At 43.5% G+C, this 123,016-nt stretch overlaps 4 protein-coding genes across 26 annotated transcripts; 2 read left to right on the top strand and 2 right to left on the bottom strand.

Annotated features, from left to right (window-relative positions):
• Positions 1 to 22,099: 22,099 nt before the first annotated feature.
• Positions 22,100 to 29,423, bottom strand: LOC110984382 (uncharacterized). Of its 3 annotated transcripts, none has more exons than XM_087144492.1 (6): positions 29,375 to 29,423; positions 27,429 to 28,045; positions 26,830 to 26,898; positions 26,157 to 26,235; positions 25,470 to 25,563; positions 22,100 to 24,083 (listed from the first exon to the last, which is right to left on the bottom strand). In XM_087144492.1, the coding sequence occupies exons 2-6, from the start codon at positions 28,007 to 28,009 to the stop codon at positions 23,899 to 23,901; spliced, it is 1,008 nt and encodes a 335-aa protein (XP_087000618.1). In that variant the 5' UTR covers positions 28,010 to 28,045; positions 29,375 to 29,423; the 3' UTR covers positions 22,100 to 23,898. The 3 variants fall into 3 exon arrangements, with proteins under 3 accessions (XP_087000618.1, XP_022100233.2, XP_022100234.2); XM_022244541.2 differs by having other exon boundaries at positions 29,240 to 29,380; XM_022244542.2 differs by having other exon boundaries at positions 27,429 to 27,994; positions 29,240 to 29,378.
• Positions 29,424 to 31,128: 1,705 nt separating this feature from the next.
• On the top strand, positions 31,129 to 32,209 carry LOC110984379 (carbohydrate sulfotransferase 3-like). The gene has a single exon (XM_022244523.2). The coding sequence runs from the start codon at positions 31,129 to 31,131 to the stop codon at positions 32,089 to 32,091; it is 963 nt and encodes a 320-aa protein (XP_022100215.2). The 3' UTR covers positions 32,092 to 32,209.
• Positions 32,210 to 33,560: 1,351 nt separating this feature from the next.
• Positions 33,561 to 70,260, top strand: LOC110984363 (uncharacterized). Of its 9 annotated transcripts, none has more exons than XM_087143760.1 (8): positions 33,561 to 33,895; positions 40,578 to 41,236; positions 41,775 to 42,307; positions 58,457 to 62,272; positions 62,595 to 63,078; positions 63,738 to 63,992; positions 65,588 to 65,808; positions 66,215 to 70,260. In XM_087143760.1, the coding sequence occupies exons 2-8, from the start codon at positions 40,645 to 40,647 to the stop codon at positions 66,287 to 66,289; spliced, it is 5,976 nt and encodes a 1,991-aa protein (XP_086999886.1). In that variant the 5' UTR covers positions 33,561 to 33,895; positions 40,578 to 40,644; the 3' UTR covers positions 66,290 to 70,260. The 9 variants fall into 9 exon arrangements, with proteins under 9 accessions (XP_086999886.1, XP_022100190.2, XP_022100189.2 ...); XM_022244498.2 differs by lacking the exon at positions 33,561 to 33,895 and adding an exon at positions 35,814 to 36,050; XM_022244497.2 differs by lacking the exon at positions 33,561 to 33,895 and adding an exon at positions 35,814 to 36,187.
• A 910-nt stretch (positions 70,261 to 71,170) lies between these two features.
• On the bottom strand, positions 71,171 to 122,281 carry LOC110984372 (KICSTOR complex protein SZT2-like). Of its 13 annotated transcripts, none has more exons than XM_087143746.1 (67): positions 122,087 to 122,281; positions 120,363 to 120,488; positions 119,333 to 119,509; positions 118,800 to 118,877; positions 118,353 to 118,445; positions 117,788 to 117,887; positions 117,179 to 117,403; positions 116,434 to 116,654; positions 115,892 to 115,988; positions 115,334 to 115,382; positions 114,778 to 114,941; positions 114,363 to 114,459; positions 113,970 to 114,104; positions 113,356 to 113,511; positions 112,629 to 112,694; positions 112,371 to 112,421; positions 111,612 to 111,764; positions 111,047 to 111,161; positions 110,039 to 110,250; positions 109,110 to 109,328; positions 108,401 to 108,479; positions 107,929 to 108,158; positions 107,191 to 107,365; positions 106,652 to 106,883; positions 105,168 to 106,420; positions 104,701 to 104,813; positions 103,979 to 104,216; positions 102,675 to 102,798; positions 101,771 to 102,034; positions 101,118 to 101,394; positions 100,311 to 100,380; positions 99,793 to 99,981; positions 98,323 to 99,451; positions 97,774 to 97,918; positions 97,067 to 97,157; positions 96,517 to 96,646; positions 95,834 to 95,986; positions 95,351 to 95,450; positions 95,028 to 95,125; positions 94,714 to 94,787; positions 93,687 to 93,953; positions 92,924 to 93,194; positions 92,194 to 92,373; positions 91,568 to 91,774; positions 90,645 to 90,763; positions 89,546 to 89,620; positions 87,666 to 87,737; positions 86,090 to 86,158; positions 84,371 to 84,526; positions 83,205 to 83,385; positions 82,591 to 82,760; positions 81,816 to 82,005; positions 81,458 to 81,627; positions 80,598 to 80,762; positions 79,726 to 79,993; positions 79,403 to 79,482; positions 78,623 to 78,894; positions 78,388 to 78,526; positions 77,924 to 77,998; positions 77,069 to 77,282; positions 76,402 to 76,608; positions 75,581 to 75,871; positions 74,667 to 74,872; positions 74,136 to 74,204; positions 73,332 to 73,501; positions 72,605 to 72,710; positions 71,171 to 72,494 (listed from the first exon to the last, which is right to left on the bottom strand). In XM_087143746.1, exons 1-67 carry the CDS (start codon positions 122,117 to 122,119, stop codon positions 72,351 to 72,353), a joined length of 12,264 nt encoding a protein of 4,087 aa, XP_086999872.1. In that variant the 5' UTR covers positions 122,120 to 122,281; the 3' UTR covers positions 71,171 to 72,350. The 13 variants fall into 13 exon arrangements, with proteins under 13 accessions (XP_086999872.1, XP_086999873.1, XP_086999874.1 ...); XM_087143747.1 differs by having other exon boundaries at positions 90,645 to 90,760; XM_087143748.1 differs by lacking the exon at positions 74,136 to 74,204.
• Positions 122,282 to 123,016: the final 735 nt, after the last annotated feature.

Below are 123,016 nucleotides of genomic sequence, written 5' to 3'. Positions count from 1 at the left end.
ATTGATAGGGTTGGGTTAGGGTTAGCGGTGAGTTGTGATAATAGGATTGGGGTTAGGAGTACGCTTAGGGTTACATATAAGGCTAGGGTTAGGGTTAGGGAGAGGTTTAGGGTTCTGATAAGGGGGTTGGGGTTAGGGATAGGGTTAGGGTTACAGACAGGATTAGGGGTAGGGATAGGGTAAGGGTTAGGATTGGGGTTGTGGTTAGGTTACGTGATACATAGGTTTGTGGTTGGGGCTAGGGCAGTGTTAGATTAAGTGTTAGGGTTAGGGGTAGGGTTAGTGGTTAGGGTTAAGGATAGGGTTGGGGTTAGGGTTAGGGGTAGGGTTATGATAATAGGGTTGGGGTAGGGATAAGGTTAGGGTAACAGATAGGGTTAGGGGTAGGGTTACGGTTAGGGGTTAGGGGTAGGGATATGGTTGGGGTTAGGGTTATGAGAATAAAGTTGGGGTTATTGATAGGGTTAGGGTTAGGGGTAGGGTTATGATAATAGGGTTGGGGTTAGGGATACGCTTAGGGTTCAAGATACGGTTAGGGGTAGGCTTATGGATAGAGTTAGGGTTAGGGTTATGATAAGAGGGTTGGGGTTATTGATAGGGTTAGGGTTAGTGTTATGATAATAGGGATGACGTTAGGGTTATGAGAATAGGTTTGGGGTTCCTGATAGGGTTAGGGGTAGGGTTAGTGGTTAGGGTTAAGGATAGGGTTGGGGTTACAGATAGAGATAGGGTTATGATAATAGGGTTGGGGTTAGGGATAAGGTTAGCGTTACAGATAGGGTTAGGGGTAGGGTTACGGTTAGGGTGAGGGTTAAAGGTAGGGTTATGATAATAGGGTTGGGGTTAGGGTTAGGGTTACCGATAGGGTTAGGTGTAGGCTTACGGTTAGGGGTTAGGGTTGAGGTTTGGGATAGGGTTGGGGTAGGGTTAGGGTTAGGGTAAGGGGTGAGGTGTGATAATCGGGTTGGGGTTAGGGATACGCTTAGGGTATACCGATACGGTTAGGGGGAGGGTTAGGGATAGAGTTAGGGTTAGGGTTATGATAGAGGGTTGGGGTTATGGATAGGGTTAGGGTTACAGATAGGGTTAGGGGTAGGGTAAGGGTTAGAATTGGGGTTGTGGTTAGAGTTAGGCGTGAGGTCAAAATACAAACGCTTTTGAAAGTGTCGAACGCTTTGTAAACGGTAAGCCTCACGGACGGTCAACATTGAACAGACGAACGCTTGAGCGAGGCTGGCCAAACCGTTGCGGTCGAGTACACCTTGCACTTTGCAGCTTCCAGTAAACAATGGACAGCTCATCGCATTACGGCATCATAGACTTCTGCGGTCTGGTGGATGAGTCATAACAATAGCTCTTTACTTTGCAGCTCCACAGGAGGATTTAGATCGGCAGACTGTTTTAAACATCCTGATAAAACACGTGTATTGAGTAGTTGTATTGCGCTGTCAGTTTCCAGACCCAGTCTTTTCAGGTCTCAATACCCTGTAATCTTGATATTTTGTCTCGGTATCGTGAGTTAAATACACACCTAACTGTATACCTGCAGAATCGAATATACTAACTCGAAATAGTATTTACCTGAATCATTCACGACGTAGTGTTCTGTTCGCCAACATGTAGTTACAGATAAAACCTTTTTTGGCCCGTGTGCACAAGCTGGGACTCAGCATTGCGCAGTCACAGGTTTTCATGTGTAGGATCGAGGAAGACACGTACGCGAACTACGCGCTTTCTACTTCGAAGCTGCACCTGCACGATTTAAGGATGCAAGTACATGTTTTTTCTTGAAGTCAATAGTACATGCGTGCACGTTGCAATATGTTTTGTACGTACCATTCTTTTGTACTCTTTGTAAATTTTGTGGCTGCACAAAATTCTTGTTGGAAAAAAAAATATGTCGGGTTTTATACTTATCTCTGGTGTTTGACTTTACCTATTAAACTTTAATGCACAGTAAATTAAAACAATAAACACAATTTAATCTAGTGCTGCAGGCGAACCGCCGAACCGAGGCAAAAAACATCAAACAAGGCACTTTTGAACCGAACTAAACTGTTTGGTTCGGATGTACGGCTTTGATAAGGCATTTTATTGATGGCACGCGGGAAAACATACAAAAATACAAGAAAACTTAATAAAAAACAACGAAAAATGGATAACGAGTTATACGGCGTGCTCCACACGTGCGTGAACATACTAAAACTTACAATGGCCCGCATCATGAGATGGTTGTAAAAGGCATGTGGTGAGAATCACTCAGAAATCAACCACGAACACGCAACGTACGGCATTGTCGCTGCATAACTTTTCTAATTTCTCCCTACATCCAATCGTGCTCATGTATATTCAGATGTATTATTTTATTTGCCAATCTACGATAGCCACGCCCTTACGTTCCATATAAGGCAATGACGTTCCATATTAGGCCAATGGTCTCATAAATGGAGTGCAAAACGAATTTTGGTTGGATGCCGATCACAGTCGGACTCGCGTTCGATCCAAGGCATCCCGGATGAAAATTTTGCCAAGCGGTTCGGTGCATGCTGTGCTTCAGCGCAGCGCGAGGAGATTTTTGTTCGCGCGGTGGCCTTGCCTTTCAGTTGACCATGAAGGGTTTGATCGTAGTGCACATGCGTTGTAATGGGATTGCCAGATCTCAAATAACAAAATGCTGTTATTCCTTCAAAAGAGGCTGATGAAAAATCGCCCCTTTGGTCACGTGCACGCCGTCCTTGGAAAGGTTCCCCCTCAGATATGCAACGAAAGCCATTTTCGTAGTTTTCAAAAGCCATCTATTTCGCAAAAATAACCAAAACACAATTTGCTCGAAATTTGATTTTAATCTTGTATTCTGTACTGGAGGGAAGTCCTAATTGAGCATGCTGTTTTTTCTATTTGCACAAATCTTACGGTCGTTTTGTTGAGTCAAGCGTGGTCCGAACACAACCGCTTCTGGTCGGCAAAACACGGTCGGGAACTGTCAAACCCTCAAAATAACTTTATACGGAATGTACTCGAAAACAAACTCTGGGAAAAAGTTTATAAAAAAAGTATTCAAATCAAAGTTGCTCGCGGATCGAGAGAGATGGCAGATTCATAATTTTACACGTAGAAATACTTTATAGGCCTTTGCAGCACGATCATAGTGAGCCTTTCATGTCTCAATGTGCATTGTACTTGTTACATGTGTGTACATGTCCGAACCCAACCGATCCGAAGTTCGGCAAAAAATGTCCAAGCCCCGTCTGAACCGAACACATACTTCCAGCACTATTTGATGCGGAGTTTGACATATTTTTATTACCTTCAAAGAATATGGTACACGGGACAGAAGTCCCAAATAAATTCACATTGCGTCTACGTGAATATTTCCTTTCATAGACGATAGATTAGGCGGTAAAATGAGGCAACCGTGTTTGGCATTCCCCGTCACTCCCATATAAACGCATTTATTTTCCAGTCTAAAAAACGCTTAAACACGAACAATTATCTTGGGGCAATGCTTTTTTGTCATGAAATACCCACTCAAAACGTATCTGAAGCTAGATAAATGTCTGTAGCCTGGAATGCAGTTGATTTTGTGTCTTCCTATCACAAGGTGTTAACCACTAATCCTCACGGCCAGCCCAGGAAGGCTGACCAGAGCCAATGAAGTTCTCCCTGAATAGGATCTTTTGTTCACAACCATGGCTGTGTAAGCCACAAACTCCATTGTTTTCAGGGTTGCTCATGAAGCTATACAGTCCAGGGCAGACGGTTCTTTTCAAACCGTTGAACTGTCCAACACCAAAACACGAACGGAATGAAGGGGGATTAACACCAACCGTTCAACTGTTTCTAAACCGTCTGTATTTTGACCTCACGCCTTAGTGGTACATAGGTTTGTGGTTGGGGCTAGGGCAGTGTAAGATTAAGTGTTAGGGTTATGGGTAGGGTTAGTGGTTAGGGTTAAGGATAGGGTTGGGGTTAGGGTTAGGGTTAGGCTTATGATAAGAGAGTTGGGGTTATGGACAGGGTTAGGGTTACAGATAGGGTTAGGGATAGGGTTACGGTTAGGGGTTAGGGGTAGGGTTAGGGTTGGGGTTAGGGTTAGGGTTATGAGAATAAAGTTGGGGTTATTGATAGGGTTAGGGTTAGGGGTAGCGTTATGATAATAGGGTTGGGGTTACGGATACGCTTAGGGTTCCAGATACGGTTAGGGATAGAGTTAGGGTTAGGGTTATCATAAGAGGGTTGGGGTTATGGATAGGGTTAGGGTTACAGATAGGGTTAGCGGTAGGGTAAGGGTTAAGATTGGGGTTGTGGTTAGGGTTAGTGATACATAGGATTGTGGTTGGGGCTAGGGTAGTGTTAGAGTAAGTGTTAGGGTTAAGGATAGGGTTAGTGGTTAGGGTTAGGGTAGGGTTTTGATAATAGGGTTGGGGTTAGGGATTTTGTTAGCGTTACAGATAGGGTTAGGGGTAGGGTTACGGTTAGGGTGAGGGTTAAAGGTAGGGTTATGATAATAGGGTTGGGGTTAGGGTTAGGGTTACAGATACGGTTAGGTGTAGGGTTACGGTTAGAGGTTTGAGTTGAGGTTTGGGATAGGGTTGCGGTTAGGGTTAGGGTTAGGGGTTGGGTTATGAGAATAGGGTTGGGGTTATTGATAGGGTTAGGGTAAGGGGTGAGTTGTGATAATAGGGTTGGGGTTAGGGATACGCTTAGGGTTACATATACGGTTAGGGAGAGAGTTAGGGTTAGGGTTATGATAGAGGGTTGGGGTTATGGATAGGGTTAGGGTTACAGATAGGGTTAGGGTAGGGTAAGGGTTAGAATTGGGGTTGTGGTTAGGGTAAGTGATACATAGGTTTGTGGTTGGGGCTAGGGTAGTGTTTGAGTAAGTGTTAGGGCTAGGGGTAGGGTTAGGGGTTAGGGATAGGGATCGGGTTGGGGTTAGGGTAAACGGTAGGGTTAGGGTTACAGATAGGGATCGGGTTAGGGATAGGGTTAGGGTTCACAATTATTGTTATGATAATCGGGTTGGGGTTAGGGATACGCTTAGGGTTACAGATACGGTTAGGGGTAGGGTTAACCGGATCGGGTTAGGGATATGCACAATCGGGTTTGGGTTCGGGATAGGGTTCGGTTTACCAGCTAGGGTTAGGGGTACGGGTTGCAGATACGGTAAGGGTTAGGCATTGGGGTTGTGGTTAGGGTTAGTTATACATAGGTTTGTGGTTGGGGCTAGGGCAGTGTTAGCGTAAGTGTTAGGGCTAGGGGTAGGGCTAGTGGTTAGGGTTAAGGATAGGGTTGGGGTTAGGGGTAGGGTTATGATAATAGGGTTCGGGTTAGGGATAAGGTTAGGGTTACAGATAGGGCTCGGGGTAGGGTTCCGGTTAGGGGTTACGGGTTAGGGCTATGGTTGGGGTTAGTGTTAGGCTTAGGGTTATGAGAATAAAGTTGGGGTTATTGATAGGGTTAGGGTTAGGGGTAGGGTTTTTATAATAGGGTTGGGGTTAGGGATATGCTTAGGGTTACAGATACGGTTAAGGGTAGGGTTAGGGATACAATTAGGGTTAGGGTTATGATAAGAGGGTTGGGGTTATTGATAGGGTTAGGGTTACATATAGGGTTAGGGGTAGGGTAAGCGTTAGGGATGGGGTTGTGGTTAGGGTTAGTGATACATAGGTTTGTGGTTGGGGCTAGGGTTAGTGTTAGAGAAAGTGTTAGAAATTAGGGTGAGGGGTTATGGGTTAGGGTTAAGGATAGGGTTGGGGTTAGGGGTAGGGTTATGATAATAGGGTTGCAGTTAGGGATAAGGTTAGGGTAACATATAGGGTTAGGGGTAGGGTTACGGTTAGGGGTTAGGGTTAGGGTTAGGGTTATGAGAATAGGGTTGGGGTTATTGACTAGGGTTAGGGTTAGGGGTAGGGTTATGATACATAGGGTTGGGGTTAGGGATACGCTTAGGGTTCCAGATACGGTTAGGGGTAGGGTTACTGTTAGGGTGAGGGTTAAAGGTAGGGTTATGATAATAGGGTTGGGGTTAGGGTTAGGGTTACAGATAGGGTTAGGTGTAGGGTTACGGTTAGGGGTTAGGGTTGAGGTTTGGGATAGGGTTGGGGTTCGGGTTAGGGGTTGGGTTATGAGAATAGGGTTGGGGTTATTGATAGGGTTAGGGTAAGGGGTGAGATTGTTATCATAGGGTTGGGGTTAGGGATACGCTTAGGGTTACAGATACGGTTAGGGGTAGGGTTAGGGATAGAGTTAGGGTTAGGGTTATGATACGAGGGTTGGGGTTATGGATAGGGTTAGGGTTACAGATAGGGTTAGGGGTGGGGTAAGGGTTCAGAATTGGGGTTGTGGTTAGGGTAAGTTGATACATAGGTTTGTGGTTGGGGCTAGGGTAGTGTTTTACGTAAGTGTTAGGGCTAGGGGTAGGGTGAGGGGTTAGGGTTACAGATAGGGTTGGGGTTAGGGTTACAAGGTAGGGTTAGGGTTACAGATAGGGTTAGGGGTCGGGTTAGGATTGTGGTTGTGGTTAGGGTTCGTTATACCTAGGTTTGTGGTTGGGGCTAGGGTAGTGTTAGAGTAAGTGTTAGGGTTAAGGGTTCGGGTTAGTGGTTCGGGTTCAGGATACGGGTTGGGGTTAGGGTTAGGGACGGGTTATGATCATCGGGTTGGGGTAGGGATCAGGTTAGGGTAACAGATCGGGTTCAGGGGGTAGGGTTACGGTTAGGGGTTAGGGGTAGGGATATGGTTGGGGGTTCGGGTTCTGAGCCATCAAGTTGGGGTTATTGCTAGGGTTAGGGTTAGGGTAGGGTTATGCTAACTAGGGGTTGGGGTTAGGGATACGCTTAGGGTTCAAGATACGGTTCGGGGTAGGCTTATGGATAGAGTTAGGGTTAGGGTTCTGCTAAGAGGGTTGGGGTTATTGATAGGGTTAGGGTTAGGGGTAGTGTTATGATAATAGGGATGGGGTTAGGGTTATGAGAATAGGGTTGGGGTTCCTGATAGGGTTAGGGGTAGGGTTAGTGGTTAGGGTTAAGGATCGGTTGGGGTTACAGATAGGGGTACGGGTTATGATAATCGGGTTGGGGGTTAGGGGATAAGGTTAGCGTTACAGATCGGGTTAGGGGTAGGGTTACGGTTACGGGTGAGGGTTAAAGGTAGGGTTATGCTAACTAGGTTGGGGTTAGGGTTAGGGTTACAGATAGGGTTAGGTGTAGGCTTACGGTTAGGGGTTAGGGTTGAGGTTTGGGATAGGGTTTGGGGTTAGGGTTAGGGTTAGGGTAAGGGGTGAGGTGTGATAATAGGGTTGGGGTTAGGGATACGCTTAGGGTTACAGAATACGGTTAGGGGTAGGGTTCGGGATAGAGTTAGGGTTAGGGTTATGCTAGCGGGGTTGGGGTTATGGATAGGGTTAGGGTTACAGATAGGGTTAGGGGTAAGGGTAAGGGTTAGAATTGGGGTTGTGGTTAGGGTTAGTGGTACCATAGGTTTGTGGTTGGGGCTAGGGCAGTGTTAGATTAAGTGTTAGGGTTATGGGTAGGGTTAGTGGTTAGGGTTAAGGATAGGGTTGGGGTTAGGGTTCGGGGTAGGGTTCTGATACTAGGGTTGGGGTCGGGATAAGGTTAGGGTACCCAGATAGGGTTAAGGGTACGGTACGGTTAGGGGTTAGGGGGTAGGGTTAGGGTTGGGGTTAGGGTTAGGGTTATGAGCATAAAGTTGGGGTTATTGATAGGGTTAGGGTTAGGGGTAGCGTTATGATAATAGGGTTGGGGTTACGGATACGCTTAGGGTTCCAGATACGGTTAGGGGTAGGCTTATGGATAGAGTTAGGGTTAGGGTTATCATACAGAGGGTTGGGGTTATGGATAGGGTTAGGGTTACACGATCGGGTTAGCGGTAGGGTAAGGGTTCAAGCTTGGGGTTGTGGTTAGGGTTAGTGATACATAGGTTTGTGGTTGGGGCTCAGGGTAGTGTTAGAGTACGTGTTAGGGTTCAGGATAGGGTTCGTGGTTCAGGGTTAAGGATAGGGTTGGGGTTAGGGTTAGGGTAGGGTTATGAACTAGGGTTAGGGTAGGGATCAGGCTAGGGTTACCTATAGGGTTCGGGGTAGGCTACTTTAAGGGGTTAGGGTTCGGGGTAGGGCTATGGTTTGGGTTAGGGTTAGGGTTATGAGCATCGGGTTGGGGTTCTTGATAGGGTTAGGGTTAGGGGTAATGTTATGACTACTAGGGATGGGGTTAGGGTTATGAGAATACGGGTTGGGGTTACAGATCGGGTTAGGGGTAGGGTTAGTGGTTAGGGTTCAGGATAGGGTTGGGGTTCCAGATCGGGGTTAGGGTTCGGATCCATAGGGTTGGGGTTAGGGATAGGGTTCGCGTTACCACGATAGGGTTAGGGGTAGGGTTACGGTTAGGGTGCGGGTTAAAGGTAGGGTTATGATAATAGGTTGGGTTTAGGGTTAGGGTTAGGGGTTGGGTTATGCGACATAGGGTTGGGGTTATTGATAGGGTTAGGGTAAGGGGTGCGTTGTGATAATAGGGTTGGGGTTCGGGATACGCTTCGGGTTCCAGATACGGTTTAGGGGTAGGGTTAGGGCTAGAGTTAGGTTCGGGTTCTGCTAGCGGTTTGGGGTTATGGATAGGGTTAGGGTTACAGATAGGGTTAGGGGTAGGGTACGGGTTCGAATTGGCGTTGTGGTTAGGGAAAGTGATACATAGGTTTGTGGTTGGGGCTAGGGTAGTGTTTGAGTCAAGTGTTAGGGCTAGGGGTAGGGTGAGGGGTTACGGGTTAGGGTTAAGGCATAGGGTTGGGGTTACGGGTTACGGGTAGGGTTATGCATCACTAGGGTTGGGGTTAGGGATCAGGTTCGGGGCACATATCGGGTTAGGCGGTAGGGTTACGGTTAGGGGTTAGGGGTAGGGATATGGTTTGGGTTAGGGTTACGGGTTCTGCGCATCGGGTTGGGTTACTTGACTAGGGTTCGGGTTTGGGTAGTGTTACTGCTAATCGGGTTGGGGTTAGGGCTACGAGATCGGGTTACAGATCCGGCTAGGGGTAGGGTTAGGGATGGGGTTCGGGTTATGCGACTAGGGTTGGCGTTACCGACTAGGGTTAAGGGGTAGGGTTACGTGGTTACGGGTTACGGATACGGGTTGGGGTTCGGGATAGGGGTAGGGTTCTGCTAATAGGGTTGGAGTTCGGGACTAGGGTTACGGTTACCGATAGGCTTAGGGGAAGGGTTACGGTTAGGGGTTAGGGTTAGAGCTAGGGTTGGGGTTAGGATTCGGGTTACAGCATAGGGTTAGGGGTCGGGTTATGGTTAGGGGTTAGGGTTGAAGTTTACGGTTAGGGTTACGGGTATGACGAATAGGGTTGGGGTTATTCTAGGGTTAGGGTTACGGGGTTGGGTTATGAGCCAATCGGGTTGGGGCTATTGCTACCGGCTGGGTTCGGGTTAGCGGTGAGTTGTGAAAATAGGGTTGGGGTAAGGAGTACGCTTAGGGTTACAGATAAGGCTAGGGGTAGGGTTAGGGAGAGGTTTACGGGTTCTGATACAGGGGTTTGGGGTTAGGGATAGGGTTAGGGTTACAGACCGGATTAGGGGTAGGGCTAGGGTAAGGGTTAGGATTGGGGTTGTGGTTAGGGTTACGTGATGCATAGGTTTGTGGTTGGGGGTAGGGTAGTGTAAGAGTAAGTGTTAGGGTTAAGGGTAGGGTTAGTGGTTAGGGTTAAGGATAGGGTTGGGGTTAGGATTAGGGTTACAGATAGGGTTACGGGTAGGGTTATGGTTAGGGGTTAGGGTTGACGTTTGGGGTTAGGGTTAGGGTTACTCCGAACTAGGGTTGGGGTTCATTTCATAGGGTTAGGGTTAGGGGTTGGGTTATGAGACATAGGGTTGGGGCTATTGATAGGGCTGGGTTAGGGTTAGCTGTGAGTTGTGATAACAGGGTTGGGGTTAGGAGTACGCTTAGGGTTACAGATATGGCTAGGGGTAGGGTTAGGGAGAGGTTTAGGGTTCTGATAAGAGGGTTGGGGTTAGGGATAGGGTTAGGGTTACAGACAGGATTAGGGGTAGGGTAAGGGATCGGGTAAGGCGATAGGATTGGGGTTGTGGTTAGGGTTAGTGATACATAGGTTTTGTGGTTGGGGCTAGGGTAGTGTTAGCGTAAGTGTTAGGGTTAGGGGTAGGGTTAGTGGTTAGGGTTAAGGATAGGGTTGGGGTAGGGTTACGGTTAGGGGTTAGGCTTAGGGATATGGTTGGGGTTAGGGTTAGGGTTATGAGAATAAAATTGGGGTTATTGATAGGGTTAGGGGTAGGGGGAGGGTTATGATAACAGGGTTGGGGTTAGGGATACGCTTAGGGTTCCAGATACGGTTAAGGGTAGGCTTAGGGATAGAGTTAGGGTTAGGGTTATGATAAGCGGGTTGGGGTTATGGATAGGGTTAGGGTTACAGATAGGGTTAGGGGTAGGGTTAGGCATTGGGGTTGTGTTGGGTGGTTAGTGATACCATAGGTTTGTGGTTGGGGCTAGGGTAGTGTTCGAGTACAGTGTTAGGATTAAGGGTAGGATTAGTGGTTAGGGTTACAGGATAGGGTTGGGGTTAGAGTTAGGGTAGGGTTCATGCTACATAGGGTTGGGGTTAGGGATCAGGCTAGGGTTACCTATAGGGTTAGGGTTAGGGCTACTTTACGGGGTTAGGGTTAGGGGTAGGGATATGGTTTGGGTTAGGGTTATGCGAATAGGGTTGGGGTTATTGCTAGGGTTCGGGTTAGGGGTAGTGTTATGATAATAGGGTTGGGTTTAGACTATAGGGATAGGGTTACAGATACGGTTAGGGGTCGGGATATGGTTGGGGTTAGGGTTACTGAGAATTCGAGTGGTTGTTATTGATAGGGTTAGGGTTACGGGTAGTGTTATGATAATCGGGTTGGGGTTAGGGATACGCTTCGGGTTACAGATACGGTTAGGGGTAGGGTTAGGGATGGTGTTATGGTTAGGGTTATGATAAAAGGGTTGGGTTAGGGATAGGGTTATTGTTACTGCGACTATGGTTGGGGTTACCCAATAGGGTAGTGGTAGGGTTAGGGATAGGGGTTAGGGATATGATACAAGGGTTGGGGTTAGGGCTAGCGTTAGGGTTAGGGTTTAAGGTAGGGTATATGATACTACGGTTGGGGTTAGGGTTAGGGTTATGGTTACAGATCGGGTTACGGGTAGGGTTAGCGTTCGGGGATAGGGTTGCGGTTTGGGAGAGGGTTGGGGTTAGGGTTATGAGGACTAGGGTTGGCGTTACAGATAGGGTTAGGGGTAGGGTTAGTGGTTAGGGTTAAGGATAGGGTTGGGGTTAGGGATAGGGGGTAGGGTTCGTGAGATCATCGGTTTGTTGTTGGGGCTAGGGTACGAGTTTGAGTACAGTGTTAGGGGTAGGGGTAGGGTGAGGGGTTCAGGGTTCGGGCTAGGTTGGGGTTCGGGTTCACGGTAGGGTTCGGGTTACCAACTCGGGTTAGGGATAATAGTGTTGGGGTTAGTTGTAATAGTTATGATAAACGGGTTGGGGTTAGGGCTAGGGTTATTGTTCTGAGAATAAGGGTTGGAGTTCCAGCATCGGGTTAGTGGTAGGGTTAGGGATAGGGTTGGGGTTATGCTCAAAGGGTTGGGGTTCGGGCTAGCGTTAGGGTTAGGGTTTCAGGTCGGGTTCTGCTCCTACGGTTGGGGTTACGGGTATCGGGTTACTGGTTACAGATAGGGTTACGGGTAGGGTTAGCGTTCGGGGATAGGGTTGAGGTTTGGGAGAGGGTATTTGGTTAGCGTTAGGGTTACAGATCGGGTTAGGGTAAAGGGTCGATGTTTGGGATAGGGTTTGGGTTAGGGTTAGGGGTTACGTTATGAGAATAGGGTTGGGGTTAGCGTTAGGGTTACAGATAGGGTTAGGGTTAGGGTTAGGGTCGATGTTTGGGATAGGGTTGGGGTTAGGGTTAGGGGTTACGTTATGAGAATCGGGTTGGGGTTCTTGATAGGGTTAGGGTTAGGGGTGCAGTTGTGATAAGACGGGTTAGGGGTACAGCTTAGGGTTACAGCATACGGGTAGGGTAGGGATAGGGTTCTTGTTATGCTACGAGGGTTGGGGTTCGGGACTGGGTTCGGGTTCCAGATAGGGTTAGGGGTAGGGTTAGGGTTAGCGATAGGGTTCGGGTTGTGGTCAGGGTTAGTAGATACATAGGTTTGTTGTTGGGGCTAGGGTCAGAGTTTGCGTAAGTGTTAGGGGTAGGGGTAGGGTGAGGGGGTTAGGGTTAGGGATAGGGTTGGGGTTCGCGTTAGGGTTCAAGGTAGGGGTTAGGGTTCGGGTTACCAAATAGGGCTAGGGATAATAGTGTTGGGGTTAGTGGAATTGTTATGATAATAGGGTTGGGGTTCGGGATACGCTTAGGGTTACAGATACGGTTAGGGGTAGGGTTAGGGATAGGGTTAGGGTTAGGGGTTATGATCAAAGGGTTGGGGTTAGGGATACGCTTAGGGTTACAGATACGGTTAGGGGTACGGTTAGGGCTAGGGTTAGGGTTAGGGGTTCTGATAAAAGGGTTGAGGTTAGGGATAGGGTTAGGTTTACAGATAGGGTTAGGGGTAGGGTTACGATCGGGTAAGGGTTCGGATTGGGGTTGTGGTTAGGGTTAGTGATACCTACGTTTGTTGTTCGGACTAGGGCAGTGTTAGAATAAGTGTTAGGGTTAGGGGTAGGGTCAGGGTTATGATAATAGGGTTGGGGGTTATGGATAGGGTTAGGGTTAAAGGTAGGGTTAGGATAATAGGGTTGGGGTTAGGGATAGGGTTAGGGTTACAGATAGGGTTAGCTTTAGGGTTATGGTTAGGGGTTAGGGATAGGGTTGGGGTTAGGGTTAGGGTTACAGGTAGGGTTATGATAATAGGGTTGGGGAAAGGGTTAGGATTGGGGTTGTGGTTAGGGTTAGTGATACATACGTTTGTGGTTTGGACTAGGGCACTGTTAGAATAAGTGTTAGGGTTAGGGGTAGGGTCAGGGTTATGATAATAGGGTTGGGGTTATGGATAGGGTTAGGGTTAAAGGTAGGGTTAGGATAATAGGGTTGGGGTTAGGGATAGGGTTAGGGTTACAGATAGGGTTAGCTTTAGGGTTATGGTTAGGGGTTAGGGATAGGGTTGGGGTTAGGGTTAGGGTTAAAGGTAGGGTTATGATAATAGGGTTGGGGAAAGGGTTAGTGCTGGGTTACAGGTAGGGTTCGGGGTAGGGTTACGGTTAGGGTTGAGGTTTGGGGTAGGGTTGGGGTTAGGGTTAGGGGTTGGGTTATAAGAATAGGGTTGGGCTTATTGATAGGGTTAGGGTTCTGATATAATAGGTTTGTGGTTGGGGGCTAGGGCAGTGTTAGAATAAGTGTTAGGGTTAGGGGTACGGTTATTCGTTAGGGTTAAGGATAGGGTTGGGGTTAGGGTTAGGGTTATGAGAATAGGGTTGGGGTTATTGATAGGGTTAAGGTTAGGGGTTGGGTTATGAGAATAGTGTAGGGGTTATTCATAGGGCTGGGTTTGGGTTAGCAGTGAGTTGTGAGAATAGGGTTGGGGTTAGGAGTACGCTTAGGGTACAGATCCGGTTAGGGGTAGGGTTAGGGATAGGTTTAGGGTGAGGGTTGTGATAAAAGGGTTGGGGTTAGGGATAAGGTAAGTGTTACAGATAGGGTCAGGGGTAGGGTAATTGTTAGGATTGGGGTTGTGGTTAAGGTTAGTGATACATAGGTTTGTGGTTGGGGCTAGGGAAGTGTTTGAGTAAGTGTTAGGGCTAGGGGGTAGGGTGAGGGTTAGGGGTTAGGGTTATGGATAGGGTTGGGGTTAGGGTTAGGGATAGGGTTGGGATTAGGGTTAGGGTTAAAGGTAGTGATATGATCATAGGATTGGGGTTAGGGATAGGTTTATGGTTACAGATGGGGTTAGGGGTAGTGTTACGGTTCGGGGGTAGTTTTTAGGATTTTTTTGGGGTTCTTGATATGGTTAGGGTTACCAGTTAGGGGTAGGGTTATGATAACAGGGTTGGGGTAGGATACGCTTACGGTTACAGATACGGTTATGGGTAGGATTAGGAATAGGGTGAGGGTTAGGGTTATGATAAGAGGGTAGGGATTAGGGATCATGGTTAGGGTTACAGATAGGGTTAGGGGTAGGGTTACGGTTAGGGGTTAGTGTTAGGGATATGGTTGGGCTTAGGGTTAGCGGTAGGGTTATGAGAATAGGGTTGGGGTTATTGATTTGGTTAGGTTGGGGCTATGATAATAGGGTTGGGGTTAGGATACGCTTAGGGTTACAGACACGGTTAGGGGTAGGGTTAGGAATTAGCGTTAGGGTTATGATAAGAGGGTTGGGGTTAGGGATAGGGTTAGGGTTACAGATAGGGTTAGGGGTTGGGTTACGGTTAGGGGATCAGGGTTAGGGATACGGGTTGGGGTTAGGGGTAGGGTTATGATAATAGGGTTGGGTTTTAGCGATAGGGTTAAGGTTACAGAAAGAGTTATGGGTCGGGTTAGGGATCGGTTCAGGGTTAGGATAGGGGTTGTGGTTAGGGTTAGTGATACATAGGTTTGAGGTTCGGGCTAGTGTAGTGTTTGAGTAAGTGTTAGGGCTATGGGTGAGGGTTAGGGGTAGGGTTATGATAATAGGGTTGGCGTTAGGTATAAGGTTAGGGTTACAGATAGGGTTAGGGGTAGTTATACGGTTAGGGGTTAGGGTTATTTATATAGTTGGGGTTAGGGTTAGGGTTATGAGCATAGGGTTGGGGTTAGGGATACGCCCTAGGGTTAAAGATACGGTTTGGGGTAGGGTTAGGGATAGGGTTAGGGTTAGGGTTATGATAACAGGGTTGGGGTTAGGGATAGGATTAGGGTTTCAGATGGGGTTAGGGGTAGGGTTATGGCTAGGGTTAGGGGTAGGGTTATGATAGGCAGGTTGGGATTAGGGTCGGGGTTAGGGATCGGGTAGGGGTTAGGGAAAAGGTTAGGGTTTCAGATAGGGTTAGGGTTACGGTTAGGATTAGGGTTAGGGATATGGTTGGGGCTAAGGTTAGGATTAGGGTTATGGTTATGAGAATAAGATTGGGGTTATTGATAGGGTTAGGGTTAGTGGTACGGTTATGATAATAGGGTTGGGTTAGGAATACGCTTAGGGTTACAGATAGGGTTACAGATAGGGTTAGGGATAGGGTTGGGGTTAGGGGTAGGGTTATGATAAAAGGGTTTGGGTTAGGGATAGGGTTAGGGTTATGATAATAGGGTTTGGGGTAGGGATACGCTTGAGGTTACAGATACGGTTAGGGGTATGGTTAGGGATAGGGTTAGGCTTAGGGTTAGGGTTACGATAAGAGGGTTGGGGTTTGGGATAGGGTCAGGGTTACAGATAGGGTTACTATTAGGGGTTAGGGTTAGGGATTGGGTTGGGATTAAGGTTATTGTTATGATAATAGGGATGGAGTTAGGGATACGCTTAAGTTACAGATACGGTTAGGGGTAGGGTTACTGATAGGGTTAGGGGGTAGGGTTAGGGCTCGGAACAGGGTTAGGATTGGGGTTGTGGTTAGATTTAGTGATACATAAGTTTGTGGTTGGGGCTAGGGTAGTGTTAGAGTAAGTGTTCGGGTTAGGGGTAGGGTTAGGGATAGGGTTGGGGTTAGTGTTAGGGGTAGGGTTATGATAATAGGGTTGGGATTAAGGATAGGGTTAGGGTTACCGATAGGGTTAATGGTAGGGTTACGGTTAGGGGTTCGGGTTAGGGCTAGGGTTGGGGTTAGGGTTAGGGGTTATGGATATTGTTGGGGTTAGGGGTAGGGATATGATACTAGGGTTGTGTTAGCGATAGGGTTAAGGTTCCAGCATAGGGTTAGGGGTAGGGTGAGGGATATCAAACGGGTTAGGATTGGGGTTGTGGTTAGGGTTAGTGATACCTAAGTTTGTGGTTGGGGCTAGGGTAGTGTTATGAGTAAGTGTTAGGGTTAGTGGTTAGGGATGGGGTTGGGGTTAGGGTTAGGGGTAGGGTTATTATAATAGGGTTGGGATTAGGGATAGGGTTAGGGTTACAGATAGGGTTAGGGGTAGGGTTACGGTTAGGGGTTAGGGTTAGGCATAGGGTTGGGGTTAGGGTTAGTGGTTATGGATATTGTTGGGGTTAGGGGTAGGGATATGATAATAGGGTTGTGGTTAGCGATAGGGTTAAGGTTACAGATAGGGTTAGGGGTAGGGTGGGGGATAGGTTAAGGTTTAGGATTGGGGTTGTGGTTGGGGTTAGTGATACATAGGTTTGTGGTTTTGGCTAGGGTAGTGTTAGAGTAAGTGTTAGGGTTAGGGGTAGGGGTAAGGACAGTGGTTAGGGATAGGGTTGGGGTTAGGGGTAGGGTTATGATCACAGGGTTTTGGTTAGGGCTAAGGTTAGGGTTACAGATAGGGTTAGGGGTAGGGTTCACGATTAGGGGTTAGGGCTAGGGTTGGGGTTAGGGTTAGTGGTTAGGGTTAGGGCTATTGTTGGGGTTAGGGGTAGGGTTATGATAATAGGGTTGTGGTTAGCGATAGGGTTAAGGTTACAGCTAGGGTTAGGGGTAGGGTTAGGGATAGGTTAAGGGTTAGGATTCGGGTTATGATATGGTTAGTGATACATAGGTTTGTGGTTGGGGCTAGGGTAGTGTTAGAGTAAGTGTTAGGGTTAGGTGTATGGGTAAGGTCAGTGGTTATGGATAGGGTTGGGGTTAGGGTTAGGGTTATGATATGAGGGTTGGGGTTAAGGATATGGTTAGGGTTACCCGATAGGGTTAGGGTTACGGTTAGGTTTAGGGTTAGGGCTATGATTGGGGCTAGGGTTAGGGGTAGGGTTAGGGTTAGTGTTAGGGTTGCGGTTAGGGGTACGGGTTCTGATAATAGGGTTGGGGTTACAGATCGGGTTAGGGGTAGGGTGAGGGATAGGTTAAGGGTTAGGATTGGGGTTGTGGTTAGGGTTATTTATGCATAGGTTTGTGGTCGGGGCTAGGGTAGTGTTTGAGTACGTGTTAGTGGTTAGGGTTCAGGATCGGGTTGGGGTTAGGGTTAGGGGTAGGGTTATGATAATAGGGTTGGGGTTACGGATAAGGTTAGGGTTAGAGTTAGGGGTTAGGGTTAGGGATATGGTTGGGGTTAGGGTTATGATAATAGGGTTGTTGTTAGGGATAAGGTTACGGGTTACAGATTGTGTTAGGGTTACGGTTAGGTTTAGGGTTAGGGATATGATTGGGGCTCAGGGTTAAGGGGTAGGGTTAGGCGTTAGCGTAGGGTCGGGGTTAGGGTTGGGGTTAGGGGTATGGTTATGGTAACTGGGGTTGGGGTAAGGGATACGCTTAGGGTTACAGATACGCTTAGGGGTAGCGTTAGGGTTAGGGTTAGGGTTAGGGTTAGTGGTTAGGGTTAGGAATATTGTTGGGGTTAGGGGTAGGGTTATGATAAGAGGGTTGGGGTTAGGGATAGGGTTAGGGTTACAGATAGGGTTAGGGGTAGAGTAAGGGTTAGGATTGGGTTGTGGTTAGGGTTAGTGATACATAGATTTTTGGTTGGGGCTAGGTTAGTGTTTGAGTACGTGTTAGGGCTAGGGGTAGGGTTATGATAATAGGGTTGGGGTTACCGATAGGGTTAAGTTTACCGAAAGGGTTAGGGGTAGGGTTAGGGATAGGTTCAGGGTTAGGATTGGAGTTGTGGTTAGGGTTAGTGATACATAGGTTTGTGGTTGGGGCTAGGGTAGTGTTAGAGTAAGTGTTAGGGTTAGTGGTTAGGGATAGGGTTGGGCTTAGGGTTAGGGCTATGGTTATGAGAATAGTGTTGGGGTTAGGGATAAGGGTTACAGATAGGGGTAGGGTTATGGTTAGGGGTTAGGGTTATGGTTAGGGATATGGTTGGGGTTAGGGTTAGGGTTAGGGGTAGGGTGAGGGTTAGGGGTAGGGTGCGGGTTCGGGGTTAGGTTTAGTGATCGGGTTGGGGTTAGGGTTACGGGTTATGGTTCAAGGTGGGGTTATCATCAGCGGGTTAGGGTTACGGGTTCTGGTTACGCGATCGGGTTCGGGGTACGGGTTATGGATCGGGTAAGGCTTGGGGTTGTGGTTAGGGTTAGTGATATAGAGTTTTGTGGTTGGGGCTAGGGTAGTCTTCGACTATGGGTTAGGGGTAGGGTCAGGGTTAGGATTGGTTTTGTTTTTAGGGTTAGTGCTACTTAGGTTGTGGTTGGGGCTCGGTTCAGTGTTTGCGTAAGTGTTAGGGCTAGGGGTAGGGTTAGGGTTAGGGGTTGGGTTATGATAAGAGGGTTGGGGTTAGAGCTAGGGTTAGGGGTAGGGTTAGGGGTAGGATTAGGGAAGGGTAAGGGTTAGGATTAGGGTTGTGGTTAGGGTTTGTGCTACCATAGGTTTGTGGTTGGGGCTAGGGTAGTGTCACAGTACGTGTTAGGGCTAGGGGTAGGGTTATGAGAATAGGGTTGGGGTTATGGATAGGGTTAGCGTTAGGGTTATGATAATAGGGTTGGGGTTAGGGATACGCTTAGGGTTACCAATACGTTTAGGGGTAGGTTACGGTTAGGGGTTGGGGGTAGGGGTAGGGTTAGGGTTAGGGTTAGGATTGGGGCTGTGGATAGGGTTAGTGATATATAGGTTTGTGGTTAGGGTTAGGGACAGTGGGGTGAGGGATATTCTTGGTGTTAGCGTTAGGATAGTGTGAGTGTTGGTGATTGGGTTAGAGAAAGGGACAGTTTTCGATATATATATCCATATCAACATTTGACACAACTGAAAATACGACAACTCAAGTCAACATATTAAAAACATGTTATAAAAATGACAGAAACAGTGCTCACTTTCCAAGTAAAGAGGCTTGCTTCACAGGGCAAAGTATCTGAATAACTAAACCATGTATCAGATCCACCACACAACTGAACATCTTAGTCCTATTTATCCGAACTGTTGGTGTTCCCCATTCACTCCAAACCCCTGGAAAAGGGGCCTACACCATACCATTAAGGTTGCATTCCGCAAAATAATTGTATTTCTGCTTGCGAACTCATTGATGTTTTGTGATCCCACAGGATTTTTACAATAAAACATGCCATAATCAGGAGGGATCACAGAAACATTTTTATAAATCCCAAATTTTGGACTGGTAGTTTCCAGTTCGGGTTATTTCTTTCACAAAAAGCCCGAAAAATCGGGTCTATTTGGAAAAACAAAGAGAGCTGGGCGAACAGTTTTACTATTTTGGATATATCTTTGGGAAATGGCAAATAAAAACGAATCGTGGGTAAAACCCATAAAATTGAAACGAAAAGTGATCTACTGGCCATACTCTTGAATTTCCGGTGACAAAACCGGAGACAAACCTCCTCCGAGAGTCACAACAGGCGGCGCTATTTCGCTCTGATTTTTCATTGCTTTCTATGCGTGCACTGAACTAAAGGAAGCCCATTTGAAGACAAGGTAAAATCGACCACGTTTGCAGCCCCGGTGCAGGCAACCAAAGTCCTTCGGGCCTCTTAACCCTCCTCCCCCCTCCCCGCGACAACTTGAAAACAAAAACAAAAAATGCAGAGTGTTCTTGGGTCATTTAGCTTTCTATTGATTTTCAATTTTAAGTAGGTTACTTAACCAATGAAATTTCTAATTATCCACCAAAAACAAACTCACCCCCCCCCAAAGGTGAAAGCTCCCAAGTCTGTCATCAGCGGCCATTTTTTAAATGACATCCCTCCAGCTTTTCAGTCTATTGGAACAATCTACGTAAATATAAACGACCCGAAGCAATTCTCTGAAATTGCCAAATGGTTAAGCTCGTGGCCATCACACCGTCAGACGGTGGGTTCGAATCCCCCCGGTGACTTTTATTTTCCCAAAGCTTGCTGTCAGTCGGTAGCTATAAGAGACTCGAATTCACCCCCGCCAAATACCAACAGTACCTTAGCCCACGGGATAAGCTCTTCTGCTGGGACTGTCCGCGAAGTCCAGGTGAGCGCCTTAGTACAGGTTCGAGACGTATGGCCGACTCGGCGGCCAGGGCTTAAGGGCTTAGCTCGTTTCCTCCCTTGCATGGTCGCTCAAACTCTTTTTTGAGTTAAATGGATGGGCAGGGAGGAAGTGTGGTGGGCCGGGAACCCCGAGATCCCAGAAGAGTCCTATATGGAAGCCGGTAACTGCGATTCCTTGCGAATTTCAGGAGTCCGTGCGCCTGAATGCTTGGTCAACACCACATAACTTTTACATTTTTCCCTCACCTATTCATTTTTTTATTTTTTTTTATTTCGTGAGCGCAAAACTCTCAAGGCATTTTTCTGGGTTGAATACACGGATCACTTTTTTATTCATAATCTTAATTTCTTAAATGTTCGACGATAAAACCGATTTCAAGCGTGTTTGGGTCCATTTCTGCCTAGTGATCTCAATCGAAATAACGGCAACGTATCTGTACAGTGAATTTTTATTATTGACGGTGCAAGAGAAACATATCAAGGGGCGGCACAGTCTGGCAACACTCGCCTCCTTATTTCATTGATGGAAAAACATTTAGTACAATTTCGCTTGCTTTCAACCGCAGAATCACGGGATATTTTCAAACAGAAATCCTCACAAAAGACATGCATGTCCAATTTGTATTGGATTAATCTTCTTGCGTCACGCCGACAGATCTGCTCCCCCCATACAAGCACAAAACTGGTCAAACAAAAGCAAAACAAACAAACAATCCCTATAGTTGTTTGAATTTTTTAACAACAGGAAATGATAGAGAATCCACTGGATGTCGAATCAGTAAAGATTTTGGTTTTACCCTAATCACGTCCCAAAAACTGTATACAGCCTCTGTATCACGGCGCACTCCATTCAGTTTTGTTTTTATCTCCACGTAACCCACGTTACATTTCATTTTGGCAAGACCGAAACATCATGTTGTCATTTATATCTAGAGCCTCACTGGCCTTAAATCTTATATCAGCATTCCAGTTACAAAAAGGGACAAGGGAAAAAAGTCACCCAAGTTACTTGGTCAAGAATATGTCTCTTTTCGAACTCAAATAGAACACCACCAAATTTACCTGCCATTTCTCAAAACTTAAGAAAATATCAAATGCAAGTATTGACCATTCCGTATTGCACTGGGTGCTGTGCATGAAAACGGCGTGATGAAACACCGTCTTTGGAGTTACGATGAACTCCTGCAAAAACAGTTGTGATTGTACACACACAACACAAAGTTGGCGTATATCTTCTTTTTTTCTTTAACTCGTCTACAATTTGTCTAAAATGTACCTTTTTATTCAACCGCCGGCCTTGAGAATCAAAACCTTGACATAACACTAGCTTGTACACAGACTGACGTATGTGAAATGGCATAAACGATGACGTGATCTTGTGATTTAGAAATAAAATGTAACTTGGATAAAGCTGCAAGATGACTTGTCAAAGAAGATATTAGATTTGGACCATCTGAATTTCCAACTTTTTATTTCAATGACAGCTACAATTAAATTGTTTTCAAGTAAACCCTCAAAATGCACCTTTCTGTCTCAGTTAACCTTGCTTTCAACTTTTGTTTCACTATTTTCAAAGGGTGCTTTAATTAATGCCAGTTTTGTTTTCACGGTAACGAAGATTCCCATATTCAAGCGCAACAGCCATGCTTTCCCAGTTAGGGTTGGGGCTAGGGTTAGGATAATAGGGTTGGGGTTAGGGACAGGGTTGGGGTTACAGGTAGGGATAGGGCAAGGGTTAGGGTTGGGATTGTGGTTAGGGTAAGGTTTAGTGATATATAGGTTTCTTATATCAGCATTCCAGTTACAAAAAGGGACAAGGGAAAAAAGTCACCCAAGTTACTTGGTCAAGAATATGTCTCTTTTCGAACTCAAATAGAACACCACCAAATTTACCTGCCATTTCTCAAAACTTAAGAAAATATCAAATGCAAGTACTGACCATTCCGTATTGCACTGGGTGCTGTGCATGAAAACGGCGTGATGAAACACCGTCTTTGGAGTATAACTTGGTTATTAATGGTTGAAACACGGTTTCCACGCCAAACTTTAATAATATAGCTCCTTGTGTGCTCCAGTTCATTTTCAAGATTTGTTTATTTTTGAACAAATCATCCAGTATACATAAATCCAATATCAGGAGTGAATATACAATTAATTCCAGAAGGGAACTTTATTGTGGGCAAATAATACTCTCTTCAGATGTTTGTCGACGAAGTAACTTTTCAGCAAACTACAGTGACTGCAGAGAGTTTTTGATTTGTGGAGTATGTAAAATAAACAGACAGGTCAATGTGATTAACCCTACTTATCCCAGATTGCTCCGAATATGCCATCTTTAGGAAGGAGTAGGGCAATTCAGCAAAACAGGTAGAAGCCACAACTAGTACCAAATACAAAGAATCTCCCATCGCCTTCTGCAGCAAAGGATTTTGTGGGATTCTTATTATAAAAAGGGGGGGTAAAAGAAAGTAGCTAGTCTGCTGTTTGCTTTAATATAGATAAATTATTCGAGATTGAAAAACTAATTAGATAATTCTCTTTTTTCGGTCAGGACAAGGTATTGGGATTTTTTTACCAAGTTTGAGATCACTGACATGTCCGGCATCCTGAATTACATCACATTATGACCTTAAAATCCGTACTTGCATATTTGGACGTCGCACCTCATGTCACAGCTTAAAGAACTACAAAAAAAGATTTACATGCTTTCACGAGATAATGTAGCGGACCAGCCCCACGACAGTTGGAACAGAGAGGAAGGAGGAACAGTCGCCTAATTCTAAGGGAACAAGTGAACATTAAACGATGTCTAACTCCAGAACTACAGTTGATTAAATATGAAAAAGTAGGTACAGTGTAATGGCTAAACAGCGCCGTGAATAATAATACAACTGATGTGATGGTCAAAGGTTACCACATGGCTAACACAGCTGGCTGAACAATACAGTACGGCACATTATACAGTTGCAACACAGAACAGAGTCACCACCTTGACACGCCTGGAATCTTACAAATTTCTCCAACCGAAAATCGTGTGAAATATTCATATGCGATAATAATTACTTACTAGGGTTTTCTAGCATTGACACTCTCCCACATGGCCGAAGCCATGCTCCCTGCAAATTAATAGAAGCAAAATGCAGAGAGTACGGTTCTACATTTGAGACCCTACAACCAAGAGACCACCTTGACACCGCGTGCACGGGAAGGGCCGAAAAAGGAAAAAAACATTATGTTAATTACCTCTGTGACATGCATACGCAAAAGAAATTTTGTGAAGGATGAGGGTGCCCTTACTCAGGCGCGGTTCCCTACAAGAAAAAAAAAATTATAGCGTAATTCGACCAGCAGAATTAGAAGCCATTACTGCGGTGGCACAACGCTCGTGGACAGGTGGTATATGCGCGTTACATGCCTCTTCGACCAACAGGGTGTCGTGATTTGCCAAATGCACGCGCGCGTCAAGCTGAAGAATGTGCGTGTGAGTGTGGTGCCACCGCAGTTATGGCGTCTAATCGGATTAGTCTATATGTACAGAAATATTACAGACTTTGTCATTGGCATTTGATTAACAATTGTTCTCCAAAACGATTCTACAGGCATGAGATTATCCATGTTATGAGGCATACATGTAAAACCCTGACATTTCATGTAGAAAATAGACAGTTCTTTTACCGCCAGTTTCTCATAAAAAGTGAACAACAAGACCACTGATGCACTTACTGTGGCCAAGCAAACACCGTTGGCAACTCACATTTTATATCTCGAGGTGTTCACAGCCATTGTGTATGCTACAGTTTATTGGCTTTCAGTGTCCCCCCCCCTCCCCCAAGAAATGTCAGCCTCGTTGGGCCACTGACATGCAGGGGCCGATTCAAGGGGAATCGACAGTGGCCGCAGCTTTAAACAAAACTTTCACGAGGGCGGCGTGATCTGTGGGTGGGTGTGCTGGACTGGTTGGAGGGGCGCTGTCACCGTTGTTGCTGTTACTGTCACCTGAGGTCTCTTGGCTTGCTCTCGTCAGATCTCGGCTCTCCAACTTCTGCTGTATCTTTGACACTGGAATATCAGGAGCGTCAAAACTCAAACATTAGTTAAAAAAAAAAAAATCGCACAAAACAGAAATTAACGCTGCATCAAAAACCCAGAAATGGATGTTTTAAGTTAGGAGAAATATTTCAGCTTTTAGTAATCTAATATTGGCTTACAGGGAGGTCTTGTTAGCGAGCACACTGGAAACAAACTCTCTTCAGAACAGGTGTCAGTTGTGAGATGAGCCGGTCATGGGAAAGGTTTCAACACACCGAACTGCATGTTTTAGTCATGCTCAGTAAAACTTCACAGAGCACATTGTTTGAAACGTCAAAACCTTTCTCCCGCCTGACTCTTCTGAGAGCCAACCCATTTTCCTCAAGGAAATTATTTCCATAGTGTACATACAAACTACATCTCCCTGTATACATATACCAGTCATCAAAGCTTCAAAAAACACAGTTACTTCTGCCGAGGAATATGCCGAGAAAGGGTAGAAAGAAGGCTCACTGTTGGAAGAGGGTTGAGGCAGCTTATTCAGAAATGTTTATTTTTCTAGGCCAGCCACGATAAACCAGAACAAATTTTGTTTAGTCCAAAGTCATATTTTTCACTAGTCAATATTGTGGAGCCCCCAACACAGTGCGCTTTCGCATTCACTTGATTTTCCTCACACAGGTGTTGCCAAACCTGTCATTGAACAAACCTCAAATTCCTTGGGTTAAATACTGGTACTACAGAGTACCGAAGTGAATATGTCACGCGCACAATTAGTGTGTAAAAGGCAATAGCGTGAGAACCAGCGCGTGAACCAACACGCGCGCGTACTCCATTTCTTTGCACTGCACTTTCTGGTTCACAGTGACGTCACACTTCGGTACTCTAGAACCTTCAGGAGACATGGTATTGAACCTTTGTGAGCAACGTTCAACACGATGAAATTTCGTTTGAAATTCAAAAACAGCAGCATCAAGAAACTGGGCAAAAATGCAGCCGACTGTTCCCTCACAAGGTGCACTTGAGACAGATCTCAGCGAATCCAAAATAAAGGTTTGCGCAGTTCTCTAAAGTTATTCAATTCTAATAAATTGTTTAATGTTACTTCCACCTCTATAAACTTACCACGAGTTTGTTAGAAAATTGTTTCCACTTTTCGGGTGGAATTTAAAAGAGCTCATTTGCAATTCGGGACAAATGGGAAAATCAAGCCAAAATACCGTCAAATGTAATCGGACCTTTGAAACAGGTGAGTAATATTGAGATTTTTGAATCAGAATATTGGGAGTTTGATGGAATTTAATTTAGAATAAAATTTAAGGCAAAAATATTGTTCTGGCAAGGCACTAGAGGCCAAAAATCAAAGTGCGCCACTTTAGGGACCGCACCATGGTAGGGTACATCAATACTACTAACCTAGGTCTCCTGTTCTTTTCACCTCTTCCTGTAAGTCCTCTGATGAGCATTTCTCCAGATTTGTGTTGATTCCCTGCAAAGCATCAGCAAGGGCCTGAAGCGAAATTCAAAAATGCACAGAGACAGTGTTGAAATGCTTCAGTAGAACTCCTTTGAAGATTCATTTGATGAATACGATTTAAGGTTAGCAATGCTGTAACCAAAGGAGGTAAATGCAGAGTGATTTCGAGAGAGTGAGCAAACTCATGCCCGAGTCATGAAATGAGACACTTCTTGATATTCTTTCTGGCTAGACTCCCATTAGACTGGAACCCTGCCTTTGTACGCATTCACTGTGCACAGACAATACCCGCAATGCTTATGGGAGCGTACCAGGGGTGGCACTGGAGGGAAATGAAATACCCACAAGCTAATCTGCAGAGGTTTTGCAGACCACACAGCAGCATAGGGTCCGCTGAGCACTGTATACATTCGTGTTTGCTTGAAGGCACCCCTTAAATACCCATTTCTTGTGTCACGTATCAACTTTTCTTCCAAAACAATCCAGACTTGGATTACTCTGAAGAAAAAATCCGGACAAATCTTAACCTTGGAGTACTGGCAGCTGAGCTCATCTATGAACAATTTCTAGGGATGCTTATGCCTGTGACAATAAGCGGTTGTCTTTGTAAATATTTCCCGGCCTACCTTGTACTGTTCACACTGCTGCTTGGCAACCGACAGTGATCCACTCAGGGTAAACAGTCTCGCTCGGAGAGCTGCATATCTGTCAAAGATGACAAAATAACAACTATATAATTCCAGTAGACCCGACAGAGGGGAGGGGGGAGAGATTAGGGTGGGCAGCATTTGAAGGGTTAAAGATTGACAAGAGATGACACTATTTCATACGCCTTTCCCAATTAAATTCCTTCACTGTATACGTATTTCCTAGAATGTGTATCGTCTTTTATTTTAGTGCTTGAAGAACCTTTTCTAGTCAGATTTTTGAGGAGGGGAGAGAGGGTGAGATTGTGGGGTGGAGAAAAATTCACAAAACGTCCAGCAGAGAGGTTGAGGTAGTAACAATGAAATGTAAAATATTGTGACATTTGAGGGCTTTAATAGCTAACAAGGGGTAGGTCCTCTCACAGAGGGATGCTGTGGGAGTGTTTCACTTGTTTTGGTTTTTGTGCAGAGTGCAAGCAAGTAAAAGAAATGGAAGTTTAAACCTCTGATCTTCCATGACATCAGGGTCGATAATCTTCACATCTAGAAACTCTAACCCAAACTGTATCTCTGAAGGAATGATTTATTGACACAATATTGAGTGCTCGTTTTGAAATCTTCATTCAAGGTAGGTATTTGCCTCTCGTATTACCTTTCAGCCATTTCCTCACTTCCTTCATCTGCTGGGCCTGGCCACTCACTTGGGTATGAGGAGAGAATCCTGGAAATTAATGAAAGAAAAAGAAAAGCTGGAGACGAAACTTGGGGAGAACTTAAATGTACACGCACCTCTTTGCTTGATTTTGAGAAAACATTCTGGAACTCAAAACTCACTCCATCAAGACCCAGCTTTTTAGCTTTGATGACCTGGGGTTCCATATTACAGAAGTTCTACCCGTGAAGATGTGCTTTTTCTTACGAAAAGTTCCCTGCAGATGTTTGTAAGAATAAATACATACATACATGCTCTCTACTATTACACAGCACTACAGTATTGGGGCTAGGTTTCTTTTAGCGAGTTTGGCTCATCTGTTGGACAATTATCTTGTCGAGAATTGCCTGTCCCAACAAACATGCACATTGCAATTCTGGGATGGAGTCTTCGTTGAGGAGACTGATCCAACCTTTACCCTCCAATAGGGGCAATTCACGAGTGTGTTGCCGGGAGTTCATCCCACGTATCTTGCTAATAACTATAATCATGAAGCGCATCTGAAGGAAGGATATCAAGACTGCCATGCCTACATGTACCTTTGATCTGGATCATCTGCTGATTTCTCACTGGAAGACTGCGAGTTCCTTTCCTCTCCTTGGTCATTTCCCCGGTCCTTTTTTGCTTTACCTCTCGTTTTGCTGGCAGAACCCCTTGTCCCTGTCTGTGTAGCATCGTCAGACTCACTGCTAGCTGACGTGAGCATGGTGGACGAGGCCGGCAAGCCTGACTCTCTCCTCGGAAACCTGGTCGGACTTTGGAATACCCTGCCGGAGCTCGCCTCGGGTGAGAACACCTTGTCAATTTGGACCACTTTCCGACCCAGCGAATTCCTCTTGGAAGTACCTTTCTGTTGTCCTTCCTCCCCTGTCGTCAGATATTGACTTGAGGCCGTTGATGACGTTTCAAGCTCAGTATTGGTGCTGCTGGCATCAGCAGCGTTGGTATCTGATGCTGTGGGGTTTCGGGTACTGAAACGCTTTTTCATTCGATCAACGAGGCTGACATCTATCTCAGGGGTTGCCACTGTGGTGTGTTGCAGTTGTGTGGTTTCTTGAGTAGACCCATCATCCTCTTCGGATGGAAGTTGTGATAATTTCTGCTTCTTTGAATGCGCCATTCGAAGAGAAAACAAACATGACAACCACCCGGGTTACTGGTGAAAGAAAAAGATGGCATTTAAACTTGACAGTGTATATTTCCCCGTGCCTGGCAGATTTAACTACTGCTTCACCACCAAATCTTTTATTTAAAAAATTGTCATTCTCAATTTTTCTGTGCAGTGTTTTTTGCTTTTTTGCTGAATGGAGCATGTTACGTCAAAGCACAACTGTGCGGTGCAATGGGCTATTCTGGACACGGTATCCATAGCGACCGCGTCTACCTTTGACCCACAAAAATGTGGTTCAACCATAGCTTGCCGCATCAATTATGAAGCCGCACTGTCAGTCATAAATCACGTGTGCATGTACTATCATGACATTGTTACATATTACTATGCATGCAAGAACAAGAAGTCTGCAGCATACTGATTGCAGTATTTTTCTAATTTCTTGCAGGCCTATTTTAAAAAGGGAAAGAGTTCCACATACAGACAACACTAATTTTCCTTTAACCCTAACCTTCCCCAACCACACAGAATTAAACAGTAGTAAAGTGTGTAATTCTGTCCCATGTGTGAATGATGAATGTGTGTGAATGGGGAAGGTTAGGGCCAGCAACCCTTGGGGGTTAGCAGTGGTTAGGGTTAGGCCTAAAAAGTTAAAACCATTCCATCAGAAAGGGATAACAATATAAACCGTGAAATTTAGCTGAGAAAAGTCTGAAGCATTTAGGCCTAAGCCCTACTTCGAAAACACTTAGTAGTCGGGGCTAACGTGTGTACACGGACGACCATCATACCATCGACCAGATGACAGCGGGGGTTGTGACTCGCGATAAAATCATTCAGGAAGCTTTTGGGCCGCAAAAAGGACATGCCCGATGAAAAAGTAATCCTTCGTATACCAAGAGGATGAGTGAGTAGTACTAGTAGATATTATATGCTACAGTAACCTCCAGCTACCTCCTCCGACAACCGCCCAAGTGTTGTCTGTCATGTCCGTTGCACATAGGCCGTTTAGGCGGCATGTGGAAAACTGGAACTAGGCCTAGGTCCTTGTAGCCCCACTAGTACTAGTGTGGCACGGACTGTCACTACCGATCGGGATTGAGAGTCCGTGCCACACTAGTGTGGCTAAGGTCCTAGGCCGTATTTGAGTATTTCCTCAAAATGTTTTAGCAGTCAATGACAGTTTGACATCAGATACTGTACACCATAAAGAAAAACCTCCACCCTAAAAGTACTTACTGAAACTTTTACGTTACCAGACGGGAAGGAAAGATTCTTCTAAAAATATGACCTGCAAATTCGAAAGAGTTACTAAACGATGTCAACCAATGAACCATGATCCAACTAATATTGTTAATGTTTGGTCCAACTTACTTCATCAATTTTCCCGCGTGACTGAGCTCCAGAGGGCGCTACTTCAAGGGGTCATTGAAGGTTCTAAAACAAAGTTGGAGAAGTTTGATTAGTAATATCATACGGAAGCATAGGAAGGACCGAAAAAAGCTTTGCTCTCGCCCCCCGCCGGCAGGTTTCTCCTCGCCGTGGGAAGATCAGCGAAACAGCACATTATGCTTCTCCAGGTTTCCATAACTACATTGACTGAAGACATTTTCTGATGAACTTGGCCACTGTATTGACACACTCTCTGGTTTGACCATGGACATGGGATCCGTGCACTGAGCTGTGATGTCTCTATCACTATTAGGTATACTAGTACATTCATAGGCCTGTTACTTTTTTGGGTCTATGTGTGACGGCGGGCAAAGCGGCCATGCCCTTCCCGATCCAAAAAAGGAACCAAAGATGAAGTGTTAGATATAAAACAAACGCAGAGCAAGGCATTTCTTGCTCTATTTGAGTTCCCTCTCTCACCAGCGCGAGTCACAAAATGCGCACAAGTGTGGACTTAAGCTGCAAAGTTTACATTTAAAAAAAAAATCATTTTTGGGGGTCCCCATATACTGGGTTTCCCGGAAATTTGGTTCTTGATCCGCCTTTGTCTCTGTGCCACAATTATATATTTTTTTATTTGTTTATTTTTTTATTTTTTTAACTATAAAGAGCTGCTGGGCCTCAGAAAAGGGTAGCCGGGCATACCATCAAAATCTAATATGATACCCGGCTCCTGGCAGAATCGTACATGTGCCGTTGCCGGCCGTGGTAAGTTACAGTCGTTGGGTGTAAAAAAATATAGCATCACCCAAAATTGTCAAGAGATGAGCCAAATTTGCAAAATACATGTAGTGATTCTAAAATTCATGTCTTTGTCACGCCCTTGACGCCGTGCAGGAAGCTTAGGTCTAAGCAAACAGCTTGGCAAAAAATGTTGAAGAGAAAAAATAAATTCTAAAACTGAAGCTTGTGACCCAGTACATGAAGTCATATTTTTTGTGCGTCACGAATACCAGGTCTACACTCAAAAGGTGTTGCGTGTGTACATGTGTGAAGACACAATTTGTTTTTCAAATTCCAAAACGATTGACGCCACGTAGGTCTACCGTTTTATTGGGCACGTGAACAGTCATCTTGAATCTCAAAAAGAAGCAAACGAAATGCTGGTTTTAAATCTGCTGCCAGAGGTGAATGAGCAAACAGTAGCTCAGAAATGAACTTTAATTAACTTTAATTAAGTAGGGAAACAGGAGGAACATCAGGCGCCTGTGAAACAGCTGCAGGCCGTGCTGGAAAGTTAACTATAGATGCTAATGCGCATGCACCCTGAAGAAACATACAACATAAGTCCGATGTGGGAAAATTGCGCATTAGAAAATAAACCGTAATAACTCCTTAGTTTCACAATGCCACAACTGGTCACTGTGAATGCGTAATGGGCACTGGTTCAGCGCACTTGAGCGACTCTAGCAATGGCATACGATCAACGTTTTGTTCTCCTGTGGATCGTTTTAATTGTAACAAGTGCATGGATTTTGAGTATAGCGGATTGGCATATGGTAGTTTTTCCAAAATCGGTAGATTCTTGGAAGAAAAACGCATCACATGGAGAAACAGGGAAGCCTAGCACTCGAGAGTGCCCATGCGACTCTATGGGGAAAGCTCTCGCTGCAATAGCATCAAACACTGCACCAACGACCCCCGATAGCAAAGTGCGCGTACTCATATTAGCCAGTATGCGAACCGGCTCCTCTTTCGTGGGCGAGCTGTTAGGTAACTCCCAAGACATCTTCTATCTCTTCGAACCAGGGCTGAGTCTTTTGAACACGCTCGAGGGACTGGAAGGTCAAAGGGAGGTTTTAAGGAGCTCGTACCTCGGGATGCTTCGGCGGTTGTACCGTTGTGATTTCAAACACCTAGATTTCTACCTAGAGTGGTTGTCTCGACGACAGACCTTGCTGCCAAAGTTTGCACCGAGACTGCATGATCTGTGCTCCAACTCCCTCATCAGAGGAAAGTGCATGCTAACCCGAGGCATGGCAACTGGAAGTTGCCTACAGAGCGGGTACATCGTGGTGAAGTCGATTCGTGTGCGAGACATCATGGTCTTGTTGCCGATGATGGAGGATTCGGCCACGAACTTGAAAGTAATACACTTATTACGAGACCCACGACCAACGATTGCATCGCGAGTCCTTGCTCAGACAAAAAAGAAAGTTACTCAGCTCTCCGAAAGTGTCCGAGAATACCTTTACCTCCACTGTAAGTTTAACTTGGAGAACTTTGAGCTTGGAACGCGAAATCCGTATATAAAGAATCGCTACATGTTTTTGAGATACGAGGATGCGGCAATGGATCCCTTAGCGGCTGCCAAACGGATGCACCGATTTCTGGGTCACAAGGAGGTACCAGAGTCTGTGTTGAAGTGGATCGCGGCTAACACTGAGTCCAAGAAGCCGGCACTAACTTATTCCACTGCCAGGAACTCCAGCGAAGCCTATCGAGCCTGGCGCAGCAACCTCCCGTTCGACACGGCCAAAGAGATAGAGGAGACGGGAGAGTGTCCGCAGATGATGGCGCGTCTTGGGTACCATTCGCTAGAAGATGAGACGCACCTCAGGAACATGTCGCGGTCACTCGTTGGCAGTATTCCCATCGGTCACGACGACAGAAAGTATGATTGGGTTTGGGAGCTTTAAGGATCCGGCTTGGGTAGCCAGTCAAGTGGTGTAGGAAGGGGGGAGGAGTTCCCCCCTTATGCTGGAAATTGCTTGATTTTTTAAGTGAGGGAGCTTTCGGCACGCCATCTGTAGTGTATTGATGCATGTTACTTTACTTGTAGAATATAGACCTATTTTAGGTCCTGAATCAAATTGGAACCCCTCTTAAAAACAGCCATGCTCCCATTTGTCCCCCTCCAAGAAGAGCCTGGTAACGCAACTGTGCCAGTCTGCCCCCCTCTGGACATTTAGGTGCTTCATGCTTATTTCCTTTATTATGAGGGGAAGTTCATACGATCGGAGAACTGGTTAGCATCTGGCTTTCTGTCCGTAATTATAGGACTTAATTTTAACAGTGAAAACAATACAATGTCCATATTTCAACTTTTATTTAATGTATGAAACAGTATTTAAAATCTTTCTGGAGTTAAGTGAACTGTAAGCGCAATTTTTAATCCTTCAAAATTGAATTATAGTATTTTTTGTTTCAGTTTTGTTTGAGATTACATATTTTTATTTAAATAAAGCTAAATGCTGCTTTTTTCAATTTTATGTTCTCTTTTATATACTAATTTTGCTCGTTCCATTTTACTTTATTTTGCTAGTTTCTTTTCTGTTTTGACGTAGTTATGTATTTGTTGTAATTAATTATCGTTTTTTGCCTTTTTGTGTTATTTTATTCTTCCTCTTTTAAACTTGCTTCAGCTTTTACATTTAAGTTTAATCTTACTTTATATTTATTTCCAGTTTTAATTCATCGTCTGTTATTTCAGTTCTGGCATGGCAACAATTTTTAAACAATTGTAACGATGGCAATTCGTGTATAACTTTACAGAATGGATTAAATCGCTTTAAACTTACCCATCCATACTTCTAAGATAATATTTCAAATTTTTGTATTTTTTCTAAACGAAATAATTTCCAACAGTTTACTGAGTTAGTTGGATGTATACTCATGAAATTCCAAGGTTGTTACAAGAGTAACGTGGTCTTCATTTGGAGAGACGATGGACTATGGTTCCGCAAACCAGCTGCTTGCCAAACTTGCTTATTTTTGGTGGTGTAAATAACAAAAATTGCACATTCATATTGATAACACTTGATAGATTGAATCCAGAATATATTTCCGCAGCGGTAATACCAACTTACATACATGTATATAAATCCATTTACATTTGTGAGGTAATGAAGAGAGCGTGTGCACACTGCGATCTGGTGACTGTACGTCTCTGTGTGTGACTAATGGGGATGTATTGTGCATTGTGTACGATGAAAATAAATAAAGGTTGCTCATCCATGCCAGGCCAAGAGCTGCGTCAGGTGTGGCGGTCTCAGCTGCATGTCCCCCGGTCCCTGCGCCCCCCCCCCTGAATAGCCGGACATTAAACGGACCACTTTCCCGTTGTTGTGCGCAGAGATGGCATGACGTATTTTACCATATTTGGTAAGTGGGACTGCTGAGACCGGGAGACAGCTGAGACCGCCACACAGGGCCTGTGCCTGGAGTAAAGCCTTTATGTACATGTAGATGTACATGACTATAGTCAACACTGAATAATAATGGTCAAATTCATCTCATGGCTAGAAGCATCAGTAATTTTGTTCCTCTTGTACGCTGGACAATACCAATAGTGGAGGGAGGGATGTGGTTTAAATCGGAGAGACAATTCTTTGAGGATTTGAATCATCTTGTCTCCTTAACCAGACCTCAGCATGTGATGTCACACTATTGTTTCGCAGGAGCAATAGTTAGGTGATGGTCCAATATTCTTTCGGAAGCAAGGTATCTGCAATGATCTACAATGGTTTTGATAAAGCTAAGTAAATACTTTACCCGGCAAGATATTGGACGAAGGGGGTACCCCCCCCCACATGTCCAAACCCTATGGACACTCTAGACTATTGCTACCTAACACATTCCCCCAGATGTCTGAAAACATTCCTGAGATGCTGGTCAAACAAGACCAACACAGGGGGGGGGGGTTCTCTCCCTCCCATATGTTGCTTCAAATGTATATAAGCTAGTGGACGCATCTTTGCTCCTTGCAGGCAGTAATGGTGAAGATATCAGTCTTTTTTTATAGTGATATGGGTCTCAATGCTGCAGTTAAAAAAGGCAGGGTACCCCAGTCCCTTCATTCTTATCAGAAAACTCAGCATCTTGAGACTGGTCTGCGGGCCATGATGGTGATTTCCGAGACACGTCCAGAGAAATAAAAACGACCATGGAATGTCGCTCCTGGAAACTTGTTGCATTTTTCTTCTCGATTTCACATATAAATCTTTTTGATTTCTTGCTGGTTCTTTTCAGAACCGTTACTCTAATAGAAAAGATTCCACATGGTGTACCCGCCAACCTTCTCTCAGTCAAATCAGTTACAGTTCAAATGAATTCGAAACTACATCAGCAAGCCCATCTTCTCCACGCGGAGTGTACTCATGTTAGACTGATTTCTCCATGACGCCATGATCGTATTCGACACCAACTGCAAAATTCATTCTAAGCTGTTGCTGATAGCTTCCAAGCGGCTAGCTGTAAATTCGGGAACATTGGATGAATTTCCTGTTTACTGTGCAGAAGGCGAAGAACATCCTGTCTCTTGGAAAGGAGGACGGGCTCAGCGATGGCAAAATCAAAAAGTTTCGTATACCATGCCTGAATTAACGGCCAAAATGGACAGATCAAGACCACTTTAGCGTTCTTTTCCCGAATCTTCTGAAGACTCTTGGAAATTAGAGCAAACGGATGAAAGACGTAGCCCTTTAGACCCCATCCAGTTGAGAAGAATAGCATCTACCTTCCAAGCCATTTTTTTCCTTTTTTTTTCTAGACGCCGTGCACTACACAAACCTCTCCAACTTTGTATTCAGACGAGATGCAGGACCTTTTTATGTACAAACCAGTGTATTCCTGAGATGACATTACAGTTTTGCTCATGAATATGGAAGTCATTAGCATAAAACAAAAAGTTGGAAAAATACCTTGAGAAATAGTGAAACAAAAGTTGAAAATAAGTTGAAGGTTTTCAAAAAATTGATTGCAGAAGATTAGGCCACCAGTACCATGCTGCATACGGTTCGCTTGTCACAAACCCATAAAGAAAATTGTCATTTGCAGTAACATTGGCTATAATGGCATGTGAGCCAAAGAACACTTCATAGTTGGCATGGTAAGATGGCCGCCGATGGCTTCAGACCTTTTAATTGCTTTTGTGATCTGTATGGGAGCAGTGAACTAATTCAAATGAAAATTTCTGCAGAGCTCATAAGCGTGAAAAGTGCCCCCCACAGTTTCTTTTGAAAAAGAAGACCGTTTGGCAGAAACAAAATCGAGGGATTGTGCAAATATGGGCCAGGATCAACTCCCTGGGTTTTTGGGCTTCCATCCGATGTCAGAGCTGATAAAATGACGGATAGTAAACAATCCTCAGTGCCCCAGAAAGTAGAGCGAGGGCTTGGGAATTATCACTTTTCAAGGGGTATGTTTGTTTTGCGCAACTAAGTAAAAATGAAATCGGAAAAGGAAAAGCTAGGGTCAACACATTAATTTAATTTTTGTTTGAGAAAGTCCAGTAATGTCGGCTTGCAGTTTATTAAGCCCTGAACTTTGTTGATTTCCACGTTTTTCAATTGGGTCGCGTATGTACAGTGCATAGCGCCCTCTAACGTTAACCTCAATATTTCCACAGTCCGCGCACCGAAGAACGCCGCTTAAGTTATGATCAACTGGACTGCACTGCGCGGTTGGCCTGGTTTCAGGCCAGCAGCTGCTGAAGTGTGATACGTTTTCTTAAATCGTGCGGTTTTGTTTATTACACATTCCCATGACATTCCATGGAGTCACCATGACAGTAAACATATTGTGTGCTGAGATATTGCAAGTGGTTCGAATGAGTAGCACAATAGCAGTGAGTCCGACTGGACTGGAGTGGCACCGAGTGAGTGGTCCGCTTAGAACTTGAGATCTTGAATGTGCACAAACTGCATGCATGAATTGAACCCATTTCGTAAAAAGTTAGTACTACTAGGCCTACTCACGGACAACTTGCCTCGCTTATGGGTAAGCATGGTCATGGTAAGCATGGCAGGAATTCCACACTGACATTTAGTGTTTCCATGTGCTAGTATAGTAGCAGCAGGCATGGCAGGGGAATCGGGTTGACGCAATGGTTCTTTCCTCGCCTTCCACCACGTCCACCTCTGCGGTCCTGGTTTGATTCCCGGCTAAGTCCACGGGTGGATTGGGCTTTCAGTCCCTACCTGATTCTGTGGGTTTTACGCAGAATATTCCTATGGGGTTTCCCTCCCACCTCTAAAACTGTAACTGCTTCTCGTTTCAACATGTTCAATGTGCTTTAATCTTCAAATGAAGTTGGCGCAAGACTTAGATTCAAGAAGAAGTAGCTAGTAGGGCCTAGGCCTAAGTAATAATACGCCTACTGCTAGAACGTAGTAACCATAATAACCATGATAACATGCATAAAAAAAGTCCAAATCAGACGAAAGTCAAATTAACCACTTTTAACAGTAAACATGACTGAGTAACATTGTCATTATGCCTGCGTGATGTGATTCAAGCTGGGAAAATATTTAACGAAGGTCCCTAGTTTCACCACTTAGGCCTATTGTCAAGTCGGATTGGTTTTCAAAGCAGCAAAATAAAGGACCTGGCAACTGGACATAGGCCCAACTTAAACGTATGACAAATCAGTTAGAATTTTTCAGACCAGTCTAATACTCATGCACAGGGTGTCAAGTGATGTCCGTGGTGTGGAACACTCTCCCTCAGTAGAAGTAATTGATTTTGTGGAGAATTTCTTGCCAAAATGCCCTGAACTGTGTGAGCATTGTTGGAGTGAAAAGCATACTGTACTTAAGATTAAGATTACATGTATCGTAGTTGTTGAACTCAAATGACTGTTTTTACCGTGAAGACGTACCAATTGAGTCCATTTTCTTTTCCATTTGTATTTTTCACCAATTAGGGTGTTGCTGATTTGATGCACTTGTACATGTACATGTGTGACTCATTCCATTCCATTGTTATTGTAAATTCTCAAGGCCATGTAGCTTGGAATTTTTCTGGTTGATTCAGCCACCATCCAGTAACCGGAACATCTGTTGTTACGTGGCATGCATTTTTTGCACGTTGTAAGAGGTTTATAGATGCACTGGGTCTGTATGTACATGTATGCCTACGTGTATATTGTGTACAACGGAAAATTTTGATTGAATACAAAGAAAAGTCTGGAGCACTGTAAACTGTTTATTGCGGGAGTTTCCATTGAAACCCACTCAGTAGATGTTTTAACAAACCCTTGGTGTTTCTCTTAATCATCACCATTTTTTTTCGCTGATTGTAAACCTTTTTTATCACCGTTGTAGTGTTAAACCCTCATGACAGTTCACAAGGATACAGTTCTATGCCACGATAGGACTTTCATGTTTTTGAGGGCAAAAGAATGCAGTGAGATTGCCTTTGGCAAGTGGCTTAGGTGACAGAATCTTCTGCTAAAGTTAGTCATCAGTTTCAGGCAGTGACCAGCTCCCATTCCGACAGTTCAGTACCATATAATGTACCAAGCTTTTGATACACATTGCATTGGTACAAAATGTAGGGTAAGCTGTCTGCATGTACATGTACGATAACTCTACTTGAATGGACATGACAGCAGCAGGTACACACATGTATCAAGAAGTACATGTACATGTACAGTATAGTGTGAATACTGTGAACACTCAAAGGAAGGCAGAGTTGTTCTTCACATGCACATGTACTTCAATTTCAAAAGGGGGTTTTCATTTTCATTTGCTGTCAAGAGGCATGTGTGTACAAATGTATGTACGTACATGTACATCAGGACACGTACATGTACCTACACAAGTGTTCAGAATGTTTTTGTTCATGAGACCTGCATGTACAGTGTACATGTATGTATTTCGGAGGCTGATGAGGACACCGAACAAAATAATTACCGGTAGGTTGAAGCACAGAGCAAGGACAAGGCAGTGTGTGGGTTTTTCATGTCTTTAAATGAGCAGGGTTCAGTTTTTTTAAGGTCCAAGCACCGATTGAAATCTAATAGTGTGGATCCGTTTCTCTCTAAATATTTGAAAAGGAAATTTGATGTCTTTTACGAATCAAAGTTCAACAGCAATGTGAACAGAAGGTACTGTAATTTACAAGCATACATGTACATGTACCAGCAGGGTAGGTTGGCACAGGAGAGATTGTAAATACCATGTAGTTTTTGTGAGTACACTGGACCCATTGGACCATATCAAAGGTGACCGCCTGCACCAGCAGTTCTTTTGTGACTAACAAAAAGAGCAAGGATTCTTGACAGTTTAGTCATTTTACTGGTGTGAAAAGCCTCTACGCTTGACTGAGGATAAGGAGGGCGACTGACTGACTGACACATTGAGTGGTTACAGTAGCAGCAAGTCATAGGGTATGTTAGAAATGAAAATTCAGTACCTTTCAGGTTTATGCTCTGGCCCCTCTCAGACTTCGAGGCAAAGCACAAAAGTCCTCACTGCTGCAGTCGAGATACCATGTTCGCTGGAAATAACCATATGCTAAGCACTTACCGGTAGATTAAGAGACTACTCTCTTTTTTGGGGGGGGGTTGTGGTTGAAGGCGTCAGGTGCAGTATTGGTTTTGTCATTTGCTTGATGACAAATTTTCATCATTCTTTTTAATTAGTTTGGCTATAAATAGAGATGTTTGTTTTGTAGATGCCAGAGTTCTAGCCAATTAGTTGGATACACAACTTGAGTCTACATTTTTCAGAGACACATGTACATGTCCAGATATTTGACGAGATCACTCCCAGCATAGGGCCACATTGGTAACTAATAACAGGTACCTTAGACACTCCGGAAATTCGCAGAGCTGCGAATTTCCGGAGTGTCGAATATTGATCGGCATCACAAAGTAGCAATTTTATAATGTGAACTGGCCTTTTTCTTTTCAGCTTTCCTGAAACAAATACCTGTATGTGAACACTACTATGGGGGGAAATTTTTTGTTCAAATTATTTGATCTTCATTTGTTATAACCCCATTTTGGGGGGGGGAATGACCCCCAGGTGCAAACCCTCAACTCTCCCTCCCTTGAACAATTCAAATCTCTCTCAGTGCTTTTGGTCAATCCGTTCTATGCATACATGTAATTCTCTCTTTTCCCCATGGTTGTCATAAAATTGGCCATAAGACTTCAATCAACTCGATGATATCAGAAGTCATCAGATAATAAATCCATTAAGGTTGTAGACATCGATCAAGACCTTGGCGTCATATCTCGTGAGCAAGTGTATTTAGACAGGGTGCTGTTCACCGATACTACAGAAACTGGAATCCTGTTTCATGCATAAATGTGTTGCATTGTTTGCATTGATGCAAACTTGAACTATGTACACCATGCTGAGTTTTGCAGTCTATTTCAGATAACGGATCAAGATTATAAAATACATGTACATGTATGTGCATGACATGCACATAGACATGCATCAAAGAAAAAGTAAACTAACTCCTGGTTTATTTTATTTCTCTTACGCACTCCCGCTGTGTTATGTGTTCATTTCAAGGATGTTCATTATTTCATATTAACTTTTTCAGTGTATTTTCAATGTTGTACATATCACAATGGTATTCCAATATGACACATGCAGGCCTGTGGCTTTAGTGCATCTGCAAGACAGACGAATTACATACCTGTAAATACATAACATAAGGAGTATACACTTACTGGTACTATCATTTTGTGTGACACACTGGTATGCCATATATGTACCTCATGTATACGTTTTTGTATGTGCCAATAAAATTACAAAAAGTATGGTACATCACATAACTATGACTGATAATAAAAAAAAAATAATAATAATAATTAGCTCCAAAACCAATGACATGATAAGTGCAGCTGCTGCAGTCCATACCATCTGTGCAGCTGTCATGGCTGTAGGCTTTCATTGAGAGAATGACACCCTTAAGTAAATACCCTGTCAAACATTACCACAACTAAAAATCATCCAAAACCAGATCACCTTTGTGTCCAAGCATTGAAGTGTCAAGCATGTTTGATCAACAGGATATCGGATATTTCAGCAACACGACGTGGCCAAATATTTGATTTTAATTTGCATAGTTTGTACTGAACAGATTTTAATGGCATATAACTGAAGCTACAGAAATGAATCAGTCGCCTTTTGTGGTCCTTGTGTAGAATAATGCCTAGAAATTGTACATGTACATGTAATTTGCAAATTAAAAATATAAAAATAGATACCTGGTTGAAATGAACAACTTCTGATTGTGGGTCTAATGGAAAGAGATAGCGGCACATATGTGCACTGTACTCTATCTCTGGGTAGAGCTTTCTTAAAATATGGTGTGTGCACCTGATCCCTGCCAAGAGGATGTTTGTTGACAACTCTCAATAAACTTGTCATCTGCTTCACAGGTAAACATGCCCACAGCAGCACCCAACAAGAGAGAAGTACAGAAGTGAATTTATTAGCAGTTCAGCAATGGATGTTGTACCCAAGAAGCTGAACAAGCAGACCTTAACACCCTGGACTGACGGCGACCCTTTGCCCCACCAGGCTGGATCCAACGGTGACAGCTGTGGCGAGGGAAGGGAATTCGCCGGAGGGTCGGATCAGGGCGGACCCACCGAAGGTCATCCAGCCCTACTTGCCGACAAAGCTCAAAATACAGCATTTGACGAAGAAGGCTTTTCCGGTGATTCTACTCAGCCGGAAATTTCGGCCAGCTCCGACGTGACGTGTTGGACTTTGACAGATGGTGCCTCTGATGATTGGCCAGGGATGTCCAACGGCAGTCGTGACGATGCGCCTGAGGGTACAGTTCCTGCGTCACCATGGGGAGATGACCCAGGTACCCACCATTCAGTATTAGACACCAGAGAGGCTTCAGAACAAGATCCACCCAGTCCAACCCGACCTCACCGAAGCCAGGGACTGCAACCAACTGCAAACCCATTTGGGAGAGATCCTGATGCGTTTGGGGCCGGCTTCATGGATAACTTTTGTGAGATGTCTGAGACAGATTTGATTTTCAGATCTGGTCTTGTTGATGAAGAATTCAAGACAGTTTCAGGTAATGTAAAATTGATCATGTGTAGCATTCTCATTGAAACCAAATGCATGCAGCTAAATTGAGGAATCCACAATGTTATTCCAGCCCAAATCCGATATAGTTGTGTCACCTTTGTAAAAACTGTATTTCATATATTCATTGGCAAAACTTCAGCCCACGCTGAGTATTTAGATTTAAGGACAGTCATCCCTCAAGTGTAAGTGAAAATAGAGGGATGATGAAGGGCCCCGTTCCCTGAGAATGCTGTGCAGAAAGTACCAGTTTGGTGGTACAAATGCAGTGATTGCTAAAATGTACGTGTACGTCAAGGTGTTATTCTTTATATCGTGAAACTGTCTTGTGTTTTGTACACATCACGTCATTCATGGGCACGGATGTGTGCACAACATGCACAAACAGATGGTGTGTCCAGAGCATGTTGTTCAGTATCAATTGGCATTTTTTTCAAGTTCTGTACCAAGCTGTGCTTCCTGAACCATTAACCAGTCACAGCGCCCTCTTGTGTTCATATTACTCTTTATTTGGTTGCCTCCCACAGTTACTGCTGAGGAGGATGACCTCTGGTCATCTTTTGCTCAGCCTGACAAATCAATAGCCCAGGCCAATCAGGAAACAGAACCAGGGTCATGGGACCCCTTCCCAGCCAATCACGATTCACCAAATACAGGGCCAGTGCCAGTACAGTGCCAACCAGATCCTAGTGGGGATCCATCAAATGGAACTGGACAAGTGACCTCTGAACACATAAATGAAGATATGAGAACTGTGGACTTTCCCACCGAACAGCAGCAATTGCCAGATACATCGCAATTGGACACCAACCAGCATTCCAATATAACAGCATTTCCTCTGGAAGTCAAAACAGATACCAGTATTGAAAAGAATCAGCATTTGGCCAATGAGATTGTGCAATGTGATAATGAAGCCGAGAGTCCGTCCATCGAAGTCACGGCATCCGGTGACAGAATTCAAGTAAATTCGAACATTAAACAACTGTTGAAGGATACAGCATTCAAAGAGATAATGCTTGATGAATCATGGATGGCAGAGAAGGATTGTCTTGAGTCCAAGGTAAGAAATGTGTCATTCATATGTGCATTCAAATAAAAATGTATACAAATCGTTAGTTGAAAAAAAAAGCTGTCCGAGGCCACTTGTTTTTGCTTTGATGAGAAAAACACAAAAATTTCCTTTTTGGACAAGGTCCATATATTGTAGTATCCTGTTTATTTGCCCACAGAATGTTGCACTAGCCGAAGATCAAAGGTACATTTATGATCTCTACATACATTTGCACAGGGCGTCATTTCTCAGGATTTTGTAACTCCAAACCTCAAAATCTCCATTTTCGGGGAGGTTGTTCATGGGTTATTATTTTTTGTACTTTGTCCGAGAAGGAACAGCAAGCGCCGCGCCCTTTGGGTACTTTGTTTGCTATTATCAACCCTAAGAATTCACAGCATTATTCACATGGTTGCAACGTCTGGGTGGAAAAATGGGAGGAGGGGGGGGGCTTTATTTTGATCCCCCTTGTCTCATGCATAGTCGGAATTCACACCAGTTGCCAAATTTGTAGCCATCTGCTGACACTTTGACTTGCTTTATTACCGCTACATGCAGTTAATGAGGGCTTCTCTTTCTGTGAAATTCTGTTCAATATTGCCCAAGTTTTCAAAGCACACTTTCCTGAAGACACCTGTGCCTACATGTATGCAGCTGACAGTGAATAGGGCTGAAGGTGAGAAAATACATTGCCAATGTACATGTATCAACCCCCACCTGTATGATGTATTACATGCGTACATGTACATGTGTACATATACACGTACAGTGTAGTGTACTAGTGCATACGCGCTTACCTCTTTTTATGGCTTAGTTACAAGATGTTGCCCCCCTGTCATGCCTTTGTCAAACATGCAGAAAAACAAATTTTTGGGCATGACTCATTTTTTTTTTGGACACTGCTGAACTACATGTACATGTACATGTAAGTGCTTGACTCCTTGTAGCGATGATGTATCATTGTAGTGAGGAATTCGACATCTCCATTCAGGGAGCAAAATTGTCCCTGACATCTGAACCCCAAAGTAATAAATAATCGTGCAGGAGGGACCCCTAGGACCTTTGAATTCCAGGAGCATGGGACGGCTGGACCGAAATATAAATATTGCAGCAAAAATCATCTGAGAATGTTGAACAGTCAGAAAATTGTGTTCTTTGCTCACATGAGTCAGGTCAGCATTTATTTTGTCTTTCTGTTCTACATGTTTATGGACCTCCATCATCAGCTCACTTTTATCACTGATGTTTATCTCTAACGGTATTCCAATAATTACGTGTACATGTAGGTGCTTTTGGCGCAGAGTCCCAGGTTTAGGTCGTGGGAAAAAGTGCAAAATAATTGCTCACACTTGTGTACCAATACCGGAAGGTCTTACTGTATGCTAAGATGGTGAACATTTTGATACAGTACATGTAAACAAGAATTCATTTTGAACATGTGGTGGGCCCTTGTCAATGTTGTTCCCCCAGCATATTCCTACAATACTGAAAACTGTAAAATGAGCGACGTGTTTGTGTAGACTGGCGCCCCCATCCAGGGTGTTTGGAACAGCCCTAATGAATATTCATCACTCCAGGAGGGCTCACTTCTGAAATCAGTCTGCAGGGGGGCCCCCTCTGTGCATGCAGAGGAATGCAGTTGTTTGTGTTGTGCCCCAGAATGGCATCCGGTGTACTGGCCAGAAAAAGAGAACAAAGTTACATTGTTGTCTAGCAAGGCCCTGTGTGGTTGGTCAGGCCTCCAGTGGTGGGTTGGAGCAGTGCAAGGGAGAGTCTTTGAGCAGAGCATCACAGTCAGTGTTTGTTGATGTGGGGGATTATGAGAAGCCTGTCATCTGGTTGAATGATAGGGGATAGTTGAATGCAGACAATTTAACTTATCCAGTACAGTGGAATTGGAACTTGAAGGGGTACATGTAAGTACATTCAGATTCATAAACTGCTGTATCTGCAGGCATTCAGCACCACCCGTGCCACGGTTTTTCATTCCTGAAAAACTACATGTACATGTAGATGGCATTGACAATTAGGGGTGCAGACCACTAATTCAAGTGAGAATTTTTGACCAGCTCATTAGCATTAAAAGTGCCCCCACAGTATCTTTTAAAAAAGGAGATTGTTTGGCCCCCAAAATGGTGAGATTGTGTAAATCGTTGCCAGGATCAACTCCCTGGGTCTTTGAGCTTTCATATGAGGGCAGAAGGGCTAAAAACTACGGTTGAAAAATGGTCTTAAGTGCCCGAGAAAGCGAAAGTTGAGGGTTGCCACTTGAAAAATGGCTGCAATCAGACTTCGGAAAAATCACTTTTGGGGGGGTGATTTTCTTTTGTGGGAATAATTAAAAATGTAATTGGTTAACCCACAAAAAATTGAAAAGAAATTGAAAGATAAGTGACCAGACAAGAATTTCATTTGTGTTTCAGAAATCTCAGGGATGTTGGCGTGCATGCTATTGGGCCCTGAACGGTGCTAATTTTACACTCTTTTCAATGGGGCTTGAATTAGTGGACTGGACCCTTAGAGACGGTGATTATGAAGGGAAGGAAGGTCACAGAGGCATCAGAGGCAATTGCCTTGATGCCCCTGGTCTTTGGCTGGATGACCATTGAAATATCTCCATATTGTAGGATGATTTTCTAATACAAGTGCCCTTTGCAATTGAAAAAGTGCCTTGCCTCTTCAAGAACGAAGTTCCCGCCCTGTACAGTGCATACATGTACTGGTCTGTGTATATACCGTGTATACCGAGTACATGTATGCTCATTCATGGACAGTTGGAGTTGAATGTCAAAATCAATTGGACTATCAACCCAAACCCATCAAAATCGCCATGATTTAAACCAAACATCAAAATATCAACACCTGAACATTGCATTATGAGCCCACTCAGCCCAGTAGAATGTTTGTCAGACTTGGATACATTTACATGTACAGTGAACTTGATCATGGAGCTGCGTGTACAGTCACATACATTAGTTTGATTCAGAATGGCAGGGATGATCAGGGTTTTGCCACAACTCATCAGTCACAAAGTAGGAAGTAAAATGAAGGTAAAGCAGTTTTGCCATCATTGCATATTTTACAGCGAAGGAGAATTGAGGAAACGGTTGGACCAGGCACATTAATTCGAGTCTTAAATATATCTGCAGTTTAATTGTTCCTTTGTCATTTTGTGTACATTTTGTAATTGTACTCAATTCCAGGGATCAAGCCAGTGCGTGACCAGATGGAACAGGTGGTGACTAGCAGATTTCTTAACTGAAATTAGACATAACAGGTGGATCTGGCCGTCTTCTTCCACCCATAATTTCCAGTATTCTAAATTGTTTTGCTTGTTTTATCTGGGATGCTGTTTTTCCTGACTTCCCTCTAATATGTGTTGTCACTGTGTAAATATGGACCTAACACAGGTACATGTACCTGGTGGGAATATTTCAACGTTGATTCCTTGCTGGAAATTCCCCGAAGTATTTATAAACATATTTTTGATAAACTTTACATTCCTTGCATTGAGATCTGTCTTTTAGATTTCAAATTGCACACACTTAAGCATAGAACTTATCCGTTATAAATTAATAGATTCCACTGAAGATGAATACTACTGTAAAAGAACAAATACAATGTACCGTAGTAGTTCGCGTCTCCATCTAAAAAAAAAAAAGTCACAGTGAAATTCCCCTGACCTATAAATACTGTTATGTTATCAACAAACTCAACATTTCTATGAGTTTTTTCAAGTTAAGTAAATTTGTAAGTTATCAAATCACAGTCCGTTTTCAAAAGGGACGCTTTGTCTGCATCGTAGTCAACAGTAGCAGACTACAGGTACATGTAGCACCGCCTCCGTGTACAGCCAACTGCTTTTTACACTTTGATAACAAAAAAAACATCAGGCTGAATTCGGTAAACTGTACTTTGACTCCTTCTGAGCAAAAGTCAACATTTGAAAAAGTCAACGCCTATTTGCTACACTTCTGGCTATGCAAATCTCGGCATTCTCCTCTGTTTGCTCGTAACGCAATCCATAGTTCAAGTGGTGTTCAGATCAACACATTCCCAGGTTTGAAATTGGAAAGAGGTAATGGACGTGTGATGGGTACTTACGATACTCCGTACATTAGGTGTGCAGGTTGATGATTTCACAGCTGTGTGTACACATGTACATGTATGTCTTTGTATACGGATGTACATGTACGTTGACAACAGGTGTGATGTGTAATTTCACATGTGGTACATGTATATGCCCCAGTTACAGCATGCATGCACCAATAACAGCCCATCGTGTATTGTGATCATTTTCTATTCACTTGGATTGATCAGAAGGCTGGCCTTGGTGATTTAAATAATTGTGTGGTTCTAAATGGACTACTCGTACAGGTGTACATGTAGCTGGAGGCCTACCAATTCATGTACAATGTACATGTAGCGTACAGGTAAAGTAATATGGAGTAGTTGATATTCAGTTCCTTCAATTTAGCAATTGCCTCCAGAAGGTTGCAAAAAGGCTACAATGTACGTGTAAATGTAACTGAGTTTTGATTGGTCACCCATTTTTAATTTAGATTTAAGAACCAACTTCATACAGGTAAACACGGACAATATTTGGTCAGCAAAGCAGGTTACCAGCCAAACTTGCCATGCAATGTATACGTGTGTCTGTATTAGTCACAACTGGTCAATTTCATAACGCTGCTCAGTGGAAAATCTTGCTTAGCAATTTTATGTGCTCTTGTCTGCAGCCACAGCCATAAACTTGTGGTTGATTTTAATCCACAGCCAAGTAATTCAGACATGGCCACATGAATGTACCGGTACCCTGACTTTCGGGCTGGTAACCTACGGTATTTTTGTTACAAAACAGGTATTTTTTGCTTAGCAGGTTTCTTTGAAAACACCTCTACTACCCAGATTCTCAGGTGATCTGGCTTCACATGAAGATTTACATATTCCACAGCATTTTTGCCAAGGTTTAAATGCCACTTCATATTCAAGCTTGACCCTAACTAAAACCCCTTATTTTTTTCCTACTCTACTTTGTTTTACCAACCTTTAAAGGATAATTCAGTTTTTGTGGATAATTTTTCATCACTCTGCTGTCACATGATTTCAGGACTGTTTTTAGACCATGGTGCTACCGGTACTTGTACATTTATGTTAGTCAGAGGGGATATCTGGGCATCCTTTGGACGCTTATGATATGTACATGTAACGGTACATTGTATACATTTGGCTATTTCTTCAAGGCATCAGACTTTGTAGGATAAAACTTCTGCACCTTTGGTCTTACCTCTACCGGTAGATGTCTTGTTTGCATTTGATTGAACAAATTCGACCAAACCCCTGCCCTTGTCTGGTAGCCTTCCCCAAGCATTTGTGGTACATGCATGTGGTACTACAGTATAAAATTTGGGGCACGCTGTTCAAGTATGGAACAAGGCATTAATGGCTTGAGAGTGCCTTCAAATCTGCACTACTTTAATGCAGCCATCAATCATTGGGAAATCATGAACCACATGCCATGCGCACATGTTGAGAGCATTGTATTGTGAATGGCATGTGTAACCATGGCTACATGTACGCCAGGGGTCAAACAACCACTCTAGGTATGTGCGCCAAATTGTTGAGAGTAGCACAGAACTCACCGTAAGTGGGCTGACTGTGGGAAAATGGGCTGGTGAAAATACCACACATAAATGTGTAATGTGCACGTATGTGCCAGAAGTGTACACTGTGCGTGCTCATGTGTGACCCAAGGATGTGATGAAAAGTGCTGTGTACTTGAGTAGCTTTCATCACTCTTGATTTAAAATTCTGAATTTGAGAGGAGAGAAGATTGAAGATACCCCAGGATCAGTCTTCTTTGGGTGTAATCATCTTCATAGTACCGTACGGTACACTGTAGGTAGATCGTCATTCCTTGAAAATTTCAAGAAGGGGTCTGGTGGCCTCTTTTGTGTCATTCATTTGGGTATGGGTTGGGAGTGCTGTACTAGGATCAGGGTAAAGCTTCAGGGGGGAGACCACAGAGTAACGTGTGACCTTGTTCCCAGAAATCTGTCCCAGGTTGGTATAAGCAAAATTCCATTGGAATTGGTCAGAGTAAACGCAGCCTGGTTTAAATGAAAGTGTGGAGTTGTGGTTCTCACAAAGGTGTGCTTAGGATAAATACATGCATTTTAAAAAATTAATGGTGGGGTCAAACTGTAATAATAATCCATTCATTAAAGACCTTCGGTATAACCATGGGACTGAAGAAGGAGAAAAAAGACTGAAACCCATGATTACCCATCAATGAAAACAAGGTTACATGTACATGAGTTGTGGCTGCCTTGAACAGGTGTTTTGGAGTAATGGCCTGGAACAAAATCCAGCAGATGGGCTGAGTGTGCATGTACTGGAAGGCAAAATCACAATGACAGATCTATTGTTGTGGTATAATCAGGCCAGGGCTTGACATTACCATGGTTACGCTGTTTGTAACAGTTGCTGAATTGGGGGAGGGGAACCTGGAGACTGCTTTTTTGTGTACACCTTCGTTGGCTTCAGCTTCAGATCTTGTACCCCCTGTCTGGTAACATGTCCTTGATGAGTAAACTCCTGTTGGATCTTTTGCTCCAGGGTGTTCAAATCTGTTTGGTGACCTTCCAAATTCCATTCTGAAGCTGGGCCCTTTTTTGAAGAGGGGACAGTGAGCCTTGAAGCATTGTCATCTATTGGAGCTGCTTTTTTGTACAGCGCCTGATTTATGTAATGCAGTCAAATCAGTCGTGCAGACAGAGGTTTATTGTTGTTAATCCAAATTATTTACCAGTTGATGTACACCATGGGTCCGTCCTGATGCTACACCCAAGCTGTGCAGTATGAGGGGACGACAAAAACTGCATGTACATGTGCATAAGATGTATGTGCATTTGCAGTCTCTGTGAAAATTATGTCCTTCAACACTGGCACAGTGGTAGCATTGTTATACCCACTGTTAGAAGTGGTACCGGCAGGCCTACAGTATACCTTGTAGATTACACCTCGCGCCCCTTTTTGAGTTTGAAGTGCAATGCCAAGTCATGCATTAGGTGCGGCAGCCCCAAACTGAATTGTACAACATGTACATGTCAATTCCTTTGCAATTTTGAGCAGAAGTACATGTAGAAATTGATCATTCTGTTAAGTTACCGTAGCTTCCTTTTTATTCAAAAAAAAAGAAAAAAAAAGAAGGTGGAGATTAGGAATGGGATGTGCACTGGAATTACATGTACATAAGTAAATCGGAAGAAAGGTTTGCTGAGGTTGAGGGCCAAATTTTGCCCCCTTCTGCACGCCTTTCCTGTGCTGATTACATGTAGGTGGCAGTCCCTGTCACTACTCCTTGCAAAAGTACTGTACATGTACATTTATGGGTTTTTTTTTTCAAATAAAAATCAACCTGTTACTTTTGGTTAAAAATGTACATTTTCCTTACCAGGCACAGGGGCCATAGAGTCTGTAGAGTTGAAAATGTGAAGTATGTCGGGGCACATTGATTACCAACAAAAGGATTCTTTAGGGTGTTTTTGAGTTAGAATACCCTGTAACCACATTCAGCAACATCGAGGTGTACTGAACTGTACGGGTGCACTACTGGGTTGTCTTTTTTGTGGTTTTGGTTTCAGAGCAAGATTCCACAGGTTCTACTCTACATTGTTTCTACAAGATTTTCCAGGAACTGGAATTCCACGTTAAACTCCATGATGGATTCAAAGCATTCCCACAAGGACATTAACATTAACAGTCCACCCACATTATCCTCCACAATACCAACAAGTCTACGGGAGGTTATTCACTTCAGCTAGCTTTTCGTGACTTCCATGCCAAAAGCTGCTGGGTTAGAACCAGAAAGGGCTGGTATCCTGCAAACTTCTCACATTTTTGTATTTTGGGTACAAGTAATTGAGGGCACTGACCTTTCTTTTTTAAATGTAAAAAAATTAGAGAATTTCTCCATCTTAAAAGATGGTAAATATGCTAGCACATATTGCAGCAAGTTATCCTGTATACATCTGCAGTTGAACTTTTCTTAGGTACCCGTACAAATAGCCTCTACTAAAGGCTGTTCTTTAAAATTGTGGACAATGGGCTTTTGTGACTGCAGCGACCCCACACCTTGCATTCAGAGGGAGTTGTATGACTGATTTGATATGTAATATGGTACAGGCCTGTTACATTTACCAGTACATGTAGCTAACTGGAGGCAGAAGGACATGGGTACAGGTCTGTAGGTATTCAAATTAACAACCACTGACCTCCACCATTTGGGTCTAAAGTGATCCATAGACATGATAGAGGGCTTTTAGCATTGAGCATTTAGAAATTGGCTTCAGTTCAGAGTGCTTTGGGTTTGAAGGACACTAGAAATTTTCACACTTATGACAGACTTAAGACTTAAATCCTGCACTACATTTTTAGTTTTTTAGGGGAGAAATGACTTTAATGCACGTACACCTGTAGTTCATGTGTTGTTACAGCATCTTCTACTGTATGTACATGTACATGTACAGTAGGCTTGAGTAGGCTTGGGCGGCTCCAGAATTCTCAGTATCTTCTACTGCATTTTTACTGGAGAAATGTCTTTATTGCACGTAGTTCATGTGTTGTTACATCATCTTCTGGATAAGCTGTTCATTGTTTGCTTAAATGTAAACCAACAAACTCAGTTGTTGGACCTGTAAGTACGGGTGCTGTAAACTCGCATCGTCTGTTTTAAGGTGTACAGGAAAAGTTCTGTATGTACATGTATATACATGTACTCTTGTTCTCATGAAGTGTTACTTTGTGACATTAAGTTAACTGCCCATTGTACCAAAAATTTGGTTTCCTCCCCAACCGATACATTATTAATAGGGTGTATCAAGTATTCAAGGCATTAATGTTTCAACTGCAGATTACTCACATAACATGAGGAGCAGTTGAAAATTACATGTACACAGGAAAAGTTCCCTGCTTTGTTAACATGTTTGAAAATGTACCAGTTATCAGGTTTGCTCACTGCAGTAGGGTACTTCAAACACTCCACAATGTCTGGCCAATGTTTGAATAAGTGATTTGTGGGTAGCCTGTTGGCAGTGGTTTTACACAGTCAGGCAGAAGCCCAACATGTTTGCAGTGGAAGAAGCAAACATCACAGCCATGGTGCACCAGCTTGCTACTGGGATGCCTGTTTTCCAGTGGGTACCGTAGCTAGAAGAAACTGAGGGTGGGTCTGAGAGTCCACATTGTTATGGTCTTAGTTCTGTGCTACATTGTACCTTTGCTAACTAGTGCATCATAAGATTAACCCTAACCCCCTAGGTCCTTTTTGCGAGGGACCTTCCTCAATCCTCCGAAATCCTCCCAAATTTCTTGAAAATGTTACTTGGAGGTGTGCCTACTGCCTCAATCCTTCAAAATCCTCCGGCAATTCCTGTCATTATGTTGAGGAGGTGCGAGTGGCATTCTTGAGCAGTGTGGTTGATTCAAAAGAAATATCGGGATGAATTTATGCACGACTGAGCAAAAATAACACAAGGTCTAACCCATGACTTTCGCTTCTGGCAACCTTCGCAATCAGCCATGCACTTTTGCCATTCACCCTCAATCCTCCAAAACTGGCCAAAGGATTTTGGAGGATTGAGGAGGGTTAGGGTTAATTAAACAAAATTGCAGGAATTACATTTTTGTAAGTCTGCAAAAAACATCCTCCAGAAACTTAACCCAGAACTTTGAAAGTATTTTTATCATCAACCCTCAATTAGACACACAAAATATTTTTCATTTTTTTAACCACAAATCACCATTTTACTGTGCCATGTGTTGTAGCCAAACCCTGCGGTTGTATCCATGGTTGGCTTGACAACCAGCTGACCAAAGCTGACCTTGGGTTCAGCTGTTGCTGTGGTAATTTAGGGTTGAATTAATCATCAGGGTATAAGACCAATGATTACTTGGTTCAGTTCCTTTGTGTGTGAGAATGCACATTTAACTCAAGGCCTTACTGAAAATTGCCATCCCAACAGATATGTGCATACATGTACAGTGTACATGTTCAGTACATGTACATGTACATGTATGTACCGTCCATGCACATAGCATCGTTTTTCTATAAACAATACATGTAAGTCACAAACAGAACTGGAAATCTCTCCAGATTAGACCAGAACAATTTTGATAATTTTGTTATTTACTCTAACAAACAGTTTATATTCCTTTTCACTTGTCTACTAATCGTGGAAGGTGCCTGTATGAAAAAAAAAAAATTTTTTCGTCTTTTTTTCATGCAGTTGTCTTAGCTTTACTGTCCATGGTATCTTTCATTGAGAGTCTGTCTACAAACGGCAGAGCATTGCGTACTGTATTGTTCATATTTCATCCTTATTAAAGTGCGGTTTGGGAGGGGCTACATCATCCAAGACTGGGTTGTTCATAGAGGTCCTGCTGACCACAGTGGAACAGATCATCTTGAATGACAGTAATCAAGTGCACGGGCCGTTGAAACGAGGGTGTGACATTGTCGTGATTGGGCCTTGCGGTTCACAGTCGGGCTGCTCACTCTTTTTTACGAGGCCTGATCATGGACTGATGAAGTATGACCATGAAAGGGCAAATGTTTTGCGGAGGCCAAGACTCATTCTTCAGACCGGCCTGTTGATCCACCAAGCTCCCAAATCATCCCTTTTGACAACTCATCTTCACTGGATGACTCCTTGACTCAACAACAGTACAGGGCCAGTGGAAAGTCTTTTGTCAGTTGCTCAAGTCTTGTCAAGTTTGCTGCTCTCACTTTCCTGTTTGAACTTTTTTTTTGTTTATTGTGCATTTTGCGTGTGCTTTGTCCTCACAGATTTCATCATGTTGATGTTCCACGTGTTACTTTTGGTGTACCCTTGTAAACAATTGTGAAGGTGTCTAATTTCAAAGTTTTGTTTTCATTGTATATGTACATGTATAATTTTTATGAGTGTTTCCAGGGCCCCAATGGAAACCAGTTTTAATAAACTGTTTGGGCATACCCTGGATGAATAAAATAAACTAAATAAGTAAAAAGTTCTAGAGAGTCTCCAAAGGGTGAGTGATGTAACAGTACACGCACAGGAGGCTCTCTCCCGGTCAGTAAGGGATAAAATTTAGAGAGCACGAAAAAATTTTACATAATTTAATTTGCTTGAAAGTGACGGTTACGGGCCACATTTTCTCTCTGTAAGAAGGGTGATGCTTTGTGTTCCACTATATTTTAGTTCATAATGCTGCATGAAATTTGTTTGCTTCTCCAAGAGGACTACAACACCAATTAAAACTGACTCATCCATGATTGCTGACAGTATCTATTAGATGTCCCCAGGGAGCGGATGTTCCAACTGTCCATAACCCCCTGCCAGTCTCGGCAATCCCCTACCAAAGCTGGTAAAATGCCCCACCAATCCCGATCATCCATTCATGCCTTGATTTGTTCCCATTCTGCCAAAGCTTTTAAGCCACTGGTGTTTACCTGTTGAAGCCTCCCTCTCCTCATTCCTCTCTTCCTCCCCCCCCCCCACATCTTTGGGTGGCTTTGCTGATACCAGGCAGGCACAAAAGGGAAGGTCAACAAGGCATATGACAATGGATGGAATTTCTTAACGAGATTTGTGCCTCCAGGAGCCCTCTGCTTTTATCTCATGTACATGAATGCACGGTGGTACGAGTATTTTCTTTAAAAAAAATTGCAAAAAGTTGTGACCTGTTTTGAAGCATGGATCAGGCCTGGATCCACTGTGGCTGTGTTCAAATTACCGTACCTGGCAACATGGTATGGTTGCATACATGTACATACATGTATATATTTACATGTATACTTACATGTATGCATACATGTACATGTATGGTAGAGTTATTACCGGTAGTTCATTGGTCATCTTTGAGCCTTTTATTGTGAAAACAGAATAATGATAAATTTTCAGGCTATTCTTCCCAGTGCATAGTAGTGGCTATGACTTCCAAGTGACAGTTCCCTGCGAAGTGGTGTTAAATGTCATGAAATTGTCATTGTCTAGTCCCGGAAAGTCCTGGAAATCGGTTTTCATATTTTTGTGGGAATCCTGATTGACACGTCTGTTATCAACTCCCAAAACCAATTACACATGTATTTTGTCCAGAAGTACAGTGTACATGTACATTTACCTGTACAATACTCGTACCCGCATGAAGAGTGAATAGCCTTCAGAGTACATGTACTTGTAAATTGGTGATTAGTACATGAAAAAACTTTTACTAAATCTAGAATCCAATTTTGCCCTGGTAATTTAGATGGTGTTATCAGTTTCTTGAAGAGAACTTTCAACTTTGATCCTGTTTGTTTCATGCGAATCCGGATCACTATCAGCGATCAGACATTGGTTTACTGAAACCAGAACCCAGCTTACAGATACCGGTAGAGCGATCCGGATCTTGGATCAGTGATCGAGATCAGATCTGTGTGAAAGAAATGGGGCCTCTTTCTCTTGTTACGGCAGTTTGGTGTCCCTTGGTTTTTCAGCTTGTTTTTCTCCCTCATTCTTGCGGCGATGTACAGCGTTTTGTTGTGGCTTTTGGCAACATCCTGTATTCTCAGATCCAGTTCCATTATGCATTGCCTACCCATTGGGAATTGAAGCCTTGACAAAAAAAGTGTCTTGTCCCCTACCCTCCCACATACCAGGAGTGACAGAGGAGAATACTGGGCCTGCATCGTTGAGAGCAGTCATGTGAGGGATTGTTTTTTGGGGGAAGGGGGGGTCTTGGTGGCGAGTGCAGAAGATTCCATCAGGAGAACCGCTGTATCTGCATTGGGCCATTGTGTCGGTGCTGTGAGGGGGGTACTGTTGGAATGTGGGAGAATTCAAAAACATTGCTACATGTAGTGCCCGGTATGCACTGGTACTCCCAGAAGTTAGTCGGTCTACCAGCCATCATTCCATCTCCCCAGTGATTCCCTTTGCCATACATGTATGTCGTTCTGGGTGTGGTTCCTACTGTAAGAGGAGGACACATGCATGTACATGTTCCTGTAGGCTGAGATTTTTTAGAACTCAATTTCACGGTAAATCACTTGAAACAGAAGTTTACATTTACCACAAGCGGAGTACCGGTACAGTACATGTATACATGTACATGCTGCAGAAATGTCAGGAGGATCTATTTGAAAAGATGTTATTTGTAGAGTACTTTACACTCTGTATTGATGTGATGGCCTTGGTTTGAAGTAAATTCAAGATGAGTTACAGCAGCCAATCCGCAAATGATTTCAACCTTATCCAGCCAGTTGATGCTGGCCCTGAGCCAAGTCATGTGAGAGCATCTCCAATCAACCATCACTACTCTTTGGATTACACTAATGCTGCCATCAACTTGAGGGATGGAAGGCTTGCTGCGAGGGATGAGAGTCTGTCCTCAGAGCTCAAAGACAGTCTGACAACCCTGCTGACATCCGATCCAGATCTCTTAAAACCTGTCTTCAGCGCCGTGGCAGATACGCTTGTCTCCAAGATTCTGAATTCTCAAGCTGTTGACAGAATTGTGAGTTAGTCAGTAACAGATTTAGGGAGCACTGTCTCAGCATGGAGCTAGTAAAATATAGCTCCATGGTCTAAGAAACAGGTATTGCTTGACTTGAGTTTCTGTTATTTTGATTTCTCCCATATTTTTGTGATGTTCTATATTGTGTTTAACCTTCATTAGACAGTCTGAAGTGTTTGCATTTTTAAAATCAACCTGTACATGTACTTTTACACATGGATGTCACTTGCAGTACTTGTTCTGAAGAATTTGCCTTGAGCAGAAGTACCCCCTCATCAGTTGAATGTTGATGGCGAGTATTCATTGTATTGGCAGAAACTCAACTGTAATGTGTGCACGTCTAGTCGTTTGTGAACCAGCGAAGTCCAGTTCCCACCACAGGAGCCTCCATTGATATGAAAATTGCACCCTCTCTTTGGTCCTGCTTAGGACTCACTGGACTTGTACATGTACATGTTACACAATCAAGTGTGATTGCCATTCTTGGAACTACTGTACATGTATACATGTACATGTACATGTATGTGCGGTACATGCACTAAGTACCAAACGTGTCCACGAATGTAAACTCTACAGGTGCATACAGTACCTTAGGCAATTCAGTATCTTGATTCCCCCCAAATTTAGTTTTATCACCCTCTTTGGTTGGACAGTTTTTGCACGTGTACATGTAAATGTAATATCTTCTGAATCATTTATTTGCTGCAGTGAATCATGCAAAGTCCACTTATAACAATGGGAAATGTACATACATGTACATGTACAGTACTTGTATTCCAATATAATCCAGTATCTTGGAAGAAGGCTATGAAATATTCATATTGTGCAATCTACATGTAACTGTACATGTACATATTTGTACATGTATGTACATGTATTTTCAGCTTTTGAGTGGTTCCATCTACTGGTACAGTACGGTACATGCAATCTTAATTTTCCCACTGCATTTTTCATCACTGTAAATTCAAAAACCTACAGTAGACAGATGCATGTCTTTGAGAAATACATGTACATGTACTTGTAGCAATTCTTTCAGTTATTGATATGAAACATGCCACTTATAATCACAGTGTTTAATGGCAAGCATTTGAATTGAAATCTATCAAACTCCTTCAACTTCTGTGGGATAAGCATGTGCTGGTACACATAATTCCATTAGACCAGTTCCCTAGCTTGTTTTAAACCCTTCTTGGTCTTGGAAACTAAAATCACTGCTCAACCTTGCCAACTTTTTTTTTACACCCTTCATTGTTTTGGATGCCCAGCCACCCTCAAGGACGGCATTCCTGAAGGAACAAAGAGCACCATCTCAGCATAAAAGCATGAAAGCAGATCATGCAATGCAACTCCTCAGAAAATCACTCTGGGTGCTATCAGCACGGTGCCGGAATCACATACTGACACCTTGTTGTCACAATAAAAAAGAGATGGATTGCTGCTTTACCCATAATTTGGCAAGGTTTACAGTGGAGCTGTTTTGTGAATGAGAGGATTTCAAAGTGTTGTTCTTTTGTCCGGGGACAAACATGTTTACAGGTAGCTAGTAATGCTATGCTGGTAGTCCCATCCTTTTCACTGCATACAAATTCTAAGTAGTGGCCAAACCTAAACGGTTGACAACTTTTGATCCTTATGCTGTATAAAGTATGTACACTGTACATGTACCGGTATGCACAGGTATTTATGGTCCCTGATGAATAGACAAGAAGACGTCAAGATTTCTTTTAACATGTATGTGCACTTTCCAATGGCAGTGAGGTGGGACACGATCCACCACGCCCCCGTAGGATTCAAGCGCACATGTACTGGTATGTAAACAAAGTGTGAGGTTATGTTATTGATACAGCGAGCCAGTCTGCTGGTGGACATTCCAGCATTTTCACAGTATTGGACATACATACTAGTATATACATGCATGTATACATGTAAATGTCCAAGCATGTGCGAACATGTACATGTATGTGCACTGGCACTTGTACATGTGTGTCTGACCTTTGCTGATGTGCCCAGGTACAGATTCATAGTGATTGAGCTGTCAGAATACTCCTGGGAGTGGGCCAGAAACCAACCAGTGCATCCTGGAGCAGGGGGTCATTATATGCCACATCTTGTTGAGTAGTGAATTGGGCCAATCATACGGTAGAACGGTCCAACACATGGCAACCAATGAGGTCTTGGAAGTCATGAGCCTGTTGCCGGGCCTCGTACAATTATATTGAGTTACATCATGTACATACATTGTATATGTACATGCATGTACAGAGGTTGTACCAGTATATACCTTGAGTTTGTGTCACCACTTCAAAAGAAGTTGGAGCAGGTGGTCGGATGGTCCTTGTACTTGTGATAAACAAACCTAGACAGTATTGGTACTGGTATGCACACACTTGTCCATACTGGTACATTTGCACACATTTACAACCTACATGTGCATGTACCGGTAGCTACTTGTATACTCCATTTTACTGGTATCAGCACACCTTAGAACCATAAATTTCATGAGTCTCTTGCTCTTTAACGATTCCTAAGTGACAGTTTTGGACAAATTACGACGAACTGATTTTTGTTTGATGTGCATTCCATAAAAAAGAAATTGTTCCATTTTTCTTGGTATTTCAGGCTTTTACCGTTGACCTGTGCCACAAAGGCGCCAGTCCGGATCCTGAGGAAGCAGCTACCAGCATGGACCTCCTCTCAGACCAGACAATCCCAGATGACAAAGGCCAACTGGATAGCCTGAATAATCTGCCGATCCCAGCCAAGACTGCCTCTGACCTAAATGCCAACATGGAAACCAATGGAGCAGCTCAGGACCTCCTCATTAACTTTGGGGACAGTGCAGGTGATATTGATGCAAAACTAGTTGTTGCACCTCCGCCTGAGTTTGATACCAATTTTGACCCTCTGTTAGCCAATGTAGAGAGCAAACCTACTTGTAACTCGGAGCACAGTAACGGTGACTTACTGATGATGTCTATGGAGATTCCATCAGACAGTGCAGATCTGAGAAATCCTGATCAGAAAACTACTGGTAATCTAGATCGAACTGCTAGTGACCTGGAAAGGTTCCTCAATGAACTTGGGGAGGGCACAGCGGTTGACGAAGACCAGGATACCAATGTGGGCAGAACTCCAAGTGATATGGAGAGGCTTTTGAACCAGTTGGGAGACGGCACAGCCATTGATGAGATCGAGGAGTCTAGCCAGGAACTGGCTTCGGGTGACATGAATGGGACTGTGGATGGCTCAGGAGATGGGACAGGGATAGAGGACAACAATGAGAACACAAACAGGCCGCGAACACCAAGTGAAGTGGATAGGTTCCTGAACGAGTTAGGAGACGGTACAATCATAGATGATGAGGATAAAGGAGCTGACAAGGAACAAATTCCTAGTGATGTGGACAGGTTGTTGAATGAGCTAGGAGATGGGACAGTGATTGATGAGGTAGGTGACCCCATAAAGACAAGTGGGGTCGATGAAGGAGATGAACTGAATCCTTCTGAACAGGAGGGTGATGTACAAAAAATGGAAGAGGTTGTAGCTGAAGCGCCTAGTCAAGAGGAGAAATCCGCTCGGAATACCAATGAGGCTTGGGATCAGTTGGTCAGAGAAGGCAGCATTACAATGCAGGAGAATGTACCAGAGCAGTCTAGTAGTATGAGTGGCATTCCCTCTTCCCCGCTTGACAGTGGTGAAGAGGTAGACAAACCTGTCCCTGTCAGTGCAAATACTGAGGAGGAGGTTGTCAAAACGAATGTTGTGGATGCCGAGGCAGAGCCTGTGATCAGCCACCCAGGGATCAGACTTGATCGTGATGCCAAGCGACGAAGCTTTTTTGGAGAGGGAGACTCCATTGCCAAAGATTCCGCCTTCCAACCTAAAATGCCTGAACAGCCCTCTCCATCTTCACCAGTCTCTTCAATAAGCATATCCTCGGCTCTACCATCAGTGCCTGTTCTTCCCAAAGTGAATACTGCCTACCAAAGACCAAAGAACTTCTATGAGACAAAGCCTCGAGCAGCCACCGACAGTTTCGTTTCATCCCATGCTTTGCTGGGACTTGGTGGGGAACAGACCATATCTGCAGACACTAAATCCCGGAGTGCCAGTGAGCCTCCACCGAGCACCTCTACAACAGAAGTGGATCCACCTGCAGAAGCTATCACATTTCCCAGGTCAGAAGATACTTGCTTTGCCGCTGAGCCACCTTTAGAAGGCGTCATGTCTTCCCGGTCAGAAGATCCTGGAATTGCTGCTGAGCCACCTCCAGAAGCCATCACATCTTCTTGGTCAGTCAGCCCTGGAATTGCCGCTGAGCCACCTTTAGAAGCCATCACATCTCCCAGCTCAAAAGATCCTGGCATTGCTGCTGAACCTCCAGAAGTCATCACATCTCCCAGCTCAAAAGATTCTATCGTTACCACCAAGTCGACACAGTTCATCCGGGCATTGTATGGATCCAAGCCTGGAAGCAAGCCTTCTGACCTGGTTGATGAGGATGGTAAGACACTGCTTGAATATGAGCAAGAGAGAAGAGAAGTCTTGGCAGCTGTGAAGGTCAAGAGAAAAAAGAAAGTCAGCTGGCAAGGAGGCAGCAGTCAGTTCGAAAACCTGACCTCACCAGACAGTGAGGGGCCTCTCTCACCGACCGGAAAGAGCAGCATTGTCAAGCAAGAACCATCCCCACTAAGTCCAGTTTTTCTAGGCCACACCTCTCAGGGAAGTGCCATTAATTTTACAACACTTACACCAAAACCTTATAAGCCACTTGGACATAGGGTAGAGATCCCCTCAAATAAACCAAAAGAAGATACCTTTGTCCCTGACGTGACAAACTCGACTTTGCAATTATTGCCAGAGAAGCCACCGGATACTGACAGCAAGAGCCCACAGAGTGCTGCTTCAGTAAATGTAGCTTTGGTTGGATCACCTGCAAGCACAAAATCAGACGACAAAATGAGCAGTGTTGAATGTGCTCCAAAAGAGCTGGACACACCATGTCTGAGCAAAACGCCTTCTCAAGAACTTCAGGCTAAGATTTTTGAAGCTTCTTCCGAACCACCAGGTACTTCGAAGGTGCAACCAGCTGAAAGTAAACAGGAAGGTAATGATGAAGCTCCAATTGATTTGAAGAAGATGCGCAGCCTGTGGGAGCAAAAATCCACCATGGCATCTGCAATGGAAGCGGAGAGTCTGCATCTGAAGAAAAGTCATCCCAGAAGAATGTTCTCCTTTGAGGTAAAACTGAAAGAGGCAGCCAAAGAGAAAACGGCCCCAAAGCAAGCAGCACCTGAAGCAGAAGTTAGGGCAGACATTCCACTCGAAGATGACTCATCAGACATCATGCCAAAGGATCTGGATGATGACTATGATCGTTGCGACTCCTACACCTATGAAGTCATGCCACAGCGCAAAACTGCCATACTGAGCCACCGGACCTCAGAGAGCATTATTGCGAGAGAGATCCGGGAGCAAAAGGAAAGGGAACAAGAGTTGCTGAAAGAGGGACGCCTTAAAAGCACCACAGATCAGGATGAAGTTGACAAGGACATGCAGGTACATCTCATCAAACAGGAATCCATTGATGACAAAGAAGTTCGTCTGAACAAGAAGCAAAACACAGGCTGTATTGCAGAACTGCAAAAAGCACAGAAAGTACAAGAAAATGGAGGGTCCAGCATAGAAGGATTATGCTGTGAACCTGAGCAATCCAGTCTTCCAATCACTATAAGGTATGCAGAACAAAACAGCAAGGGCCCTCAGCTGATGGCTGAGCCAGAAGTTACACAGCAAACTATCCAAGTCCAGGAGACACTACCCAGAGGTCAGACAAGGTCGGCAAGCCCAGAGCCAGCAGTTGTCATAATTGATAAGGACAAGGCTGAGGCTTCTGAAACTCAGGAGGTGCCAAGACGGAAAGAATCCATTGTCCAGCGGGAGATCCGCCTGCAGAGGGAGCGGGAAGGAGAGAATGTGCTGGAGCGCCAGAGAGCATTGGAAGAAACCCGGACCCGCCGAGCCAGCTTGGAAGGAAGCTCCCACAGCTCATCTGGTCGCTCAACACCCATCAAAGGCCTACAAAGTCCGACCACATCAAGCAGTACATTTACTCCCATCAAGATTGCCTTAGCACCCGCTGGTCCTAAGAGTGCCCCTATCAAGCCTGCCTTAACACCAGTCAGTCCCAAGAGAGTTGACAGTCCCCTCATGACAGCAAAGCCCCCAGAGAAGCCTCCACTGGTCAGGTTTGGTCTCAGCTCCGTGGATTTGGAACCCTACAGCAGCTATCGGGAATACCAGAAGATGCTACGAGGGAGAAAAACTGGCGAGAAGTCCAGTGATAAGCCTGGACCGATGAAGGCAACAGAGGGCAGTGTTTCAGTTAAACAGTCGCCTGTGGGTGCTGCCGTTAAGGAAATCACAGCTAAAGAGGTATGTGTATATTTATGTTAATAATTTAGATATTCTCTGATAAAATTTTTATGGGGGAATTTAGGAAGTGCAACAAGAATTAAATTTTATTGAAGTCTGTGCATATCATTTTACCAGATTTTATTCTGTCAGGTACATGGACATGTAGCTTTCTAGCATCAGGGAATTTGTTTATACCAATAGGGAAATAACTTTAATAGAGGAATAAAAGTGCGAGGAGACAGATTTAAACGATTAGCAGTATGTTTAAAACTGCATAAGGACAACCATAGACCAAAAGTAAGGTATATTATCATCACTGATAACTTTTCTTCACCCACAGCAAGGACAGCAAAGGCCTCCTTCGCCAATTGTAGTCAGACCACCCTCGCCACTCTTGCGAAGACCTCCATCCCCAGCACCTCACCGAGTACCTTCCCCCGTTGAGGAGCCAAGCTCCCAAGACACAACGGACTCGGCACCCAGTAAGCCAGAAACTTTGGTCCAGAGGGAGATCAGGCTGGCCAAGGAGAGGGAAGCGGAACTCCAGAAGGAGCGGGCTTCCGCCAACCCAAGCACAGACCTGAAGAAAGCCTTCGATGCTGACATCTCTGAGGTGGTCCTCGTGGAGAAGACCCCGACCCTGGAGAGGTCAAAGGTTACTGAAATGGCACCGGTGACACCAAGGCCACAGGTCACCCAGAGTCCAAGGTCTGTGTCATCACCAGAGCAGGAGGTCGTTGTAATGCGAAGGGGGGGAGAGACGCCAATGGAGAGAGATATCCGATTGGCTGAGGAGAGGGAAACAATGCTTCGAAAGGAAAGAGGTAAAGTAGAACCCTGTTCTAAGAACTTCAAGAAGTTTTATCCCTAGTGTTAGAGTCCGAATTTTATTTTATCGTGTCCCGGCTTTGATTGCTCCGGAAAGTTGGGCGATTACTGTTCAAGAGGAAGCATGTCTACTAGTAAAACATAGAGGTAACATTGCATGCAACGTCAGCCATTGGCTTTTCTCAGTGACAAAAGTGTTGGGTTTTAGAAGATAACCATCTGTCACTGAGCAGTACCGCACCATAACAAAATTCTTACTGTATTTCTTGATTTGAGAACATAATGTTCATTAGGTGTAACTTAGGTGTGTGGAAACACTGATTAGTACCATTTGCTTTATCAGAGAATTATTTGCTAAGCTGTCGTTGCCAGCTACAGTATGCTTAAAACTCAAATGTCCTTGAAGGATCTCGTACTGATAACTTCTTTCAAATAGTCCATGGTACCAGTATATCATATTTTAAAGAAAGGACAATTAGTAGAAGTGGAACACAACTCACTTTGAGCAAGCACTTTGAAGTAAAATTGGGGCAGAGACTTCGAAGCTTCTCAGATCTGAACCCTTGAATATCGATTACATGTTTGAGGACGTACATGTGTACATCTATGGTGAGACGTGTGTCTCAGCTCTGAATGTGCTTTTGCCACCATACAGGTTTACCCCTCAAAGCTTCCATTAACACCACCGCCACTCAAGCTGGCCGTACTAAACCACCTGCCCAGCCCAGCCCCCGGCCCCTCCCCCCAAACTCCCCCGACTTCCCCGACTCGCCCGCCTACTACCTCAAAACTGTCAACTATTACATTGAGAAAGAGTTTGAGGAGGAGAGGCGACGCGAGCTGACCCTCAAAGGGGAGGGAAAAATCAGAACGCTGTCGGTGTGCGAGGACTTGGCGCCCCAGGACACAGGTTAGATGCAGCGATGTTGTCACATTCAGACAAGCATTGGGCATTGCATGTTTCGCACAGCCATCGTGTCATAGTCATACTGGTGCTTGTCACAATGGGTTTTACACCTTGGCACTCTTTCAAAGTGCATGCAATAGTTAGAGCAGTGAGATCTGTCCTGCAATGCATGAGAGTCCACAGACCTGCCCGTACAGTAGTAGCCAATAGTGGAGCTGAGCGGTGTACTCAGAAGAGGGAACTTCATCGCATACATTTACACACCCTTCTCATGCACGTGCATTATTGCAGTGCCAAAATCAACCGATGCCAGCTAGAGGTTGCGAACTCTTTTCATGCAGCATCTTTCCTTCGTGCAGGGACTGGTACCCCGCCCATACCGCGGACTGCCCTCATTCACCTCCAGTATGCAGTACAGCGCCCTCAGTAGTTGTTGGGCAGATGGCAATGCATACGTGTACACACCACTGCAGTCACAGCCTCATCAGCGCCTCTCCTCGGCATCCAGGAGTCATCACCGCCTTTGTTCGGATCGCACAAAAAACCACCAGCACTGCACAGCATGCAGCAGTCTTGTCGTGCAATCCTACATGTACATGTCTGAATAATTGTCACACGCTATTGCTGCTTCTGTGTGTGTCTCCTGTTCATGTATGCATGTTGAAGAACACCCCTTTAGTTTTTCCTTTGCATGAATCACTCATGTTATTTTTGTCACTTGCTGTCTTGTAACAGACCTGCATGTAGATGTATGTAGCTCTAGATAACAGACTGGGATGCAGTATGATGTCAAATAAAAGTGTGCCCTAAATGTACTGTACTGTACGTGGTGCATGTACATGGGCATCCTTCTACTCGTGTACATGTACTTTTGACTCACCTGAAGCTTGTGTTGCAGTTACCCGGTACATGGTACATGTACATGTCGTTACAGTACATTGCATATTATATGTACGGTACATGTACATGTACCAGGTACATGTAGCTAGCACTTGCATGTAGATATCCAGCTCAGTCGGGCTATATTGACCTGCATTAGTAAAGGGAATTTCATGGACCCCATTTCACTGAGCTGCTAAGCACAGGTACATGTACCGGTATGTGCCAAGCAATAGCAAGTGCGTCTAGCAGAAGAGAGGGTCACCAGCCAAAGTGCCACGCAAAGTATTGTACGTGAGATTGGTCCTCTGCTCATAGACAAAATTGGGCAGTGGGTACATTGTGACTTTACATCCAAAGACCTCGAGTGAAAGTACATGTACATTCAGTCTGCTAAATATTGTGAGGTATTTGCCCTTGATGGGTTTTTCTGAACAATGCATGTGCATGTACATGTAGTTGTAGCTTGCGTTGTTCTACTGCTACTAGAGGGCATCTTCAGTGGCCCATAATTGCGCTCCCACACATGTATTTGTGTCAGATCTATGGATTAGGCATTACTGCATGGCAAGCTTATGTAAATGTAGGCTAAACAAAGGTCAGCAGTCTACCAGCCATGGACATGTATGCCATATCATCAGCACCGGTTACCAGTTAACACACTCTCGTGGGCCTTTGGCATCTTGTGTCATCACACTGCACTTCTAATTTGCACACAGAGGAAACTCTCAGTCCGGTGAAGCGATCACCCTACTCCCAAGCAGAGAGCCTCATCCAGCAGGAGATCCGCCTCCAGCAGGAGAGAGAGGACCAGTACCGGCGCGAGAAGGGTCTGATGTCACCTACCTCACCGAGGCTGACAGGAGACATGACAGACAGTACAACGCAGGGGGGTGCAGAGGGAGGGGAGATGGAGGAAACTTCACCGTCGAGTTCAGAGGTATGTTTCCTTAAAAACTGGCTATGTTTGAATTTGATATCTTGGGGCTGTGTACTCTATGGAGATTACCCGTAGCCACAGTCAAGAGTGCCTATTTCAGACATGTCTCAACTCAGTTCAGTGATGTGCATTTTATCAACTGCTTCCCCTTTGGATATCTCCACTTTAAGGTCATTGGAAAAGGGCATAAGAAGATCCTTATGAAAACGATGAATAAGATAAAATAATAATGTTACACAAAGCCCATAGGTAAGCTCAAACCTGAACAACATGTATCTGCACTTGAATGTTCATGAGAAATCATTGGACAGGTATGTTATTTTTCAATTGCTGAAGCAGTGAACTGTAAGCTCAGCTGTCAAGGGTAATGATATTGTGAGGCTCGCTGGTCCTTTCTTTCTTGCAGAAACCAACGCCCAAGTACCGACCACAGAGGCGGAGCCTCATCATGGCACAGCAGTGGGAGGAGAAATTCAAGTAAACGTCCACGCTGCCAGGTCTCTTGTCGAAGTATTCAAACAAAGCCGAATTCCTGCCATCTGCAGAAAGGCAGACCTTTCCCACCAGTGGTAAACTTTCCCTATTGCCTGTACGTTAAAATCACTAAATTCCGAGACTCCAAGTCAAAGACTGGTAAGCACAAAACATTCAAGTCAGTAAACCTATGAAGAAGTACGTGTATGTATTAGAAGCTGTGAAACTCTGTTCATAGGAAATGGCTTTTCTCCTAACGGTAAGCTGAAATTCAGTTCAGGTGGACTACTAATGTGTGCGGTGCTGTTCATGTGAACATTAATGTACCTGTATTGAAATTGATTTATCAAAATTCATTCTATTAGCTGTGCTCGTGCTATTTTCTCATGTTAGGGGGTGACACAGCCATTTGTCCAACCCTGCAGTTCATCTGCAGGCTGCGGCTGTGCACCTATGTGCATTGAATCAGGGTCAGTATCATTGGGGCTGATTGTCAGCCGTTGTGCTAACGACAGTAGAGAAAAAGGGGGACTCCAAGAGCAGTATGAGTCTATGAGTGCCATTGCCTGCTCTGCCGGAGAGGTTAGTACACCCTTTCCTCAGATTTCTGCCTACAGACCCCGTAAAACGGGTGACGGGACATGTTCATTTACTGTCAGATCGTCCTCGGTTAGCACTGAAATGGAACTGGACACTGTGAACTGTGGCCCTTGAAGACTTGACTTGCTGTCCAGTGGTCTCGGGTTGGAATCCTCACTGAGTCTCTATTGTGTGCTTAAACTATTTTGTATCAATACTCATGTAAACTATTTTCAGTGTACCATCAGTTTTTCCCAAGATTCAGTTCACTTTTGATATTCTAATCAACTGCCTTGCAAAAACTGTTATAGAAAACGAACAGCATTGTACTTTGTTTTGCTAGTATTTAAAATACTCAAAGCATCACCACTAAAGCTTGATATGATTTCTACATATCTCTGTATGTTTGAGCTCTCTGTCTGTATATATTTGCTTATTTAAAAATAATAGTTTGCAAACAATTTTCATGGTTTTTTCACTTGAATTGTTGCCTGTTTTTTGCATTGTATTCTGAAAGGTATCCATTTTGTATTCTGAAATCACTTACTATGCAACTTAACATAAACTATACAAATCATAAAATCTTATATCTGATGAAACGATGTATTAAGGTTTTCATGGCGTATATGTATACATGTAACCTCATCAACTGCCTTAATTATCATTCATAAAACATCGGAGACAGTTCAGCCGTTCCTTTTGATGAAGAACCTTTCATGTGGTAGGTCTGAAATGGTTGATAAAATCCATGGCTGGCTGCATGGCATATCACGCAGTACGAGCTATGCGTAAAAGTGTTGAACAAAATCATTGGAAATTTCTTAATTTTATGAAATTTGTTTTTACTTTGTGACTCAAAAGGCGTTTTAATGGAACACACATGTGTGGCAGGAGAATAGACGCTCGGTATCTCAGATGCTGGGAATGTCCCTCCCCTTCAGCTCGGGCATTATCAGCGTCCATTCGTCTGCTCTGGTCTTAGTTAAGTTTAAGACCGGCCAAGCGCACTTTCATTCCCTTGTCAAACTCAAGCGCTATCCTCCAATTTCACAGATTGCGAAGCAGAAAATGTTGCTTAGATTGTTTTGCGAGCCCAAGCCATTATCAGCCATTAAGCAGACACACGCAGTTTGCACTGCATAGCATTTCAGTTCGTACCCTGTTTTCACTTAACAGTCTAAGCAGATTTTCTGTATCCAGTAGCTCTGTGAAGTTCACCCCCTGGCCTTGCTTGATTTTGAGTCACCAAGATTGCATATCAGGCTAAGTCTTGAGACATCAAATTTCCCTACTCGTGCCACTTGGCAAATTACAGTAATTGTAGATTTCATATTAAACGCTTCAATCACACTGTACTTTGTTGCCTTGCATACTCTACTTTTGTAAGTACATTACTGGGGCAGCAGCCCTGACTTTTGTTATTTATATCAACTTTGTACTTGTCTTGTTCGGAAAAACAAGCAAACTAAAGTACATGCCCTGTCCCACAGTACTTAAACAGACCTAGTTTTCACAGTACTTAAATGGACCTAGTTTTTGATATTTTTAATTTGTTTGCATATGTATTTGATAATGAATGGCAACAGAACAACAGCCTGAAGTATTCAACAGAGAAAATTTCATTCGTTTTGTTATAAGCGGGTTTAGTTGAGTCTACCCTGTAAAATGTTTCCCTGTTGAATCGTAAACTGATCAGGAGTTTGGTTACATGAGTAACTTAATGTGCTTGTCGAGAAAAGTTTCAAGTCTGCAAATTTTGTTGCTATCACATCGGTATTTGAACATTAATGTGGACCCAAACATGCTACTCTACCATTTGGTCGTTCCACTGCAGTTTTTGAATACCATTAGCACTTTTGTTAGACATGTATGTGTATATGTACATGTACTTTAAAGCAATTTGACTTGAAGATCAACTGAATAATGTGTGTGGAGCTTCTGCCATGCTTATAGTATTTTGTTTGCTTGTGGTCCTGCAAATGTAAATGGATTAGAACGATGGACTCTGATTAAGAAGCCAAATGTAATATAAACATAACAGTAGCCAATGGTATTTGTTACATTTCATAGTGCAAGTGTTGGTAGTTTCTTTCCAACTCGAAGGTTACATTTTTTTTTTTAATACTTCAAATAGTTTTTTCAACACCATTATCATTGCTGTATTTCTGTTAACATATGCCAAGAAGCCGTATAAAAGAGCAAGACCATACTTTGTACTGTTACATTTCAGTTGATTACTTGTACTTTTAACACCCAGATGGCTTTATATTTTGTAGTATAATTGGAACCATTGTTTAAAGAGGTTGAGGCTGTTTTGGTAATTTGAGAAGCTAAATGTAAGCCTGATGGAAGCATGCCACGATTTCACCATGACAGCATTTAAATATCCGTATATGTTCTCCACAATTAACAAGTGTCAGCACATGATTATCCAAGACAGTTTGGTTTAAAGATGTATCAAATCTCTTGCGAAGGTGTACCCTGTGACATACTTATAGATCAGAATTTTTGTTAGAACTTACAAGTGGAAATCTTTTGAGGGTTTCTGATCAAGATAGAACGAGATACTGTTGTGTTACTAATTCCAAAATCAAACATACATGTACGTGTACTTTAATTTTCTGTTGGTCTGCACATATTTCACGACAGTGTTGGTTATAGTGTGTGCTATTTTCCCCAGCCAAAAACTAAACAAAACGCAGAGAACTTCCAGGAAATTTCTTAATATAATAAGTTTTTGTTGTGTCAAATACGGATGGTTTTCGGTTGCCTTAAAACAACCAAAATTTGAATCTATCACTTGTAAAAACTAGAAGTGAGGGGTTTTTTTTGGGGGGGGGAGTGGGTTATAGTCCAGTACTTCCTGCTTGTTCCTGCTTCAGTACTCTCTTAATAAATTATGTGAAGAAAAGTTTACTTACATCTGCGTGCTTTAACCTATACATGTAAATTGCCATCACTGCAAAGTAATGTTTTCGGTCTTTGACAAAAAACTTAGTGTACTGTATTTCATTTCCTTTGTTTGCAGTCATAAGCTCACTATTAAGCACGGCTTCCTTTGGCTCAAAGCTATTTATGCTTTTGGCTAAAAATATTAGCCAACCTAACTTGCAGTTTCTATTTAGCTGAAAAATCCTCTGCCATAATCATGCATTCTCTGTGGAGATTGGCTGTTGATCTGTTCCATAATACAACACAAGTATGCAATTTGTATAGAAAGGAAGTGCCTGTATCAAGGTAATAACCAGCCTACTTGACAAAATATTGTAACTATGGTGTGTGCTGTTTATATATACACTTGATATAGATCAAAACTGTACTAACACCTACTACTGAACATTAAATTTATTAACAGAGTGAAAATATTAAAAACCTGAAAAGGATCAAGATGGACAGTTACTTGCAGTTGAGTGATTTGATTTGTGAGTAAAAGTTGTGACTTGAATAAAATGTAATTGAAATAGCACAGTACTCAGTTATCACTTCGCAAAAGAAGACTAGAGAATTTTATGGTGAATTTGAAGATAATAATTCTGGTAAGTGAAATTATGCTCCTAATAGTGAGAGAGATCCTTTTAGTTGGCCAGGTCATGGTAGGGTCTGATTTTATGTAGCGCTGATGGCTCTAAACGTTGAAGTCATCAAGTCAATGCATATGATTTTCGACTGTTCGATCAAACCTTTAGGGTAGGTTTTATTAGTCACAGTTTTTTAGTCAATTGTAAAATAATTGGGGTAGAGTTCACTCGTATGAAAATTTGACATCAAGATTTCAACCAAGTTTTTTGTATTTTTTTCAGCTTCCAGTTTGGTTAAAAGTTGAAGTCGATATTTTTGTGCCTTATTTTAACGCCCGTGGTAAGTTAACTTGAAGGATTTTTTAATCGAGTACTGTTAATCGAGTACGAGTACTTTGATGCTCGAGTACAATTTTTGGATGTCGAGTTCTGAGTATTTTGTAGCCCGAGTACAAGAACTGTAGTCCGAGTACGAGTACTTGGATGTATGAGTATGAGTACTCTGAAAACGGTACTCGAGTAGAACTTGAGTATGAGTACCGAGTACGAGTACTACAACACTGTTAAAAGGTAGTATACACCATTTGCATTTGCTGTAAGTATTTCAAAAGGGCCAATTGATGTGCATGTAATTTTTCAAAACTGGTCAATTTAGGGGTTTTACTTGGTGTACCATTCAAGCGAGGTTGCTAATGCAATTTGCATATTCAGGAACAAATCATGAATTTTCAAAATACTGGAAACCAAAACAGCCCACTTGATTTTTACAGGAAGTCTCCACAAACTGAAGATACTCAATTCATCCTTTACTTTATTGCATACAAAATCATTCAATGGCTTTTGAAATGACAATTGTTTGCCACGAAAATTAATCCTGTATCTTTTCTTTCCTATGTAAAATCACTATAAAGTTACTGTTGGAAATGATTCACTGTCTACACAAATTCTGTAGTTGTTCTTTAAAGAGAAAGAGAACGCCCTTTTTTGTCCAAAAAGTGAAACCGTAAAGGGCGATTCTGTAGAGATGAAGTGCTACAAAATTAGCCCTTCAAGAATGGTCTCCAAACCCAAATCACTATGTGTAAAGCACGGCAGTCATTTTATACGTTCGCAGGGAAGCTCTTTTGATTCTTTCAAAATATTTACACTTTTCACAGGAACCAAGGGAAAGTTTTACCCTTCCCAAACAATGCGACCAAAAATATATGCAATTAGATGGGAATATCGCAATATTTTCATTAGCACAATTTGCTTGATTTGTTTTCATAAATGTATATACAGTAAAGCCCCATAAAACAAGCGTTAACCAGTTAACATCGGATTTTCTTACCCGGAAAAGCTGCTGAGGTGTTTTTTTCTGGCAAATTCTTCAAAATTGCAATTTATTTATGACGCAACCAAGCATGACGCATATAATGGAACAAATAAGGAAAACTGTGTATGTTAACACGTTATCTGGCGTCAAGTGGTTAAAGACGAAGAACGAATTGCTGGGCATTTCTACATTACTGCTCTTCCAAACTCAATTGGAAAGGATAACAATTAAAAAATGAAGATATCAATGCATTAACAGTCCTCAATTTTCGAATTTTAAAATTGCCCCAATAGGCTTTAATATGTCATGCGTACAATGATGTGTGTAAAAGGCATCAGTGCGAAAATAAGCGGGGAACCAAAAGCGCGCGCGCCATTCGTTTTGCACTACACTTCCCAGTTCAAAATGGCAGCCTGCTTCACTACCAAATGTAAGGGTGTGCTATAGATGATTCAATCAGACAAAATGACAAAGTGGTCCTCCACTAACAAACATGTAGACAAATATATTTGGCAGTAAACATACACAATAGTTTTTAAAATGCATATAATGCTGGTATAAAGAGGAAAATTTTTGGTAGGACATTAAGAACAGGTGCAATATAACATTTCGTGTCATCTTTAACATATGCAGAGCCCGATTTTGGACTTGGCTCCTCACGTTATCATGGTCCACATGTAATAGGCCACGGCGTTGACCACAATTTCCACCTGTCTATGCGTTGCCATGACCTGTTGACTGCTGGACACGCCGGCCTCGGCCGGCTCTTTTGGATCCTCGCGGTACAGAGCAACGAGCTCCTGCAAGACAAAAGGTGAGTGACAGTTGCTAGAGACATCGGAGGCAAGACTCCTCACAGCATTAGAAAAAAGAATGGTAAAAAGCTTTTTGGCCACTGGAGCCAACTCACCGACATGTTGGCTTGTTTGTCTACCGTCAGCAGGACCATCATGTCAGTGTGGTTGGGGTTGACCAGGGCCAGATGGCTGACCAGTCTATCCTCACTGGTGAAGAATCTATGCAACAGAATATGAGGCAACAGTCCAATACTGCATCAGGTTACCTGACCAATGATGGCACTCCTCAGTTTGATTCGGGCAAAGGAGAAGTAACTGTGTGGCAACCCAGGGCAAAATGTGACTGTAAGACCGTGTCCAAATTAGCTGGGTCTTGAAATTACAACTCTGTGGGAAGAGGCTGCAGCCATGGGCGTAGACTCACGTGCGTATCAAGTGCGGTTGGTAAAATTTCAACACCTTTCATGGATTCATTAATCATAAAGTCATCCACCATTACAACTACATGAAATTTCCTAACCATTTTTTTTTTTTTTTGGTGGACTCAACATTTATTTCCATATTGCAATATTTCGAATTATACACAAGGTCAATAAATGAAAGACTTTTGACTACAAGAGTGAAAATAAACTAAGACATTGGAAAAAAGGGGGCAAATATAGAGGTTCTTAAAAGTACTAAACAAAGTGCCAGCTTAGTTGATGGACTCATTTTCACAGATTCAGAGAGCTTCCTAGAAAAAAAATGTGCTGAGGATTTTGAACCCACAAAACCAAAGGCTCCTTTTTTTCTGATTCCAGATTCCACACATGACTGAGGTAAACCTGATTGATCGCTTACCGAGTCATCATGCTAAACTTTGCCCTCAGGAATCGGAGCAGGCCCTCGTACCAGGTGATACCATTACTGAGCAGGGGGACCAGTTTCTCGTCAATCTGTGTGAGGGGCACTTGGTGTACTGTATCCAGGAGGACCTTGAACTCTGGGTAGGTCATGCGCAGGATGTTCGGCTGTCAAAGCAGAACGTTACAAACATCAAATTACAGAGCCAGTGCTCTAAACTTCAGGACTCTTCTACGCATTTGAGACTCAATTTGCAGAACTCAAGAATAGTGATTATGATGGCAAATTTTGAATTGAGTTTTTAATATAAACTTAATAATCAAACACGGCATGGAATACTATGCCAGAGTTCTACTAATTGAGTTATCCAGCCCACTGTTGTTGATCTTTCATTTCATCTTGGTTCTCAGTTTGCTAGCCTAAAGATTTTTGTATCTGCGTTTGTCAAATCCACCCACCACATGCACTTTGATACCTGTGTTAGACAACAAACCACCAACACAACACTCTTCTTTGCTAATTATTAAAAAATGGCAACGCGCCAGCATGGCCGGCACTGAAAAAGAGACACACACAAGACAGCAAAGCCAGAATTTCCAAGTGCTAACATGGGGACATGAAAGGGACAAAACGAGAAACACTCAAGATGTTGCATCTAACGCAGCAGCGACTTCCACGTCAGCGGCTCTTTATGGACAGGTTTTGCGAGAGAAGATCTCTTGTTAGGCAAGGTGTAATGTTAAGCTCTATCAGCTAAGCCTGGCAACAATGCCATATATCATTCGGCACAAAGCAATCAACCTTTTGAGAGTGGTAGAACAAATCGTCGGGCACACCAACAGGCTTTACCCTACGGGAAAAGGGAGCATCCTGTTTGGGGAAAATGATCACTGTTAAGAGACAGACACTAGATCCTACAATTCAATTCCATTTTATCATTTTTTTTAAAATTCAAATCAGCAACTCCTTTCTGCATCTGTTGTCTGTTGAGAAATGTAACTGTTTACATTTTTAAGGCTGAGCATTTTGTAGTCAAAAGAATGCGAAGAAGACGAGGAGTGGATCACAACATGTTGACAGGCATTTCTTTGAAAAAGACAAACTTGGCTTATGGCTCTGTTCTGTGTCTTTGAGCAAGATGCTGTACCAACATCTCACCTGATGGTCTGTCGTAGCGAGATTTTCGAGATTTTTAGAAATTTAAATTCAATGTACCAAGACCATACTGATGGACATTACAAAGGGACAAAGACCAGTCCTCAGTGAGTGCGCATCATGTAGGCCTGGCAGACAGTGAAACCCTGGACAGGATGACTTCTCCTTCAAACTTACGTCCCTCTGCTCCTCTCCCTCTTTCTTCTTGGTCTTCCTCCCACTGGTGGAGGCAGTAGCTCCGCCCTCTTCGATGGTCTCGCCCTGCAGGAGTTGGCTCCACAGCGTGTCTCGTCGGCAGTTGTTGGCGGCCTGCCGCACTGTGTGGATGATTCTCTCCTTGGCTCGCTGTACCTCTTCCTTCAAGATCATGTAACTGTGTGTGTCTATGTACAAACAATTCCAAAACAGAAACAATAGATTTAATTTATAATCCTTTACAATTGCAAAACCAAAACCCAATAAGCAGAATAGCTAGTTCAGTGTTCAAAGACAACAGCACTTGCAGCAGCCATTTTAAGCAAACCAATTACTTTAAACCATAATCCACCCTTCTAAGTACAAATTTTCCAAAAGTGGAACACATTTTTTCCAAATGTGAGTGGGTCTTGACAGTGTTGAATATTAAGTAATTCCATCGTAATTTTGACTTTCTTTCTGTAGCAATAATCCAATAGTCTAATTTCTTAGGCTTAAATTCTGAGAGGCCGCAAACTCCAGCATAGGGGTGCATTTGGCCCACTGGCTAGGGCTTGTGACTCATGACTACAGTGTCTGGGGTCTGAGTTCACCTGCCCGCCCTATATTATACCCTTGGGCAAGCTTGTCCCTACTTGCTTCTCTCCACTCAGGAGTATACATCGGTACCAGCATTAGCTGGGGAGCAGCCTTTTATGGACTGACATCTGAGCCGGGGGGGGGTTGTAATAGTCTTGGTTGTTTCATGGTAAGGAAACCAGAGGTTAACACCAGCCCAATGAGCTAAATGGCTTGGAACAGATGTGCTTACAAACTTTGACAAGATTACGTTCCCAATCAAAGAAAAAAAAACCACTTCACATCTCCAACCCTCCCCCAATAAGATGGAGACGTACTCTCGCAAGGTGGGTTGTCTAGCTCTGTCAGGCTGTATCGTGACGACTTCCTCGCCCAGCCTTGATGGATGGGGTACAGCTCTCGCTTGCTGGTCACGATCACGTAGAAGCAGAGGTTCAGCAGGTTGGGGCTGGCGTCTGCTGCGGGGGCCACCTCATGGGTCATCATGCCGGTGCCCGCGGGGTCAGGGGTCGTCGGGGTGGGCGAGTTGGGCCGGGTCTGGCTCTGGTACTCGCTCTTGTTCCAGCAGATGACCAGACTGCAGTCAAATTCATCCACTGCACGATTCCCTGATGGATGGCATAAACAGTTAACCCCATCACCGAGTTGAATGCCCTATTGAACAGAGTTTACTGACAGAAGAGGGGTTCGAACCTAAGACTTCCACAATACCATGCATGCAATGCCTGGTAAACAAGTGTGTGGTTCACACTACCAAAAAGTTTTGCATCAATCTGGTAGAATCAAGTACACCAAGTAATCTTGCAATCACATTACAGAAGAAGAGACAAAAGTGTAATGCTCAGTTGTGGCTGTTTCAAAAGTAAGACTGCCACGTTGGTTACCTCCTTCAGTGTCAAACATTACCCTTTCAAATTACAAAAAGTCATATATCAGACCAAATAAGTATTTCATGAAGTGGTTACAGTTTTCAGAAAAACAAGGAGGTGAATTCCTTTTTAATCAAATCCTTTAACAACGGAATTGCAGATTCTAAACTCCCGAACGACTGACCACCGAACAATTGACCACTGCATTGTGGTTGAGGTTAGCCTTTCCACAAGACGTTCCGCTCGTTTCACATGACAGAAGGAGTCACCTTTGTTGTCTTTTAAGACCCTGAACTGGTGGCTGACGATGGCGTACTCCTCTTCCTCGCTCTCGGCAGTACCTTCCTGGGGGTTTGGACACAGGGCTATCGGTGGCTTGGCCATGCTGAGTCGCTTCATGTTGGTAGGATGGTGTTCCATCAGGTATTGGTACAGCAGAGGGGCAGGGGTGTTGTGGCTCAAGAATCCTTGCCGTTCTGGCGAGGAATACAACATTGTAAAAAAAAAATCATCATTTCATAGGGCCTATTCTGTGGGGGATGGGTTTTTTTTTTAAATTGGGAAAAGCCTTTGAAAAGTGAAATTCTTTGAAAGCAAATTCAGATTTTATTTTAAACTGGATGGAGATGAATTGCTGATATTTCAACTGAGAAAGGCTTCTCACATTGCAAAGGGGATTTCCAACACAGCCATGTAGGCAGGTTGCAAAACAGTCATGGTCATAATGGACAGGTGACAATGGACACCTGACCAAAATGGACATCTGGCCACTCTATGCAGGTGGCCTCTATGTACCACTCGCAATTAACAGCCAGGTAGCTTTCAAATGGCACACACAATATACAAGCAGCAGGCAGATCACTACAGTAATATATAGTAAGTCAAAATGCGAAAACAATGAGCAGAGAATGACTTGTCATGTTCGGAATGCACTACCCTCGTGAACGTGGTTACGACAGAACTTGGGCCTGGGCGTGTAGAACTTGACAAAGTCTGCCAGGAAGCTGGTGACGTGGTAGCGGGACTTGAACCCCATCTGGGGCCGATGGAAGTAGGCCTGGACGGTGCGCAGGTGGAAATCATGGGCGAAGGAGTGGATATGGATCAGGTCCTTGTACTGGTCGCAGTCATCCGTAAATAACTTGGCAAGCTGACGATTACCAAAAAAAGGCATCAGTTTTACTCATGGACTGATTGGGTTTCTAACCATACCATCATAAGCACAGGCTGTTACAAGGTAAGAGAGAAGTTAAGAGAACTGAGATCAGAAACGAAATTTCATTACATGCTGAGAGAAAAACAAATGGCAAAAACTCAATGTTCATTCATATATGTGTGTCAGACCCGTTAACAAGTTTTATGTGTTGATTATCAACCAAACTAGTAGTCGGGAACTCTCAAAGCAAAGATATTCATTCAGACACAATCCACTGCCCTCAAAGCCAGTCAATATTTGTATATTTCACCCACTGACGAGATAAACTATTATCATCCTTTAACTGTAAGGCCTGAAACTCTAGGAGTAGCAATAAGAAATCAGCCTGCTACCAAGTAAAGCACAGATACTCATTTAGACATGATCTATTGCCCTCACAACCAGTCAATATTTGTATATTACACCCACTGACAAGATCAACCACTATCATCCTTTCACGACAAGGCCTGAAAATCTAGGACCTGCAATGACATATCAGCCTGCTATCTAGCAAAGCACAGATACTCATTCCGGTGTGATCTATTGCCCTCACAGTCAGTCAATATTTGTATATTAGACCCACTAATAGGACCCACCTGTTGATTAATGTCCTCCCCAGCTGGTACTCGAGAACTCTCAAAGGCAAAGATCTTCACACAGAAGTAAGCATGCTAACAACAGAACACAGGTCATAATCATTGGAAATAGTTTCACTCTGGGAAACTATCACATCAAAGCACAAGTACCAAAAACGGGGAAATATCTTTCAACAAGCTCAGTAAGAGCTGTAAGTAGGTGTGCTCAAAAGTCTGTGCTTTTAAACAAACATTTTACGCTGTTAATAATAAACAAGAATTGAAATCAAGTAAACATCGTAAGAAATCTGCAAATCCAACGTTTTTTTTTTGGAAGGCTCCATGTACTGTTACACAGCATATAACAATAACATAGAAGTGATTGCGCATATTGAAACACATATTTTTTAGGTGCGGGACACAGAAATTTGGGTTGAAATTAAATTCTGCTCTGAGCAGGTATTGCGACAAGGACATGTCCCTACCTGGAATGAAAGCTCTATGAGAATGATGCCACCGGCGGAGGTCACCTGCAGATGCTGTGATGCAGACGCTGTGGTGGAGGACTTCCTGTGGACAGGACTCTGGCTCCGTATGGGCTCCTTATGCCGGACTGTTTTGATCCTACAGAAGAAAAAAATATACAAAATATATAAATACTCTAAAAAATATGTCAGACCCCAGGGAATGGTAGTTGGCGAAGATAAAGAATGCACTTACATCTGTCTGGGCGACGACACTTTGGTCTCCACTGGTGTCAAGCCCAACTTCTGTAGACACTGCACGTACTGCTGCAGGAAGGAGGACCGGAGGTCCATATGCCAGGCCTCCTCGGCCGCAGTTCCACCCACGGGGGGCGAAGGGGCAGACTGGCCGGCGTCATCTGAACCGACGCCCATGACCAGGTGGCGCCAGAGCGTACTGAAGAGCAGGGGGGTGGCACAGTAGTGAACGATACGGGAGGACAGCTTCAAAAGGTCTAGGGTCTCCCTCTGCCGAACACCAAAGTTGAAAAGACTTGAACTGTATGAGTGAATCTGTGACAATTTGGACCTGCTCTATCAAAATGAGGACTATGCCTTGTGCCCTGTTTTGAATAAACACCTTCACTCACCACGCAAGACTGAGTCGGCTTTTAAGTCTGAAAGGCTCATTTTGTTTTGACATACACTACTGATTCACATGCACTAATGAGTATGTGATGTGTTTATGTTTTTTAAAGACCAAATCTGTTAACTGTTAACAGTTCAAATTCTTTTTTCTTGATTTTACTTAAAAGTATTATCCGCACAGCAGACAAGGCATTGGGTTTCCCTTTGTTACTTTCACATCACATCCTCCCATAATGTTAGCCCACACAATACCCAAGAGGACCTTTTCTGACAACAGCTAAAAGCCTGAAGACAAGAACATATCTTCTTGTTTCCCTCTCCTCAAAATAAACGGTTTTGCATGTCAGTGCGCCAGCAACTGAAGGAAGGAGCATGACTTTTGACTTACAGCGACTGGTTGGGTCGTCTGGGTGCCTCTCTTCTGCCAAGTCAAGTACAGGTTCTCTAGTTTCTTCAGCATCTCGGTTTCTGTAAAGGGCGGAGCATCAACAAAACAAGATGTTGGAATTGTAGGAATTTCATAGAGCCACTTAGAGGAAAACGTAAAAAAAAAGTTATGCGCTAAGTTAGAAATTGGTAAGTACCAGTCACAAGATGGGTACAAGGCATGATATTTAAGGTGGCAACCTATATTTGATGAGTAAATCTTGTCTTTGCTTAGCAAATTGCTGTGCTCAGCCAACTCCTTGAAACTGGTCCCCCAGATCTCACCTTTCTTAGCGACGACACAGCCTTCCAACATATGCGCTCCTTGCCTAACCACAGGGTCCTTGGCCACCCCGTAGTTGCTCCGGTGGAGGGGACGCCTGACTTTGGCGTTGCGAAGGGTCTCGTCGAAGGGCGGCAGGCTGCGGTGGAGACGGCGGGCCGACTTGGGGGCGGTGACTGGCATTCGTGATAAGAACTCCCTCTGGGGTGGGACGGTGTACTTGACCAGTGACTCGATCTCCTCCAGGGAACGACAGAATGGATTCCCTTTCTATTTCAAAGACAAGGGGAAACACAAAAACAGGAAGTCTATTTTTTTAAGTCAAGCATCTTTCCACAACAAGGCATCTAACTCTGCCAAATCTCTGGTCCATTTTCAAGAATCTAGTGAGTAGAAATTACATATGCTGTTTAACAGATTTACATGCTACGCAAAGAGCCGAGAACCAGTCATGAACCATTATCACTGCATGATATTTTAGCTCGAAACCTAGTTTTGCTAAGCTTATAATTCCTACATCTAATATGTTTCTCTGTTCAGAAACACCAAATTTGTCCCTGGACATTCCATTGAGACGTATACGAAAAATCAGCAGTTCAAGTTGGCACAATGGTACCAACCTGTTTCTCCCTTCCAAGCATCTGTGGGTTCAAAACTTACCTAGGGCTTAGTGAGGTTTGTTTCAAACCATTTGAAACTTTGACATATTTTCAAGTATTTGAAATTGTACTTTCAAGTCACACAATCTTCTTCCAACAAAATCTTTGCTGACCCAGTGCTGACGTGTCACATTGTTGCTCCCGAGATTTACATGGATCACAGCCGAAAATTGTAACAAATTAAAACTCCTGAAATGCTTGAAGGTTAAACTTACCAACTTGTTCTTGCCAAAGTAGGTGTGATTGAAGAGCCCCATCTTCTGACTGACGAGACAGTCCAGAAGATGGGAGCGCGAGTTATGCCACATGACCAGGCGGTGAAGCATGGTTTTTAGGCTGTCCGTCAGCTCACTGGACCAGTTGTAAACAAACAGCGTAATCTAGGAAAATGAAAATGAAAACACAACAGCACATCAAAGGTTTTGTAGGTATAGATTGACCTTACGGCAATTGATACTTAGAGATGAGCTGGAAATCAATGTTTACACACCTCAAGCCAATCAAGAGAAGGACAAGAAATTGACTACACTGGAGCTAGAACCCGAGACCCCTAGATAATCATTTAAGTGTGTAACCACTAAATAAAATGACTTGGGAAGTGATGATTACAAGCTGGACAGTGTAATTATGTGATGGAGATAAAGTTTGGAGGACTTGGTTTAAACAGACGCAGCAAAGTATAAAAATCACCAGCAGTGACCTGGCCCATCAGTAAACTAGAAGTCTAGTGGTCTGAAGTTAAAATCTACATCCACGCAAACCAGAATCGAAAAATGGCCCTCAACCCAACTTCTTGCATTACTGCAGAGACAGTTTTGTACCAGTCCCACTGGTGGTTGGCAATACGTTGAACGGTCAATTGGTCACAGTTGTTAACCACATCCAGCCGACCAAGAACCACGTAGAGGCCCTGAAACTCATCTCCTTGATTTGATGGGGTTCAACTCCACACGAAGTCAAACCTGAACGGTTGCACTATACCTTGTACCCTTTGGCGTCAAGAACTAGCCTGTGCTATCTAGCGACGGGGGTTCAAATCTACATCAACTTAATAAAAAGCCTTATCAGTCTTTACCTTCTTGTCGATGACTTGCATCAGGAGGAGACGCTGTCTGGGCACCAGGTGGAGGCCCTGAGATCGTCCCATCAGACTGGTCAGGGGGTTCAAATCCCTCTCACTCAACTTCTCTGAGGAACTGTAGCTGTTCAGATCCAGGGGCTTGAAACGCTGGTAGCTCTTATGTGCTGCCAAAATAAATAAAATGGAAACTTGTAATGACTGTTAGTATCAGCTGATTGTGTTTTCTTCATGCATGGCATAAGATGTTATGCTTGTGAAAAGGATGAACAATTAGAAAGGTTAAAAAACTGTTGAAACACATTTTTTTCAGACTCTTTCGAGTGCTGGAAATTTGAACACATTGAATATTTACAAGATGGGTTGACCAACGAGGGCACGTCCACCAGATCTTCTGGGGAAGGGTTATCCAAGCTGTAACGCCACTGACGGATGTTCCGACCGATCAGCACATAATTCTCCGATTTCCCTGGCAACAGTTTTTTGAAGCTGGCTTTAGCCAACGGGGTCTGGTCTTTGGTCAATTTTTCCTGGGACTTGCTCTCCTGACAAAGCAATCAACAGAGAATAAACAAGATGCTTTTAAGATGGCAATAAAATGACATAAATAAAAGCATTCAATGTTGAATTTGTACCAGACACAGACATTTATACAAGTTCAAAATTGCCTCACAAAGCACTTGTACGAACTGGAGTTTCAATACACAGGATTTTGATTATCAATGAGAATGTAGCTACTGATACAAAGATCAGTTTGCATAATAATCCTTATATTTCAGTTTATTTCTCTGAATTGAAAAAGGCAGCATAGAATAAAATCTTAACCGAGCCACATAACTGATCAGGCCCCCGTTTATCTCAAGTTTCCTTGGAAACAACTGAGAATATTTCTGTCTCCCCCTCCCCATGTGATGCCAGTCCATTGCAGGTTGCTCCCCAGCTAATGCTGGTACCCATGTATACCCCTGGGTTGTGAGAGGAGAACAAGTTGAAGTGGCTTGCGGCCTGCAGCTGGATTCAAACCCCTGACTTTCTGTTTGGACATTACAGACCTTACAGAACCACTAGACCACACTTTCCTTACTTAAAAACCAACTGACTTCAAATTTTCTGTTTAAGAAAAAGCCAACCTTTGGGTCTGCGGTAGCCCACAGCTGGTAATGGGTTCCATCGTCTCTGTACACCTTGGTTGTCAGGTCAGCGCATATGGATGGCAGCTTAGTTAGAAGCTCGTTGACGACTGGTCCCAGAGAAAATCGGCTGGAGAGTTCCTCCGTGACTTTGTGAATGGTAGGGACATCTGAATTGATGTACAAAGAGCAAGGGAGTTCAGTAAGTCTCTTTAAAACTTGGTGCTGGGAAAAGGACTGTAGATAATTTCATTCCTTAGAAACAACACAGACAACATGACCTGGAGGAAGGTTATTTTTCAAAATGTGGGTTTTTTTTTTCTCATTTGAAATTTGTGGACATTGACAATGTTAGAGAGTCATTTCTGGATGAATTTCTGGGCAATGGTGCTGGTGTGTATTCTTTTCTCCAGTGTGAACTATTTCCCATTATGTGGGAACAAACTCAAGTTCTCCATACTTGCCACTTTTGTAGTGACCCACGCCTGGGCTGTCTTAAGTTTCAAGCAGGGTAAAATCTTGACAACGTCAAAGCTTTCCAATGTTACATACAGGGAGAAGATGAAGCAAAATACAAATATAAAAAGTCATGTAATGGAGGAACGACGACCTACCGAGGCTGTGTTCGTAGTCCATCCATGTGAATCCCACGTCCCTGAAGAATGTGTGCAGCATGCCTACTTTCCCCTCCTCCGCGTCGCGCTGGCGCTGTCTCAGGGCTTCGTCTTGACGCCGCTCCAACTCCTGGGCCTGCCAACCCGGCATATCCCTGGTCATATGTCCACTCTCCTTGGTCTGATGAAGTACATCAAAAAATTTAGAGAGCTTCTGCAGGAAAGAATCTTGTTACAGTAACAATAAATTAACATTGTGCAAAAATACCGCAAAACTTTGTATCACACTCTTTTGAGGCACCAAGGTAGCAAACTTTATAAAGTCAAAATCTAATCCTTATAAAAAAAAACCTCAGTGTCCTTTTCACTTTGAGCCTTTCTTTTGCCATTTCTGACGGACATACAGCTAGGGTCAGAGATACCAACCATGAAAGTCCAAGCTGTGGAAGTTTCTGTATTTGTACAGACTTTTTTGATTGCCCACAAGGGTTTGAAAAAAAGGAGGAAATTAACAGACCTAAGAAAAGAAAACGCTGCATGCACACCAATGCAAATGTACACATTCATGAATTAACAAGTGATATCAACCTAGGCCGTGGTGCAAGTCTTATAAGCTACATGAGCACAGCACGACAACAGAATGATTGTATATTTTCAGTGGTCAATTCTCAGTGTGCTAGCCGCTGTGCGGAAAAACCCCTTACAGGCACAGGTGAGAGAGGCTAGTGGGGACCATGTCAGCAGGGCGCCAGGCACAGCACGTCCGATCCTGCCCCATGTACACCAGCCTAGGTCCCCACAAAAGGGATACTGATTATTATATTCCGATTCACGCTCGAAGCAGATACCTATCATGCTGACTTAGAGTACAGCAACCAGACAAGGAGCAAATCTTGGCCGTTTTCCAATACTCAACTTCGGCTCTGTCTCAGGCTTCAACTGTTTTTTACTAGCTAACTTTGAAGCTGTAAGCGCAGTAATCAGTCTAATAGTGCCACAGAACATCAAATAAGATGCAAGAAAGCCAAAAATTACAGTAATCCAATGGAATTTAAACACTTCAGGCCCACAATCTGGGATTGGTTTTGGGAACGAAGCCTGAGACGGAGACAAAGTTGAGTATTGGAAAACAATTTTTGCTGGAGGAAAAATAAGAACCTACAAACCTTGGGACTTGGGTCCTTGGCCTTGATCTTGACCGGCGTTGAGGGCTGGGATCCCGAGGAGCAGCTCTTCTCCTCCTTCTGCTCCAGGCTGCGCTGCTTCTTGACACGAGACATGCCGTCGCTGTTAGTAATGCTGGATGACACTGACTGAGATCGCTGTAACACGGAGAGAGTTGCACCAAACAGGTACAAATACATGTATCTGTAACTCAGACAAGTTTGGAAACTAATTTTTTTCCTTGATATCACATAAATTTAAATAAAATTATTGACTTTCTTAAACAGGTATCTAGAGCCATGAAAAATGAAAAGTTTTTACATCAAATACTGCTGTGTTTACTAGGCTAAAGTGAAAATCAAATCATGTTTTCCATGTTTTTTTTACCTGGTGGCTTTTTCAGCGAGTCAGTGTTCCTAAACATATTAATACATGTAGTCATTTCTGCAGGGCTGCGTTCGAGTCAAAAGTCTAATCATGAGACTCTAACAACAACAAAAATACTGGGAAAACCGGCTGCATTTCTCCGACCAGTTGTACCCTTACTCCAGCTGCAAGTCCCCTGACATTAAAAAGAGTTTTTCAAAATTCAGAATTTGCAATGGGCCACAAGCGCAACAAAGAGGGCGCTCTTTCTCAGCAACGAAGACTCTTTTAGTCAGAACAGAACTTTGCTGGTTTACGAACGACTAGGAAATGCATGCGTCATGGTTGCATCCCTACCAACAAAATGAACACTCCCAACCAATGTGGCTCTTTTCAACTGATGAGGGGGTGCTTCTGCTCGAGGCGGATAGGGCATAGGTTTAATGCCAGACTAGAATGTATTCTTCCAGTTTTGGCACTCAAAATGACCTTCCGTGTATTTTCACTACAACTGCCACAGTCTTGCAAGCACACTGCATTTTAGCGTTACATGCACTGCTTCCAAGGCGGTAAAATCCAAGTAAGTCACAGCACAGTTATAAAATCGAGTCTTAACCTGTTAAACGGAAAAATGTAATTAGTTATGTACACATCTGTCTAATTAGAGGGTAACAAAAGATGAAAGGAAAGTGAAAACTAAAGGATGTCAGTACTGTCTGAATGCTATATTACGGTACAACTGCACACATTATCTCATAATGAATGTAATGTTAAAAAGCAAGCACCATGGTGATATTGGTGTGAGGATGGAACAGCCATGGTACATTCACATTAGAACAACTTAGAACTTGTTGTCTGGTGATAGTTCTGGGGTTGTGGTACCACAGCATGCATCCGCTGCTTAAACTAAAACAAAGAAACAAATTTATTTAATTCATTATGCAGAAACTTGGATGCAGAGATAAAGTGCATAGGACGCTCCCTGATGGCTGAATACATGCAGATGTTCAACAACTCTTAGTTCAAATGGAAGACCCCATGACTGCCACCTGTACGTTCAGACATATTGTGAGATACATCGGTTGCACCAGTAAAAAGACAAGAATGTCTTCTTTGACTTTCATCTTTGACGACTGAATAAGAATTTTTTTTCCAGGGTGGTGAAAATGGCACTTCATTCTCTGGCCAATCAACACTCAAGGATTTTTTGGCTACCAAAAGCTACCAAAAACTGAAATGGCAACAACGACGAGGGAAAAATGACCAAAATGATCAAATGAATTGTTTGCATTTGCAGCATGCACTTTGGCGAGATAATCATCCACGATGCATTGCAAATTGAGGTCAAAGGTTACCTGGTGCGAGGACCAGAAGGAGAAGAAACTGGTAAAGGGACTTTCCGGTGCAGGGCCCGGTGAAACCCTCTGGGAAGGAGGTTTAAATTAAACACACAAAAGTTACTACAGCGGTACCATTTAAACCTCCACCGACCAAGAATACAGATGTAGGCACAAGAAGGAAGTTACCAGCGAAGGTTGAATTTTGTCATGCAGTGCCCGAGCATTTTCTTTGGCATGCTTACATGATGGAAATGAAAACAAAAATCCTGTGTTGAGCCATGAACTCTCAAAAACTGTGTTTTAGTAAGTGGGAGAGGAAGGTAATATCTCCGGCCGAAAATTCCTTTAGTGAAATCTCTCTTAGACTTATTGCCTGTGGTAGTGCTAACAGTAAGAAATCACTGACAAGGGCTAAGGTCAATGGGAACTGACCTTTAGCAACGCGTTGCTTTTTTTAACAAATATACAGGTAAGACTGGTGCCCGGCTGTCCAATATCAATGGCGCGTGGCTTCAAGAAATTCACCACATTTCACTGCCATGTCACTGCACCACATGTTGGCTACAACCGAGTGATGATGTCATAGAGTTAACAGGGTGGTTTATAATTAGGTCAGGAAACAAAGGCATGTCATCCCAAGTGTAAAATTAAAAAAAAAAACTGAAAAAGTGTCCATGGAGTATGCAATAAAAGTGCAAGGATGAGTGAGTAATAGGGGAAAGGAACCGCAACCAGTATTGTTAGCAAGGCATCCTGGGTACAAGGTACTGCATTGTGGGTAAGCCTGTGCATTGTGGGTAGTACCTGAAGCCATCTCTTGAAAGCAGGTGGTGAAAAGGAGTCTGACAGCTAAAAAGAAGGCAACAGAATCAGCTCTGGAGTTAATGCACAGTGTGGGGCAACAGAAAAAATGTAAACATGCATTTGAAATTAACAGCCTAGATTTCACACGCAAATCTACGTCACTGCAGCTAACAAGCATTCAAATCTAAAAAATGGAAGTTTATCATTATTTTTAAAAAAGCAAATGCAAGGACTTTAAAAAAAGAGGGAAAGGGTATAGAAAAGCCACACATCAAAGTAAAAAAAGTTCAACAGTTTTTCTGAACAAATTATAATTGGTACTTCTGAACCTGTGGAATTTCTAGAAGCAGAAAAAAGAAAAAACCTCAGGATGGGAAGTTTATTTGAGCTTCTGGACGTTGATTCTGCTGGGAACCTGAAATGATCCACAAAGTCAATAATTTTGAACTTCTATTCTGCAAGTGTGTGCTGAGAAATGCCAAAGAGCACTCTAGGCCGAATTTAAGCAAAAATTAGCAGGGAACCAGCGACTGGCATATTGTACACAGATGGCAATTGGCTGGTAATCTGCTTTGGCTGGGTAATATTTTTGGGGTGTACAAAACTTCTGCGTTGCATAAAATTGGTCCTGATTTGTGCCAGAAAGGGTCACAATGTTTCACTTCTGAGTAGGTGCCCAGCTGGTAGCCAAGTATCTCTGACTGAAGAGGAGTGGGGAAATTCATGGTCGGATGACACAAAACACGCAAGCAAAACCAGACGGGCGCGGCAGCTGGCATTTCTTTACCTTTCCCTGTGACCTTTGGCTTTGAGCAGAGGCTGAATGCACTGGCGGGATATTGGCAGACTTTGGGTGTTGCTAGGCGTAAAAACAAAAATAGGCACAGGATTGATCATAAGCAAAATAAAAACAAGAAAAAAGACAAAAAGAGAGAAAACAAGTCAGCGATGAAGGAAGTGAATCTTGCACAGATAATGTGGAAACTAGTCCTTTTCTTTCAAGCAGATAGCAGTAATGGGTGTAGTTAATTAATTGGACAGGATTGAACATGGCAGTGATGGTGCCATTTGTCTGTTCTGCAGCATTTGAATGAATTTGTGCCTGACACCACCTACAAAAGGAAACCTTCATGTATGTACAAACAAAGAAACAACATTCAAATAAGTATATGGTGCACATTTGCGCATTAGTATCAATGGCAACAAAAGACTTAGCAATAACAATCTTGGGTGCTGTGGCAACAGGCATAGTATTGGATGCAAAGGACACATTTATGCATTGGGAAAATCAGAGCCAAGCCTTCATCCTTATGAATCAGATGAACATAAATTTAGTTCCAAAGGCAAGAAAGCGTAGAGAAATGGACATGTTTTAAAGCACGCCAAGGGGCACCACTGTGCATTAAATTATAGAGAAAGGAAAATGCAAGAGGCAAAATAAAAACTTCCAAGAGCAAAGGCAGGAGTTTCCTATCTGCAAGAGCAGGGCAATTCGATGCAAAAGTGGTACATTGGTCACACGGTTAAGCTGCTACCAACCCTAATACATCACTCGCTATTCACAAACAGACAGAAGTTTTGCAAAAACATGAAAGAGGAATTAAAGACAACTGTACTGCTTTTTTCCACTGTCGTGTTTCTTTTTGTTTAGGTAGCACCTACGGTAATAACCTGACCAAGTTTCCCCTTTTGCATGGAATCGCCTAAACAGTTTGCAAAATTGAGACCAACAGCTGTACAATGCATTAAAAAAAGGTTATTTAGGTTGACAATGTGACATTTCATTTCTGCACTAGTCTGTAAGGGTATGCTTCCAAGTATTTCAGAACATTTCTGAGTCTCAGAAAGTTCAATTTTATGCAGAAACCAGAGTTGCAAATTTATTTTTTGGAGGGGTACTCATGCCATTGGGGACATCACGCAAGCCCTATGCAATTAAAGTCTTGGTGTCCAGGTGCTAGAGTTCTGATCTCATCAAAATTCAGAGGTGACCCACAGGGTTGAGGCAGCAAATATGTTTGTTGCTAATACTTGTTTTTTGGCAGTTAATACCTTGGGTTCAATAACCGCATACATTTTGACCTCACAATGTATGGGCAACATGAGATCATTCTGCCCCCCCAAAAAAGATTGAGAGTAAACTGGTTTACGAGATGATTACAGAAAGAAGACGATTTTGGTAAGAATCATGCATTCTTTGAACTTTAGAGATTTATTGCAAGTGTATCTTTGGCGGGCGAGGTGGGGGGAATCCAGGGAAACAAATCTTGCTGTTGAACTATATAAAGCAGCTGTTAGCAATTACGTGTCATGTACAGGGTAAATTATTAGCAGTACTACCGATGGAGTGACCTTGTTGCATAGTTGGCCAGTCCATCTAAGTTATCTCTGCCCACTTTCACCTTCCACCCCTTTGCCCTTTTTTTTCTGGGAACCTGCTTAAATTGGACATAATCGCTTCATTTTGTAGCAATCAGAAACCAACTCTTTGCAAGCAAGTGAAAAATGGTTTGTCTGAGCTCTTAAAGTCCTTGAACTATTAAAATCTTTGAACTATTAAAGTCTTTCAAATTTTGGTGGATTTTTAGTGGCAGTCATAAGGTAAAGGTGGGCAGAGGACTAGCATGCACTCGCTCGCATGTGATGGAGGAAGGTCTAGCATCAAACCTTTTGCATTCGCCTCATGAATTGTCTTATATCGCTGGCAAAGTACATGGGAGTTTCCCCCATGGACAACGAGCGCTGTGGGGTGGAGGAACGAAGCAAGTTATCACTAACCACAACATGCTGTTTGACACTACAGGGTTAAAGACTGATTGGAGGAAATTCAATGGGCAAAATGTCCAACGCCTCTCAGCACTTCAGATATAAGTTCAAAGTAACACTTTTTATGCAAATGAATGCAAATTATGCAAATTAGCCATCAAACAGGCTCAAGTGACCAAATAAATTTTGTACCTTGTAAACGTCCCCGTTTATAAGCCATTGCTAGCAGTGAATTGCATTGTTTAAAGCCCTTTTGTGTTTTATAAAAAAAACATAAATATGGAAAATCATTTTGGACATGCACAATGAAAAACCAGAAGCGTGATTGTTTTTTCTTTGTGGCAGCCATTTTATGTTTGCTTTTTTTGCACTGCTTTTTGGGACTTTGGATAAGAAATGTGAAATCAACAAGGCACAATGTCTTTATGCTGCTTAAACACAATCACAATAGACACGTATATGACACGTAACGTGGAGGCAATAAAATTTCAAATTCCTTTTAAATGCCGATGAAAGAAAAAATACACACAGTTTGTTAACATCACTCGAGATAAATTGAGCAAAGCACTTTCGTAAATCACAAAATACTTCATGAAAATACAGGGACCCCCCCTAGACTCAAGAAATAAGAACAGATTGAATGTCTTTTAGGCTATTGCTAATTGGTCTTGTTTCCAAATTGGCCAAAGTTCCCTCTTTGTTACCAACAAAAACTATGCTGGAGATCAAAACCCACCATGGATCAGTTACACAAATGCCACCATTCCAACTCCGGCACATTTCCAGAATGTTGATGGTAAACGCCATATCAATGACAGACTTCCAGAGTTGTGGCTACATCCGCAGTCAACATGCACCCCAACATATTTACGACGGGTGAAAACCGGCAACTCGGTCCAGACTCTGTACAAATCCCAAGGGACAGTGATAGGATGTTCAGCGCACGCTGCTTTTTCCGATGTTCTCATACTGAAGCATAATTGAAGAATGAGAAAATTACCTTGACGCTGACCGGTGATGACCTCTCGACGTCCTTCACTTTGTCCTCACTGCAATCCTTGAACAGCTGTCTGACTCCCTTGGAGGGGGTAACGTCAGGCTGGGCACCGCCCGCCTCTGCTAAGTGAGTTGAACGAGAATCATCTTTGAATCAGTCTTTGGAAGCGAGTTTTCATTTTGTACATCATGAACCTATTTGACAGTGTTGTACTTTATAGCGTTTAATGAGCCATCACAAATCCCACGAAACTATCAACAGACAAACACAAGACCTCAAGTAGGAATATAAATCAAAAGCTATTTAAATGAGCTGAAGTAACAACTTTCCTCCGTCGCTGTGTCCCTGATTACTTGTGCCTAGCCTTGTGTGTGGATTTATGCCAGTCTAAAAAACCACTGGTAAAGCACATCTTGTTGCATTTTGAGGCAGAAGACAGGCACTGAAATGCAAGAAATTACAGGCACTGAAACGCAAGAAATTTCAGCCACCCTAGCTGAAGAGTATAACAATACCGACACCTCGAGCATTCTCCCAACTGTACCTTAAATTCTTTGAAGGGTATTGAAACAATGAAACAAACGCACACACAAAATTAATAAATCAAATTCTGCATTTCCACTTTGATGATAAGGGAATATAACTTGATCTCTTTACAAGAGACAACTGATTGAGGAATGCCAATGGAAAATGTGAAAGAAGTAAAATATTCCCCGATGCACACAATTCACTTTTGAATTTCTGCTAGCATACATAAGAAATTTTTACAAGGAGGGATCCAAGCAAATGTTGCATTCCTGAAGAACTCAGCTACTTGCTTACAAGATAAGTGAACCTAATACTTTCTAAAAGAGAATAAAATTGCATGGGAAAATCGGAGTGAGTTCACAGAACTAAAGAGATCAACTCAACACAAAGAGACTTACTTTCTCCGACCTTGGCAGGGGATGAGAACGGCGTCAGACTGAGCTGTCGGAGCTGAGGCAGGGTACCCATGGGGGCCGTCAGGACGCAATACTCCATGACCACGTCGCACAGGCTGTGCTGCACTGCCCTCTTGAGGCGATTGGTGAGATGGGGCAGGTCAATGTTCCCCCTCTGCCAGATGGCAAACTGGATGAGGGCCGTGGGCCCTATGAAAAAAATTGTGAACAAGACATACCTGAGTCAGAAGCGAGTTTCAAACCAGTAATCGGGGACCAAGCTCTTGAGCAAGGTATTTTACCTGATTTCTTTCTTCAGAGTGGCCAACCTATGTATCTATGAAGGCGGGGTCTACTGTTTGGTTGATAACAGCTACATTCTTGCTTCTACCATGAAAAAGGTTCAATAGAGGGTTTGCATGGCTGCCATCTTGCAGGCCAGTCCTTTTTGTTCCACAGTGTATGCACAAAGGAGGTCCACCTGTGGAACAAAACAAGTGCCCTGCAAGATGGCTTCCATGCAAAGCCTCTATAGGGCTCTCTGGAGACAATTGTAAGTCCACCAGCTTGGAGCACAATGATAACAAAAGCCCTCAGCTTTATCGTAAACAACTTAAAGTGTGAAGTACCTGGTTTCCGTTGTGACTCTGGGCCCATGTAATACCTCTCTGTCCGTGTCCAGGAGACAAAATCCAACGTGTCCTGGAGCTCCATGTGAGCTACAGGGGATGGCCGAGGGCAGCTGTGAAGAGAAACAGGGTTGCCTCGACCATCCACAAGCCCCATGGATATACAGGCGATGCCAATGCCTAGAGCAACGACAAGGAAATGACGATGGTAGTAGGGAGAGATTTTAGCTTCTGCGTGCACAAATTTAATTTGAGTTTGTAGTAAATTCAGACACAAACTTTCAAAACTAGGTTTTAAACAAATCTGTTGGGTACTGTTGGGTGCATTTGCAACAAAACTGTCTTTCTATTGTAAAAGACAAGAAAGTGTTGCCATATTACTCGGTCTTTTCTTAGAAATCAACTAACAAAATATAGTAAAGGATTTCAAAAAATGTCATCATAACAGAAGATTTGATCACAAGTTGAGGGCAAGTTTTATTCACAATCCCCCTTTCATTGACAGAGGTACATCCTGCCTAATCACACAGGCACCAAATAAGACCTATTACACCGCACAAAACGGTGCTTTAACAAACAAAAATTGCCCAAGGCACACATGCATTGTGTGAGCATACGTGACCCACTATGCAAAAAAGGCCCCTTATAGACATAAGTCCAAGGGCCATTTTTGCAGAGCCAGTCATAATTACTGTTCCCTATGGTCCCTAACTGAAGCCGCCTCTCTGACCTGTTCGTCCCGCCCTCTCCGGCCTGTTATACAGATAGGCCTCGTTCTCTGGCAGCTCAATCCCCTTCTCTCTCTCCCCACCACCACCGCTGCTGCTGACATAGTCCTGGAAGTGATCCTCCGCCCTGGGGCTGCTGTACTTGGGCAAGTGAAGGAACTGCCGCAGGTTCTGGCCCAGGAAGAAGGCCAGGGAGAAGAGGTGGGGCCGGGCCGTCTGAGGGATGGTGAAGTGGAGGGTTTCGGTGGGGGGTTTGGTGAGGGGCTGGACAAACTAGAGAGGGGAAGAGAGGATGAACAGACAGTGGGATTACTCCAGCAAGGCACGAACAGAAGTTGATTTTCCAAGAGCAAGAGAAATACCGTCTTCTCTAATTATGATCTGCTTTGTGAAAATGATATTCCAAATTGACTTCCGTGAGTACATAACTGAACTAAATGGGAGTCTCTGTGGTTGAGAGTTTCTAACTGAGCCTTTTACAAAGTTGAAGAGATTTTGATAGTACAGAAACAACAAATACAAAATGTGCATAGTTTTATCCAAGTTGCTTATTAAATAATGTTCTGATATTCATGTTGCGATCCTTAAACTGACACTGAAGAGAGTTTTACTGAAGTATACAACTAATTTTACAACTGGGTTTTATAACATCTGGATGCAAAAATGACATTAAATCTCCTTTTGAGTACATCAAAAGGTGCAGAACAAGAACGATGACCATGTGCAATCAATCAGCTCTCAGGGAACAAGCACTGTATCGAGTACCTGGATGTCATGCGGCGTTAGTTTACACATCGGGTTCCTGTCTAGCATGACCGATATCACGTCCAGCGTGGCCTCCGCCAGTCGGTTCCTCAGCAACTCCACCAAGTCCTCCCGGATCTCCGGCCCCGGGGGGTCCACCCCATGAACGTCCAGTCGGATGGTGTGCTCCGTCCGGCCCGGGCCCGTGGCTCGGGACAGGGTAGACATGCTGTCTAGTCCAGAGTCCGTGGTACTGACTTTGCGCGAATCGGACATGTGGCTTTGGGTCTGTGCAAAACAATATTGAAAACCACAGTAATGTCCACCCTTCTTCCCTGGGTCCATTTCAACCTCAGTCTCAACGGATAAAAATTATGGTGATCGCATTCCTCTATTTTGATTTGTCACTGCAGTACGAAGCAAAGCGTTCCCATCATTAACCTGATGATTTCAATTTTCAATTTGTATTATATATAAAGCATTAACAATGCAAATCTAACAGTTCCACTTTTGCTTACTGCCATTTTTGTTAAGAAGAGGTAGAGAGTTGCCTTTGTGTAAAGAAATCATTACATCTTCTATTCAGTTTGGGTTTTCCAGCTCTAAGCTCCGTCTATGTGTAAGGCATCATCTTTCGCATTGAGACAGCTTGAAGGCATTCCATATTCAAACTAAAAAACGTCCAGCTTCTGGCAAAAATATTTTCAGCAGATAAAACCCATTTCAATGGGCTAAAAAATCCAGGGGTGTAAGAAATTGGGCAACAGTGGAAATAAAGCTTTAGAAAGTCCCCACAGATTCCTCGTATTGCTTTAGTCTAATTTATTTCAGATCATGTGAAACAGTAACCCCTCATTGTTCAGTGACGACAAATAATTTTGTGGGATAGAGCCACGGGTGCCTTTCCTTGAGCAGTTAACCCCAGAACTTTGCTCAACAAATGCACAAACACAGACGGAAACAAGCCAAGAAGAGAACAGGCCTACATAAATCACATGGTGCTTTCACCGGTAACCTGGTTCTGTTCATCTAGAGAAGTTTTACTTACAGAAGACAACTCCTCCTCAAAGACTGACCCCATCCCCAGCGTGTTCAAAGATTGCACTGACGTGGCACGACTCACTATGGAGAAGAAAACATTACAGTTGCAACAATCATCAAAGTTACGTTACTCCTGACACTGTGGACTAGTAACTTAACACAACAAATAAACTAAATCTCACACCCTGGAGTTGCTGCCAGTTGCTTGAAGTGAAACTGTTCAAATCCATTAGATTTTCTTTTTCAACTGGATTTTACATGTAGGCCTACATCACATGATATTCACTTCCATTCCAAAAGCCACTTCGACGGTTAACTTACCAGGTTGGGAGCCTGGCTCGTAATGGTGCCCTGTGTCGGCGGCTGAGTTAACCCTTGAAATGTTGGTTGAGTAGCTGACTATTGTGCTGTCGAACAGTCTGCCATGTGAAGGGGACAACATGTGAATAACTGAAAAAATTTACAGTTAGTGAGATGGTAGAGAAAACCAACAGTGATCATAGACTGTTGTAAGAATGTACAATCACAGAACCGTAGTGGCACATGGAGTCCCATCTTAAAGGATGCGTTCCCCCCCCCAAAAAAAACATTGTACAAAATTAGAGATCTAACAATGACTTCCCAGACATAAGAGCAACAATTACCTGAGATAGAACACGCCTCCTGATGTCTCTCTGAATACAAACATATTGCGGCGGTTGGAGACGGCAAAGGCGCTCAGTGCTGAGATTAGAGCTTGCATGCCTGACAATTACAAACCAAGGACCTGACTTAGGTGGAAGTTTACACGATTCCTACACAAAGTAAGTCATTTGGCACCACTTCAACATTTTCACCTGCGAAATGTCCATGTCTATTGGGATGCCAGACTGAGTGATACACTAGAGCTCAGTTTGCTCTCCACGATGCTGCAACAAAAAATGGCCTCCAGACTCACTGTCAACCCTGTCATGACCAAAGGGATTTAATTAACAACATCTGCCACAGGGATTTTTTTTTACCAATTCGAGACGAGAAGCTGTGACACTACAAGTCTCCTTACTTCTCTTTTTTCACCATCTACTCCCATCAGAACGGGTTTGTATTTTGCACCCGGGTGACAAATGCCATGTCAAACTCTGACATACCCGGTGAGGAACTCCCTCCCCTGTGTCCCGTGTACAGCCTGGCATGGATGCTGAGGTGAGTGTTCCACATCAGGTCGCAGGCAAAGTGGCCAGGGTTGAATTCCATGGCGGCGACCAGGTAGTCCTTCTGAGCTTGGTCAATGTCATCCTCATCTACACACAATGAATGAAGATAAATCGGTCTTCCCCATGTTGCTAAGTCATCAGGGAGGGTGGGGGGACAGAAACGTCAATTCAACATCTGTCACAGTTCTGTTGCAACTTAAAACGATCTGATTTTAAAATTCTGAAACCTAAAAGGCAAACAATCTTGCTTTTTAAAATGATGTTCTTGTTCCATTAAATCTGGAAAGAAACAGAGGAACGTTTCAAACCTACTTAAAATTCTCCAAAAAAAGTCTGTACGTGTGCCGTCATACAGCTCCACCACAGTCACTTTCACAAGCCACAAGTTTTATTCAAAACCAGTAATAAAAAGTACTGAAGTGATTTGTCTATGGAAGAGCGCTCTCGGAACAAAGAGGAACTCAATGCCTTTTCAATGCCTTGACCTGAGAATACAACAAGTCATGACGGCATGTGTAGCTTTTTACTGATTATTGGAACTGTTTATGAGAAATGTGACCACACAGAAATGTGGTCCTGAATTTTACCACTTTCCCCCTACCCCCGAAGCATCTTACCATCATCCAGTGAAGGCTTGCCAATCCTGAAGTGGATGGGATCTTCACTCTGCCAGGCGTCCTCGTCACTCTCCCCAAAGAGGATGGACTTGCAGGAGTGGGTCTTGTAGAGGTCTTGAAGCAGTAATCGCTGGGAGGGGGGCCAACACAAGCACGGAGAGACGTCAATGCCAAATTCATTGACAGCAAATTCAAGTATTTCCGTGAAGGCCACAAGCTTGGACAAGTACCAACACAACGCCCCCTTTAATCCAATCTGCAGAGGTTACAGCCCATTCGCTTCTATTCTACACGGGGGTTGGTTGCCTAAAGAGCTTTGGTTTCTGAACAGTCAAGACGGTTACTAGCAAAAGAAATGGCTTGGGAGTACATGTGAGTGTTCACATCCTAACGCCTTCATGTAATCAAGCAAGGCCAGCTATTTGAACAGGTAATGCAAGATTTCACAGCATGATGTGACATGCCACTCTCTGTTTTAGATGATGCGCATGTGAGAACTCAACAGGATAAGGAAGACGACAAACTATAATGAAACTTCACAGGACTTTACCTGGTTTACTGTTCTACAAGTGTTCCTGATGGTATCCGTGACTTGCCCATATAACTGCTCACCGACACCATTGTTGAAATCATCGTGATCTCTGTATGCCAAAAAGTGCAGAAAAAAATCCCCCAAAGATGTAATCATAATGCTGAAACTGTACGACTAGAAATATACGATACAAATTTAGGACAGCTGCACAACCAGGATTCCAAGAGTTCCAACAGTGTCCAAGCATACAGGTGGAATAAACCACTTCTTTTCTGAAAAGTGTTTCGAAATAAATAATCCAGAAGTAATTTGATTATTTCACAAATTTCTGTGGCAATCATAAAAGTGGAAATTAAAATTGAAGAAATATTACAACTGAATTGCCTAAAATCTTTCTTGTGTATACAACATCAATTGTAACTGGTTCTTGAAAGACAGTTGAAGAGTAGAGGAGATCTGGCTTTACACTGGTTTCGAGAACTCCGAGGTTAAACAAAGTCAAATCCAAGTCGCCAGCCAATTATTCCCAAGTCAAGTCAAAACCAATTTTTATCCACACGGAGGTCAAACCTGTTGCCAAAAAAATCTGCAACTGCCGTCTGGCTCAGCAACTGCAGAAAACAACACTGGAGCACTTTCATTTGATATTAAGAATGACACGGCAGTCTTCTAATCAGTTGGGGGGATGCACACCATAGATGTTATCGCAGTACGTCTGTTAATACCTGGAATGGTAGAATATCTCAACGCGGTCCGTGTGGATGCGCAGGATGAGCCAGAAGTCGGGCATGAGCTGCCTTCGTCTGGACCACTCCGACGAAAGCTCTTGGGCATCGTCCAGCTCCAAGTCACTAGAGCCTCCCTCATATCCTAGACACGCACAGCGATGACAGATTCCAATTAGAATGGAAAAGGTTCATGAGTTCTGAAAGTTTGAAATTTTCAAATCAGTTGAACTTTCAGAGGTAAGTCTGGGTACGAGCTGTCAGGTTTCTGTCGGTGATCAAGTCTAGAGTTATGAACATGTAGGTCTTAATCAAGACGGGGACCAAGAGCTCAGAGTCATTAAATGCAACATGGAAAAGGCATATTTGAGCTTTGTAACAGGACAAACATTACACGCTAAAGTTTACAGATTTTTTGGCACATTAAATTGGGTGGAGGGGAAAAATATGAAAAAAGTTCCCAAATTTCTGTATTTGGGGATAAGTGACCAACTAGTGCAAGTTACTGGTTGTGTATGGAATGAGAAATGTGAAAGTCATTTCCTGTACCTTCTTCATCGTTGTCATTCAAGCTTCCTGTGTAGCTGATCTGAGAACTAGGCGGACCGCTGGAAGCAGCCGACATCAGCATGAGCGGCTTCCTCCCGACCAGAGGCACGACGTCTGACTCTGAGCTCTGACTGGAGGTTCTCTGTGGGGGATTTGGCATGGCCGAGTCTTGCTGAAGTGTTGCGGAGGGCGGGTGATCGCCGGTCCCGGCCGAGTCTGAGCCAGTGAGAGGTCTGTCCCGTTCCTCTGGAGCTGAGAGGCTGGCGTCATCTTCACCGAGCAACATACCCGAGTCCAACTTGTGGGTCAGGGTCACGGTGCTGGTACTGGAAGTTGAGCTGTGGCTGCGGCTATCCCTGTGATCACCCACTGTCAGGTGTTCCCTGTTGGCCCCAGTCACGTCAGTGTCTGAGTAGCTCATTTCTGCCAGCTGAAGGGGCTCGGACTGTGAGCCACCCACCTGTGACAGGACAATGAAACTTGTCGAGTTGCGCCGCAGGCTACTGCCATCCTCTCCCTCCTCCACCTCCCCACTGGCCTGTATCTTTGCTCCTCCGGGTTCCTCAGATGGATCAGGCTGGCTGGCTGACTCCACCTCAACTCTACTATCATGGAGCAGGTCTTCACTTTGAGTGACAGCAACAGCACTCTGATGACCGAGGACATCACCATCGTGCTCGTCTGCCAACACCTGGATGGAACTGTCACTGCTCCCGGAAGCGTTATCCTCGCCATCCCTCATCCTGTCCTCGTCTCTCGCTGCTTCCTTCAATTTCTCTGCTTCTGCTCCTCTATCAGCTGTTTCAATGGAATTTCTGACACCATCCTTCTGACCCTCAACACCAGTTCCCTCAAAAGGCTCACTGATGGCTTTGCAAGGCGAGGGTGGTGTGCAAATTATCGTTGTGGTTTGGAAGTTGCGGCCTACGGTTCTCTGTTCGCCAGCGGTGGGCGTGGGGGTTTCTCCACCCACCAGGCGATGAGGCTCTTGCTCCCCGAGATTCTCCAAGGCGCTCTGAATGGCTTGGTTGCGCATAGTGTTGTCAATGTGGGTCTGGTCGTACATGAGATGGTAGTAATGGCCAACCTTACACAACTCACAACCAGGGATGTCCGTCCGCTCAAGCTCCTGTGACCCCAAAACGAAAATAATTAAACACACAAAAACACATCTGCATAATTCCTAAATAATCACTCTTGAAACAGCAAAAATGCTGTGTTCTAATTTAAACAACACTGAAGCATTTTGCACCAAAACTTTTCAGCCTTACGCCTTATGTCATGAACTGATACTAAGGAACCACTGCAGAATGAAAGAACTTTGGCTGACCAATCAATGCACAGCACAAAATGTAATTAATCAACTGCCAGATTTATTGTACTCAGTTCAGAGATAATTTTTTTTTAAACAGCGACAAAAAGACCATCCACATTTACGAAAATGGGATGCACCTGACACCTCCGGCTTACCTCTGTGAACTGGGCAAGGCTCTGCTCTGGTCCGAAGACAAACTGGAGAGGGATCTCGGCTGCCTTGCATGACGGCTTGGACGGGTAGGAAACCCTGACGTGCTGCGCCACCATGTCCAAGGTTTCCACGGTAACCGGAAAGATGTGGTGCTTGGCGGAAGCAATCTCGTCCTCCAGCAGCCACTTGATCTGCATCAAACACACAAGGGTCAGAGGTGGGATCAGTTTATTGAGCTGAAGTGCACCCCCACTGATGAAAGAAAGACACAGAGTACTAAGTTTTCTAGCACGCACTCGGCGTGCATGCAAAGATCACACATTTTAGACTAAAATCGTTGCACGTTCTCAGCGTGCTCCGCGTCAAACATGCATAAACTTGTGCACCTACGCAGTGCATGAGCACTGCCACGCCCTCTTTTGTTCCTGCTCGGAGCGGATAGCATTTAAAGAACTGTTGTGGTGTGATACACATTGCCCTGGTGTAAGAAGTCAAACATCAATAAGTGCTAATTATTCACCTCTTCTTTTGTTTTTTTGATCGCCATGATCTGGGGCTCTGGCAGACTGCCAAGTCCTTCTGAGTCCAGCCTGTTTCACAAAATAAACAAGTGAACAACAGAAATAAAACAACCACTTAAAAATACACACCAGCAGATGTTTCAGATGATCAAATAAGCCGTTTAAACCAATCAAAGACAAGTCAGGAAAATGACTTTAGGGGGTTTGATAAAGGAAAAAGCTTTGCAAACTAAACTTATCTTGTCCCAATGAATCTGTTACCAAATCAACTTCTTGAGCTTTTACTTCTTTTTTCTGTTATTTTCAAGAACATCGCTTTAAATGTTTTTCAGATTGGCACTGAGAAGGTATTTGAATCACTGGGGTACAAATGAAATCCTCGAAAATTATAGCTCGTAAGGGCAAAATTAAAAAATACAAGATTTCTGCCCCCCAAAACCCTGAAACATTTCAATTTCCTATTTTCCTCATGTCTTGCTTAAAAAGTGCTGTAGTTGAATCCACCACAAATCTGCACAAATCCAGCACAAGCTGTCTAGTTTCAAATCAAGTCATAGGCTTTCAAGCAGTCAACAAAAGCATCCCTTTTGTCCTTGGTCATGCCCTGTTACTTGTGACTGGTCCTGTGGCAGGACTTTGGATTTCTTTGTGACTGGACTTGAGACAGGCTCGACAATAACACTAGTCAAAGACAGTGGACACTTGGACAGCGGCAAGCTGCAAACAGCAAAGACCAGAGAAGATTCAGTGTTGGCACTGCTGCTGGCACCCAAAAATTGAGGGTCTGTTTTCTTGCAAGTACTCACCCGTGGCTGTCCACTTCTTCATCAAATTCGGACAGCTCGCGACCCCGGCCCAGGGAGAGGAGAGACGGGCTGTTGCATTGGGGTTGTGGGGACTGGGGCGGCGTTGATTCCGTTGTGGACACCTCCCGACGCCGGTCAGCAAAGACCTCGTCGGTGTCTGCCTGGGCTTCGTCTAGCTCCGACGGCAAGGTCAGGCAGATGAGGTCTAGGGTAACCGACAGGTCGGCCGGGTCAATCTCTTCCTCCGGGGGGCTTTCCAGGCAGTCGATGAGATGCCCTGCCAAGGTGAATCCGATTTATTTCACAAACGCATCATGCAGATTGGAGGTTTTTATTAAAAGTTTGTTGCAATTTAATTATATGTTTCAGTCTCGGTGAAATCTGTAGATGGAATTTAGTTCTTTTTCACAATTTCACTCAGTCCATCCAAGAGAAGTATGAATGAAACAATAAGCCACAACAACAGGTGAAATGTGAAATTTAATTATTTCTCAACTCCAAAGAATAAAAATAATTAAGCCAGCTCATCCATCCCACTAGGCAATGTTTTAAACTTTTTTTATTTATGTATCAATTGATGATTTCACCACTAAAGCGACACAGGGGTAAAATCCAGGTAAGAATTTGAAAATACAAAGAATGACCTCACCCACCTAAGCATGTTGGTAGAGTCCTCTTGGACATGTTTCCAACATTATTCTTCAGCTTGACGGAGCATACCAAGTGCACAAACAGGGGTGACATCTCCTCTTCGTAGCTGCCCATCAAGGACTCGGTCGAGGTGCTCTGTTCGTCGGCAGTCTCACCCAGCGAGTTCTTCTTCCCTTGCCGCAGCGACGACTGGTAGACATCCACGATGGAGTTGATCTTGTTCTCCGGCACGGGAATCTCTTCATTTTCTGAGGTGTAACTGGTAACTGTTAACAGGCAAATTATGAGGGGAGACTACATTAAAGTCTTTCTGTTTTATACAAAAGTCACTGAAATGCAAAAAAAATACAAGCTGGGGCCCACATCCACGTATTTACACAGATTGGTTAGGAAAATTTCTCTTCACTGTGGATGGGAACCACTCAAATGCTGATTTGGTTTACATGAGTGAGTGAAGAGAATCGAATCATAGAAAAGCGCCTTGCCCAAGGACACAGTATCTGGCAAACAGCTCAATTCAAGGCCTTGACTCTCCAATCCGAATCACAAGCATGCACTTGGTCATCTTTAAAACCTTAGCAACGCTTTCAGAATATTGGAATTTACATCATGTTGCCCATATGATGCAAGATATGGGGCGGAGAGAACCCCCTCCGCCTTTATGTTGCTCACTGTTTGATCGGAATCTCAAGAATTCTTTACAGACTTCTAGGGGGGATGTGTGAGGTAACAATTGTCTGGAGCGTGTATAGGGATTGGACATGTGGGGGGTACCCATCGGCCCCATATCATGCACGGTATCATTTTACCAAACACAGGGCCGTATACTTCACTAAAATACATTTTCAAGCAATGACAAATGCTCAGTGCCAATTTTCGGTATCCAGCAATGTAAGTGACACAAACCGCTCATTTGTTCCGATGTGATTTCTTCTGGTATACTGGTGGTGTGAAGTTTTTCTGGCTCAACTGACAAGATCTCACAGTCCGATCTGCCGTCATCATCGGCTTCTTGGAAAATCAAATCCATCTGTGAGTCAAAACAGACACAGAACATTTGAAGTAAATCAATCGGTAAGTTATTAATCTGTGACAAGTCAGGTGGTCAAGTTAATATTTCGACACCATTTTGATAAAATTATGATGGACCCGCTCAAGACTGAGATTTTTGGCAACTTGAGATTTGGGGATATTCTGACTTTTTATGATGTTCTCTACAGGACTGCTAAGTGTTGAGACACGAGATTACGTTGTTTGCTTCTCATGCTAATGGCACAAAAGCGACGTACATGCGCAAATTCAGTTACACCTTTTGATAAAGTGACGTACACGATGAATCTCACTGACTTTACCAGTGCATGTCTGAATATTACCTCTTGAGACCTTTATTTTGACAAGGTGATAAATCTGTAGTATGACATTTCATAATCGTGCACACTTTGTACAAACAAAGGCCACAAGGAGTGAGCACTCCTTGAGTATCTGGAGTGACATTTATCTGAAATCAACGTATACTAATTTCACATAAGCATGTGAAAAAAAGACAGACGTAGTCTGCTTTTTCAGCGGAGCGGCCACACCTTTATTTTTCTATTCCTGTGATCCTTTTCGGAGCAAGACTACAAAAAATTTCAATGAATTATTACAGGAAACTTCATTATCAAAATCTGAGCGCTCCTGTCCTTACTGGAATAATCCTTTTGGGAATGCAGTGAATTCCCTGTGGAAATCTGCCATGTTCCTATTGGGAATAGGCTACTCCCGGGTAAAACGTGCAGTGGTACTGACCACTGTTCCCATGTACAGACACATGCGTTGCTCGTAGTATTAAAGGAAAAGTGGGTATTTCTGAGTGGTATCTCTTTGGCACGTTGCACAGCATTCAAACTACTGAGATGTTCTTTAACTGCTCCCACCTGTCCTCTGCCTATTACACAATGCTTGTACAATATCAATTCAAAAGCCATGGTCTTTCTGGGCTACCAAATTTAGAAATCTATATTAATGTCATTTTATATGGCTTTTTTGCGGATTGAGGCTACATATGGGGGGGGGCTTTGTTATCATGCTGTTGGAAGGAAAGGAAATGAAATTGACCAAATAAATGCCATTCTCATTATTTTCCGATCAAATCTTTGTTCTCTCTCTCGGTGGAGACCCCCATTGGCACCCATCCCTGGATCAGCCCCTGGTGACCTGCCGCCACTTACCTCCTGAAACTCAGGCTGACGGAAGAACCATATGTCGGGATTGGAGGGCACAGGCTGGAAGTGGTTGCCCATGACCTGCGTGAACGTCCTCTGGATGAGTTTGTGCAGGTCGTTGGTTCCCGTTGGGCAAGGCCTGGCAGACCGGAGAGCAGAGAGCGGAATTTTGACGGACTGCCGCGATGCCTTGGACAGCGACGGCTTGCTGGGCCTGGGCAAAGATTTGGTCTTGGCGTGAGACCTGCCAGGGGGATTGAATCAATATTTCTTGAGCAGCCTGAAGAAAATATTAGCCTGAGTGAGATGTGAACCAATGACTACTGGAAAATTTGCACTGGAACTTGACCGCCTCAGCATTTCCCAAGTTTACCACACTACCATCATCTACATTTAGGAAGTGATTCCTATCGACCCAGCATGCATGTGTTTCACTGTTTCTGACCAGCATCATCAGAAGTTTGGACGGGTCAGTTGGCAGATATGTCGTTGAACAGTCACAGAGACCGCAGGTTGGAGTCCTGTGGCAAGTAAGTATACCCAGGCAGTTCCTAGAGGTTTTTTTAATTCATTCATCTATTCATGGGCATGATATTTCTTTCCCTGAAACTGTTTGAAAATAACTGAGACCAAGATGGCAAACAGAGTTTTAGACTGCTCCTTTCTTGACCAGAGACTGTGAGTTTAAAATGAGGGTGAAGTGACTTCTTGAGAGTGATTTTTTTTACCGAGTTGTTGTCTCTTCAGCATCATTATCGTCCTCGTCAATGTCAACCTGGACCTGGTCAGCAAACTTGATCTTCTTGGTCAAGAGATCGCTAGCTTGTTGCTCAATATTGAGCTGTAGGTTAGAAATAAAAAAGAATCAAATTTTTAAAAAAAGAAGCACAGTATTTGCAAGTACCTGGCATTATTTTCAGAAATTTTCTCAAGTGTTCTAAAATAATAGTTTGGAACCAACAGAGAAATATTTAAAAAGTATTTAAAATGATAATACATTCATCAATTTCACCACCCCTTTATGAAACTAGGTATCCCATGATCCTTTATCTTGCGATTTCGTTCTCATCAAGTGTTTAAATCACAAAGCCTTCTTGCGATTTTGTTCTCTTCAAATGTTCAAATCACAAAGCCTAACTAACTGCAATAGGAATGTAAGCATTCTTACAATGCGTTGAAGACAAGGAAATGTTACCTTTTCAATATACTTTCTGATATGTCCACAAACTGCATGAAGAAAATGGGTGATGTCAATGTCATGTAGCGACTCTACACAGATGAAGTCTAGCGCCATCTGCACATCCTGAGCATCAACGTACTGCCCGCGCTGAAGACCCTTGAAGATGCCCATCACAAAGTACTTGCTGATCTTCTCGCCCAGCTGGGTGCAGAACCGGCCCAGGGTCTTGCTGGGCTGGCCCCTGCTGAGGCTTCGGTCGGCTGGGGCCCCAGCGACCTGTTCCAGGTGCCCCCGAGAGGAGTGCCGGGAGAGGGACGCCCGGGGGGTGCCCAAGCCACTCCTGGAGGAGGTCTGGGAGCCCACAAAAGCCGGGATCTGGGCCTCCAGTGAGGCAAAAGTGAGGTCCTGGAAGACATCTGTAGGCACCTCATGGTCCTCTGTCTTCAGGAGCTGGTGTCGGAGAGAGGAGAGGGAGCAGTCATAGACATATATCGGCAGGGTGAGACCATGCTTGACATCCGAGGGATCAGGACTCATTCGAGAATCAGGCTGGTCTTCACTGTATTGAGAATCATCTACACAAGCTCCTGATGTCAAGTCTTGTTCCTCGGACATGGTTAACCCATCAGATGCTGGGGTAGTCTCCTGGGGAGGTATGGTGGATGAGCTCCTGAAATCCATGACTTTGGCACTCGCGTCCAGTTTCCCACTGCTGTCCTGGTTTCCGTCCTGGTCTTTGACCTTCCCGAGCTCCATCAGCTTCTGGAGGTCACCGTAGCTGGCCGGCACGAAGGTCAGCAGCAGGTGCGAGCTGGGCTTGACATCCTTGTCGGCGTCACTGGCGCGCACCGCGTCCTTGACAAAGCAAGTCCACCTCGGCACCGGGCTCTCCCGCAGTGCCTGTCCCTCCTTCAAGGCCTGCTGCCAAGCCTCTGGCTGGGTGCTGGACAGTGAATCAGAGAGCTCTGTGGCCAGGCTTGTTGTCCGGCCTGGGTCACTCTTTGGCCTCAGCACGGCTCTCTTCATCAAGGCCTCGAAATCTGAGTCAGGTAGCTCGAACGGGGCTGGGTTGCTGTTGCCGTCACGGCTCCTGTTCAAGACCATCTTCACGAATTTCAGACCGTCCTCCTCTGAGAGGGTAAGCTCGTGACCGGTCATCTTGGACAGGGCCGTCAAGAGGAGACAGTAGAGAGTGTTGTTTGGTTTCGGGTAGCGTGGAAAGTGTGGTCTCGGAAAGGAGTCATCAGGACTACTCTTGGACAATGGTTCTGAAATAAAACAGAATTCAGGTCCAATAAAATATCATTTTGCTCTGTAATTTTTAATCGATATGAGATATTCAGCTGAACAAAGAAATTGACTGGTGAGAGACTAGAACCTACGACCCCCGGAATACCACACTGGAGCTCAACCAAGTTTTCTGAGTGCTAATGATGCAACTGTGAGTGCCTGTGGAATACTTGAGAAGTACTTGACGGTAACACTGAGGAAAGGTTTACCTTCGATGTACGTTGAGCACAAGACCTCTGCCTGCTGGCACTTGGGCAGAAGCTTCAGCAACTCCAAGGAGTACGGCAGGTGGGTGATGGACTCGCTCAGCCGCAAGGTCTCCCCAATTGTATCTGTTGAGGGGTGTGGCACGGGCGCCAGGATGCCTTGGTCGTGGCACAAGATCTTGAGGTGCTCGAAGGTCAGCAGGGTGGAGATGACCTCCTGGTCCAAGGGGAACAACTGACCACAGAACAGAAGAAAAAATAAAATAACAGGTCCCCTTAATAGACTGAATTCATGTGTCCACCATCTTGATTTGAAAGCGACGTAAAACCTGAGAGTGAAAATAACAGCGATGAAATAAAAGTTCAATACAAATTCATCCCATATTCTGAATACTTCACTATTAAGCCACATTTGAAAACACTGAAAGTGAAGTTTAAACTCCTATATGGTCTGGCACACTCCCATTTCACAGATTACACTGAATATTACAGATTCAGGGAACAAGATCAAACATGGCTTCCCCATGAATAAGGTCCATTACCACTTGCGGCACATCCTTGTAGCTGCAGTTCTGGAAGTGGTCCCTCTCGCTGGGCACGTCGCATGCCATGCCGCTCTGGGGTTCCACCCAGCACTCTGTCACCAGCTGCAGCCGGCCATCTGCCTCGGCCGTGTCCTGGTCATCTAGTGGCTCCAAATCAGGGTGGTTGGACCCCCTAGGGTGAAGGAAAGAAAAACTTCTGGGTCCTTACTGTTTTTGGAAGTGCCTAAAACGGGGTAATTTCTTTTTGGCTAACGCAATGGTAAATATGATTGGTGTTTTATGACAGCACGTGGGGCTATAATACATGAATGTACTCAGATTTTCGAAGCAACTGTCATTTTTTTAAGGTAAATTTTGAGTACCAACTGACTGATCCATTTCGTCTAACCTCATTCAAGATTAACCAATTACAGCTGTATCAGTGTAAATGACAGAAATCCAAGATGCATGGCCTAACATATGGCACACATATGACACATGCTGTGTGGTGTTGGAGAGGGGAACCTGTTATTATTTAGTGAGCATCGGACAGGCTTCATGGTACGTTAACTGCATTTCAGTTATCTATTCTTACCTCCATATATCAAAATTAACCAGTTCTTATCAATATTGCACACAGGAGGGGATAAATTTCCCGAGACTAGACAAAATTTAAGGCTGATCAGGGGAGTGATCCTTTCAGATTATAAATGAATTACAAAAACGCTTGACAACAATGCCATTTTTTGTCATTACCCTGTAGTCCGGTCCATGCAGTATGTTGCTGTGTGTGGCGGAAACACGATGTACTGCACCAGGCAAGGGAACACATCGTCCCCTGCTTCGTCCGTCACTGTGTCTGTTGTCCCTTCAGCCAAGGTGTCCGGATCCATGTCCACCTGGTCTGCTGTGGGCTCGGAACCGGCCGGCGTTTGGGCCTGGGTGAAAGCTGGGAACAGATCCTGACTCCCTGACTTCATGGGATTCTTTTGAAGAGAGAGGAATTCTTGAATTTAAAGATTTTTATTGGGTAGGTTTCTCATAGCCTAAAACTAGACATCATTTTCCCCCCCTTTTTCTTTTGAAAGCAGATCGTGCGTGGCCCATTCTTGGCAAATTTATGACACTTTCGGCAGGTTACATGACAGTCACAAAGATTCTAAGATTAATTTGACATGCTAATGAAACAAGATGAAATCAAACTTTCAGAACTGTTTTCCAATGCTACCTTCATCTTAAGCTCGGTAACAAAACTGATGATTCCAGAGTTGGAGTAGGAGAAATGGAAGCCCTCCTGAAGCCTCAAACTGGAACAGAAAGGAAAAAAAGACAGAAAAATTACAGTTGTAGATCTTTCAAATCAAGGCAAACCTTTCCATCAGTTTGTCATTTTTGAGTTTGACAGGCATGCAACATCAAAGAAACGAGGTCTGAAGGTGATAACACACAACACTATGACATAACTTATGAACTTTGGTGTTGAAGTGGAACCAGGCATGAATCGAAAACGACACACAAAATAAGCACAATCAAATAGATGTGAACTGTGCAGTGTTTTTTCTTCAGATTTTTTAAGACAAATACGTTTCTGCGGAAGCTACTTTGAGAAGGGCAATTTGTCTTTCTTGTAACCACCACAAATTTCTGTGAACAATACAATGTATTCAAGGCATGCTTTAATGCAAGCGAGTTTGGCAAACTTTCTTCAAGATACTGAATTTCGGAAGAACTGGGACCCCTTGGTTAAGCTATTTTGCCAAAACTCTACAATTTTGAGAATTTTTAAGCTTTTCACGAGTCGTCGTAAAAAAAGGAGGAAATACGGACCATGGACTGCTAATTGTAGGCATTTTAGGTAACTAAATGAACTGTTGCTACGTTGGGCTTCTTAGATCAATGAACAGTGAAGAGATTTTGTACTTCTCAACTTGACTTACTCTGTGAGGACAGACAAGACGTGGGCCACGGCCTCCGTGGAAATAGGTGGGCTGTGATCATTCTGGGCATCCCATATCCAGCGGTGGTGGTGAAGATAGCAGGCCAGTCGATTCAGGTCCTTGATGGGGCCTTTGCTGTCCATGTAGACTGGCACCGAGCCTGTTGTAACTCGGATGGAGGTCTTCAGGTCGGTGAAATCTGGAGGCATCCTCTCATACCTAATCAAACGAGGGTATCAAAAAATGGCCTGGTTGTCTTCTTAATTTCTACTTTTTTCGAATTTTTTTCCAGAAACAAGACAAAGGGCCAAACTACCACCTTGCTTGGCAGCCCTTTACACATTTAGGACAGAAAAGCAACAACAAAGACACTGAAACTTGACAGCACTGTGATGCATTAATTTTCCTATGAACGAATCACTGCTTGTTTCATCAAGACTGAAGTTTCCATCAAAGTAAGCCAGCTTGATGGACTCCACTTAAAAACTGTGATGCCATAGTAAACGTAGATCTCCATTCACATTTACGCACTTGCTAGTGAAAGGCTACAAAATTTCCTTAAAGTTTCCAATTGAATCAAAGAAGATTTCCTTCCAACAAAGTTCACAAAATGCAGGCAAGATGATGAGGCTCCATAGAAACACACAGAGACATGTGTAAATTACATGTGATTGCTAAACTTTAAATTTGATTTTCATTTCATTTCAACTTTGAATAGTTATGAGCTATGAAATGCATTTATAAATGGAACATCTTTAAAGCAAATTTAGTTGACAACTTGGCAGTTCCACATATGCCTTTAACATTTAGCTTATAACTTGTTTTCCCAACCCCAGGAAATTAGGTTGTAGATGTAGAGCAGAAAATATACCAAGCCCAGCGGGCTTGGGCAAATCTCCACAGGCCGGAATCAACAGGCAGAGACATACTTGACCAGGATGATGTCAATAGGCCTCGCCAGTATGACGACGCAGGACTTGTCCGTGGTCTGCTTCTGCTCCTGCTGGGCCGGCTTGCCCTTGGCTGCCGCGGCTATCTTAGAGACGGCCGACTTGCGCTGGCTGGTGCTGGCCTTGAGGTAACCCGTCTGCCTAGTGGGGACTGTCAGGTCTTGTAATTTGTGCCTCAGCTCACTCACGATCTATGCAAAAGTAAACCAAAAAAAAGGAAAAGTTGAACGGATATGCGGGAGTTAGGGAGCAAAACCACAAGCTGCTGGCAACTTTCTTGGAATCAAACTGAAGCCTCAGACTTAAGTGACCTGTTCAGTTCGAAACAAACGTGTCAGGTTCAAGACTTAAAGAGGGCTTATGATTTGACTGTAACTTACTAAATTCTGTGGGTTGCTCCGAGAGTGAAAAACTCTTTCTATATCAAGTACTCAGCTCAATCTCACCAATAGGGCTTAGGACTGCTGTCAATGAGCAAGTCTATCAAAATGTGAGCACGCTATTGGACAGCTACTCGTACTAGGCCAATCTATCAATCAATGAATCAATCAGGGAGCTTTTGGGGAAGCCAAGCAGGTCCACAAGCTGATCTACAAACCTTAGCTTGCAATTTGATCACTCGGCAAGTCTACAGATCTGCCTGTCTTTCAACCAACTTTCGCCCAAGCTTTGTGAGGAATCTCAGTCTCTGCTTGAAACAGCAGAACATTCTAATAGTTCTGGCATTTCACAGGTCGACGAGGAATCGCAGCTTGCACATGTGCACACTGCTCCTAGGAGTTACGACTAGGCAGGGTTAGCTTAGAGTTTCTTTGCTGCTGCTGTAAAAATGGAATGGTGATCATAAGCATGAAACTATAAGTTTAGCTGAGCATTGAACTGTGCCCATTGAGCCGATGAGCTTGGGAAAGTTGACCGTTCAGAGGAGGGAGGAAGTAAGCTATTTGGAGAGTCCAGCTAGCCGGCTGTCATGTTGACCTCGCTTACCTTGTTCCTCTCGTGTCCCGATGTTCCTCCAAGGAAGGCCAGTCTGATGACCACGCAGGGTGCTTTGGACTGAACCCTGATCAGATAGAAGGATGTTGGAGAGCTGCTGCCGTCCCTGGCCAGAAAGAAGAAAGTAGGGGAAATAATGCTTTGGCTAACAAATGATTTTCTTAGCTTGCCTAAGCCTCTGCAGTATCCGTAACAAATCCGTAATCCACCATCAAATTTTGGGGATTTACCTTTTTTGAAATTTGGTCAGTAATTTTGAGGTAAATGGGGTAATTTTGAGGGCGTCATTGCTGTGCTAGGACGTGGAAATTTACATTAGCTTGAAACCAAGGAGACTGATTAAAAATGTCATGAGAGAGTGACAATGAAGAGGTTACTAGTACTGAAAAATGGACAAAAAAATGCATGTCAATATTTCAAGTCACTGAAATTCTTCTGCACTGGCCTCTCTACAAGAAAAGATTTTCTTCTGCAAGAACGTCCCGGCCTCTCGTGCCCGGCCAGTTGCATAGCCTCACTCAGTCTTGTCGTACTCAAGGTTGAACTTTCTACTTACGTCGATGTGAGCGTGATGTAGCTGTGGTTCTCCAGCAGCGTGAAGGTGCTGAATTCCGTCAAGAGGGAGTTGAGCTCCTTCTGGGCCACGCGGCTCTGGATGTTGTTGTAGCGGCCGTTGCTGTTGGGCAGGAACAGGTGCTTGGGCAGGGGCCTGCCGAAAAAGATACGCAGTTGGGACTTGGGCAACAGGTGAATACATACCGACGAAATGGAAATCAGTGAATGGAAGCCCCTAAGGATCCAGTAAACTCTTCAAAATGAATCAATGAACAGGCACACATTGAAACTTTTGATCTTTTGGCTGATTTAAATAAAAAAGAGACTGAGAAGGGATTCGAACCTGTAATGTTCTTCAGTGTCTTTGACAACCCAATATATATACACATAACAAACAATAAAACCAAAACACTCCTCAAAAGCTCAGTTTGCATGGCCATGAAATTGTGACAGACTGCAAGTTCAACATCTGGCTTTTGCCGAATCTTCTTCCTTCTCTGAAAGGTGACTCAGTTGGAAAGCAAATTTCTTACAGAGCTTCTATAAAGAACCTCCATGATCACAGCAGGTGATAATGGCAACATAAACTGACCGAAAATGCCCTGAAACACGACACTTGATTTGGGGGGGCAGGTGTAAAGCTTTTATGTAATCATCGGAACTTCATTTGCCACCTCTCACCACAGAATTTTTGTCACCGTCTTTGTCATTTGTCAATCTCATTACAATAACGAACATGGCTTCTGTCTAATTCACTTACATATCTGGGACCAACAAAAGAGCAATTCTGTGGGTGTGTAACCATCTCTGCCTGAAAGTGAAATAAAAAACAAACTAAAGACTAATTCAAGACTCAATCACGACAGAAAAAAACTTTCCTTTAAATGAAAAGGGATAGATACTTGAAGTAGGATATTGAAAAGGGTGAAACTTGCCACGCTTTCTGGGAACCAAGCTGTGATTTAAAAACAAACAAATGGGCTCATTCAGCGGTCAAATCTGAAAGTACTGATGTTACCATTTCTTGGGTTCCATGAGCGATATCCTCTTCCAGAATCCTGCAAACTGTTCCAGACTTGAGTCCCTTAAAAAAAAAAAATTAACAATCTATTTTTTCCATTCGTTGAAGAATTTACAGTTTCTAAGCATTTTCACAAAGCAAACACTGAGTAAAATGTCTTTTGGCAAATTTTCGGCTTCCTTAAGAATCTTTATTTTGGGGTGGGTAACTGTTTATTGAATACTCCATAAGGAAGACAGTATGTTCTTGGTCAAAAAACACAGTTTTCAATGCATTCCCAACTTCCGATGCAAGTCAACTTGTAGGGACATCTGGAGTCTTCTGGCTTTTCCCAATTAGGAAAAGGTTGTATCCCAATTAGGAACATCAGGTGTCCCAATCAGTACCGGGGCCTGTTTGATTGACATGGCTCCGTACCTCGATAAGTAATCTGTCACCGGTTCCCTGACACCAGATACCACCTGATAGATGGAGTGACTCAATATCAGGATCACTGATTGAGATCCAAAAACACACAGTCCCCAAAAAACTATCAAAAAGGCTGCTTTATGGTAAAGCAATTGTTCGTACGAATTTTTGTCGCAACTTATTCTCCAAGACAGACCACTTGACACTGCTAGCCAACTTTGAGTGGAGTGATACCTATTGTGAATTACGTGTTACAATCTGGGTGACTTCATGCCTCGTTTGCAAGATACGCATCAAGATTTTTTTTGTAACCTACTTGCTGTCAAATTTCTGGGCCAGGACTGGCGTCTCCGAGTAAGGAGGCATGTAGAGAAGTGGGATGCCTTTCTTGATGCCGTCTGGCACGGTGTAGTAGATAGAGTTGGTGGAGAAGGACTGGAGATGGACCAGGAGCTGGTCAGTCTCCTGAAGGCTGGGGAAAATGGTAAAGAACAAAATAACACGGAAAGATATTCTCTGGAATGAAGAATATTACTTATCCGATCTTTGGAAAATTCCTACATATTATTTAACCTGATCTTCAGACAGTTCCACTTCTCCTGCTGTATGAAAAGTCACATGCCGTCAATTAAATTTTGACTGAAGGCACAGCTTTGTTTAATTTGTCTGCTGGAAAGAGCGGGTTAAAGGTAACTTGCTGGGGAAGTCCACAACATGGTCCCCTTTTTGTTTGATACGTACTGCCATGCTTTCATAAACTGCACTAATAACAAAGACTAGTGACGTGAAAATTCTTGTTTTCTTCATCCAGATGCTAAACCAGTGGGATGATATGCACTGAAATTGATGGATATCTTGAAGAGTAATGCTTTTATCACATATGGGGCACGGTGCCAGCAGAATCGTGGACTAGAAATGTACATTATTTACCTTCGCAGCGTCTGCCAGAAATTCATGACCACCCTGGTGCGATAGGCGTTGTGGGGGCTCTTCTTCATGCGACACGTCAAATCGTGAAGGAACTCATAGCTCCCCTCCATGATAACATCCACATTGGTCAAATGCCTGAAGTCAAATCACAGAAGGTGTACTGTCTGTCACCTGTGAAATTCTGTCAGGAATTTCTTTGAGTACATGCATTAGCCATTTTTGGCGTAGTTTTTCTGATAGTTTCACGAAATGAATCAGCCTTCAACTTGCCTCATAGTTTCAAAGTACTTGAAATTTATCTTACACTTCTGAAAATTAAACAATTTTAACCGCCACCGATCTCCCCCCCCAGCCGCAAATAAACAGAAGAGCTTATTGTTTGTGGCCACCTACCTGTTAGGGTTCAGAGGCCATGCTGATGAGGCTATGTACTCTATCCTGCCGTTGTATTTCCAGGGGAGTGCCAACTTCACCTCGATCTGTTTATCATCTGAAACGAAACAAACAAACAAATAAACAAATGAGATTACAGGTAGATAAATTAAGAATTCCACACTGACCTTCTCTCAAAAAATACTTTCGCGGCAGATGGTAGGACTTTCCAGGAACTCTTGAAAACATATCCAACGAACATAAACATTTGTGAGAAGTCTTTGGACACTTAGTATAAACAGAACGATCGAGGAGAAATTTCATTAGTGATGGGCGGAGAACATGGACAAGGAGGGAATGCGGTCTTAAAGCTACGGCGCTCCTCTTGAAAGTACATTTTGCTCATTCCAACGATGCCAAACAATGGCGTGCTTACTTTTGGTGAGTGCCACGTCTTTGATGGTGTAGCCCTCCCTGAGTCGGACGGACAGTACATTGGCCAGGCTGGTGTGCAGCTTGTAGTCTCGGTGCTTCTTCCTGATCAGGGGAATGGTGCACAGGCCTTGCTTGTTGACGGCAAAGGGAGCCGGAAGCTGGATGCTGAAAACGAAAAGCACTGGCTATGCACGTAACCGTTTGAGGGCACTCTGACATTCGTGAGAAGATTAAAAGTACCAAACTTGCAATTCTGCAAGAAACGTATGCCGTCTTTCTCGACCTGGCACTCAAAAGACTTGTTCCTACGAGTATCCTCCAATTTTATTTGACTCCATCACTCACTGCTTAAAAATGAAAAATTTTCATCTTATCTTAAACAAGCAGCTGCCAATGGTTAAGCCTACAAATTAGCTTTGCATGGTAAAATATACTACATATATACTATTGTGCTACTCTGAATCTATACAAGCATTGTCCCTGCAATATAGAGTTATTGACCCCGGTGTCATACTGGTATATATTATTGAAGTACGCCATGATGGTACCAGACTTACCCTTCTGTCTGACAGGCTACTTCTGAAGAAATGACTTGATGCTGTCTCCCTGTTGATTGAAACAATACGCAGAATGCATTTCATGACATCAAACATTTCCACATTAAACCTATGTTGCAATACAAGCCTGACTAAGCTCTGATCAGTTGGTCCTACACTCCAGATCACAAAATAAATCTGTGCTTCTTCTTCAACCGCTCCGAGAATAAGATTTTGGCCACTTTTTATCCGACAAAAAGACGTAAATTCTTGTTTTTCTCTCTCTCTTTACATTTTGGGGCTTCCTTAAATTAATAAAAATGGAAAAACAAGACTTGACGCAACGTATGTTGTGGCTTCTACAGGAGATACTGACCGTCTGAGGTTTACTGAAACAATGTTTGAGATAACAATTAATTCTAAGGCCAATTTGCATTCTCAAGTGGTGTTATGTACATCTAAACTGTCATGTCACCAGGTGCTTCGCCTAATATACAGAGCACCAGACCTCATGCCTTTGGAGCAATTATCGCCACATACTATTCAGTTATTTTAGCAAGTATTTTTGTAAGCTCTGACCTTTGATGTAATCTATCTTGATTCCATCCAGGCCTTTCTGAAAATTCCAGGACAGGAACGCTTTGTGGTACTGGTTCATCCCTATCTTATTGGAATTCTGTTGGATAAAAATCAATACTAAAAGGTCAACATAATTTCTGGTGAAAGCTTGTACAATCGTAATACATTTCAAGCCGAGTTTTAGGGGAAACTTGAACCAGCAGTCTATAACTTTGCCACTGAGGTAGAACATATTGTTTTTACTGTTTTCAGTAGAAAAATTGATCCCAAAGCAAAAAAGCGAACGGGAACCTGTCAAAGTTCATACTTCATTGTGCTATTTTAGCTGATAAACCTGTTTTGCTAAGCAAATATTTTGTGTGCTTAACAAATTTCTGAGCTTGGTTGGCTCCAAGAACTTTGCCCATGCATTTCTAAATTTATAGAAACACTGGAAAGAAATATTGAGCCGGATACAAGTAGGCATTCAGTATTTTGAGTTCAATACAAAAGCAAAATTCCCCTATTCCCCTGAGGGTCCCACTGTTTAAACAACCACTCACTATTTTGGGGCACTTGGACAGGAATGCACCAAAGGTGGCCGTGGCGATGAACTGCATGATCTCGGTGTGCGGAATGTAGCCGAAGCTGCAGTGGGGGTGGAAGCCCTTGCCAACTTGGAGGAAGGAGCAGGCCACTGTGCTGTTCCTCATCTGCGTCAGTAGGTGGGTGGTGGAGGCCATGTCCGGCATTGCCGTGACGCCATCAGTCACGCATATGATTCCTGGTGTGTGTGTCAGAAAATGCATAGTGTTTAATGCTCACCAGCTCGTTTGGCCAGATATATGCCAGTACCTTGCATGTAGAGTGCTGTGGGTAAGAGAGCCCTCTATCAGCAAAGATTCCGAGTGGAATGAGTTGTAACTGGTGATCAGTGGGTTAACTATTCACATTAGACATTTACGAGGAATACATCTGTGAAGTTACAAAACAGTCCAACACAGGGTTTTATTTTCTGATCATTTATAGTTGACACCTTCACATGTCAATTTGTGTGCACTGTGCACATATCAATAGGAAAAGTTTCCCTTTTTGGCTGACCTGTCCTGGAAAAATTGACACTTGGTAATAACGGCATGTCAACTTATCTTCAATTGGTGTCAAAACGATCGTCAGACATGACTGCAAAAATTCCTGAAGGCTTGGTATGGGAAAAAAGAGCTTTGCAGCGATATCAGAGAAAATGCCCATGTGGGAAGGTTTGCCAGAGGATTCTTCATGGGTTGAGAGTGAAGTTGCTGCACTCACCTGCACTGGTGTTCTCTGGCAGCAGCTGCAATGCCAGGATGCCGCACCACAGCATGTTCACGAAGCACGCCTCAGGACTTGCCATCTCCTGGGCCTCTGTCTCTGGTCGCTGCGAGGCGGAAGACGAAGACAGGCCACCCGGCTCGACGATGTCATCAAATATGTTGGGGTGGTCCAGGTCAAAGGTTGTGTTGGGATTTCCATTGACCTGACTTGCAAACATGTCTGGGCACAGGGATGTTGATAAACGGTCACTAAGTAAATGAAAGTCTGTCGTCAGTGAGGCATCTAGCTCTCCAAAAGTTACTTGAAAGGGATTTACAGCGGCGACATGCTGTAAACCAGTACGTGTATCATCATCACAAGGTTGAGTTTTTCCTGTTTTGCAAAAGACTTGCCATGGCATCAAATTAACAACATTCTCCCAAATTGCAGCTGACACCGAGATTCTCGGATCAAACAGGTCCAGTTTTAAACCAAAAGGTTTTTGTACTCTTCAGACAGGCACAATGTAGAATTGAAAAAAAAAGTGATGTTCCCAGTTAACAGCATATGTGTGACTCATTTTTTTTTCTATTGTGTGGAACAGAGAGCATGAATAAGACTTACTGTCAACAAGTTTGTTTTCAAACTCCTCCAGTTCTTCTTGTAGCTGATCTAGGAACGATGACAGGTTGTCCTGAGTCAACAAACATCCTTGGAACAATACCTGAACAAACAAATTTTCCAGACGAAAAAAAAGAAAAAGATGCACACTGACGGAAGTCTCGATCATATGTGAATGTAACAATTCACTTGCAAATGATTTTTTACAAATCCCGATACAACTTAAAAATGTTCAGACATCGCCTAGGAACCTTGACAGGTTCTGTGTAGCTCACTTTTGACCGACGACCCATGCGCAGTTTCTACACTAGTCTCCAACATCCATACAGAGCTAGAGACATTTTCAAGACTTGACAAACCATTCCAAAACATCAGCATGTGAGCGATATCCACTGTGCATAAATTACATTTGCATTTCTTTTGACCATATTGGGTCTACGCATAAGTTTGAAATCCATCTTTGACACGGACTTGTGTAACACTCAGACGTGGAAAGCTGTACATTATCTGCTTGGTTGTATTCTTCAAAATGAATGTTGCAACGTCACACTACTGAATGAGACTCTACCTGCTGTGTGGTGAGTGAGGCCAGAGGGGTATATGCAATAACAGTGACATAGATCTTAGGCGACAGCAGTAAAGAGCTTCCTGGAACTGAAAACTGAACACAAAAACACAGAGAAGAAATAAAAGTAAAGGCAAGAACATATCCATTCACGGGTTCCATTTTTGCACCTACGGTTAAGCCTGGTCCACGCAGCAATTTGGCTCAATGTACGTACTGCTCAACGCGACATATAGCACTTGTCAAAGCCTCAAGCCTGATCCAATGGGCCAACTACCCAGTGGCCAAGGGGCCTGCAAGTCCCAGCCAACCAGCCAACACAGGATTGAAAAGTGTTATTATTCAAGATGGCCGACTAACCAAGTCTGAGAATTTACAGTGCTGTTGACTGCCAAGTACCACATACTCGCAACAGCCAGAAAAAACGACTAATGGTGATGGATCTCTTACCGGCTTGACCAACCCCTGTAGACAGTTACTGATGCACCTGAAGAGATCTTGGAGACTAACTCGACCAGACTGGGCATCCTGGAGAACAGATGGGATATTGGGGCATGCTCAGTTACTGTAACTGCTGAAAATTTGCACAGTTTTTGGCACAAAACAACCAGTTCAATCATTCTTTGGTACTGCCCAATTAAAAGTCTCTCCACGAGTCTGGTACCCAGCCTGCATGCTTTTTATTTCGCTTCTATTCTCTGCACGAGTCAGAATCTAGACCACTAAATATTCTACCGCTTCAAAAAGTTTTACTCCTCAATGCTTCAGACTGAAACAAGAGGAAATCTCATAGAAAAACTGTACTCTAAACTTCACACTCAAGTTTCGAATTTGGTTTTTGAAACACTCAGGGTCTCATCTCTGCCTCCAGAAACTTTTAGAGAATTCATCTTGCTATAAGAGTGGGTACTTTTACTCTGATTATGCCTTGCATGCTTTCTCCGCACTTGAGGCTTTAGTCTGCCCAATCATGCGGCACTTACGACAGTGGCCATTGACGGACTGAGGTCCATCACTATAACGTGCCGATAGCGTCTGGCCAGGAAGGTCACATGACTGCTTGGAACCAACTTGTATCGGATTGGCACATCAGCTGGGAGTTTGTCTGGGCTGACTCTGGGAATGATGGACAAGACCTCAAGCTCTTCCTTGGAATTGATCTGTAAGGAAAACAGGAAATGCCGACAAATACACAAACAGCAACGTTACGTAGATTGTTTTAGCCAATTCTTGCTCTGACCCTAAACCCATCAAAAATCCACATGCAGTGCTTTGTCAATAATACTGCATAATTTTAGTTTTGGCACATTCAGGAAGTCTCCTCGCCAAATTGTTTTGGAAATTGTTTTGGAAATTGCTTTTAAAATAACTGAAATATTTTGGCCACAATTGGTCACAGTAAAAATGGTGCATCCTAAAGATGGAATATTCTATTTCTTGTCTCTAGACTTTTTAAAAAATTTATCAACACTGCCTATCATTTTGTACGGGTTGCTACAGATTGCAGAAAGTTCATCCCTTGGCTTGCAAGGGGAAGCCATTTTCATGTAGCAGACCTAATATTTCCTATTACTCTAATAGTTGTGTGAGGTTTTGACTCTATGTTAATAAGTCTTCTTTTTTTGTTTTGGTGGCTAAAAACCTGAAACTGCACACGAATCTAAATCAGTTTCTGTTTAATGTAAAGGATGTGAAATTCTGGCAAGGTCAAACTGTCCTCGCTCTATGAGCCCTGACCTAGACCAAGACAGGTCACAATTCTCCTAACAAGGGAGGCTCCTTTGGTGGGAACTGCACTTTGCTGGTTCACAGACAACGATGAAATGCATGAGGAACGGTCGCTTCATGAACAAAATAAACACTCCCCGCCAACATGGCTCTTTCCAACCAATGAGGGAATGTTTCTGCTCAAGGAGGAACAAGCTTGGATTAAATGACCCACAGTTGCTTGGCAACCCCAGCTGAAGAAAGTCTGATAAACAGTCAAAAGACAAGAACAAGAAGTCTACTCACCAGGTCTTGGTCAGACTTGACCTTGATTTCCTTGTTGAGATTTCCGAAGAACCAGGAGGCACGGATATTCCTGGAGATGCGATACTCCTCCTTCATAAGAAGATAAACCTCTCCCACCTCAAGCTCCTGTGGAAAGCAATGAAAACTGCAATATTTGTACAAGAGAATCATTCCATTTTTTTATTTACTTGAAAGTAACTCATTTAAAAATTTTTTAAAAATTTGCTTCCATTCCCGTTACAAAACCTAGACTAGATCTGAGAAAAAGGAACATGGAAAGCATCCATTTGTAGAGCCTATATAACCTTAGTCTCTGGTTTCATTTTCTTCAACATATATTGTAAAAATAGACCAATCGTGCCCACTAAGTCACGTGACCTAAAATGGGTATCAAACATCAGTAAACATAGCGTCTTCCATACCAAAGTGTGTTATAATTTTCATTCAACCAAAAATAAAGCCGACAGTTGATAAAGTACTCAGACTATTGATGTGCTCAGTACTATGACTATTAATGTACATACATGTATTATATTTGGTAAACAAAACTTATGACACACTTTGCTCTAGAAGGACCCAATTTCTATTGTTCGATAGGCCTACCCACCTATAGGTCATGTGACTTGGCAGGTACAATATCAGCCTATTGACTGATTCATGGTGTGATGGTCTAGTTTAGTGTAAAACATAATTGACGAAAATTATTGGGAAGAGTTCCACATAAGGACGCCAGTAGGCCTAATTATTCCCTACAGTGAACTAGTCTTAGTAGCCATCAGAAAGCAAAAACATGTCCAGAAAAGTTCAATTTAGGAGGGAAACAACCGAGTCGTTTACTTAGAAACATGGGCGCCAATTGGTGGGAGACGGGGGGTCATGTCCCCCTCCCACTTTTCCAAGTGGGGGATACTATATCACAATGTGTCCCCTTTACTTTTTTCCAAAACTTAGGAATAAAAATGAGCTTAATACCCCACCATCCCGCATCCCCATCAATCACATAGCCAGGTACAGGTCAACGTGTCACACTCCTCTCAAGGGATTTTCACCTTGTACCCACGTAATCAGTCATTCCAGGGGTCGTTTTTTAGAGTGGCGGGGTATTCTGCAATTACTCCTGAAAATGTATAGCTTGCAGAAGTTTTGGGAAAAAAGGGCTAAAGTACCAAAAATTGTCTCAGATCACACCAAAAACCTCTATACTCCAAAATTTTCCAGGGCCAGCTCAGAGCTTCATGCTTCGTGCTCGCATTTGTTCTGATCAGGGCAATTTTCCCCCACATTTTCAAAACGGATTGACGCCCTTGCATAGAAGATACCATGAAGATACTTAGAATTTTTCAGACCAGTCCCATAGGATTTGTGCACAGGGTGACAAGTGGCATCTGTAAGCCATCAATATATGGAACTCTTTCCAAAATTAGAGAAGACGTCCATTTTTCAGATGGATATAACGTTAATGATATGTTCAATTCATCTTACATTACAGTTACATCTTACATTGACAGTATTGACATATCTGGCCTGCCATGGCTCAGATATTGCCCATCACACGCAAATGTAAACGTTGGGGTCCTAGTTTGGATAGGCCTAGGCCAGTATGCAGATAATGTACATTATGTATCTCATCTGACAAGTGACATGTAGCATAGGCCTACTCTGATCAGCTGAGCATAGCAGTGGTCACGAAAACTAATTTGGTTAATGCACTACATGAAACCTACGATGAAGCCCTTGTCTCTCGTTTCTTGAGCCATCCTGTAGAATCTTGAGCTTTTCGTCAGCTGCTAGGGCCTATATACTTGTTGTCCATACGTGTAGTTCGGTTGCAGCCATGGCACAAAAACTTCAAGAACGACACTATGCAGGGAAGTCCTAGACGTTATTAATCTACGCATCCATCATTAATACGGGATCAGGTCAACTCGGACCCAAACCAACTCGGACCCATTCCAACTCGGACCCAATACTAACTCGGACCCGCCACCATCTCGGACCCACAACCAACTCGGACCCACGCCGTTTCGGACCCACCTCGAGTCAAATACGTGCCCGTAAACCGAAATAGCGCTGACTCTTGAACCTCGCGAAGAGGTTGGCCTTCATTTTTTCGTTGGAAATTCAAGATTATGGACAGATCGATCACTTTTCGTTTCAATTTTATGAACTTTTTATTCGCCTTTTCCCCGAAGATACCCCCTTATAGTAGTAAAACTATGCGCTCATATGAATGTAGCCGCCTCAGTGCCTCTATCCAAAATAGGCCCACATTGTGGGGCTTTTTGTGAAAGAAATACTCTGAACCGGAAACTATCAATCCCAAATTCGGGATTTATATAAATAATTCTATGATCCCTCGTGATTATGGCACGTCTTATTGTAGAAAATAAGAAACTGTGGGATCACGAAATATTAATAATGAGCTCGCGAGCAGACATACGACGCTTCAAAACCGTCTCCAAGTTTAAGCCAATAGGAAATATTCCACATTTTTATTTTAAAATGATTTGATTTTTGTTGTTCGAAATTACCAACCTATTTGCGTTATTTGGACAGTCAGTTAAGGCCTGTATGGATGAATTCCTCCATCTTGCCGGTATTGGGGGTGGGGAGAGAATGGGGAAAGGTGGAGGTGTAAGACTTGCCAGGCCAAA

Source organism: Acanthaster planci, linkage group LG12, assembly GCF_054643075.1.
Source record: "Acanthaster planci isolate LZ-2023a linkage group LG12, COTS_SCS, whole genome shotgun sequence".
Lineage (NCBI taxonomy): Eukaryota > Metazoa > Echinodermata > Asteroidea > Valvatida > Acanthasteridae > Acanthaster > Acanthaster planci.
The sequence above is the reverse complement of the archived record's forward strand: the minus strand, read 5'-3'. Positions and strand labels throughout refer to the sequence as shown.

Excerpts from the sequence above, each read along its gene's own strand:
- LOC110984372 (XM_087143746.1), bottom strand. The coding sequence starts at position 122,119 with ATGGCTCAAGAAACGAGAGACAAGGGCTTCATC. Across the intron at positions 97,158-97,773 it reads GAGATATTCTACCATTCCAG|AGATCACGATGATTTCAACA; the intron begins GTATTAACAGAC and ends TTTGGCATACAG. Across the intron at positions 79,994-80,597 it reads ACTTTGGCAAGAACAAGTTG|AAAGGGAATCCATTCTGTCG; the intron begins GTAAGTTTAACC and ends TCTTTGAAATAG.
- LOC110984363 (XM_087143760.1), top strand. The coding sequence starts at position 40,645 with ATGGATGTTGTACCCAAGAAGCTGAACAAGCAGACCTTAACACCCTGG. Across the intron at positions 42,308-58,456 it reads AGGATTGTCTTGAGTCCAAG|GCTTTTACCGTTGACCTGTG; the intron begins GTAAGAAATGTG and ends TTGGTATTTCAG. Across the intron at positions 63,079-63,737 it reads AATGCTTCGAAAGGAAAGAG|GTTTACCCCTCAAAGCTTCC; the intron begins GTAAAGTAGAAC and ends GCCACCATACAG.
- LOC110984379 (XM_022244523.2), top strand. The coding sequence starts at position 31,129 with ATGCGAACCGGCTCCTCTTTCGTGGGCGAGCTGTTAGGTAACTCCCAA.
- LOC110984382 (XM_087144492.1), bottom strand. The coding sequence starts at position 28,009 with ATGGCGCATTCAAAGAAGCAGAAATTATCACAACTTCCATCCGAAGAG. Across the intron at positions 26,899-27,428 it reads GCAGATGATCCAGATCAAAG|GATTCTCTCCTCATACCCAA; the intron begins GTACATGTAGGC and ends ATTAATTTCCAG. Across the intron at positions 24,084-25,469 it reads GAAAAGAACAGGAGACCTAG|TGTCAAAGATACAGCAGAAG; the intron begins GTTAGTAGTATT and ends CTGATATTCCAG.